The sequence below is a fragment of the Macaca mulatta genome, chromosome 15, assembly GCF_049350105.2.
Source record: "Macaca mulatta isolate MMU2019108-1 chromosome 15, T2T-MMU8v2.0, whole genome shotgun sequence".
Taxonomy (NCBI): Eukaryota; Metazoa; Chordata; class Mammalia; order Primates; family Cercopithecidae; genus Macaca; species Macaca mulatta.
The window spans coordinates 104,736,242-104,880,420 of NC_133420.1; positions in this window are offsets into that span (position 1 = coordinate 104,736,242).

Sequence of the window (144,179 nt, forward strand, 5' to 3'; positions counted from 1 at the left end):
TGTCCCAGAATGAGCAAAAGCATTATGAGTATGTGTAGAGGAGGTAAGGATCTATCTAAGATGTGAGAGTATATGTTCTCTGAATACCACTCTATTTTCGTGACACTGAGGGCAGAAGTAAATAGATGTTCCAGATTAACCTTGGTTTATAATAGGGTCATTAGGTCTGCCATGACAGAGTCCTGGCAGTTTATAAATTGATTTTTTTGTGTTAAGATTGCCTCATAACTCTCCACTCATAAAATGACCCAAACCATACAGAATCCCACTCCCCAATGTGTCTCCTATGAACTCAGGTGACTTCTAGTTTTTTTTCTTAGTCTCTTGAACTCTAAATAAAATTTCCTTGACATATACCCCAATTTCAATGGGCTAGAGAGGTCAAAACACTTCTTATGGTCAGCTCAAACTTTCAGACTAACATTCTCATGGTCAATATGCTCTAAACATTGTGTCTGCTTCCACCCTATTTTCACATAGGTGCCACCATATGGATTAAAGTAGCTCAAATTGTCTCTATTAGGAGAAAAAGGAAAAACATATTGTATATATCTGATATGGTCAGGAATTTTAAAATGTGCTGAGATTCAACATACATGGAATGTCATTATATTAGAGCATTTGAGCAAAGTCAAGGAATATCCACAACTAAAATGATGGACAGAGAGGTACAAAGCCCTTTTTTTGCTATTTAGTTATGGGAACATACTTTGGAGGATGAGTGTAGGATGACATACCCTGAATATAGACCTGTTTTTCCATAAACCTCACTGTTTGCCGGAAACAACATTGGCCATCTTTGTCTTAGTTTTGAAAACACTTAAAAGTACAGGTTGATCACATGGACTTTTTTTTTTTTTCAGATTTAAATATATTAAAGTCTTTTGAAAGCTTGGCTTATAATTCTTGAAATGTGAACAAGAACAATAGCAAAAGATCAAAAAGCAGGCCTACAAAATATCCAAAACAAATAACAATAACAGAATCATTAAAAAAGCAATAGAAATAACAAACCTACGTTAAGCACAGTGGGATATAACTATATCTAAACTAGATAAGTATTTTAGAGTATCTAACCAGATTATTGGAAACCTAACCAATCATTTGGAAGGTGAAAATCAAAGAAAATTGGCATCTCAAGTCTTATATCTCTTTTATTGTCATATCAATTTAATATTGCTTTTGGGATGAACTATTGTTATATTCTGCCTTATTTTTTTCTTTTCAACAAGATAATACTGTCTATCTGCCTAATAATGACAAATAGATTTCATTTCATGTGACAACTCTAATCAATTGATAGTTACTGCCTGGGGCATTGTTTGTGTGAACAGTTTTGAGTCTATGTCTGGAATTAACAGGACAAAAAGTTCTTTGTATCTGCCAAAGGCAGGAAGTAAAGTTACCACTCAAATGAAAGGTATTGGTCACCACTGCATTGCCTGCTAAGAACCATGGACAGGGATGTCTTTCCAGAGTTTTAAAAGCAGTCACTACTGTATTCCTATCTCCCATAAAAGAAAACACTCAACAAATGAACAAACAAATGGAAAAAATATACTGGATTGTGGTTTTCATAAAATAGGTATGTAATGGACATATAGTAGTATACATACAGATAGATAAAGAAAGAATTTTAGTAGGCTACATTAACAAACATGTCTTTCATAAACATCAGTAAACATTAAGAATGTAGTAAAAAGATGAACAAAGTAGATACTCTAGCTTGATTGTTAAATTTTCCATCTCTTTATTGAAATAACTATTCGGAAAAGTATGAAATTATCTCAATTGGACCTTTTCTCCTTAGAAAACCATGGAGTTAGAATTTCCTGAATGAGATTCTGAAATATAAAATGACATTGGACAAAATTGTCCATTTTTGAGTGCAAGTCTATTCCCGAACCCAAATCCTCACTCTCTACTAGGCTGAGATACAAGGGCATGAAACAGTTATATACAATTTCCCTTCCCACTCATACCCGTAAATACTTCTCCATAAATATTTTATTTGGAGGTCATCACCTGATATTACTATATAATTATAAAATCCTATATTTAAGAATAATTATATTTGGAACTTTTCGGTAATCTCATAAATTATACAAAACACATTTCTCTAAAGTACACAAACCTGTATTAATACAATGTATTTTTGAAATAAATAATTGAATGTTTAGAGTATTCTACGCCTACATCAAGCAGCATTTTTTAAACAAGAATAATAATATTATAAGTAATAATACATTTTCAACTCAGTAGTATAGCATAGTAGTTAAAAATAGACAAATTACATATACTTGAGTTTCTGTTCTGGCTTCATCTCTTACTGTGTGATTTTGGGTAGGTAATTTAAATTTTTTATGCCCAGCAGGGTTCTCCAGAGAAACAGAACCCACAGAGTCAATAGAAAAAATATGTATATATATTAAAAACATATAAAATATGTGTATATATGTAATATTTATTATATATAAATGTATGTAATATCTAAATAATATATGTATATATTTTTAATATATAATACAGAAAGAGAGAGAATGAGAGAGAGAATTATTATTATTATAAACTATTGGTTTACTGCAAGCTAGAGACCTAGAAAGTCCAGTAGTGTAATTCAAATCCCTAAGGGCTGCAGAGCCAATCCAGTAGTGTAATTCAAATGCCTAAGGGCTGCAGAGTCAATCTTGTAGATTACAGTTCAGTCTGAAGACCTGAGAATGAGTAGCACTAAGGGCAGGGGGAGATCAGTATCCCATCTCAAGCCTTCAGGCAGAGACACAATAAATCCATATGCTTCTGTTTTGCCTTTATGTTCTGTTCAGACCTTCAACAGATTGAATGCTACCCATCTACATTGAAGGGCGTAGGTGGAAGGAAATTAGTTTTACTCAATTCACCAATTCAAATGCTAGATTCTTCCAGAAAAACCTTCACAGATATACTCAGAAATAATGTTTAACAAGATATCTGGGAATCCCATGGCCCACTCAAGTTGACTCGTAAAATAACCATCAAACCTACTTTTCCTTACCTGTAAATAGATGTAAAAGTTGTAACTACATCAAGAGAAAATATTATAACTGGTATTGTTTTGTTTTACTTTAACCATATACATTAAATAAGACAAGTTGTTATAGCATTTTATTCTTACTGCTCCAAGTATGAGATCAAAAGTTTTATTTATTTATTTTTTTAAACAGAGTCTTGCTCTGTCTCCCAGGCTGGAGTGGAGTGGTGCAGTCTTGGCTCACTGCAACCTCTGCAACCTCTGCCTCCTGGGTTCAAGTGATTCTCCTGCCTCAGCCTTCCAAGTCGCTGGGATTACAGGCGCCTGCCACCACGTCTGGCTAACTTTTGTATTTTTAGTAGAGATAGGGTTTTACCATATTGACCACACTGGTCTCAAACTCCTGACCTTAAGTGGTCTGCCTGCCTCGGCCTCCCAAAATGCTGGGCTAACAGGTGTAAGCCATTGTGCCCAGCTCAAAAAATGGTTTTCTTGAGATAAATTAGCTTTAAATAAATAGAAAAATTTTATGATTTCCACCCCTGAATCCCTCCACAGTGCATTTGGAGGTCCAAGGGATATCCTCACAAGGACAAGATATTTCTCCCTGACGCCTTTCTCCTTGGAAATAGGAAAATTCAGTTTCTAGCTCTGAGGACATACTCTCAATGCTTAGAAATGTGTTTTTATTCTTAGACACAATAAAAAATGATAAAGGGGATATCACCACCGACCCCACAGAAATATAAACTACCATCAGAGAATACTATAAACAACTCTACACAAATAAATTAGAAAACCTAGAAGAAATGGATAATTTCCTGGACACTTACACTCTCCCAAGACTAAACCAGGAAGAAGTTGAATCCCTGAATAGACCAATAGCAGGCTCTGAAATTGAGGCAATAATTAATAGCCTACCAACCAAAAAAAGTCCAGGACCAGATGGATTCACAGCTGAATTCTACCAGAGGTACAAGGAGGAGTTGGTACCATTCCTTCTGAAACTATTCCAATCAATAGAAAAAGAGGGAATCCTCCCTAACTCATTTTACGAAGCCAACATCATCCTGATACCAAAGCCTGGCAGAGACACACAAAAAAAGAGAATTTTAGACCAATATCCCTGATGAACATGGATGCAAAAATACTCAATAAAATACTGGCAAACCGAATCCAGCAGCACATCAAAAAGCTTATCCACCATGATCAAGTGGGCTTCATCCCTGGGATGCAAGGCTGGTTCAACATACGCAAATCAATAAACATAATCCAGCATATAAAGCGAACCAAAGACAAAAACCACATCATTATCTCAATAGATGCAGAAAAGGCCTTTGACAAAATTCAACAGCCCTTCATGCTAAAAACTCTCAATAAATTCGGTATTGATGGAACATATCTCAAAATAATAAGAGCTATTTATGACAAACCCACAGCCAATATCATACTGAATGGACAAAAACTGGAAGCATTCCCTTTGAAAACTGGCACAAGACAGGGATGGCCTCTCTCACCACTCCTATTCAACATAGTGTTGGAAGTTCTGGCTAGGGCAATCAGGCAAGAGAAAGAAATAAAGGGTATTCAGTTAGGAAAAGAAGAGGTCAAATTGTCCCTGTTTGCAGATGACATGATTGTATATTTAGAAAACCCCATCATCTCAGCCCAAAAACTCCTTAAGCTGTTAAGCAACTTCAGCAAAGTCTCAGGATACAAAATTAATGTGCAAAAATCACAAGCATTCTTATACACCAGTAACAGACAAACAGAGAGCCAAATCACGAATGAACTTCCATTCACAACTGCTTCAAAGAAAATAAAATACCTAGGAATCCAACTTACAAAGGATGTAAAGGACCTCTTCAAGGAGAACTACAAACCACTGCTCAGTGAAATCAAAAAAGACATAAACAAATGGAAGAACATACCATGCTCATGGATAGGAAGAATCAATATCGTGAAAATGGCCATACTGCCCAAGGTAATTTATAGATTCAATGCCATTCCCATCAACCTACCAATGACTTTCTCCACAGAATTGGAAAAAACTGCTTTAAAGTTTGTATGGAACCAAAAAAGAGCCAGCATTGCCAAGACAATCCTAAATCAAAAGAACAAAGCTGGAGGCATCACGCTACCTGACTTCAAACTATACTGCAAGGCTACAGTAACCAAAACAGCATGGTACTATTACCATAACAGAGATATAGACCAATGGAACAGAACAGATTCCTCAGAAATAATACCACACATCTACAGCCATCTGATCTTTGACAAACCTGAGAGAAACAAGAAATGTGGAAAGGATTCCCTATTTAATAAATGGTGCTGGGAAAATTGGCTAGCCATAAGTAGAAAGCTGAAACTGGATCCTTTCCTTACTCCTTATACGAAAATTAATTCAAGATGGATTAGAGACTTAAATGTTAGATCTAATACCATAAAAACTCTAGAAGAAAACCTAGGTAATACCATTCAGGACATAGGCATGGGCAAGGACTTCATGTCTAAAACAGCAAAAGCAACGGCAACAAAAGCCAAAATTGACAAATGGGATCTAATTAAACCACAGAGCTTCTGCACAGCAAAAGAAACTACCATCAGAGTGAACAGGCAACCTACAGAATGGGAGATCTGACAAAGGGCTAATATCCAGAACCTACAAAGAACTCAAACAAATTTACAAGAAAAAAACAAACAACCCCATCAAAAAGTGGGCAAAGGACATGAACAGACACTTCTCAAAAGAAGACATGCATACAGCCAACAGACACATGAAAAACTGCTCATCATCACTGGCCATCAGAGAAATGCCAATCAAAACCACAGTGAGATACCATCTCACACCAGTTAGAATGGTGATCATTAAAAAGTCAGGAAACAACAGGTGCTGGAGAGGATGTGGAGAAATAGGAACACTTTTACACTGTTGGTGGGATTGTAAACTGGTTCAACCATTGTGGAAAACAGTATGGTGATTCTTCAAGGATCTAGAACTAGAAATACCATATGACCCAGCCATCCCATTACTGGGTATATACCCAAAGGATTATAAATCATGCTGCTATAAAGACATATGCACCCGTATGTTTATTGTGGCACTATTCACAATAGCAAAGACTTGGAATCAACCCAAATGTCCATCAGTGACAGACTGGATTAAGAAAATGTGGCACATATACACCATGGAATACTATGCAGCCATAAAAAAGGATGAGTTTGTGTCCTTTGTAGGGACATGGATGCAGCTGGAAACCATAATTCTCAGCAAACTATTGCAAGAACAGAAAACCAAACACCGCATGTTCTCACTCATAGGTGGGAACTGAACAATGAGATCACTTGGACTCTGGAATGGGAACATCACACACCGGGGCCTGTTATGGGGAGGGGGTAGCGGGGAGGGATTGCACTGGGAGTTATACCTGATGTAAATGACGAGTTGACAGGTGCTGACGAGTTGATGAGTGCAACACACCAACATGGCACAAGTATACATATGTAACACACCTGCATGTTGTGCACATGTACCCTAGAACTTAAAGTATAATTTTAAAAAATGTGTTTTTATCCGTATCTTACTTGATCCATATGACGTTCTTATCCACCTTCCTTTTTGGAAAGTCTTGAAGCCTTCCCTTGTTCTCTCTCTTTCATATCTGTAACAGTTCCTCCTTAATATCTCACCTGATATCTTAAATGTGTGTCTTCACCAAAGTTCCAGCATGGTCTGTCTTTACCTGTATGCTCTATAGAGCTCACACATGTGAACCTAGTCAACTACCCACATCTCACTGTATCTCTATGGAACCTCAAAGTCTTTTTAATTGACTGTGATTGTACTTTAAATTAAATACACCTCTTATAGTCTCCTTCCTGTTAAAACCACCAATCATACTATTGTGCAAATCATATCTGAGGACCTGAATTTCTCCCTCTTCTCTCCAATTCCCATAATTCTGTTTATCAGTTCTGCCCTAAGCTTTCTATTCCCTTCATTGGCTTTTTCACAGTTATATTTGACTTTCTAAAGAGACTTCTAACCAACCTAACTTTTAGTTTCATTCTTTTAAAGTCTGTTTGTGGCACAATTGTCAAGTGATCTGTCTAAAAGGTAGGACAATTCATGTCTCTGATTTCCTGAAAGTCTTCCCACAACAGCCTTAGTTTTCAGGATCAAATTTACGCCTTTTAACGCGACACAAGATATCGTTCATAGTCTGTTTTCTCCTTGCCTCTCCAGCCTTTTCCTGCATTGCATAGCTGCACTAGTACCTTTCCATTTATCTCTGAAAAATTACTTGCTGCTCCCACAATAGCCTATCTCCTCCCTATGTCCTTTTACTTGTCGTCTTTTGAATTTTCTCCAATCTTTAGAGTGCCTATCAGTTTGCTTTCAAATTTCTAAGACTCTACTTCTCTGTCCTCTTACACCGTATTTTACCACTTTCATTATTATCATTATAATTGCCATTCTGCAATAGTAATAATACTTTCAGATTATAGTACTGTACTAATAATAGCTGTAGTAGTAATCTGATATGGTTGGAATCTGTGTCCGCACCAAATTTCATGCTGACTTTTAATCCCCAGTGTTGGAGGAGGGCATTGGTGGGAAGTGATTGTATCAGGGGGCAGTTTCTCACAGTTTAACACCATCCTTCTTAATGTTGTCATCAGAATAATGAGCTCTTGTGAGATCTGGTTGATTAAAAGTGTGTAGCACCTCCCCCCTCTTGCTCCTGCTACTGCTCCAGCCATGTAAGACTTGCCCTCTTCCCCTTCCCCTTCCACCATAATTGTAAGTTTCCTGAGGCCTCCCCAGAAGAGAAGCAGTTGCCACCATGCTTCCTTTACAGCCTGCAGAACCATGAGCCTATTAAACCTCTTTTCTTTATAAATTACCCACTCACAGATATTTCTTTATAGCTGGGCAAGAACTGACTAATACCTAATTGCACACTGTGCATTTAATATTCCCATTTTAAAGATGAAAAAATTCAAGCATGGAGTGATCAAGTAATTTATCCCAAATCCTTATAGTTTTGCTTTGGGCCAGGAGTCAAATTCAAGCAATCTGACTCTAGTGTTTCACCTTTTAAGAAATAGTATTCTGCTTCCCACCCTAGAAGCCTAGTTACTGAATTATTTAAAGGGTGTATTCACTTGTTTGTCTCCTCTGATAGGATTCAAATTCCTTGAAGTGAAGACCATGGTCTTTGTCTTCAAATTCTCAATGCATGCCCTTGATCCCTGCATTCTCATTGGCCAAGACACAGTTGAAATATGATAAAAAGAGTTTGCCAAGTACAGGAAGCCATAGTAAAGTTTAGAACTAGCCTTAGGAAATACTGAAGTTTGGAGCTCCACTGGCACAATTGGTTAGCATTTTGTACTAATACAGAAATATTAGGGAGTAGGGAAGGAAATAAGGAAGTGTAGCTTAAAATGATGTGAGGAATAAAATCACTCAGCAGTTATGGAGTAAGCACTATATTCATGCACTGTGTTGGTCAATCTAAGCAGCACAATGGAATGTAAGCTATCTCATTGGATTACCTGTTTCACAGAGACTGCTTATCCATTCTGAACATCTGTTTATGTAACCTTCATTGCATTATGCATTCTAGGTAAATATCATATTATACGTAATTTTTATATATAATTATATATGTAATTTACTTTTAAAATAAAATTTCATATTTCCTACACATGTCATTAAGCTGTCAAACTTTCAGTGAACTGAGTGTGGTTATTCTTATTTACAGTTGCAGAAACTAGAGAAATTGTGACTTGTTCTAGTTTGCATTTTTGCTGCACCAGAACTTACTCACACAAATGTGTAATAAAGAGGAGAGAGAAAGAGAGAGAGAGAGAGATCGTATTATTACATGTGTCTTTATGTATGCATTTGTGTGTTTGCATGTATCCATCAGGTCCCAATAAGTTCTTCCAAGATTGGGGATCTGGGGGTGGTAGTTGTTGTTAGAAGTTTGGAGAGACTGAAGAGAATGAGGTCAGGGCCTTTATTCTCTGCCTCTGTCCCATAAAGTTTGCCTCAGCTTGGCTTTCCCCCTCAACCTAAGTTCAAGATTTCTCTCCAGGCTGCTAACTCTATTCAGGTCCATCCTCTTCATAGGGCCGGGGATGAAAGGCTTAGGTCACACTGCACATTGGCCAGTCCTGTGGTTACCCCATACCCTCCTTTTAAAACTAGTATATTTGAAAGTAAAATTTCACATTTTGAGGGTTCTGTTTGCTTACTGTGGGAAGCAGACTGATGAATCAGGATTGTGTGTACATATCATAGTGTACTAGCCTTGCAGTCTTCCTACTGTCTAGTTATCTACATTCCATGGCACCATGCTCATGTCTCTATAGTATCATACACCATAATTTTACTACAATTGCCTGACTACAGTAGAAACCACAAACTAATTAAATGACAAATTATTGCAGACTTCCTATGAAAGCTCCATAAGGTAATTTGTCATCTTTTTATTGAATAAGCCAACTGCTCATGTGTAAACAGAATCCGGTGCCTCAACATTAAGCAGATTTCTAGAGGAAAATTTCATATACTATTAGCAAGTATGTTTCCCATGGCTTTGGATAGGCCACAAATATTAGTCTAATAGGAAGCTAAGAGAGCAACAAGTGCTGCATTTTAAACTCTCAGATCAGCAGTGATAATAGCATAGCATTATTTACATCCACATTTCCAATCCAATAGTTCTGCTTAGAACTGTCAAGGTCAAAGCTGAGAAAAACTCTCCTGTCTCACCACTCTGTAATCCTTATCCTCATAGGCACAAAAATGGAAATTATTTCCTGTTATGGGGCGATAATGTTGCTATGATTATAAAGGTAAAGGAGATTTCTCAAAATAATTGGAAGTGTGATTCTCCATTATGATTAGTCATTGCACGGACAAGTTGACATGAAAATATAAACTTTAAATTTTTTTTGCTTTCCTCACTATTTCTTCTGCTACTATATAGAGTTTCGTGTTGTACATAATAAAAAAGTGTCTCCAAAATGATTAAGCATAACATAATTGGGAAATTTATATATTATATAGTATATTAAACACCCGCTATATTACATTATGTAGATATCTTCAGGTACTGACTATAAGATGCTTTTCTCTCGAAAGCTTTCGATAGAGTGGTTGAGTTGGGTAAGAATAAGAAAATCATCTTGAAATTTGAATAGAGTGGCTGGAATATTGAAAACAGGAAAATCATCTTCAATCTGCTCATAAACCTGTATGATGACGAACACAATTTCTTCAGTATGATGTTGTATTTTAAGACTTAAATAATCCTATCACACCAAATTTATAATACACTATGCTATTCAAAAAACTTGATGAGAATATGATTGTTGGCCTATAATAATGTAATAAATATATGCACTATTGTAGAATTTTACTGTGTTGCATGTATTAAAGTGATTGCAAATAATCTCTTACATTATTTTTTCTTTGACCTAAACTAGACTTAATGACCTTTCCTTTTTCCAAAACACCTTCATTTATTAGACAACCAAATTCCTTTTGGGACTGTCTTATGTTCCCAGAATAATTTTAATTTTTTTTCTTCTTTAAACAAATTCATGCCTAGCGTTCCATTATTGGATCACTAGGCATGTGGGACTTATTTACATCCTGCTGCTTAAGGTCATCACCAAGGTCTCATTGCAAAAACTCAAACAAATTGCAACTTCAAGCATAAATGGGTTAACTTGATTTGGTATACCTTTTTTCCTGCCCACCACTGATATTCTCTTAAGCATTGCAATTCTGTAAGTTAAATTATGCAGATACTCTCATTTGAACTCAAAACAGTGCTCCCCTGTCATATTTTCACCTGAAAGTCTAAGAATATATTGCATAAAATTCAAATAGCCTTTAATAATAGGTAATAATCTTATCTAAGAATTGAGAAAACAAGAACATAATAAAAACACAGAAGACTGACAAGTAATTTACTAAATTAAAATTTTCCCATTTTCTGAGTAACTTTTTTTTTCTAAGTGACCTAGCTTTTCTCCAGACTGATGCTTGCATGTATTAAAGTTGTAAAGAGACTCTGGTTTATACAAATATTTCTTCCTTCTCCCTAAATATTTCAAGCTCTATACTTTTGAAAGTGTATCATAGAATTGCACTTATTTACCATCTCCCCCTCCATATTCATGAGTAGTTGAGCCCAAGCAACTAGTTTTGTACAAAGAGCTGAAAGTGAAAATGGTGTGTGGTATATACCCAAAGGATTATAAATTATGCTGCTATAAAGACACATGCACACGTATGTTTATTGCAGCACTATTCACAATAGCAAAGACTTGGAATCAACCCAAATGTCCATCAGTGACAGATTGGATTAAGAAAATGTGGCACATATACACCATGGAATACTATGCAGCCATCAAAAAGGATGAGTTTGCGTCCTTTGTAGGGACATGGATGCAGCTGGAAACCATCATTCTTAGCAAACTATCACAAGAACAGAAAACCAAACACTGCATGTTCTCACTCATAGGTGGGAACTGAACAATGAGATCACTTGGACTCAGGAAGGGGAACATCACACACAGGGGCCTATCATGGGGAGGGGGGAGGGGGGAGGGATTGCATTGGGAGTTATACCTGATGTAAATGATGAGTTGATGGGTGCAGCACACCAACATGGCACAAGTATACATATGTAACAAACCTGCACGTTATGCACATGTACCCTACAACTTAAAGTACAATAATAATAAATAAATTTAGAAAAAAAAAAAAGGTAATAAAAAAAAATAAGAAAAAAAAAAAAAAAGAAAATGGTGTGTGTTTCTTTTCAGTTCAGTATTTGGTAGCCTCTGCAAGACACTCCAGTGATCTCTTTTTTCATTTGGTACTGTAACTAATGGGACTCAAGCTACCCTCTGATTAATCAGCCTTGATCTTTGAACAATTACTGAGTAGATCCTTCTGCTCACTTACAATGGATGTGTAACATACAGGGAGAAATATACATCTACAGTTTTAAGTTATTCAAATTCTGTATATTAACAGAATATACTTATAATCGTAACTGATTATAACTTATAATCAGAATAACTTATAATCTTAACTGACACAGAGGTGTAACACAGTAAAAGATAAGTAAAAAGTACCCCTAAAAAATATAGATCCTGGTAAGTTAGAAAACGCGAAATGTCATTCAGAGGAGTGATAAAAGTAGAATTTGGGAAAGATAATTAGGACTACTTTTAAAAATAGTCAAGTTACAACTACATAATTTTTATAAAAAATTAGAGGAAAGTATATGTCATAGCTAAGACTTACCCATTGTCCAGAGGGATTTTGACAGAGGTTGTTAAGAAATAGTCCACGTTGGCTGTGAGTCTTCTTCAAGGCATAGCCAAGCCATCCTTAACCTGTATATGAAAAGAAACTTCCTTAAAGAAAACCAGATGCCTAATTCGATTAAGTATAAGAATATATTTTATAATATATTCTATTAATTTCTGACATTGATTTCTTGTCTTACCACTTTGGGACATCTATATCTATGGACTTTAATAGGTATATGCTGATGGTCCCTTCTAGCTTTTATTTCTTCATCTTTTATAATTAATAAGATTTTTTTTTTAGTAATGAGTGAATTATGTTTATGGACAGTTGGTTTATAAGAAGTCTTATCAATTTTATGTAACTATGCTTGGTCAACCAAGTTTTCGGGGGTAAACATTCTCAAATTTTGTACCAGGAAAGTGTGAGTCAGTGTAGACCATAAAATATTTAGCACTTGGTCATGATTTTATGTTTTAAATGTTTGCTAAAAACAAGTTAACCCGCAGGAAGACTTAATAGTCTCACATAATGGAAGCAACACAGTAAGTATCAAAATAGAAAACTTTGTTAATAAAGCATATTTCAATTTTGTTTTATAGTTGCCAATATAGTCATAATAAGAAAATATGCTGGTTTACATAATTTCCATAAATATGAAGATGGGATCTACAGTTTAAAGTGAACCCTATATTAATCACGTGTTAATATGCATTTATAAGAGACCATTAGATAAGTACCATTTAGGGCCCAGAGGGGAGATGGAGTGTCCGCTACTCCTCTGTCATTTTATATTTGCTGGAAAGAAAATTATATCTTGAGTAGTCTAATGTGCATGTGGCTGCTGTAACAAGGAGAGTCCCTTCAGGGCTACCAAACAACCTGCTTCCAGATCATGTCTAATTAGTATTATATAGCCCCTATTCTACAGGAATTCTAGATGAAGCACCAGCTCATATACTTAGGATAAATCTGCTGTACTTTTTCTTCTCTTATACATATCATTTGTAACTTTGTTAGTGTGACAAGGTAGATACAAGCACACTACTTAAAAGTATGATAATTTTTTCTTTTATTTCTTTCAAATTCTATTATGGCAATAGTATTATAATAATATTCTAGGTTTGAAAATACACAAATACACACACACATATATACATATATAGTATATATATGTGTAAATATGTAATCTCACAACTTTAATAAACTGATTCTGTCATGTTCAGGTAGATATAAAAATAACAATGAGAACATTACTAAGAATACAGGAATAGACTTTTACAAATAAATCACAAAAAATCAACTTCAAGAATGTTGAAATGAAGACCTCAGGCATGGCTTTCCCACAAAAATAATAAAAATACTGGGAAAAAAACCTAAATTTAATCATTTCAGAACTCTATAAATTGGCCAAAGCCAAGTAACAAACTGGACATTGCCCATGGAAGAGAAACTACCGAATCTTAATAAGACAGCAGTCTGTGATGTTTTAACTTCCTCTTTCTCTATCATGGTAACATGGAAACATAAAAAGCTGCCTTTTAGCCAGTTGTGTTTTAGCAAGAGGAAAGACTGAGCCATTTTGGAACTGTGTTAAAAGCACCATTTCCAGAAGTACTTTTAATATTTTCCTAAATTTGCTGCTCTCTGAAAATTCCCTATTCTAGAGTGATGGTTATTTGTTTTGAGTCAAATGTCTGTAAAAAGGTGCGGGGAATTCCCTATACACAGGACATGCCAAAATCATAAAAGTTTACTGGCAATATCACAACTGTCAAAGGCTATGAATTCTGGTAGATCAAACAAGAGCTTTGCCAGGAATTTAAAAGGGAATAAAAGAGAGCTATATAACCATAGGGAACTTTGAAAAACTCCCACATATTCCTAGGGATCTATGTGCCTGTTTAGGAAAGACTTCAGAAACTAGAAATTCCCACAAATCTCTTGTTGATACTGAGGTCTCATGCAAGCAGAAAGTGAAAGCTAAAACTGTATTGTAAACTACCTGAAGCTTGAAGGCATGCCTTTTCACATAGATCCTTTTGACAGGAGAGAGATACAAAAGCAAAGTCTTTTAGGAAATCTTCTGAACAATCACTCACAGACTCTTAAATTATAGTAACCTTGGGCTGATCACTAGGAAGCTAGACTTAAGATAAAAATAACACCTAAAAATAATCTAATAGAGTTTAGTGGCTGCATATTACATTAAATACTGAATCTACAGAATTAATCCAAGAAAACCGTTGAACAAATAAGCAGCAACAACAGAAAAACAACAACATAAAATTCTTTAACAACAACAAACTTTGGGGGATAAGAAAAGATCAGATACCAAAATAGTTACAATGTATTATCTAAAATGTCGTTTTTCAGCGTGAAAATATAAGAAGTGCAAAGAAATAGGAAAGCATGACACATACAAAAGAAATAAAAACAGTGAATGAAAAATGTCCATGAGGGGATTCAGATTTAGGTGTAGTAATCACGGTTTTAAATCAGCTGCTAGGAATATGATCAAAGAAGTAAAAAATACCATATTTAAAGAAGTAAAGGACAGAAATGGTGGCTCATGTCTGTAATCCCAGCACTTTGGGGGGTCAAGGTGGGTAGATAACCTGAGATCAGGAGTTTGAGACCACCCTGGCCAACATGATGAAACCCTGTCTCTACTAAAAATACAAAAATTAGCCAGGTATGGTGACACACGCTTGTAATCCCAGCTACTTGGGAGGCCGAGGCAGGAGAATTGCTTGAAGCCAGGAGGCAGAGGTTGCAGCAAGATGAGATTGCACCACTGTACTCCAGCCTGAGCAACAGAGTAAGGCTCTGTCTCAAAAAAAATATGATGTAAAGAAAATATAATAACAATTTTTCATCAGATAGAGAATATTAATATGGACAAATTATAAAATAGAATCAAAAAGACATTTTGGAATTAAAAATTACAATAACTGAAATGTAAATAGAAATGCCCAATAACACTGAGAAAGAATCAGTGAACTTGAAAATGGTTTAATAGAGATAATCCAGTCTAAGGAACCAAAAGCAAAAGTATAAAAATCTTGAATAAAGCCTCAGAGAAATGTGTGACATTGAGTATGCTAACATACACATGTTTTCTAGTAGTTTTAGGAAAACAGAAGAGAGAGAAATTCACAGAAAGAATATTTGAAGAAATGAGGGCTCAATTTTTTTTTCCAAATTTGATTAAAGATGTGAATATACACTTTCAAGATGCTCAGTGATCCCTAAATAGGATAAACTAAAAGAGATTCATGCCTAGACACATGATGTTCAAATTGAAAAAATCCAAATACAAACAGAAAGACAGGAAAGCAGTAAAAGAAGACTATCATGCAGAGGTCTCACTAAGATTAACAACTGATTTCTCATCCAAAACCATGAAAGCACAAAGACAATGGAATAACACCTTCAAAATGTCGAAAGAAAGAGAATTTCCACAAATACTATCACAGTCACCAAAACTCTCGTTCTAAAATTAAGGGAAAATAAAGACATTTCCAGATTAACAACAACTTAAGAGAATGTAACACTATCAGATTTGCATGAATACCATGTTGAAATATAAGGAAACTAGTCGACCACCTAAATTCAGGCAAAGAAATAAAGAATACTGTTAAAAGGTGACTATGTAGGTAAATACAGAAATACAGTACAAACTTTTGTTTGTAATTCTTTCCTTATATCTGTTTTTAAAAAAGACATAAAGCAATAATTATAACACTTTTTTGATAGGCTTGTGATGTCTAAAGATGTACTTTGTAGGACAATAATACCACAAGGAAGGAGGAGAAAACAAGGTTCTTTTGGGTCAAAGTTTTGCATGTTGTTGAAATTAAGTTAGTACCTATATACTGTATTGTTTTAAATCAAATATTAATTATAAGCCACAAATCAGCCACTGAGGTGGTTGCTCAAAGAAAAAAGAAGGTTAAAAAGCACACAGAAATTTCAATGATACATAAAAAAAAAACTAACACAAAATATGGCAATAATTGATAAATAGAGGGAAAAAGCTACATAAGGCATATAGAACACCAATAGCAAAATGGTAGATGTAAATAACATCATTTCTATAATTACATTAAATCTCAATGAATTAAGTACTCTAACCAAAAGGCAAATATTGGCAGAATGGGGAAACAAATAACGTGATCTAACTATCCAAGCGACAGTCTTTAGATTAAAAGGCATAGATAGTTTAAAGAGAAAGAATGGGAAAACATGCTAAGTAGTAACCAAAAGAGAGCTGGAGTGGATATACTAATTCAGACAAAATTGACTTTAAAACAAAAAGTGTTACTACAGATAAAGAAAGACATTTTATAATGATAAAAAGATTATGGCTCCAAAATACATTAAGCATAACACATAACATTAAAGGGAGACAGAGACAATTTATAAATAATAGTTGGGGAATTCAATACTATACTTTCAGTAATGGATAAAACAGCTAACCAAATACAGAAGACTCGAAGAATACTATAACTATACCTAAGAGGCATCTATAGAATACTCTGCCCAGTAACAGAATACACATTCTTCTCAAATGTACATGAACCATTGTCTAGCACATTGGCCCTATGTTATGCCATAAAACAAACTTCAATTAATTTAATGGTTTGAAATAATAAAAGTTATGTTTTCTGATCACAGGTATTTCAACAGAAATTAACAACAGGGGAAAATTTTAAATTTTATAAATATATGGAAATTAAACCAGATGCCACCAAATAAGCAATTGATCAAAAAAGAAATCACAAGGAAAACTAGAAAATACTTTGAGAATAAAAAAACAAAAAAAAATAACCTATGAACATGATTAGATGCAAGTAAAAGTGTGTGTAGAGGGAAATTTGTAGCTCTTACCACTTATATTTTTAAAAAATGTCCCCTATCAATAACCCAACCTTCTAATTTAAAAAACTAGAAAAATAAGTACAATATTGTCCCCCCAAAGCAGACAGAAGGAAGAAAATAATAAAAAATAGAGTGGAAATGAATAAAATAAAGAATAAAAAGATAACAGAAAAATCAATAAAACTATAAGTTGATTATTTTAAAGGATCGACAAAGTTAACAAATCTTTAGCTAGACTAATCAAGACTAAAAGAGAAAAGATGCAACTATTGAAATCCAAAATGAAAAAGGGACATAATGAACAATCTTACAGAAATATTTTACAAATTATAAGAGCACTAAAAACTGTATGACAAAAATTAAGTAACTTAGAAGAAAGAATTCTCGGAAAGAAATACTATGAAAACTAATTCAAGGTTAAACAGAAAATCTAAAGAAGACCTATAACAAGCAAAATGATTGAATTAGTAATTGAAATACTCCCTACAAAGAAAAATTCAGAACCAGATGTCTTTACTAATGAATTATACCAAAAATTTAAATTATGAGTATTATTTGTAACAAATTTTTCTAATGTCTCAACCAATTGTATGAGTAGTACTCCCCGATATTCAAATCAATGACATTACAAGCAAAGAAAAGCTACACGAAGAAGTTCAGCAATTTTGTGGGATACTAGATAAATGTACAAAATTCATGTATTCACTAGCAATCAACAATTCAAAAATAAAATCAGAAAAAAGTTACATGTCAATAGCATTAAAAAAATCCAGGAATAAATTAGGTAAAAGATGTACAAACTTACACACTGAAAATTACAAAACACTGTTGAAAAAAATTAAAGATTAGATAGAAAGACGTTACATGTACATGAATTGGGAAATTTAATATTAAGCTACTAATAATCCCCAGGTTATTTACAGATTCAATACAAACTATTTCAAAATCCCAGCCAAATTTATGTTTGTTTTGGGGGTTGCCAGGGTGGAAATAGACAAGTTTATCCTAAAATTCATATAGAAATTTAAGGAACCCAGAATAGTTAAAACATATTACAAAAGAAAAAAGTTATAGAACTCAGACTTTTTAATTTCATAGCTTACTAGAAAACTACCATAATCAAGGCAGCATGGTACTGGCATAAAGAAAGACATATAGATCAATGGGATGAAATTGAAAGTCCAGAAATAAACCCTAGCATGTATGGTCAACATTATCTACAAAAGTACCAAGACAATTCAATGGGGAAATTATAGTCTTTTCAATAGTGCACAGGCAGCTATTTATATGCAAAAGAATAAATTTGGACTTCTATTTTACATAGTGTAAAAAGTTAATTCAAAATATGTTATCTATCTAAATTTATCACAAAACTATAATATTCATAGAAGAAAACATACGAGTAAATAATCATGACCTTGGTATAGGCAATGGTTTCTGAAATATAACACAAGAAGCACAAGTCACATTAGAAAAAGTAAACAAATTGGGCCTCTTAAAATTTAATTTTTTTCTGTATTAAGAATACCACGAAGAAAGTGATAATAGAGCCCATAGAATGAAAGAAAATATTTGCAAATCATACAGTGAGCAAGAGATGTGAATTCAGAATATACAAAGTACTCTGATAAATCAGTTTAAAAAAAATTAAAAATAGGCAAGGGATTTGAATAGATATTTCTTCACAGAAGATATTCAAATGCTCTATAAGTACAAGAAAAGTTGTTGAAAATCATTAGTCACTGAGGAAATGCAACTTGAAAGCACAATGTAATACTAATCCACATTCACTAAGATAGCTGTAATAAAAAGTAACAAGTGTTGGAGAAAATGTGGAGAAATCAGAACCATCATGCACTGATGGTGGAAATGTAAAAGCATGTGGTGCTTTGGAAAGCAGTGTGACCGTTCTTTAATATGTTAAATACAGAGTTATCATATAAATCAGAAATTTCCCTCCTAAGTCAGTGACCAAAAGAAATAATGACATTTGTCCATGCAACACTTGTATGTAATAGTTCATAGCAACATTATTTACAGTAGCTAAGAAATAGAAAAAAAGTCCATCAACTGATAAATAGCCAAAAAAATATGTGATATAACCATAGTTGGAATATTATTTGGCAATAAAAAAAGATAAAGTACTGACACATGCTACAACATGGATGAATCTTGAAGACATATCTTAAGTGAGAGAAACTACTAGCAATATACAACATATTTAACGATCTAATTTATATGAAATACCCAGAATAGGAAAATCTGTAGAGACAAAATGTAGGACAGCAGTTGTCTAGGTTGGAGAGTGTTATTGGGAGGAAGTGGTAATGACTGCTAATGAACCCAGTCCTTTTTTTTTTTTTGAATCATGAAGATATCCAAAACTTAGATTGTGGTGATACTTGCTTAAATCTATGTCCATAATAAAAATCCACAGAACTGTACCCTATAAATGGTTGCATTTTATGGTATATAAATTATATTTTAATAAACATTTAAAAATTCATGGATACTTAATCTCCCCTATCACGATTGAAAACAATAAATTTAAACTCAACTAAATATAATAATAATAACAAAATATTGGTTGCCCTTTAGTAACTTTTACAGGAGCCAAGTGAGAATCAGACATTGATTGCACTGATTAATTTGGGTACATGAAACTGATCATTAAGACAATATTAAGGAATAGATAATATTAATATACATATTACAGAAGAGAAAATGGAATATCATAAAATTACATCAGGAACTCACAGCTAATCACCTGATAAATGGTAGAGCTAGAATATAAAATCAATATGTAAGGTCTGTGCATTTTCTTTGATCCATCTGGCCTTATGAAATATCTAGAGCAACATTTAACATAATGTTTTTGCCATGTATTCCTGCCAGTAATGTTTCTAGATTTTACATTTTATAAGGCTTCCATGGTTAAAACTGAAAAACACCGATTCAAAAAACTTATATCCTTTTTGAGACTCTATAATAAGAACACTAATTCAATTATTTCTGTACAAATGAGCTAACCAGCCCATATTAAAACAAGTGACTTTCCTAATGTTTCCTAATCTGTGGCCACACCAAAACTGCCTTTCAAATCAGTGGTTTTATTCTACCATATCAGCCATATATCAAGGACAAGGGCTTGGCTTCTCTGCTTAAAGATTTTGGACAATTAACAACATTATTATCACTCTCTTCAAAATGAATTACCTTGCCTCTCACTACATGCTAACAGTAGCACAGCACCCTCTTCACCCTACTCAAGCAAGTATGATATATTTTTCTTGATTATCTTGTCCAGGCATGCAAAACTGATAGCATTTATGGCATTCTGGTTTCATTAGGTAATCAGGATCTTCTACAAAAAAGACTGGCAGAGGCCTGGTCTCAGGATCCTCTCTTGCCTGCATTGAATACATACATAAAATGCACATTTAATATGCATTTGTGTGCCCAGTGGGTTGTACTAAGTATCACAAGTAATGTTTTTTAAGCCAAATGAATGACTTATGAATAAAATGTCCCAAACCCTAGCTGTATATTCAACTAAATACCCACCATTCCTCATTCCAATACTATCTACTTACCACAGCATACTAAATTTCAAAGCCCTGTTCTGATTAGCTTAATCACCTACTCAAGAATCATGAATGGTTTTTCTACTGTCTGCAAAATAAAATCCAAATTATTTAGCATGTCATTTATTAGTTTCCCAACACACGGCCCACTATCCACACCTAATTTCCAGAAAAAATTATGTAACTTGCTATTCTTCTAAATGAGCCCCATATTTCATAATTGCTGGGTCTTTGTTCATGTTTTTTCTCTGATGCTCAAAATTCTTTTTTTCCCAACTGTTTGACAAGATTTTATTCATTTTTGTCTCAAAGGCAACCTCCATAATAAATTCTTTCTTAATTCTCAAATCAGAAATAAGTTGTACTTTTTGTGAATTCTTTGGAAAATTATTTATAAAACTCATCTGACACACATAATCTTATTTGCACTTTGATAGAATACAAGAGAAATGAACTTACCCTTAACTCCCCACTATTCTGTGACTGAAGAAATTGATACTTAGAAAGGCAGCCCCAGGTCAAACTCCTAATAAGGGCCTGCAATTTGATTCAAATTAATTTAGCTAAATCCAAGTCTGAGCTCTTATGATAATCACAGTAGGTAACTTTCTTTTCCCAGTCCAGCTATATTTAAGGCACTGTTCTCTTTACATTTAAAAACTCTTCTCTTCTTCTTGAATCTCTTTATTCTCCTGTCTCTGAGACCTGGTTTTTCTCCCATATAATTGTATACTCCTTCTAAGTTTCTATTTCAAGATATTTTCCTCTTCTCAATCCCTAATTGTTGGAATGTCCCAACCTTGGACTCTTTATCTTCTTTATCGACACTCATTGTCATGGTTTTAAATACTATCTATGTGCTTGTGACTTCAAGATTTACATATCCAACTCCAATCTCTTTCTGAGCTACAGACAAAAATATCCAACCACCTGCTCAGAACCTCCATTTGGATGTCTAATTTAAAGTTAAAATATTCAGAGGAGTTTCTCTGTTTTTCTCCCCTACCAAAATACATTCCCATACCTCCTTTTTTCCTATCTCACCAAAGAGCACACCATCCACCCAGTAGTTCAAAGTAAAAGCCAGCCACAATCCCTGATTGTTCTTTTTCCTTGTCATTTAGAATCCACAACAAGTTCTTTTGGTGGCCACCAAAATGTCCCATAATTTCTCACCATCTGCATTCTTACCATGTTCATTGAAGTCACCAAAATATCTTGCCTGGAACTTTCCAAGTTTTTAAAACTAGGTCTTCTTCCTCCAATTCTGCCCTAATACTGGATAGCTTCCATTTTCCTCTACAGATCTATTCATCAACCTCTTTGCCCTGGCCTGTGTCTCCTGAGGCTGACCTGAATGGACGCACCATTAGGCTCCCTTGCATTCTAAATTGCATTTGGTTTGGTCAACAATCAGGCATGGGGGAGGGCATCAGTGAGAGTTATGGGCCAGGAGGGGTGTGAAGGGAGAGATTAATTCCCAGGGTCATCCCATGCAGAGTGACCACAGGTTGACCAGATCCTAAATGCAGGGTTTCAATTTCTACCAGACACCCCTCTTCACACAAGCCTTTCTCTTCTCATTTCACTAGCATCTTCATTCCCCTGTCCTTTGGTTTTAGGAGTGGTACTGGCCTTGGTTTAATGCACTATAGTTTGCTAATTGGCTACATCTTTATGAACAGTCCTATTATTAAGTTATTCTCAATCTAGCCAATATGAGTGTGTCATTTGTGCCCAGCAGGGACTCCATCTGATACAGTATCTGTGGCTTATTCTACACATATCAACATATGTGATCTTTTAAGAAAAATAAATGAAATCACGAACCGTTTCTTCTCCAAGCCCTCCAGTGACTTTCCAGTTCCTTTAGACTGAGATTCAAGTCCCTAACTAAGGCCCTTTAGGCCCTGTGGGAGCTGGCCCTGCTCATGATTCTGGTTTCATCTTCCACCACTTTCCCTTTCAGTCCCCTGTTCCTGCTGTCCTGACTTACCATTTGTCTCTCAATAAGACTCTACCATGCTGAGCATTTTTTTTTTAATCTCTGAGCCATTGCATTTTTCTGTTCTGCCTGAAATATCCCTCATATTTCTTGCTTCCTCATTTCTTTTAGGTATCATTTAGAGAGGCCTCCCTAATTTTGAAACATTTTCTCTCTTCTGCATTTAATATCTAACCTTTTGCCTGACTTTATTCTTCTCCTAGGATTTATCCATGTCCAAACTTGTATGTTATATTTACTTATTTGAATATTGTCTGTTTTATTCACCTAAGTATATTTCACAATGTCAAGGATTTTACCTATTTTAGCCACTATTATATTCAGAATGAGAAAACAGTGCCTTTCACATACTAGTGCTATGAAAAAAAATGAAGAATGATTTGAGCACTTGAATCAATGAATGAATGAATGAGGTAGCCAAGTAGGTTCTATTATAAATCACTATTATACAGATAAGGAACTGAGAGTTACCCAGAAAATGATAGAACATTGAACTACTTTAATAAAGGCAAGAACTATGTCTTATCATGCTTTTTATTGTCCTTAAACTCTGAAATAGTGCCTTGCACATAGCAATCTTTCAACTGATCTATGTTCGGTAATGAGGAAAGCTGTTAAGGATGGGCAATGTGGCAGCAATGTGAATATTGACTTTGGAAGGGAAATGAGTTAGGAATTTATTTGAGTGCTTACATGTATATTTCCATATAGTCTCCAACAACATAAATTGATCATCAAAAAGGTATTTTAATGAAGATATCTGTGACTATCACAGGCACATGTTAATGATTTACGTGTATCTGTTTATAATTGCTTACCTAGATTGTAGATCATCCAGGCCTTTAGTTGCTGCTTGTCTTTTGGAAGCTCTACTCTTTGGACATCGTGGCTCATTAATAAATTTATCAAACAATTTTGTACAGAAAAAAGAAAGTATCAGAAATTCATATTAGTCATTTTTAAATTTTTATTAGTAGTTCTAATACAAGCAAATGAAAACATTTTAGAAATAAATCATGATATGCAAATTTTACCCTTGAATTTAGCTTCACAACTATTTCTTCAAATGTGTACTGAATATATAATGGTTTATAATGTGATATGTGGGATTTTAAAAATGTAGATATCAACCCTGCTCCATATTATTTGGTTAAACGTGTTAAGAAAACACATATAAAGCAAGTAGATACCAAGTTCAAGACAAGGTACTCCATAAGCTCATACAGGATGCAGTGGACCAGATTTGCTTAGGATTTGAAAGTCTATCCTTATATGATTTTCATGAAATATTTTGATTTTGTTAACCAGTTAGATACAACCATACCATGTGTGACATTTGTAAATATAGTAATGGAATTTTTTTGTGTTTTTCATGATTGTGATTGGTAATTTAGATTGTGGTAGAATCTCTGGGTACTTTTTTTCTCCTGTAAAACAAAGAAATAGCCATGAGTCTTTTTGTCACAATATTGTAAAATGAGTTAAAGCATATAGTTCCATGATAGGAATATACATCCAAATCACAAAATTTGAGATTAAAAAAGTATCATTGGAAAATTTAAGGATAAATTTTAGAAACTGTGCTCTTGAGGCAAAGGAACACTCTGTGATGCCCAAATGTAAGTCGAATAATCAATGTCAGAGAAAAACATAAACCAAAAAACTCATTGCATAAGACTACATAATATCTTCATATAGTCTCTTAATGTAATTCTACATACTCAATTTTGTCTTAATTTGATTGATTCTTTAAAATAGTTTTAAGTGTTATTGTCCCTGGTCAGTGAATTGTTACTAATTTTTCTTCCAAAGTGCAGAAAGAGTTTCTCTTTTGTAGAATGTCTAAAATTTGAAGCTAAAAATAGCATTACTGTAAGATACTTAGTGGCCACTAAATCTTAAAACAATTCGATAAGATCAAGTCAACTAATGAAAGAACAAAGTTTCAGACAAGTTTCAATTCAATATACGCAAATAGAAAATTTAAATTGAACTGGGTGCGGTGGCTCACGCCTGTGATCCTAGCACTTTGGGAGGCCAAGGCAAGTGGATAACAAGGTCAAGAGATCGAGACTATCCCGGCCAACATGGTGAAACCCTGTCTCTACTAAAAGTACAAAAATTAGCCAGGCGTGGTGGCTCGCACCTGTAGTCCCAGCTGTTCGGGAGGCTGAGACAGGAAAATAGCTTGAACCCAGAAACCAGGAGGCAGAGGTTGCAGCGAGCCAAGATCACACCATTGCACTCCAGCCTGGGTGACAGAGCAAGACTCCATCTCAAAAGAAAAAAAAAAAAAAAAAGAAAAGGAAATTTAAACGGATACACATTAGAATCTACAATGAAAAGATTTATACATCAAACAGAATAGTGTTAAAATTCACAGAAAATACTATAGGAAATGTAAGAGGGATAGAAGCACTTTCAAAAACAAATTTCTATACTAGGAAAGTTTAGAAGTTGCAGGAATATTGAGTCAATTTATTACTCACACCATGTACTGATCATAATCCCACAACACACAGTTCTAAACCCTGAAATCCTGAATGATCAAAAATCCCTAAATATTAAAATCCCTAATTATTGTGTTTTTGCCTTTACACAGTATAGTTGCATCAATTTGCACCACGTTAGGTGGAACTGTTACCTTGTTATTGTAGTCATTTGGAAATTAAGTGTGGTTTAATTTCCAAATGACTACAATATGAGTAGAAACTCGGCAAAGGGTAGACTTGTGGACTCCATTTTAGGTATTGACTGGATTAAGAAATACCTAGAAACGTGGTAATGCATTACCAGGTTTGTATCCGTGACGTTGTTTCCAGAGATTAGTGTTTGAGGTTAAGTGGACTATATGGGGAAGATCTATCTTCAATGTTGGTGGGCACCATCCAATAGGCCAGGGCTCAGAGTCAGCAAATACAAAAGAAGATGAATTGGTCTCTCTCTAAGAACAAGGAAGACTTTTCTTCTTTAACTTTAGACATAGACCTCCAGGCTTCTCAGTCTTTGGCCTCAACAACTTACCCTATTTTGTCCTTTAGTCCCAAAGCTTTTGACCTTAGGCTTACCAGGTTCTGAGGCCTTGGACTTGAAACGAGCCATTCTACATGCATCTCAGGCTCTCCAGCCTGCAGACGGCCTGTCATAGGACTTCTTTGCCACCATAATTGTGTGAGCCAATTCCCCGAGTAAATCCCCTGTCATGTATCTATATACATATCCTATTGGTTCTATCTCTCTGGAGAACCCTGACTGACACAGATTTGGTGTTGGGGAAACCAAATATAATTCATTCTTACTGTGTTCTATACAACACAGTGGAAGAAATCTGTAAAATTATTCCCTCACGAAAAGGTTGTGATAAGTGTACGCGGCTACTTAATGGTGAAAGATAAATGTTTAAAACCTAATTATTTTGGGTCCTGCAAAAGCAGAAAATCACTTCATTGCAATGTCTGGCCAATAACTAGACTTAAAAATGGACAGCATATATTTACAAAATTTGTAGACCATAATCACTATTTAAATTCAAGTGCATCTAGTGTTTTGAAGATTATAAAGGAAGGGACAACACCGGTGAAAAATACCTGCCACATTTTGAGGTGCCAAAGTGGGCAGATCACTTGAGGTCTGGTGTTTGAGACCAGTCTAGTCAACATGGTGAAACCCCATATCTACTAAAAATACAGAAAATTAGCTGGGCAGGGTGGTGTGCACCTGTAGTCCCAGGTCCCTGGGAGGGTGAGGCACAGGAATCGCTTGAACTTGGGAGGCAGAGGTTGCAGGGAGCTGAGATCATGCCATTGCATTACAGCATGGGTGACAGAGACCGACTCTGTCTCAAAAGAAGAAGAAGAAGAAGAATAAATAAAATAAAAAAATAAACTCCCAAGTTATTCAAGTTTGTATGACTTCTGCCCCTAACTAAACCCAAAGCCAACAGAAGAAAATAAATGACAAAAATCAGACCTGAACTAAATGAAATTGAAACAAAAAAAATACAAAAGATAAATGAAATTAAAAGCTGGTTCTCTGAAAACATAAACAAAACAGATAAGCCATTAGCAAGATTAACCAAGAAAAGAAGATACAAATAATCTAAATTAGAAATGAAACTGGAAATATTAGAACTGATACCACAGAAATACAAAAGATAATTCAAGGCTACTATGAACATCTTTACACTCACAAACTAGAAAATCTGAAGGAAATGAATAAAACCCTCCTACATTAAATCAGGAAGAAAGAGAAACCCCAAACAGACCAATAAGAAGCACCGAGATTGATTCAGTAATCAAAAAAAATTGCCAACAAAAATAAAGTCCAGGACCAGATAGATTCACAGCTGAATTCTACCAGACATTTAAAGAAGAATTGATACCAATCCTGCTGAAACTATTTCAAAAGAAGGAGAAATAAGGGATCCTCCCTAAATCATTCCATGAAGACAGTATCACCTTAATACCAAAACCAGGAAAGGACATAACAACAACAACAACAAAAAAGTAAAACTACAGACCAATATCCCTGATGAACACAGATGCAAAAATCTTCAACAAAATACTAGCTAACTGAATTCAACAGCACATCAAAAAGATAATACATCATTATCAAGTGGGTTTCATCCAAGGATGCAGAGATTGTTTAACATACACAAGGCAGTAAATGTAAAATATCACATAAACAAAATTAAAAACAAAAACCATATTATCATCTCAAAAGATTCAGAAAACACATTTGACAAAATCCAGTGTCCCTTTATGATAAAAACCCTTAACAAAATAGGCATAGAAGGGACTCACCTCAAAGTAATAAAAGCCATCTATGACAAACCCATAGTCAACATAATACTGAATGGGGAACAGTTGAAAGCATTCCCCTTGGGAACTGGAACAAAACAAGGATGCCCCACTTGCACTACTTCTGTTCAACACACTAGTACTGTAAGTCCTAGCCAGAGCAATCAGGCAAGTGAAAGAAATAAAGGGTATCCAAATCGGAAAAGAGAAAGTCAAACTGTTCATGGATGATACGATTGTACACCTAGAAAACCCTAAAGACTCATTCAAAACGCTGCTAGATCTGATGAACAATTTCAGTAAAGTCACAAGTTAAAAACTAATGTACCGTTTAGTAGGAAGTCACTAGACACATCTTACATAAGGGGTGGGATGTTATCTTCCACTTCCTTGAAAGAGTAGTAGCTAAATAATTTATTTGAAATTCTTAAGCGTGGAAGATGGGCTTACTCACCTTCATTTGTTTATTTATTCAGTCATTTAGATGTACTAGCCCAGCACATGGATAATTGTTTTATTTTTCATGTTACAATCTAATGCTGCATTCTTTATTATGTTGCTCAAGTTGTTCCAGTTTCAAGCTCTCAGAGTTCTTTCAGTTGGTTTCTGTGTACCTTTGACATGCCCTCACCATTTAGTTATTTAAGTACTACTTCATTTTCTGAATAACAAAATGCTCAATGACTCACCTTGTGTATTCCCTGTCTCAACCCCAGAATCAATTACTCATCAAAAAACTCATTACCAAACACCCAGTCATGCAGATTTCCTCATGTATTTTCTTCTAGACAATTTATATTTTACATTATATTTTGATATTTGATTCATTTTGAATTAATCTTTGCGTAAGGTGTGAGGTCAACATCTAGGATAATTTTTATAGAGAGTTGTCCAATTGTTACAGCACCAGTTTTTGAAGACTGTCCTATTCCCTATTGAATTGCCTTTCCACTTTTGTCAAATAGAAGTAAGGGTACATAATTTCTGGATATATTTCTGGGCTCTCTATTCTATTCCCTTAATCGACGTGTTTATTATTTGCCAACACTATACTCTTTTTATTATAGTTGATTTCTAAAATCAACTGCAATCTTGAAATCATGGCATTGTATTGAGTCTTGAAATTGAGTAATGTGATTCTTCCCATTTTGTTCTTTCTTTTTAGGATTTTGTTAGCTATTGTAGGTCCTTTGACTCTGCATATAAACTTTGAAATTAATTTGTAGATTCTTAAAAAACCTGCTGAGATTCTGATTGCAATTGCATTCAATCTACAGTTACATTTTGGATCAACTGAGAATTTAAAATTGAATATTTCAATCCATGGGCACAAAATATCACCCGCTTATTTAGGTCTTTTTTCAGTACTTTTATCAATGATTTGTAATTATTCATATACAGATCCAGTACATACTTGTTAGTTTTATACTTTATTTTGGAGTGAGGGATGTTAGTTTAAAAAGTATTGTTTTAATTTAAAATTTTTAAATATTCATTGCTAATATAGAGGAAAGCAATCAATTTATTTACTAATCTTATATCCTGAAACCTTGCAATATTCACTTATTAATTGAAGAGGGGGAGTTTTTTTGTGAAGAATTATTTGAGTATTTTCTATGTAACAAATCATATTATCCACATATAAAGACAATTTTGTTTCTTCCTTCAAATTTGTATACCTTTTATTCATGTTTCTTGCCTATGCAACAACCAGGATATCAGTACAATTTTGAAGATAAGTGATGAGGGGATATCTTTGCCTTATTAGGAAAAAAGTGGCCATTCTTTCAATATTATATCAAGCCTAACTGTAGCTGTAGGTTTTTCTATATACCATTTCTTGAACTTTGTCAAATGCTTTTTTGCATATATTGATATAATTATGTTTATCTTCTTCATTCTGTTAATATGATGAATTACTCTCACTGATTTATAAATGTTGAACTAGCCTTGCATTCCTGGAATGAATGTCATTTGGTGGTGACGTATTTATTTATTTATTTATTGTATTGCTGGATTTGATTTGTTAATATTTTGTTAAGAATTTTTGCCTCTATGTTTATAAGAGATACTGGTCTGTAATATCCTTTCCTTGTAATGTCTTTACCTGGTTTAGTATTAGTGTAATAATGATGTAATAAAATGAGTCAGAAAATAATCTCTTTTTTCTGTATCCTAAAATAGATTGTGTAGAATTGTAATTATTTCTTTAAAGGGTTGGTAGACTTCACCAGTGAAACTTCTTTTGGCTCCCTGACTTATTTTCTGGGTCGTTTTTAACTACTAATTTAATTCCTTAATAGATACAGGCTGTCTAAGTAGTCTATTTCTCCTTGCATGAGTTTTGGTAGTTTTGTTTCTTCGAGGAATTGGCCCATGCCATTGAAGTTACTAAATTTTTGACTTGGAATAGTTCATAGTGTTTCTCTATATTGTTGTAATGCCCATGGGATCACATGGTATCACTAGTGATGAATGACCTTTTAATTCTGATATTGACAATTTGTATCTTCTCTCTCTCTCTCTTTTTATTTTTTTTGGTTAGCCTTACTAGAGATTTATCAATTTTATTGATCTTTTCCAAAGTACTAGCTTTTGGTTTTATTCATTTTGACTATTGTTCCCTGTTCATTGATTTCTTCTCTGAAGCTATTATTTCTATTTTTTTTCTGAATGTCTTAGGTTTAATTTGCCCCTTTTCCTCCAGTTTTCTAAGGTTAGAAATATTGGGTTGTTATTTTTTGATTAACGCTTCTCAGAGATGTCTATCTTGCAGCTTTTTCCTATATAATCCACTTAGAATGCAGGAGGCTTTTAGGCATGGTAGTGGGTGTGGAGAAGGGAAAATATTCCAGCATCTTCTTATTAAGTCTTGGAGATGTGGTTTTCAAAAGCTTCTCTCTCTCTTTGAGAAGTGTGCCATTTTTACTCCTGCTTCCTATTCCCTTTCTTGGTTGCAATGTCTCTTATCTATTTTCTTGAAACCCTGTCCCTCTTGACTTTTTCGCTATAGATGATACAGGAAGAATGGAGCTGTGGCCAAAGCACATTTCTCCAGCTGGGAAAGTTTTTTTGAATTGCCTGATGAATTATCTTTCCCTAGAGCTTAGGCATTTATTAGGAAGAAGATTCTATATGGGTGTCAAGATGGCCACTCTCTTCCTCTCTCAGCTAACACCATCAGAAGATCTTTCTCAAATTGCCACCATGAAAAATGTGTAGATTTATTGAGTAAAAGCCTGAACAATTGTGGGGGCCTCTTTATGACTGAAGTCCCCAGGAATTTCTCATTTTCAAGTTAGTCTGCACTGAGCTTCCGGTAACTTCTCAAAGTTACCATGTCAATGCTGCTATCAGCTCAAGGATTCCTGTAGTTTCTTATCTAGGTAAACAAGTCTCCAGAGATATATCTTCCTGGACGTGACCATATCTACAAATTTTGGAATTTGAGTTTGCCCTGTTTAATGATGGGTCAAATAAAAATCATTGATATTTATTTTGCTGTAATTTGCTGATATGTATTTTCCTGTAATTGTTGTAAGATGGAATGACAACTTTCCATCAATTTGTAAGTGATGCTAATCTCAAAGTCTCTAGAAAGAGATGTATTCTACAACTCACAGCATGGCAGATCAAATTGGTATCATGTAGAATTCCTTAAATAATGAGATTAGTAAGGTCATACCAATTGTCATGGTTTGAACTGCGTATACTGAAGAGATAGAACAAAATTTATTTTTAAGATCTTAGCAAATATTTATGAAAGCTGATTATGTAAAAATATCAGGCCACAAAGTAAAACTTTAATCGATCTCATAGCTAAAACTATACATATTATATTTTAACGGAAATATTATTAGATACAATTTTCATAGCAAAAGGGTCAAATAATAATAAAGCTGTACTTTTGTAAGCAAACATTTGTAAACTTTAAATAGGATTACTTGTTTACTTTATTGTAACTAGCAGTAGTACCAGATTATTTTATTTTCATAATTTTATAATTTTCTAATAATATTAATATTTAATAAAGTAATATGTTAGCAAAATTATTCTAACCAAAACAGAGGTTATCACTATCTTAATTTTAAAAATAAACATCCTTTATTAAATATTCAAATTAAACATAATTTATATGTTTTGACACCTACAGAACACTCCACTTACAAATTTAGAATTCAAATCAAGGAGTTGCCAATCACTGGATCCCAAAATATGTGCATCCAATATTTAAGACAAAGGGTAGCAAAATGTGAACATTTAGTACAGCTATAATTTTGCCTAATTTTCTAGCTGAGGTTTAAAACTTTCAATTCCTTTAAGATCATGACCATTCCTTTCAACCCTGAAGCAAGAAAACTCAAATTCCTTGTAGAAAGATTGCAGCCACTGTAGAAACCACCCTGATTTGCAGCAAGGTTCCCATCTATTTGTCTTTTACCAGTTTTCTCTTTTTTTCTTTGTAGAAGATCTGCACTTAAGAGAAATAACTAGTTGAACTTCATTCTGCAAAATCTATTTTTTTAAATAGATTTTTTTTTTACTCCTATGCTTTTTTCACTTTCTATGCTTTTTTGAGGGAAATGGATTCATATAAATATTTTTAACTAGGCAGTTTTAGTTTTGCTCAGTTTGGGATTTATATAATTGATATTTTAACTCTGGGATTGTGCCCTGAAGCAATTTCATAAAGAGCACAACTTTTGAAAATCAACTGAATCAATAGGATGTGTGCTATGATTTCCATTTTTTAATGATAAATGTTCCTTGTGGCTTCAGGCCTTGCATCTTGAAAGATTTCATAATAGAATATTAAGTAACAAAGTAAAGGTGAAATGGCTGTTAAAATGAATCAAGGGTGTGGTGGCTCACACCGGTAATCCCAGCACTTTGGGAGGCCGAGGCGGCAGATCACGAGGTCAAGTGATTGAGACCATCCTGGTCAACATGGTGAAATCCTGTCTCTACTAAAAAAACAAAAAATTAGCTAGGCCTGGTGGCGGGCACCTATATTCCCAGGTACTCTGGAGGCTGAGGGTGGAGTATCACTTGAACCCAGGAGGCGGAGTTTGTAGTGAGCTGAGATTGTGCCGCTGAACCCCAGCCTGGAGACAGGGTGAGACCCCGCTTCAAAAAAAAAAAAAAAAAATCAAAACTCATCATTTATAAACAACTGAAAAATAAGTTGGGGAAAATACATCAATTCTGTTGAATGAGTGTCTAAATGTCAGCATTTTGCAGTCTCAAAAATGAATCAATTATTTTAAATAAATCCTTTACTTTCAAAAGCAGCTGAAAGGAATAAGAAAAAAAAATTATTCATTTGAGAAGAAAATGAGTCCTTTGGGGAACTTTGCATGGGGGTTTTGACGGGGATAAAGAGACAACCAGGGCTCAAAGCAGGCTTCTTAAACTTATTTAAAATATTTCTTTTTGCATTTTTTAAAAATTTTGAAGCTTTCAAGTTTTGATCATTACCATATGGGATTTAGTAAGAAATTGTTAAAAATAATTAAAATAATCATAAGTGGTCTGAATTAAATTAGAGCAGAGAGTGAGAGATGAAGTGATGAGTATAAATTTGCTTTTAAAGACAAATGCTTAATGGAGGGACACATTTAAGATTGTATATAAAAGTATTCATCACTGGCAAGAAATCATAAGCATTTTTAGTTCAAATGGATAATATTACTATTTGGATTCAGTTATCACTCATGCATTTATCATGTTTTTCTAATGCTATTAGTCAATTCACAATGTATTAGGGAAGATAGTTTTTTTATGTGTACCATCTCTATAAAGAAATTTCTGAAAAGCTTTGGGTAAATAATGTTAGGTTATTCTGATAAGAATGTTTAATGTATTTCTTTTGTTAAAAAAAGGTAAAGTAAAGGTCCTTAAGAGACCAAAAATCTGCTTGCATAGACCTAAAAAAAAGTGAGAAGATGAGAAATGCATGATGAAAGAAATGCGCATAAATCTCAATGAGATAACACTTCTCACCTCTCAAGTCAGCAACAATTCAGAACTTGAAGTTGGGGAGAAATATTTATTTTCACACACAACTGGTCAGAGTTCAAAATGGCACAGCCCATACAAAGAGAAATTAGTCATAATGTAAATGAAATCATTTATGATTTTGCCCTTTAATCCTGCAATCCTACTCCTAGGAATTATCTGAAGACATACCTCTCTCAATATGAAACAATATGTGCAGATATTTATTTATTATTACATTATTTATAATGACAAAATATTAACAATGACTTTCACTAGGTTCTAGCTGAATCAATTATTGCATATCTTCAAAACGAAGTATTAAGATTGTCAGAGGAATGAAGACTATATTAATCAATGTTGAGAGAATTTCAGTCTATCATAAGTTAAACAAAAAAGAAAGAAAAAGAGAAAGGAAGAGAGAGATACAAAGAATGTACATTACATTATTTCATGCAGCCATTGCTGAAAAGAGAACATAAAAATAAATATGCCAAAAAATAAATTTATTTAATTTAGTTATACTTAGTAGTATTGTGTTTTGAACTCTAAAATTATTTTCCACGAATTGAGTACTGGAGCAAATGAGTGAATATACTGATGTTATTGGGAAATTATGGGAAAGAGAGATACAGCTTTGAAATAAAAATTGAAAACAAACATCCTGTGATGTTGAATTTGATTCAGAAGAATCTGTAAGAACTTGTAATTTTATGTGTATATAAATATGGACATATGTATTGCAGACACGTACACACACACACACACACACACATTTTCCTGCTCTAGTCACTAACACTACACAGAAACAGTGACATCACAAAAAGCAAAGAGCATATTTATCTTCCATTGTGAAATACCATTTCCCCTAAAAAGAAGTCAAAGCTAATGGAGAAAAATGGTGGACTTTATGTCTAGGATAAGGAAAGTTCTAGGTGAACTTGGAGCGTCTTATTGTCCAGACAGTATAAAAAACATGTTCAAAGATATGTGTGTATCACGTCGAAAGGAAACAGAAACTAGCTCAAAAGCGCTCCTACTGGCCACATTTGTGATTGGTATCAAAAAATAAAAACAGATCGCAACACAGAGAATTTAAATACAAAGATCCATGGGTTCCTAATAACACCAAATGAATAAGTAAGAAACAGATTTAAAAAGAAAACAAATTATTTCACAGAAGAACACCCACTAATAAAAACAAGGGGACTAATAGAAATAGATCCCCACCATTTTGTTACCTCCAGAAAAACAATGGATGCAGGCAAAGTCAACTATGGATGCAAAAGCCATTTGGTAGAAAATTGTCAGGGAAATACTGCATCAGAAGATATGCTTTTGCAATGAAGAGGTCTGGCTGTCACTATCTTAATCAGGTGGTCAAACAACATTGCCAATAGTGAGATGGTCTGACTTGATGTGCCTCTTGATGTGATGTGATATGGGGTACAACATCCTATATAAGATGTGAGATTGTTTTCACACTGTTTAACTAAATTTTATCCTAAGGAAGCAGTCAGACGGTCTCAGGTTATGTGATGATCTGCAGGACAATTTGACTAGACACTTCAAATGAATAAATAAAATGAAGAAATGAGGCAGGTGGAGAGACTTTCAGATTAAGGTAGGTGTGATGATTAATACTGAGTGTCAATTTGATTGGACTGAAGGATACAAAGTAGTGTTCCTGGGTGTGTCTGTCAGGGTGTTGCCAAAGGAGATTAACATTTGAGTCAGTGGACTGAGAGCGCAGACCTACCCTCAATCTGGCTGGGCACCATCTAATCAGCTTCCTGTGAGACTACTATAAAGCAGACAGAAAAACATGGAACGAGCATACTTGCTGAGTCTTCCGGCCTCCATTTTTCTCTCGTGCTGGATGCTTCCTGCCCTCGAACATCAGACTCCAGGTTCTTTAGCTTTTGGACTTTTGAACTTACACCAGTGGTTTGCTGGGAGTTCTTGGGCGTTTGACTGAAGCCTGCACTATCAACTTCCCTACTTTCAAGGTTTTAGGACTCAGACTGGCTTCCTTGTTCCTCAGCTTGCAGACTGCCTATTATGGGACTTCACCTTGTGATTGTGTGAGCCAGTTCTCCTAATCAACTCCCCTTCACCTGTACACATATATCCTACTAATTCTGTTCCTTTAGAGACCCATGACTAAGACAGATTTAGGTAGCAGGAGTGGTTTTAGAGGAACAGAATTTTAAGAATGGATTTCTCTAGTTGGTTTTGAGATTTCTGGAGTTGGCTGCTTAATATAATTACACTCCAAAATGCTAAGGACACTACTTTTAATAGTATGGAGGACACTGATAGTCCTTGGTGTGAACTGTTTAGAAAGTTATACAAAATAAATCCTGATTCACCACTTGTGAGAGGCAAGGAGTTAGTGACTCTATACATAATATCTTTGACCATATGTGTAGAAGCAAGGAATATAATAAAGTTGGTTGATTGCTCCTAATTTCACTGGAAAAGTGATGAAAGAAAAGCATGACCTCAAGGATTCTAATTTTGGACTCCAGAAGCACATACTGAGGCTCAAGTTTTCTAATATTGCCCTGAGTGAGAGTCTTATCTCCTGTAGACAAAGGGCTGAAATTGAGGAAAATTAGACATAACCTCTTATCATGTGAGTGGCTGACTTGCAACGAAAGGTGCACACTTGGTCTTGCCAGGTGTCTACTGTTAAAGTGAAGGCATTGATTGGAAAAGAATGAGACCCTGCAACTTGGAATGGGGACATATGGGAGGATCCTGATGAAGCTGGGGATACTGAGCTTGTAAACTCTGATGAGCTTTTTTTGCCCTAGAAAACAGCCTTCCCACCCCCATTGGTGACAGCATCCCTTCCTGGACCCATCAGCCTTTTCACCTTTGTCTGAGAAGATAAACCCTGCACTGCCAGAGGCAACAATGATGGCCTCCCTTGAGGAAGTTGCCAGGCAAGACAAGGCTGATTGTCCTCAGGACCCACCCCCAACACCCACCCCTCTTAGCTTCTAGCCCTATAATTAGACTCAAGTCCTGGCAGGCCCCTAGAGGTGAGGTTCACAGTGTGACCCATGAAGAGGTGCACTACACTTCAAAACAACTGCTTGAGTTTCCTAATTTATATAAGCAGAAATCTGGAGAACAGGCATGGGGGTGTGGTATAATGGTGGAAAGAACTTAAAGGTGTGGTATAATGGTGGAAGGGTGTGGTATAATGGTGGAAGGAACGTAAAGTTGGATCAGTCTGAATTTACTGATATGAGCCCACTAAGCAGGGATGCTGCATTTAATATTGCAGTTTGGGGAGTTATAAAAGTTTCTAATAGTTGATTTGCTTGGTTAGCTGAAATATGGATCCAAAGAAGGTCCACTGTGAGTAAGCTGGAAATGTCTGGTCTTCCTAGGTTTAATGTAGAGGAAGGGATCCAAAGGCTTAGGGAGATTAGAATGCTAGAGTTCATTAGTCACTTTAGACCAACTCATCCCAGCTGAGAGGGTCCAGAAGACATACCCTGGACCAATACTTTGCAAAACAGATTTGTGAGGGGAGCACCTGCATCCTTGAAGAGCTCTGTGATTGCTCTTCTCTGATTCCATGTCTTACAGTGGGAACCACAGTCACTCAATTAGAAAATTTAAATGCAAAGGGAATAATTGAATCCCAACATGGCCAGGGTGAAGTGGTGGCACTCAACCATCAAAGGCAAGATGGGCATACTTACTGTTATGGGCAGCAGAGGCAAAGCAGCAATCAGAATTGTTTGACTCATGTAGAGTTCTGGCACTGGCTAATTAATCACAGTGTTCCTAGATGTGATAGGAAGCCTACTGCATTCTTACTTAATTTGTATAAGTAGAAAACTTCCCAGTCAAATGGACAAAAGACTAATTTAAATTATAAACATAGAGAATCACTGCCCCTCAATCAATTTCCAGACTTAAGCCACTCTACAGACCCAGAACCACTTGAATAAAAGGGAGGGCCGGGTCCCCTTGAGGAAGGACCCCATTACACTACTGAAAATTTATGCTATTAATCTTTCTCCCATCCTTCTCCAAGGAGACCTCCAGCCTTTTACCTGGGTAACTGTGCCTTGGGGAAAGGGGAATGATCAGAACTTTTGGGGACTACTGGACATCAACTCTGAGCTGATGTTGATTCCAGAGGGTCCAAAACGTCATTATGGTCCTCTAGTTAATGTAGGGGCTTACAGAGGTCAGGTAATTAATGGAGTTTTAGCTCAGGCCTGACTTACAGTGGGTCCAGTGGGTCCTGGATTCATCCTGTGGTCATTTCCCCAGTGCCAGAATGCATAACTGGCATAGACATACTTAGCAGTTGGCAGAATCCCCAAATTGGCTCCCTGACTGATAGGGTGAGGGCAATTATGGTCGAGAACATCATATGAAAGCCATTAGAGCTGCCTGTGTCTAGAAAAATAGTAAATCAAAAAAATATAACAAACCTGGAGGGTTTGCAGAGATTAGTGCCACCATCAAGGACTTGAAAGACACAGGGGTGGTGATTCCCATCACATCCCCACTCAACTCTCTTATTTGGCCTGTGCAGAAGACAGATGAATCTTGGAGAATGACAATGGATTATCATAAGCTTAACCAAGTAGTGACTCCAATTGCAGATACTGTACCAGATATGGTTTCCTTGCTTGAACAAATTAACCCATCTCCTGGTACCTGGTATGCAGCCATTGATTTGGCAAATGGCTTTTTCTCCATTCCTGTTTATAAGGCCCACCAGAAGCAATTTACCTTCAGCTGGCAAGGTCAGCAATATACCTTCACTGTCCTAACTTGGGGGCATATCAACTCTCCAGCTTTGTGTCATAATCTTGTACAGAGATCTTGATCACTTTTCCTTTCCATAAGATATCACACTGGTCCATTAAATTGATGACATTATACTGATTAGATCCAGTGAGCAAGATGTAGCAAACACACTGAAGTTATTGGTAAGACATTTGCATGCCAGAGGATGGGAAATAAATCCGACTAAAATTCAGGGATCGTTTACCTTAGTAAAATTTCTAGGGGTCCAGTCGTGTGGGGCCTGTTGAGGAATTCCTTCTCAGGTGAAGGATAAGTTGTTGCATTTGGCCCCGCCTACAACCAAGAAAGAAGTACAATGTCTAGTGGGCCTATTTGGATTTTGGAGGGAACACATTCCTCATTTGGGTGTGTTACTTCAGCCCATTTATTGAGTGACCCAAAAGTCTGCCAGTTTTGAGTGGTGTCCAGAACAGGAGAAGGCTCTGCAACAGGTCCAGGCTGCTGTGCAAGCTGCTCCGCCAGTTGGGCCATATGACCCAGTATATCCAATGATGCCTGAGATGTCAGTGTCAGATAGGGATGCTGTTTGGAGCGTTTGGCAGGCTCATATAAGTAAATCATGGTGGAGGCCTCTATCATTTTGGAGCAAGGCCCTGGCATCTTCTACAGATAACTACTCTCCTTTTGAGAGAGCTCTTGGCCTGTTATAGAGCTTTGGCAGAAACTGAATGTTTGACTATGGGTCATCAAGTCACCATGTGACCTGAATTGCCTATCATGAACTGGATGCTTTCGGACCCATCTAGCCATAAGGTTGAGCATGCACAGCAGCATTCCATCATCAAATGGAAGTGGTAAATACGTGATCCGGCTTGAGCAGGTCCTGAAGGCACAAGTAAGTTACGTGAGGAAGTGGCTCAAATGCCCATGGTCTCCACTCCTACTACCCTGCCTTCTCTCCCCAAACCTGCACAAATGGCTTAATGGAGAGTTCCCTATGATCAGTTGACAGAGGAAGAGAAGACTAGGGCGTGGTTTACAGCTGGTTCTGCATGATATGCAGGCACCACCCAAAAGTGGACAGCTTCAGCACTGCAGCCACTTTCCAGGTCATCCCTGAAAGACAGTGATGAAGGGAAATCTTCCCAATGGGCACTGCGAGCAGTGCACCTGGTTATGTATGCACTTTGCTTGGAAGGAGAAATCACCTGGTGTTCAATTATAGACTGATTCATGGACTGTAGCCAATGGTTTGGCTGGATAGTCAGGGACTTGGAAAAAGCATGACTGGAAAATTGGTGACAAAGAAATTTGGGGAAGAAGTATGTGGATGAACTTTCCCGAGTGGTCAAAAACTGTGAATATATTTGTGTCTCATGTGAATGCTTATCAAAGGGTGACCTCAGCAGAGGAGGATTTTAATCATTAAGTGGATATAATACTTGTTCTGTAGACACCACTCAGCCTCTTTCACCAGCCACCCCGTCATCGTCCAAAGGTCCCATAAAGTAGCCATGGCAGCAGGGATAGAAGTCATGCATGGGCTCAGCAACATGAACTTCCACTCACCAAAGCTGACCTGGCTACAGCCACCACTGAGTGCCCAATTTGCCAGCAAAAGAGACAAACACTGAGCCCTTGATAACCATTCCTTGGAGTGTGCAGCCAGCTACCTGGTGGCAAGTTGATTATATTGGACTTCTTCCACCATCGAAAAGTCAGCAATTTGTCTTCACTGAATAGACACTCACCAAGACTACCATTGTAGACTCACAGAATGCCTCACCCACCATCATAGTATTCCACACAGCATTGTCTCTGACCAAAGCACTCACTTTACCACTAAAGAAGTGTGGCAGAGGGCTCATGCTCATGGAATTCACTGGTCTTACCATGTTCCCCATCATCTTGAAGAAGCTGGATTGATAGAATGGTGGAATGACCTTTTGATGTCACAATTACAACACCAACTAGGTGACAATACTTTGCAGGGCTGGGGCAAAGTTCTTCAGAAGGCTATGTATGCCCTGGATCAGCGTCCAATATATGGTACTGTTCCTCCCATAACCATGATTCCCAGATTTAGGAATCAAGGTGTGGAAGTGGAAGTGGCACCACTCACCATCACTCCTAGTGACCCATTAGCAAAATTTTTACTTCCTGTTCCTGCAGCATTCCATTCTGCTGGCCTGGAGGTCTTAGTTCCAGAGGAAGGAATACTGCCACTAGGAGACACAACAATTATTCCATTAAACTGGAAGCTGCTGCCTGGACACTTTGGAATCCTCCTGCTTCTAAGTCAACAGGCTAACAAGGAGTTACACTGTTGGCTGAGGCCCAAACTTCCAAGAGGAAATCAGTCTACTACCCCACAATGGAGGTAATGAAGAGTATGCATGGAATACAGGGGAATCCTAGGGCAACTCTTAGTATTACCATGCCCTGTGAATAAGACCAATAGGAAACTACAATAACCCAATCCAGGCAGAACTACAGATGGCCCAGACCCTTCAGAAATGAAGGTTTGGGTCACTCCACCAGGTAAAAATCCACAACCCGCTGAAGTGCTTGCTGAAGGCAAAGGGAATACAGAATGCGTAGTGGAATACGGTAGTCATCAATACCAGCTATGATCACGTAACCAGTTGCAGACACAAGGACTGTAATTGCCAGGAGTATTTCCTCCTTATTTTGTTAAGACCATGTTTGTATGTGTATAAACTTGTACTAAGAAAATATCTTCCTTTTATTTCCTTTCTTTTTCCTTTATTACATGACATAAGATTTATTGACTTCATATCAGTATTTAAGTGTCATTAACTTTATGTAATAGCACTGAGGGTATGGACTGATGAGTTTCCAGTTGTACAAAGGATAGCTATATTATGTTAGGCATAATTATAACCTTACATGTTATGTTAAGTGTTATGGCTTCAGCTTACCACTGTGCTTTGGCCAAAAGGCATTGTGTGTGCACGCGTGTGTGTGTGTATGTGTGTGTTTGTGTAAAGATGAAAAGATGGGAGCATATGTGACAAGGTTTTAACAAAGGATGAAACTGTTTAAGGGGTAGGTGGGTGTTCCTTAGTATTTTATAAAGTTTTCTGTGGGTTTAAGCTACAATTGACCCTTGAATAGTAAGGATTTGAACTGCCCAGGTCCATTTGTCCACAGATCTCTACGCTGAATGTGTCTGCCTTTCCTCCCTCCTCTTTCACTTCCTCCACTTCTGCCGCTGTCACTGCTCAAAAAACAAGTCCAATCCCTCCTCTTCCTCCCCTTCAGCCTAATCAACATGAGGACACCAAGGGTGAAGACCTTTATGATAATCTATTTCCACTCCATGACTAAAAATTATATTTTTTTCTTATGATTTTCTCAATAACATTTTCTTTTCTCTACCTGACTTTATTGTAAAAATACAGTATATAATACACATAACATACAAGTGTATTACTTGACTGTCTATGTTATCAACAAGGTGTCTGGTCAACAGTGTGCTATTAGTACTTAAGTTTTTGTAAGTTTTTGGGGAGTCAAAAGTTACACGTGGAATTTCAACTTCACAGGGGTTGGCACTAACCTTACATTGTTCAAGGGTCGACTGTATTTCAAAATAAAAAGAAAATAAATATGATACATATAAATAAACTTAAACATCCTCCTCTTTTTAATCTTGCAATTTACCATAGTAAAAATTAAAATTATCTATAAGTACAATTTCAAATTGTTTAGGCTTATCAAGACTGCTGTTGAAATGGAAAATAAAATATAAGAAAATATCAAGAAAAGCAAAAATTACATTTTATTTAGGGAGGTGTGAAGACAAGGGAGACCATTGAAGAGAGGGATATTGTTCAATATACTAACTGAATCAAATGATATGTGCAATTAAATAATATATATGCTTTTAAAGTAACAAAGAAGATAGAATGTTCAATTTCTTTGAGTTGTGTTATTCCCTTGTTCAAGTTTTTGTTCAAATAATGATTCCATTTTAATTGTCAACCTTATTCAGAAATTTAAAACCAACAAAAAAATTGGAATTTATTTTAACAAATTGTTTTGAAAGCCTACTATGTGCAGAACAGAAAAGCATGTTATGAAAGCCATGCTGCTCAACTAATGTTTTTTACATGATATTATTTTCAGTATGTATTTTGGAATTGAAAAATAAATGAGTGGTTACTTAGTAATTTGTGCTCTGCTGACAAAAAAAGTGATCCTGTGTAAATAATTTATATTGGGTTAGCCTGAAACATGATCAACAGTGTTTTAAAGTAGAACTATCATGAAAAATTGGACATACTTGGGAAATTTTCTGTGATACAGTTACTTACAATAATTGTAATATTTGTCGATAAATACATGAAGTAAACCAAAATAAATAGTCACATTTGGTATCTTGCTAGAAAATACGTACAACACTAAGAATGCCAGTTTTAGAGTAAGATTTTGCATTCAGATTTTAGATCTCTCACTCATTATCTGTGCGATCACACACAATCTACCTAACATCTCGAAGCCATAGTTACTTCTTCTGTAAAAAAGAATGAGATAATGCTTATAAATTTCTTATTATGGTGTTTGGCATGTAAGAAGTACTCCATAAATGTTATGATTGTTACTAACCTCATTTAATAAAGTAACCTTGAAGTGTTAGATTCAAAGTATAAATGAGAGTTTCTAGAACTATTAATTATCCATAATAATTAGAAAAAAAGTTTTAAAGGAGATTATATAAAACTGGTTACAATCAGCACACGAACTGCTTTACACAATAACTATAAATAATTTCATACAAAAGTAAGCATTACCTATTCATAAAAATAAATACTCCATAATATACAGAGATCTAAAGGCAGGCACAAAACTTTCTCCTGGTTTTTCTGGTATCATTGTCAAAGAGAAGGAGTGAAAGATGAGAAGTTGTGGAACATGCACGGACATTTTAGCCCCAGACTGGAAGCTTACATTTGCCTCTGCATTTGCCCACTTATGGGAGTCTGACCTATTAATGACCTTTCCTTAATGTGGCAGGAGAAGAAAGCTTCCCAAAGCTTCTTATGTTTCATGAGGAAATTGCAGACTCTTTCCTTAGATTGCTGTTACGTGTTTATTTTGACAATAGTGAATGTACAAAAAGAAACCAGCTTTTGTTAGAATGATTTAAATTAATCATTTATAGCTTCTTAAATTAGTTCAATATTGTATTTTTCTTATATTTAATAATCTTAGAGAACCATATGTCTTTTTCTATTTGAATGATAGTGTAAGAAACAACTAGAGAGAAACACACTTAAGCTAGACTGTGAGATTTTTCGTCCATTGCCTCAGTATCTACGACAGGCAAGAATTTACCGCTTATGATTATATACCTTTCGACTAAGTTTTCTGACTTACCACATAGAAGGGAACAATTAACTATCTATGGTATTGATTTGCATTTGTCGTAAAAATGTTAATTGGCGTAAACTTTACAATATCCCTGATCCTCACACTTAACTCATTTTCTCCCACCAGATTCATTGGAAAACCAATGACATGATCAGTGAAGCTACAGTAAAGAGAACAGTGGGCCAGTTTCCCATGAGGTCTCCTCTTCTCATTTACATGGATATAGATCCAGATCCAGCAGGGAATTATTGTATTTATTCAATTCTCAAATATTTCTTTGTTAACATGTTAATATTCTGAAATCACCTAGTATATTAATAGTTCAAATAAACTTGCCAGCCATTCTTTCTTTTCAAAAGACTTATTAAATCTATGAGACATCATGCAATTGATGCTTTCTTAGATTCCTCAGATCCAAGTGTGGCTTTATAGCTTTTAGGTTTTATGATTGCCAGTGAATCTTATCATAGATGATACTACAGAGACCTAGTTATCTACCTTAGAGAATTTATCAGCTTTCATCTTTTAGTAGCCACATCCAAGGTAATCTTCTGAATGATCCCTAGATTTTCGTTTCTTTAGATTGTTCCATGTACCTATGATGCTGTGGTTGGTGCCTCATGGACCTGTTTCCTTGGACAGTTGAGTAGATGACGTTTGATGATTGACCTAAGAGCAGCCAACTCCAGGCAAGCCTTCAGCCCTTATGACGACCAGGCATGACTGGTCTGCCCCCAAATTCTTTATGCTGAAGGGTAATCAACTGAACCAATCATATGCTCTCTCTTTTCCAGTTCAAAGGGCAAGTCCTACGGAAACAGCACAAGGCCAAAAACCAGGCAATAAGCAAAAGATGATGTAAAGAGGAGAGTAGAAAAAGAAATGAAATATCAGGTAAAACCAATCAGAAAGCATCCGAGCCTGACAGAACAACAGAAACTTGCTTCTGAGGTGGAAACCACTAGTATGACCACCAGGTCATTTGTAATCTGTTGGACCACCATAGTGACATGTGTCCTGAGTGACATTCTAATTCTCAGTGACTTCTAACTGGGTGAAGATTGTGCAAATATTCTGAATGGTGCTTTTAGTTTCCATGAAGCCCTTGGAAATACTTGTTCCTTCCCTTTACTATTTATCCCTAAGCTAAGGCCTTATCACCTGAGCTGTCTAGTTACAACTCCAGAGAAAGAAGATTTTAAGTAAATACTATAGTTAACATACATAATGAAACAGAGTTAAGGTGGGGAATACTAATATGTGCCCAAGAGTTTTTATTCAGTCTCGGAACTCTCAGACAATGGGTTATATCACTATGACGTGTTCTGGTTAGGGCACGCAACACAACACTGGCCTAACATCAACACTTTCTTTTCATATCTTTGTTGCCTGTAACTGACAATCAGGGTTATAAAGTTTTGATTTTCCCTCAGGTTATTAACCAGATATTATTGCTTGAGAATTTCAGATTTGGTTCCTAAACAGAGAATAACAGGAGACAGGTGTCTCTACATTTTAGAGAGAGTTGCTACATCAGTCAGTGTTTTGCAAGAAAGAAAAAGTCACTTTAGGAGACTGGAGTAGAAAGGGATTTAGAGGTTTTTACAGACTTCACAACTGTTGGAATGACAGGAGAATAATGTTTAAGAGGGCCACTATTGACTTTCAGCAAATTTGAAAGGGCAAAGATTGCAGGGAAGCTGATGTCAAAGACTCCAGCTACCTACAGCACTGAAAGGAAGAGGAGAATGCCTGAAGCTGGTAGAAAACCCTTTTGTCTGCCACCTGCCAATATCACATACCTGCTTGCAACTCTCACCAGAAAATAATGCCTTTGGGTTTCTTGGTTTTCCTAACCTCTTGTATCTGTAATTGGCAGAGTTAAGCCCACACTATGCTGACAAATGATTCTGAAAAATATGTTTCCCAGATTTCTTCTTTAAAATCTACAGGGCAATGTAACAAGAGATTTGACAACATACAATCTTGCACAGCAGCTAAGGAGCTTCTAGACTTCAGGGTTTAATAAGCCTTATAGGGTTTCTCAGAGGTCGATAAGATGTTCCTGAGATCATCACCTCATCAGTGGTCTTGAGCCTTTAGAAAAGCTAATTATAGGCTTATGGGGGAAATAGTTTCCTCTTCCCTAACTAGTCAGGAAGTAAAGTAAGTGCTCCCTCCTGCCCCACATACATGTGAGGGGGCACTGGTAAAGGTGAACATCGCTGCATAAACATCTCAAACCCAGTTCCAGGGCTTGCTGAGGAGCTGAAATTAGTCAACCCTTACTAGGTGCCATTTGAGTTGAAAAAGTGAAATGAGTATTTTTTTACTGATATGTTTGGCCCTCCTCCTCAACTATCTCTTTGAGGGCATGTGCCTGCTTCCCATCACAATTCTGAATGTAAGGTATTAATCGGAGCAACAGCAGAAAGATTTGGGAAAGCGATGGTAAGACAAGCCTGTGTACCCACTGTTTGGTGCAGCAAAGACACGTGAATTTCTCATGGGTTCAAATAGGGGTTATAGAAGTTGGCCAGGTTATGAGCCATCCTGTAGGAACTCTTCATTGGAGGGTCGCCTTTGTGATTAGGGGATATCCGTAGCACAAAGTTATGGGTAAGTCCCTGGGAATAGAACCTGAGGGGGTTCCAATATATCAGGCAAAGTGTACATTATACACACCAGGCATGTGTGACCTACGAGAAATCTACAAGTGAGCATGTTAGCCCACTTTACACAAAGGACCAAATGATATATGATTTTTCACTTTTTTCCCCATTCCTCCTCCTTAGCCTCAACACATCAAAGAAGGAATGAGAAAGAAGAAGAGGGAGAGGCACAGTGAAGAAGAAAAGTGGAGTTAAATAGAGTCCTTAACCACTTGCCCATGTTGGGTCTCGTAGCCACGTGTCAGGCCTAAGCCGCGGGTGAGAAGGGTGTGAGTGAGGAGGGAAAGAAGTTGAACTGAATGCCTTCAAACTTAAATTTGAAAATATTAGGTCTTTAATATTTAAACTGAATTTAAATTATAAAATTGAAAGTATTCCCATAACTGAAAGGCCTGAAAGCAACGAGATCTGCTCAAAAAGTAATTAAAGAGAGAGGGAGGTATAATTGAGAGAGCATATTTGAAGACAGTAGTTGAAGAAAAATAAAAACAGTTCTTGTTTACTCCCCACTGCATTCTGTGCCTTCAATATTCCTTTTATGTCTACAGTGCAAAAATATCTACTCTTGCTATGCCAAACATTTTTCTTACTTTCTTCTTCATAACTCCCAATTTCATACATTTGTCCACGTTTACTGAGGTAAAATTCCCATACAATAAATACCCCAATTCAGGTGAATTTTGGCAACCATACACAGTTATGTAAGCATCAGCATAAACAAGCTACAAGACATTTTCAACATTCTGAAAATTTTCCTTGCGCAGTTGATTCCCACCCCTGGCCCTATCCCACACAACTACCGTTCTGCTTGCTATCACTAGAGTTTCACCTTTTCTAGAGTGTCATATACATGGAATCATAATAGCATTTTATGTTTGACTCCTTTCACTTAGCAAAATGTTTTCAGATTTGTCTATGTTGCTGCATGTGTCAGTATTTCATGCTTTTTCGTGGTTGAGCATAAATATGCTACAATTTGTTCATTCACTCATCAATTGATGAATAGTTGGGTTCCTTCCAAGACTGGATGATTAAGAATAAAGCTCTGTGAATGCTCATGTACATATCTTTGTGTAGACTATGTTTTTATTTCTCTCGGGTGGGATTGCTGCATCATATTGCTAGCGTATTCCCTTAATTTTGTGTTTATAATTAAATCCAATATCTATCATTACTGCTTTTACTCCCTTATAGTAGAAATCATCTGCTTCTGAAAATACAAATAATTATACAAAATTATCCCCTTACTTATCTTAAAATAATGGTTTGTGTGTTTCTTTCTATTTGAAACTTTTTAAAGTATTACAATTGCTGAGCCAATAGACACCGTTGAGTAGGTCTTTATTTTATAATTGCAGTATTACATTTATTCTAATCAGGTATTTCAGCTGACAAGGAGAATTTACTTTTGATTAAATGACCTTTGCATGACAAGTTATATGTTTGTTTCTGGTGAATTAATCTGTATTCGTTAAATGTTTTGAAAAGTATGATAGGAATTGAGCATCCTAGAAGTTTGTTGGCTTCCCGAAAACTTAGGCAGCTCAAGAAGACTCACAAAGGTTAGAAATAACTTTGCCACAATATGCCCAGGCTGATGTGGTACACTCAGACTGGAAAAGAAGTATTTCTAACTTCCTTCAAAAATGTTTTGAACTGCTGATGTCATGACCCTTATTAGTTCTCCTACGTGGATCATCTTAAGTTGTCTTAAGAAACATGCAAGATATAAATGGTAATCCATTTTTAAATAGGCAAAAATATAACATAGTTGGAATGAAAGAGCTAATCAATTACACAACTCTCCCTCTTGCAGGATTTTTGCATTAACAGAATGACAGTGGCCACACAGTTGGATGGAGATACAAATGGAACCTTTATTACTAATTATAGCCTTGCAAATGCATGGCTTTGGACTGTTATCTATATGAATTTGCCAATACTACATCCCCTAAGTAGACATATGCAAGCTCAAAAACTAGTCCTTTCCTTGGTAGAGCTTTTGCTGCTAAGCTTAAGAGCTCCATAGCAGGCCAAAGCTCAGACTTTCTGAACTCCCAAAGAGAAAGCAGCAGGAACATCTAAGCTACACCAGTCAGATAATTAATATCTTCTGCCCTGGAGAAGTACAAGTAAGTGGGCAGGAAAAAAAAAAAATGCTAGTTTCTATATTGAAACATGAAGCTGGGGAAAGTGAACTGCCTGTCTCAAGTTTCTCTAGCTTTACATTCTTATTACCTTTTAGTCTATGTTAGGCCAAAAGTAGGACCATCACTATTAGGGGAATAATCAGCAGGCTAATAGTACAGTTCTAAGACTATTTTATCAAACTGTTCTTATAATTGTTACCACTGTTTCTGTTTTTATACTCTTGGGCTCACTATTGGACAACTTTGATTTTGCTGCTAGAAGGCTTGGAAATAAGCCAAAAGGGCACTTTTATGAAGTTAACTACAAGGCCACTGTACCCTAGGCTGAACTTCCATTCCCTATTCGATTTCCCATCTCAATTTAAGTCTATCTGTGCTGGCCAACACGCTTTGAGAGGTCTATTTATTTACCATTTCGTCAAATACATGCTGGGAGCCCATGGTAGGCACTGTTATAGCACATGTATTGAACAACAAATAAAGCAATATCCTCTCTTTCATGAAACGTATATGTTGTAGGAGAAAAACAAAATATACCTATATAAATATAAATATATAGTATGTCAGGTTATAATTGATGCAATGGAACAAAAAGCAGGACCTGAGACCAAAGTAGGACCTCTTTGAAAACATAACATTAGAGAAAAGACTTGAGGGAAGTAAGAAAGAGTGCTTTGAGAGTGTCTGTGAAGAGTTCATTCAAGATGGAGGAAACAAAGTACAAGGGTACAAGGTGGTGGAAGCAAAGTACAGAGTGAATGACTGGACCAGAGAAGCAAGAAGATGAGATTGAGGAGGTTGAGAAAAGAAATATTACCATACAGCCTGGTAGGCCATAGCAAGTACTTTGGCTATTAGTTGGAGTAAAGGTAAAAAGGAAAGCCACTGGAGAATTTGAGCAGACAGTAAGCCTTATAATTTAAATAAACAGTAAGACTCACATTTTAAATGAATCATACTGACTTTGATGTGAAAATAAAATATAATGAGGCAAGTATAGGAATAGTCAGAAGCTATTAGAATATTGTAAGGATTTGGTGGCTAGACGAAGGTAGTCATAGTAAAGGCAGTTGAGAAGTGGTGAAATCCTGGATATATTTTGAAGATAAGTGGACAGGATACTCCAATTGATTTGTATGGAGGATAAGAGAAAGAGAAGAATTTAAAAGTTTTGGACTGAACAATGGGCTAAACAGAGCTGCCATTTATAAGAGAGACACATACTGTAGGAGAGGTAGGTTGGGTGAGGCAGGTAGAGGGGCGGAAATCAGCAGTGTATTTTCAGATATGCAGTATTTCATACCTATGGTATATCCAAGTCAAGACTCTGAAGAGACCATTAGATACACAAGGCTGGAGTTCGGTGGAGAAGTAATGGGACTCATCAAGGAGATGGACTTTGAAGATGGGAATCTAGATGAGATCGCATAAGCAATGAATGAAGACAGAGAAAATAACAATACCAATCAAAGAGCCCTAGAACACTTCATCATTTACAGGTTAAATTGAAAAGGGAATCCAGCAATGGAGACTGAGGAGGACCTTAATGTCACATCTGCTTTATGTCTCAAGTTTTCCAACCTAATAAACCAGCTGAGGCCTGAAGGAGCTGACAAACAGCTCTCAGAGACAGAGGAGTGAGACATATCGAAATAAAAATTATCTGAGAGAGTTGAGAGTGTTGCTTAAATATGTACAAATGATGTACGACCTAATTTTGACCTATTGTTACTGAAAATCCACAGGTTTTTGAGGCCAAAGTTTCACCAGTAAATTTACTGCAGGATTAAGAACAAACCAGTTCATACTCTCTGTGAAAGCAAACAGATCCCAAAGAGGAGAAAATAGAAGCCACCACCTTTTCCACAAACTCACAAACTAGACAAGTCATTGCCATTCCCTAATGCTGATCACTGAGGGTGATTTTGACAACCAGAAGACACGTTCAAGAATATTTGGAAACATTTTGGGTTGACATAAATGGATTGAGGTGCTATTGGTTTCTTGTAGGGTAGAGGCCAAGGGTCCTGCAAAGCACCTAATGCACAAGGTACCCCCTTTCACATGCACACACACAATAAATAATTTTCTGGCCCAAAATGTCAATAGTGCCATGGTTGAGAAACTTTGCCTTACTGGGACTGTTTAGAGAGAGTTATGCAGAGATGTTTTGCATAGTTATATTTTTAACTCACACAATTTGTTATGTTAAGATTTTAATTTGTGTCTTTTTCCCCACTTAGCACTGTTTTATTATGATTATAATTATTATTGTGGTAAAATATACATAACAAAATTTACCACTTTAATCCTTTTTAAGTGTACGCTTTAGTGGCATTAAGCATATTCCTGAAATACATTGTTATTGCATTATTTCACTTATGTGAGGTACCTAGGGTCGTCAAATTCAGCGGCAACACTTTTGATACCTTTTTTTTTCCAGGAAATATCACACTTTTAATTTCACATCATGGGATATAATAAAGGGAGTTAGTTACAACATTTTTGGAAAGCTAAAAATGCACACAGAAAAAAAAACTGAGATAACCCATATTTAGGAACTATAGCAAGAAGTTATGAAGCTTAGGACTCAAACAACAAAAGGGAAGAAGAAACTAAGCACTTAGAGGAAAGAATTTTGTGGAGCTGGTGTTCAGACCTCTCGGGAGAGGGTGTCATCTAGCTCCTGCTGGTACCTCTGAAAGAGCTCAGATTCTGAAGATGCTTTAAAAAAGCTATGAGGTTGGTGCAAACGTAATTGCGGTTTTTGCCATTAAAACCTGCAATTACTTTTGCACCAACCAAAGAAATACCTTGTCCAATTGCTGCTGTTGGAATGCCTCTGAAAAATATAGAAAAATCAAGAAAACAGGGTGTCTTAATTCATTTAGGCTGCTACAACAAAATGTCATAGACTAGGTGACTTAACGAACTGGAGGCTGGGAAGTCTAAGATCAAGGTGCTGGCAGATTCATGTCTGATGAGGACCCATTTCCTTATAGCTGGTTATTTTCTCGCTCTAACCGCACAGGGTGGAAAGAATGCTGGGTCTGTTTTATAAGGGCACTTATCCTATTCGTGAGGACTCTGCCCCTGTGACCTTGACACCTCCCAAAGGCTCCACCTTTTAATGTCATCACCTTGAGGGTGAGGATTTTAACTTACATATTTTGGAGAGACACAAACATTTATACCATAGCACAGGAAACTTTTCATTCTCTTTTTATCCCTGCCTGATAATTTATTTTAGTGCCTCCTATCAACAGAACACAACAAAGAAAAATGTCTTTCCGAGACAAGTAGTTTGTTGAGTCCCAGTTGCAGCATAGCAGAAATTAGAGAACAGGTGTGGACGTGAATAACGAGTTAGATAACAGCATGATACCTGTAACCCATCGCTGTTTGCTACACAACAGACATCATGATTTGCACCCATCATATTTTACCTATGGATTCACCTATCACTCTCCCAGGTTGTTCCCAATGAATTGCCACCACAGATTATGTTGTGAAGGTTACTCTAATATGTCTAGCTACTAGGTTATAGGGATCTTAAATATTTATTTTACTGAGTACTTCCAGATTAATCTTTAGATTGTTCAAACTTCTCTAAAATCCTACCACCTGTCTGTAAATTTGAATCTTCTCATGGCATTTAATTGTAGAAATATCTCAATGGTTGTGTTTGATCTTTCAGCTGAATTTCTGAAACAAGTTAAGAAATCAATTATTTGCAGCTACTGAGACCAAAGATTGATTGATCTTACAACCTTTCTTATGTTCAAACTATCTTTTCCCCACCCCTCAGTTTCATCCTTACCGAGAAAACATTCCATGTTTATCATCGTAGCTACTCCCTTGAATACAATGAACCCAGGACCCTTGCATTGTATTTGTCAGTCGGTTTAAATCCAACTCTGTCCACTGCATGCCCGTGTCCAGGCAGCTGCACACAGCGGAGGAAAACACACAGCCATGGTTATAGGTCTCAATTTAAATCTGGGTCACTAACTCAAGTAGACTGACTGACAAAAGACATGGAGAGAACATTTACAAAAAAGTTGCTAACAATATACTAAAATGAACAATCTGATCATGAATAAAGACAAGGAAATTAAAATTACAAGGTATCATTGTTATCAAACTGGCAAAAGGCTATAATGTTTGATGATATCCAGTGTGGGAAACAAGTACCCTCCCACACTGCTGATTCATTCAATTAATAACATATACTTAACTGAGTTTCCTCTATATTATATTGGACACCTTTCTAGGAAATAAGAAAACAGCAGGAACCAAAATAGAAAATGCCTGTGATTCAAGAAGTTAACATTTTAGAAGAGAGAAGGGAAGCAAATACATAAAAAATATAATGTCCTTTATTAATAAAAATAAATTAAAGTCAAAGGGCAGGTAGTGATTATTAGAGCAATATTTTCTCATAAAGGGCTCCAAGCATACCTCTCTAAATCAAAAGCCTAAATAAAATGAGGGAGCAAGTTGTGTGAAAGTATGGGACAGGGTACCCCCAGACAGATAGGCCAGCAAGTGCCAATGCCTGGAGGCAGGGTTATTGATCTATTGACAATTGTGTGGTTACAGCAAAAGAAGTAACAGGGAGAATAGTATTTGATGGGATAAGAGAAGCAGAAAAGTATCAGGTCAAGAAAATGATAATGAACTTATTTTTAATTAGAATTCTTCTGGATTTTAAAAATTCATATTCTTCTGGGGTTTATACTTTTGGTCTTAGAAGAATTAGACATTGGTTCAGTCTTATTGAAGGATCAGTTAGTAATATCTATCAAAATTAAAAGGGCAGAAACTCTGACCCAGTAGTTCCAGTCACTGAGGATAATTTCTTATACTCAGAAATATTCTCCTAAAGGTGAAAGTGTGTACACAAATATGTTTATTTCAGTAATTTTGGTAATAAAAACTAGAAATAAACTAAATAAACTACATAATTTCATTTCCCCATATTATATCATTTATTCAAAGCATGGCATTCATTCAGTCTTCCAAAAGATATTCACTGAGTGCCTACGACCTACCAGGAACTGTGCTGTCACCTTGAGAAAAAATGGTTGAAGTCCCTCAACGATTTTGCAGTTTAGTGAAGGAGGCAAATAAATGAATGATGGTTACAAAAAAGTGAGTATTGCTACAAGATGTGTAAGTACCAGCTGCTGGGGGAAAACACAGAAAGAGCCTCTCTACCTGTCTCTATCCAGCCATGTCAACAGAATGCATCCATACCCGCATCTGCTGTTGCAGCTCTCTTCCTCCGTAATTATACATCCAAGTGAAGTGTCCTAAGGTCCATCCTGCTGCTCACGGCAGAAAGCTACACATCCAATCACGAACCATACTCTGTAAGTTTCATTACTTAAGAGTTATTTATCTCATTCATCCCAACTCAAAATTTTTAATTCTGTCCTCATCATTTCTCTCCCTGGATTAATAAAATAGATTCATCTACCTTCTTCAAATTGAGGTTCTTCTGATACATTCTTTTTGCTAGTCCTGTGACTATCTTTTTAAAAGGTATACCTGGGCATGATGAAACCCTATTTTTTTCTTCTGTGACTCCTCATTTTCTTCAAGATAAAGATCTACCTCACCTATGACCATGATTCCACTTGTATCCTTTCCTTCTAATAATTATATTGTAATCTGATGAAGAATTGAATTTTGGAGCAATTAAAAAGCAACTATGTTCTTTAAAGAATGTTTCAAATAGTTTTATTTTTTCATTTATTCATTCAATTAATAAATAGTCACTGAATTTTTAATAATGTACCAGGTACTAGGCAAGGGACTATGAGAAGATAGTGAACAAAAGTAAAAGTAATTCCCTGGCTCTTCCCCTCAGAGAACTAGCAATCCAATAAAAGATAGATTTCACTTAATTTCCACTTATTCACGTAATTCAGTGAAAAAGCACAATGATATTAAATGCTTTAATGTGAAAATTTATTGATGCTGTAGAAACACTTAACAATAGGATTTTATCACATCAGGATTGGCCAGAAAAAGCATGACCAGAGAAGGCAGAGAAAGTGATGACTGAGCTTAGATCCAAAGGGTGGTTAGGAGTTTACTAGGTAGAGAGGAGGGAAGCGTGTTCTACTAACAAAGGGATCAGCTTGCACATGAGCCCTGTGGTAGGAGGCAATATAAGAATACTTAGGTCCTGGAAAGGCAATCTAATTGGAATAGAGAAGAAAAGAGATTCAGGTAGAGAGTAGGTTTTGAAGGACTGCTGAAAGGTTTTAAGCAGGGTTAGGACAACCTGGGGGAAAGAGTATAGACAGAATAGAATGGAGCGAGGAATGTTATAACCAGATGTGTTCTGTAAAGATAACTGACTACCCTGTGAAAAGCTGGCTGGAAGAGACAGCAGTGACTATGGGGAGACCTTCAGCAGGGTTTTACAGGGGTGGAGGTGTGAGGCGATGATGCTGTGCAATGGGACGTACTAGTGTGGATGAAGAAAGGTTGAAACTATGAGTATGGTTAGGAGGTAACATTCTGAAAACTTGTTGGCAAATTAGTTATAGACAGTGAGAGTAAAGTAGATATCTTGTTTCTGATTTGAGTATCCTGGGTAAATGGTGTCACAATTCACTGAGATAAAAAAACAAAACAAAACAAAAAAACCAGTATATGTAAAAAATGTACTTTATGATGTATCTGTCAGACCCCTTTTTCTCTTTCTCTTTTTAAAATAGCCTTTGGATTTTTTAGAGTAGTTTTAGGTTTGTAGCAAAATTGAGAGGAAGGTACAGAGATTTTCCATATACTCCATGTCCCCACATACACATAACCTCTCCCATTATTAATACCCCTTACCAGAGTGGTACCTTGGTTACAATTGATGAGCCCACATTGACATATTATTATCATCCAGAGCCCATCATTTATATTATGATTCCTTCTTGGTGTTGTACATTCATCCTATGGGTAACAAATGTATAAAATGACATGAATCCATCATTATAGTGACAGAGTAGTTTCACTTTCCTAAAAATCCTCTGTGCCCTGCCTATTTATCCCTCTCTCCTCCCTAACCCCTGGCAACCACTGATCTTTTTGTCTCTACCATTTTGCCTTTTCCAGAATGTTATATAGTTGGAATTATACAATCTGTTGTTCTTTTTTTCAGACTGGCTTCTTTTATTTATTAATATGTATTTAAGTTTACACCATGTCTTTTCATGGCTTCATAGCCTGTTTCTTTTGAGTGCTGAATAATATTCAATCATCTGGATGTACCACAGCCTATTCATTCACCTAATGGAGGACATTTGAAGCTACTGAAGCAATTAAGTTTGTTTCCAATTTTGGAAATTATGAATAAAGCTTCCATAAACGTCCATGTGCTGGCTCTTGTGTGGATATAAGTTTCACCTCCTTTAGATAAATACCAAGGAAAATGATTGCTGGATCTCATAAAAGTATGTTTAGTTTTATAAGTAACTGCCAAAAGGTCTTTCAAACTGGCAACAGCATTTTGCACTCACACCAGCAATGAATGAGGGTGTTCCCGTCACTCCACATCCCTGTCAGTATTTGGTATCGTCCGTGTTCTTGATTTTGGCTATTCTAATAGGTCTGCATAGTGGTATCTCATTTTAATTTGCATTTACCTGATGTCAAGTGATATAGAACATCAATTCATATGCTCATTTGTTACCAGTATATCTTCTTCAGTGAGATGTCTGTTAAGGTCTTTGGATCTTTTTTTTGTTTGTTTTTTTATTATACTTTATGTTCTAGGGTACATGGGCACAATATGCAGGTTTGTTACATATGTATATATGTGCCATGTTGGTGTGCTGCACCCATTAACTCGTCATTTACATTAGGTATATCTCCTAATTCTATACCTCCCCCTCCCTCTCCCCACAATAGACCCCGGTGTGTGATGTTCCCCTTCCTGTGTCCAAGTGATCTCATTGTTCAATTCCCACCTATGAGTGAGAACATGCGGTGTTTGGTTTTCTGTTCTTGCAATAGTTTGCTGAGAATGATGGTTTCCAGCTGCATCCATGTCCCTACAAAGCACATGAACTCATCCTTTTTTATGGCTGCATAGTATTCCATGGTGTATATGTGCCACATTTTCTTAATCCAGTCTGTCACTGATGGACATTTGAGTTGATTCCAAGTCTTTGCTATTGTGAATAGTGCTGCAATAAACATATGTGTGCAGGTTTGGCCCATTTTTTAGTTGGGTTGTTTGTGTTCTTATTGCTGCACTTTAAGAGTTCTTTGTATATTTTGGATATCCACCTTTCAGCTGCTATGTCTTTTGCAAGTACTTCTCCCAGTCTGTGGCTTACCTTTTCATTCTCTTGATTGCTTATATGTCAAATGACAAATAAGGTTAAAACTACATTTGCAAATATGAAACTCAACATTAATCTAATTTTATTCTTTTAACTTGTCATGTAAGAAATTAATCAAATAGAAAACATTAAAAGCACTTAATACAAACATTTGTTTGGAAAAGGAACAGGCAAGTAGCCTATCATGGCTTGGCATCTGAGCAAACCCACAATCACATCTGAAGTTCACTGGTATGAGATGATCCAAACGTCAAGTATCCAGAAGATGATGCCAGAGCTTTGATTGCTAAACATAGGATTCTTAAACAAGAGTGACAACTTAGAGACAAACTTATGTCTTGAGCTCTGTATGCCAAGAATTTAAAGAAGGAGCTGAGGATTGAATTAATTAATATGTCAGCTCTTATTAAGGCAGTTTAAACCTCTCAAATGATGGTAGTTTTAGGAGATATGTTTTGCTTCTAGGGAATCCACACTTGCATTAAGCACAAAATGAATGACAATAAATGTTCTTCATGCTGCCCTTTACAAAAATCTATAATCTGTTTGAAGGAAAAATTTAATTTCCAAATCCAAAGGCAAAAGCATCCTATAACTTAAAAGTATCAGGCCAACTGCAGTGACTCATGTCTGTAATCCCAGCACTTTAGGAGGCCAAGGTGGGTGGATCACCTGAGGTCAGGAGTTCAAGACCAGCCTGGCCAACATGGTGAAACCCCATCTCTACTAAAAAAATATATATATACAAAAATTAGCTGGATATGGTGGTGTACATCTGTAATCTCAGCTACTCAGGAGGCTGAAGCAGGAGAATCGCTTGAACCCGGGAGGCGAAGTTTGCAGTGAGCCAAGGTCACACCACTGCACTCCAGCCTATGTGAAAGAGTGAGACTTCATCTCAAAAAAAATGAAACAAAACAAAAATAGTAAGTTAACAGTGTTGTCGGTAGAGATTTTGTAAATGGGTATTACATTTTTGGAAAAAGTTTTGAAAAGTAATTTAAATTTTGATATCAAATCATTCTTCCATGTTAAAGAAGCTGAATATAAACATTATTTGAGACTAATTTTAGATTCTTCTTGAAGAATGGATAAGATGAGCTAAAGTGAGGGAAAATAACTTATGCTGCTGCTGATGACTATGATGATATTGATGTTGGTAATAAAAACAATGAATAATAACAAGCAGTTTCCTAGATGCCAGAACACTGTACATGAATTAGGTCACGAATCTTCCCAAGAACCTTTGGGGGAAGGTACTGTTGTTATTTTTATTTTACAGATGAGGAAACTGAGGCACAGAGCCATTAAGCCTCACTAATTGCCTTAGGTGACATTGCTTGTATTGGTGAGCAGGATCTTGAATCCAAGAAATCTAACTTCAGAATGTGTGATCTGACCCACTGTCATTCCTATGAATGCTAACTTTAAGAACTGATCAACTTTTCTGGTATTATTATGTGTTAGAAGTTTTAAATGGAAATGAGGAAAGAGACAAAACATTCCTTTCTTTGATGTATCCTACTGCGAAAACTCTGAAAAAAAAGTAAACAAAAAACGCTCTACTAATGCAAGCTTGAGGTGATTTTGACCCCCTTAAGTCAAAAGCTCCCCTATAATTCAGTACTAGGCAGGGATTCTAGTAGAATTCAGAACATATATATTTAAATGCAATAATTGAAAATTTAGAGTTGACTTTTTATCTCTGTGGTACACTCTGCACTGTGAACTGAAACGCAAAATCATGCTGAGAAGAAGAATTTACAAATGACTTTTCCTCTGGAAAAAAAGAAAAAAATGCAAATTGTTGCAAAATCCTAAATGTAACATATAATTCCCAAAGGTGGCTTTGGGCTGTTCTTCTTTACACTGTTAACCTGAGCTCATTAATTAGCGTTTCATTATTATTTTTTGTTCCTGGGGAGATGAGGTTACAGTGTGGTGTAGTGGAGACAAGAAAGACAGTTCAATTCCACCATTTAGCAGCTACATGACTAGAGTGAGTTATGCTCAAGGGGTAACTTTCCTATTCCTTGCTAGCCTGACATGCAAAATGAAGGTTTTAATTGTTACTATAGCCAATCATTGTTGCGAAGATTAAATAAAGCACTTAAAACGGAGCCCGACACATAATAAATGTTCAACACTGGTCACAATGACTTTTATTTTCTGACCTTAAAATAACAGATTGTTAGTGTCCACAAACAAGGACAATATTTATGTTTTAATGAATCCTGACTCTTGGAGAAAATGAAAATGTGTATTTTAGATTTCCAGACTTTTAAAGAAAGCATTATTGGTATTATAAAATACAGTTGGTTATTTAAATTTAACTATTTTATTTTTTAATTAAAATTCTCTCATGGGTTATATTGACTACAAACAGGGTAAAGAGAGACTGTTGTCCAGACAGCAGCCTGGAGGCTATTGCAGAATGGGTACCCGTGATCCCAGGCTGTGCACTAACACTCTATGACTGCTTTGTGTCAAAGCAAAAGAGTAATTGACATGCTAGTTAACACAGGCTGAAAAATGACCTTGATTTTCACATTGTCCCTGGCTTAGCTGTATAGTTAAATCTGCTATCTTTTACCTGTTTAAATAAAGGCCATAAAATTCTGTTTTAAAACAAAACCAGTAATATCCTCATGGGTTTATCCTGAGCAAATACTTCAAATGTTTATATTACTCCCTTTTAGTATTGTAATTTTCTTTATTGATATGAGTATGTATGAATACAATTTCTCAGTTTGCCTCCTTTCTAGATAAAATGCAACATATACGTATGTGTATAAATGTATAGCTATATGTGTATGTGTGTATGTGTGTGTGTATACAACATTTAAGTGCTTTCTTTGGTAAAACGAACATTAACTCAAAAGATATTATTATAATGTTCATTATTCCACTCAAACCAACATACCAAGAATTCTAAGATTTTGCTACTAAAATAGATGATTTTTGTTTGTTTGTATTTAGAGCACTTAATTTAATGACTTAATCATTTGTCTTTTGTCTTCTATATTTTATGATATTCCATATTTTATGATAGTTTTTTCATTGGTTTATATGCCATGAACTGATTTTTTTTTTTTTTTTTTTTTTTTTTTTTTTTGACGGGGTCTTGCTCTGTTACCCAGGCTGAAATGCAGTGGTGTGATCTTGGCTCACTGCAGTCTCAATATCCTCATCTCAAGTGATCCTCCACCCCAGACTCCTGGATAGCTGGGACCACAGACGCATGCCATCACACCTGGCTAATTTTTTGTAGAGATGGAGTTTCGCCAGTTGTCCAGGTTAGTCTCAAACTCCAGGGCTAAAGCAATCCAACCACCTTGGCCTCCCAAAGTTCTGGGATTATAGATGTGAGCCACTGCGCCCGGCCAGAATTCTTATAGATAAGTTATAATGAAATTTTTCTAGTATGAGATTTATAAGACCAAGAACTTACTATCTTCATCTTTTCCCCTGAAAATAACACATTAACCAACCATATTTACATATATCTTTATATCTCTGATCTGTTTAGCATCATCTTATGTGTTCTTGGCCACTGGGTGCTACTGCTGAAATCTATAGCTAATAAATTTATAATTGGATTTCTTGCTTGCAGGACCTTTGTTGGCATGTAAAATCTATCAGAAAGCCCTTTTTACCAATAGCAAATATTTTATTACATGATATTACATATCATCATCATTGCATAAGATGTGAATTGGAAACAAACTTGAAAATGTTCATGCTTTTAATATACTAGCAAATGTGGCATTTGAGGTAGTTTAAACATTTTAGCTAAATTTTTGTCGTAGTATCTATTACCAATTTTACCTAGTAATTTTTATCTTTAATAGCAGAGCACTAAAAATAATATATTTAACATTTTTAACGGACCTTAATAAGCAAACATTTAAAATAGCATTTTTGTGCATAGTTATTAGGCATATACTGTTAGCATTCATAGAAACATCAGACATGATTTAGACCAAGAGAAGAAAACTCAAAGAGGCAAATTACCCAACAGGTGATCTAATAGCAGGTAAGTGGCCCTACTAAAAGGTGAGGTAGAGACTGTGGCAAACAGCAGAGTTCATGCCCCTGGAGAAGGGACAACTTCTATTCGGGTCCAGTTAATTGCTGCCATACAGACATGGCAGCTCAATATGGCCAGTTCATTCAATGTTTTGAAAGAGCCATAAATTGTGATTCTATGTGAAATCACATTTTAAGAATTGGCAATTAATTTTAAAAAATAAACACTGTGAGTGCTAAAGAAAGTAAAGCAAAACAAAATAAAGATATTCACAGGCCTGATAAAGCTCATAGACTGACAGTTATTCATCCTTTTTAGAATAACATGTTATTATCAAACATGAGGTTACTGATGCCCAAAGAAATTTAGTAACTCACCCAAAGGAATAAAATTACATCATGGCAACCTAGGTTATCCCAAATTACCATATTCTACTAGTATGAATTTATATACTTACCCTATCATTCCTGAAACAATTTGTAATTAAGTTATAGCTATTCAACCTGAATTAAGTAATTTTGCACCAGTATGTGTTACACACTTGTATGTTGGTTAAGTACTTTTATATACATTGTGCTGAGTTCCTATATATTACCTCATTTAATTCTCTCAATTAGTATCTTCATATGAGAAAGAAAACTTGGAAACCAAATCCTCATGTACTATAAAACAATGAATAAAAAAAGAGTATCAAGAACAAAGTAAGGAAGTTGTTAGGTTTAGGACCTAGGATTGACTCTGATAGGCTCTTTAGTGAAAGCTTGTTATATTTTTCATACAATGAATTCATTAATTTGTTATCTGAAAGCAGAATTTGGTAATTATCATAGAATTAACCTCTATAAAGTTACTGCTGCTGATTATTTAAGATATCTTTATGTTGATTATCTGATTTACTTTGATGACTAAGAGTTAACCAAGCTGAGGCAGTTATGATGTCTCTCTTCTTCTGTAAGAACAAGTTACCCTTCAATGATTCATTCATATATTCCCATCTTAATAGCCTTCCTACTTAAGGCTTCATCATTGGTCTGCTTCTCTAGTAAATGCTGTATACTCACTCATGTCATCATTTAGACAATCTCTCAAACTTTAAGTTAATTTTCTATCCTACATTTTCTTAACTCATCAAAATATGCGTTATATTGATTTTCGATTAATTTACTTTGAAATGAACGAGATAAAAATGTGAAAAAATGTTATCTTAAATGAAACAACAGTATAGGATGATTAACACGATTAACATATTAGTCAGTATAAAATTCCACTACTGTATTGCCATAGCTATGGAAATGTCGTGATTTGTTCATTCTACTAAATCCTAATATTTAAATATGTTTCCTAGGGTATTGTGTTGGCCATTCTTGCATTGCTATAAAGAAATACGTAAGACTGGGTAATTCACAAAGAAAAGATGTTGAATTGGCTCACGCAGTTCACAGCTGTGTAGGAAGCATGGTGCTGGCATCTGCTTGACTTCTCAGGAGGTCTCAGGAAATTTACCATCATGGCAGAAGGCAAAGGGGTAGCAGACACCTCACATGGCCTGAGTAGGCAGGAAAGAAGCAGGGAGATGCCATACGCTTTAAATTATCAGATCTTGTGAGAATTCACTATCATGAGAACAGCACAAAGAGGACGGTGCTAAACTACTCATGAGAAATCCACCCCTTTAAACAAATCACCCCTACCAGGCCCTGCCTCTAACATTGCAGATTATAATTCGACATGAGGTTTGGATGGGAACACATATCCAAACTATATCAGGTATGAATCAACTACACATACGAATACGAACTTTGCAGTCACAACTTCATAGCACTGACCAATACCTCACAACCAATTTGTAAATCACAAAATTTGCTCTATGGTATATACTTTCTGGTATATAGTCTACAGGTATTGCTGAGAAACACTCTTGGTATTGTTAAATGACTGGCAAAAACAATGCTTAGGAATTCTCTCCCATTATAGAACTATCTGTTATTCATAAAATATTATGGCTCATAACAACTTCGTATGGTCCTTCATGGGTGTTCATACACACCTAAAATTAATTAATCCTTTTCCTCTTTTTGATGATAATTTAATGCGAAATACATTTGCACTAACAGAGCATCTACAATCCACCTGGTACATGGGAACAAACGTCATTCTATAGCTTCTGGATTATTAAGGCAAAGAGTTGTCTTTATAAAATTATAATCTGATTATGAGGATGAGCAAAAGCCTATAGAAAAATTGCATACCACTATAATTAGGATTCACTTAAATTAATATGAACTATATATAAGTGAGATTTTGAAATGTCATATTGAGTGAAATAAAATGTGAGATGATGAAGTTTGAAGCTATTTATGTAACCTTAACATGAAAACACACATAACAATAATAAAATTATGTAAGATTACAGCCACGTACACTCATACATATAATATATATGCATATAATACTTAAAACTAGATTGGAAAGGTTGAGGTTTTTTTTAATTTCAACTTTTATTTTAGATAAATGGAGTATATGTACAGGTTTTTTACATGCGTATACTGAATAATGCTGAGGTTTGGGGTACAAATCCCATCACCCAGATAGTGAGCATGGTACATAATAGGTAGTTTTTCCACCCATGCTTAACGCCCAGATCCCCCTCTCTAGTAATCTGCACTATCTATTGTTCCCATACTTATGTCCCTGTGGTACTCAATGTTTTTTTTCCCCACTTATAAGTGAGAACACATGGAATTTTGCTTTCTGCTCTTGCACTAATTCACTTAGCATGATGGCCTCCAGTTGCATCCATGTTGCTACAAACAATGCGATTTCATTATTTTTTATGGCTGTGTGGTATTCCATAGTATTTAGGTACCATATTTTCTTTACCCAGTCCACCATTAATGGGCACCTAGGTTGATTCCATGTCTTTGCTATGGTTAATAGTGTGGTGATGAACATGCAAGTGTGTGTGTCCTTCAGATAGAATGATTTATTTTCATTTGGACACATACACAGTAATGGGAGTGCTGGGTTGAATGGTAGCTCCATTTAAGTTCTTTGTGAAATCTCCACACTGGTTTAGTGGATGAACTAATTGATGCTCCCACCAACAGTACATAAGTGTTCCCTTCTCTCTGCAGCGTCGCCAGCATCTGTTGTTTTTTGACTTTTCAATGATGCCATTCTGACTGATGCGAGATGCTGTCTTATTCTGGTTTGCATTTGCATTTCTATAGTGATTAATGATAATTAGCATTTTCTCATGTTGTTGGCCACTTGTAAGTCTTCTTTGAAGGAGTGTCTGTTCATGTATTTTGCCCATTTTTAATGGAGTTATTTGCTTTTTGCTTGTTGGTTTCAGTTTCTTATAAATTCTGGATATAAGGCCTTTGTTAGAAGCCTGGTTTGTGAACATTTTCTCCTATTCTGTAGGTTGTCTGTTTACACTGTTAATAATTTCTTTTCCTGTCCAGAAGCATCCCTTTATTTTTGAGATGAAGTCTCGCTCTGTCACCCAGGCTGGAGAGCAGTGGCATGATCTTGACTCACTGCAACCTCTACCTCCCTGGTTCAAGTAATTCTTCTGTCTCAGCCTCCCTGGAAGCTCTTTAGTTTAATTAGATCCCACTTGTGAATTTTGTTTTTCTTGCAGTTACTTTTGGGGACTTAGCCAAAAATCATTTGCCAAGGCCAATGTTGAGAAGGAGATTTCCTAGGTTTGCTTATAGCAGTTTATAGCCTGAGGTCTTCTATTTAAATCTTTAACACATGATGGGATAATTTTTGAAGACAATAAAAGGTTAGGGTCCAGTTTCATTCTTGTGCATATGGCTAGCCAGTTATCCCAGCACCATTTATTGAATGCAGAGTCCTTTTCTCCATTACATGTTTTTGATGACTTTATAAAATATCAAATGATTGTAGTTGTGTGGCATTGTTTCTGAGTTTTCTATTCTGTTCCATTGGTTTATGTATCTGTTTTTGTATCAGTAGCATGCTGTTTTGGTTACCATAGCCGTATAATATAACTTGAAGTTGGGTAGTTGATGCCTCAGTTTTGGTCTTTTTGCTTAAAATTGCTTTTAGTATTTGGGCCCTCTTTCGGTTCTATATGAATTACAGAATTTTTTTTCTGGTTCAATGAAGAATGACATTGATAGTTTGATAAAAATAACAGTATTGCCATTTTAATGATATTGATTCTTCCAATCCATGAGCATGGAATGTTTTTCCATTTATTTGTGTCATCTCTGATTTCTTTCAGCAGTATTTTACAATTCTCCTTGTAGAGATTTTTCATCTCTTTGGTTAGATGTATTCCGAGATATTTCATTTTCTTTCTGGCTATTGTAAATGGGGTTGTGTTCTTGATTTGACTCTCAGCCTGGATATTATTGGTGTATAGAAATGCTGCTGGTATTTCTAAATTGATTTTGTATCCTGAAACTTTACTACAGTCATATGTCATTTCTAGGACCCTTTGGTAGGGTCTTTAGGGTTTTCCAGTCATAGAATCATATTTTTGGTGAAGAGAGATAATTTGACTTCTTTTTCAATTTAGAGGCATTTCATTTCCTTCTCTTGCCTGATTGCCCTGGCTATGACTTCCAGCACTATGTTGAATGGGCATCATTGTCTTGTTCTAGTTTCTAGGGGGAATGCTTCTGGCTTTTGCCTGTTCAGTATGATGTTAGCTGTGGGTTTGTCATAGGTGGCTCTAATTATTTTGAGATGTGTTCTTTTGATATTGCATCTGTTGAAGGTTTTTATCATGAAGAGATGTTGGATTTTATGGAAAACTTTTTCTGTACCTATTGAGATGATCATATGGTTTTTGCTTTTTATTCTGTTTATGTGGTGGATCACATACATTGATTTGTGTAGGTTGAACCAGCCTTGCATCCCAGGAATAAAGCCTACTTGATCATGGTGAATTTGACTTTTTGATGTGCTGCTAGATTCATTTTGCTAGTATTTTGTTGAAGATTTTTGTATCTATATTCACATGGGTATTTGCCTGAAGTTTTCTTTTTTGTGTGTGTCTCTTCCAGACTTTGGTTGCAGGCTGATGCTGGCTTCATAAAATAAGTTAGAGAGGAGCTCCTCCTCCTCAATTTTTGGGAACAGTTTCTGTAGGATTGGACCAGCTCTTCTTTTTATGTATGGTAGAATTCAGCTGTGAATCCATCTGTTCCAGGGCTTTTTTTGGTTGGTAGATTTTTTATTACTGATTCAATTTCAGAGCTTGATATTGGTCTGTTTAGGATTTCAATCTCTTCCTGATTTAATCTTGAGAGATTGTGTGTTTTCAGGAATTTATCCATTTCCTCTAAATTTCTTAGCTTGTGTAATTAGAATTGTTCATATTATTCTCCAAGGATCTTTTGTATTTCTGAGGGATTGGTTATAATGTTATCTTTGTCATTTCTGATTGTCCTTATTTTAATCTTCTCTTTTAATTTAGTTAGTTGTCTATTATTCCTGCTATTTTTTTTTTTCAAAAAACAAACTCTTGGTTTCATTGATCTTTTGTATGGATTTGTACATCTCAATTTTCTTCAGCTCTTCTCTAATTTTAGTTGTTTTTCTTCTTCTACTAGCTTTGTTCTTTTTTTCTAGTTTCCTTAGGTGCAAATTAGATTGTTTATGTCAGATCTTCCTAATTTCTTGATGGTGTTTAGTGTTACAAACTTTCCTCTTGACATTACTTTAGCTGCATTCTGGAGAGTTTGGTAAATTATGTCACTAGTTTTTTAGTTTCAAATAATTTTTTGATTTCTGCCTTAATTTTCATGTTCACTCATGGAATTATTCAGGAGTAAGTTGTTTAATTTCCATGTATTTGTGTAGTTTTGGGAGATCTTGATATTGATTTCAATTTTTATTGCACTTTGGTCCAAGAGTGTGTTTGGCATTATTTTAATTAGAAAATAATTTTATTGAGACTCACTTTATTGTTGAGCGTGTAGTCAATCTTAGAATATGTTTTGTATGCAGATTAGAAGAATGTATTTTTTGTGGAGTTTAGTAGAGTGTTATTTAGATTACTATTAGGTTCAATCGGTCAAGTGCTAAGTTTAAGTCCAGAGTTTCTTTGTTAGTTTTCTGCCTCAGTGATCTGTTTAATGCTGTCAGTGGGGAGTTGAAGTCTCCCATTATTATTGTGTGGTTCTCTAAGTGTTTTCACAGGTCCAGAATAACTCATTTTATGAATCTGGGTATTCCTTTATTGGGCATGTATATATTTAGGATAGCTAAGCCTTCTTGTTGGATTATCACTTTATCATTCTATAGTGCCTTTCTTTGTCCTTAACTTTTATTGATTTATAGTCCGCTTTATCTGATATAAGAATAGCAACTCTTGTTCTTTTTTCCCTATTTTCATGGTAGATCTTTCTCCATCCCTTTACTTTGAGCCTGTGGGTGTCAGTGTCAATATGTCTGAGATGGGTCTCTTGAAGATAGCAGATTGGTGGGTCTTGGTTTTTTCTCCAGCTTGCTCCTCTATTTATTTTAAGGAACTGTTTAGGCTATTTCCATTGAAAATTAGTATTGGTATGTCAAATTTGGTCTTGTCATTGTGTTGTTAGATGGTTGTTATGTAGACTTACTCATATAGCTGCTTTATACTGCCTGTGGCTATGTTCTTAAGTGTCTTTTTGTGGTAGCAGGTGTTGCTGTTTTGTTTTCTGGCTTAATTTTCCCTTAAAGACCTCTTGTATGGCTGACCTAGCTGAAAAAATTTCCCTCAATGTTTGCTTGTCTGAGAAAGATTTTATTTCTCCTTCACTTACAAAGCTTAGTCCACAGGATATGAAATTCTTAATTGGAATTCCTTTTCTTGAAGGATGCTGAAAATAGGATCCCAATTGTTTTTGTCTTTAAAGATTTTTGCTGGGACTCCCTTTGTACGTAACATGATCCTTCTCTCTAACTGCCCTTACAAATTTTTTTCCATTGACCTTGGGGAATCTATGTGGCCTGGGGATGGACCTGTTGTATAGTATGGAGCCAGGAATACCTGTATTTCTTGAATTTGAATGTCAACATCTCTAGAAAAATTAGTAAAATTTTCATGGCCTATATCCTCAAATATATTTTTCAAGTTGCTTCTCTTTCAGGAATGCCAATGAGTCAGATTTGGTCTCTTTACAAAATCCCATATATATCAAAAATTCTGTTTATTTTTAAATGTTTTAAATTTTTTTCTGGCTGATGTGATTCAAAGAACTGATCTTTGAGCTCTGAGTTTCTTTCCTCATCCGATCTGTTCTACTTTTAACATTACTGATTGTATTATAAAAATATTTTAGTTTTATAGCTCTGGAAGTTCCGTTTGCTTCTTTCTTGAAATGGCAATTTTTCTTTCCACTCTTGGATTATTTTACTGGATTCCATAGACTCCTCGGATTGGGTTTCAAGTTTCTCCTGAATCTCGATGAGTTTCCTTGCCATCCAGATCCTGAATTCTATGTATGTCATTTCAGTCATTTCAGACTGGCTGAGAACAACTGCTGGTAAGCTAGTGAACTTGTTTGGAGGTAGAGGGAGACTGGCATTTTAGGAATTCTTGCACTAATTCTTTCTCATCTAGGAGGACTGGTGTCCCTTAAACTGAGGCATATATTTATTACAGTCAGTAGGCTTCATTTCTTCGTGTTTTCAGAAGCCCAGGGCTTTGTCCAGGATCATTTGTGGCTGAATTATTGTCCTTGGTTTCATAGAGAGGTATATTAGCAAAATACTTTTGGTATTATAGTTTTGACTATGATCCAGTAGATGGCACTTAATAGTAATGGGTGAGATGAGATCTGGTGCATTCAGGGTGGTAAGGCTGTAGACAAATCTACAGCACCTAGTATTTCCAGGCGGTCTCTCATCCAAGTACTAACCAGGCCCGACCCTACTTAACTTCTGAGATCAGAGGGAAAAAAAAAAAGTAATGGATGGCAGATAGGCTTTTATTCAGCTATGGCTTCTTTGTATTTCCTCATGCTTGCAGCCATGTTCTGTGGTACAGGGGATAGAGAGCTGATACCCTCACCAGGTCAGCCCCTAGGCCTTGGGAAGCCCCCTCCAATCACTGACACTGCACCCACATTTCTTTTGTTAGGTGTCCAGGCTGCAGGGATCCCTTGGCAGAGACCACAGGAGGGAAATAGGCAGTCCCTACAGAGGCAGACATGCCCTGCTCCCATTCCAGCCCGCGAACCTGCACGTCTCACTCCTCTCAGTGCTCTGAGAATGTGCGCTCCTCTCCTGCTTGAGTGCCAGCCATAGATATTGGCTCAGCATTCCCAAACTATGTGCCACAGACCTGGGACGCTGGTATTGGCTCACAGATCCATCCTTTGGACCCTTGCAGATGAGTTCAGGGTATGCTGGGGGAATTCAAAGTGCTCCCAGACCACCGGGAAAGTAATCAGGTAGAGCAAATCACCAAGGCTGGGCAGCAGAGGCTGTTCTCTGCCCACACTCCTGCAGGGCAGCCAGATAGGGACCCTGAAAAGGGCTGGAGGGCAAGAGGGCTTACAGAACAGATGTGCCCCAGTCCCATGAGGAAGTTGACTCTGCTCTCTCCTGGCCTAACAGTCAGCTGGGCTAGAGCTTCTTGGAGGAAGATGGAGAAGGTTGGGGAATGGGAGCCTATGGCCACACTCCACCAGAGTTGCACCATGCACAGAGGCCCATGGTTCCGCACTGGCTGAAACCATGTCTCTGCTTACTCTCTGGGAAAATCCCTCTGTCAGCTCCAACATCCATGGAGAACATGGGGCCTCCTGTAGCCAGAATCCCAGAGGTCTGTGGAGAGGATAGGAAGCGCCACAGTCCCTTCACTCACTCATTCCTCAGAGGCATTTCAAGGTTAGGAACCAGATACAGTGTTTGGGTACCTCATGCAGGATTCCCAGATTCCTCTCTCCTTAAACTCAGTGCCTGCATCTCCATCCATTTCCAGTGTCTTCTCTCTGAAGATCTGTCCAAGTTATTAATATAATGGCTAACTCAAAACTTTGGGGTCTCTCAGTTGGAGCAGCACCTCCTGGCTGTGTCTAGTTGACCATCTTGTTACCCTCCTTTCCCAGAAGAGATTAAACTACACTCATGGTAAGGATTATTTGAAAAGGGAGAAGGAGATTTGGGTTTAGCGTGATAATAAAAGGGGACTTTAAATATATCTACATCTATGTATCTATCAATCTAATTATTTATCTATCTATCTATCTATCATCTATTTTAAAAGACTAGAAACAACTATACAAATATGATAACAGTTAATTCTTGACCATAGGAATATATATTTATAACTTTTTGTGTTTTTATAATTCTAAAACCATACAACTTTCGAAACTTTAGTCCTATTATTTCCATGCAATTTTTTTGTTAGAACTAAAATAACGCAATAGCACTAAAAATAACCAGACAATAGTTAGACATATCTTTAGCTTATGGCCATGAAAACATGTTTGTACGAACCTCTATCCAGATCGATTTCTCTAATGTAATATTTTGAACTTTATTTAGTAGAGGTTGGAGACTCGGATATGGTAATGCCTTTCTTGCATCTAAATATTTATAAAAGATAAAAATACACTAGTTGCAAGAAAAAAATTTAAATGTCATAACACTTAGAAGACCTGAACTCTCACTCAAGCTATGCTTTCACTCTTGTACACTGGGAGGTGGGCCCAATCACTGATGGTCTCTAAAGGCCTTTTCCTGCCTGTGTTATGCAACAGTATTCATGGAAGATTCCATTCCACCCACATCCGGGATTAGGGGATTCTTTATAAATTTCCCTAGAATTTGATAGGAAGTAGAAAAGATATGATCCAACATATTCTAAATACTGTGAATCTAACATTTTATATATGTTACTTATTTGGTGGTTAAGCAACCCTAAAATGTAAATACTGTTTTCTTCATTATTGCATTAAAGAATGGAGAAGCATGGAATTCAAACAATAACTAGAATACAGTTATTGTCTGGGTTTCTCAAAAAGCTGAAAATAGAACTACCATATGATCCAGCAATCCCACTGCTGGGCATATATTCAAAGGAAAGAAAATCAGTACATCAAGAGATACCTGCACTCCTGTATTTATTGCAGCACCGTCCACAATAGCCAAGATATGGAGATAATCCAGTGTCCAACAATGCATTAATAAGGAAAATATGGTATACACACACACACACACACACACACACACACATATACATACACACAATGGAATACTATTTAGCCATAAAAAAGAATAAAAGCCTGTCATCATGGCAACATTAAATGTTATGTTAGGTGAAATCAGTCAGGCACAGAAAGGTAAATACCACATGTTCTTACTCATATATGGAAGCTAAAAAAGTTGATTTCATAGAAGTAGAGAGTAGAGTAGCAGTTACTAGAGTATGGAAGGGTAGAAGAAAAGGGGATTAGGGAGAGGTTAGTTAACATATACAAAATTACAGATAGATAGGAGGAAACAGTTCTAGTGTTTAACGGTAGTGTAACTATAGAAAACAATATTGTATTTTTCAAAATTGCTAGAATAGGGGATTTTGAATGTTATTAATATAAGAAAATGATAAATATTTGAGGTGACATATATGTTAGTTACCCTTATTTTATCATTGTATGAGTGTAGTGAAACATCTTATGGTATCCTATAAATATGTACAATTATTATGCATCAATTAAGTATATAGATATATATTTAAAAACTGTTAAAAATGACAAGTCTTGTCTAACTCCCAAGTCTATTATACAGGAATGTGCTTTCAGAATTCACATTCAATAAGCTGGTTGCTGGAATTGATAGAGAGATTTGAATGTAATATAATGTTATCTTCTTACCCCTTCTAATTTAGCTGCCTATGAAACAATGGTGACATATTTCAGTATAAAGAAAGTGTTCACAAAGAGGGCAATAGAGTTGGTTTAAATATATATTTTCTTGTCATTCTGATAGACCCTCCTCCTGCTTCCACACTATTGAGAATCTGTCTTTCAAGGAAAAAGTTAGAAGCAGGGCTCTTTAAGCACATTATAATCATCTAGTGGCACTGGAAAAAGGTAAATGACAAGGTGACTGAGCAAATGCAAGACCTCCCAGTTCACTGAAAGCTGATAGCGATTTTGCACACTTTTGCCCACCATTTGCACAAGCCAAGAGAGCAACTGATGACTTACCCAAGTGTAATCTGCTTGGGTACCAACCCAGACACATACCTGTTCCTCCTATTCAGTGTAATTGAACCTCATTTGATGGGCAGAGTGGGGGAACAGTTCGGTAAACCTTATGGAGCTCATGTCTACAATTAACTTTAAAGATAACTTTACATGGAGACAGGTAAAATTATGGCAAGATAATTGGGTCAATTCAAGTTGTTGGTTTCTGGATCAGGTATTTAAGGAAGCGAAATAAATTTATAATTTAACTATATCATTGAAAGGGGGCTACTTGGAATGTTTTGAATTTGACTTTTAACATAAAATTCTCACAAACATATTATAAAGCCTTATAGGTGGCCATTTTAACTAGCGATATAAAAGAAATACATAAGGTTATGTTTTTAGCACTTTATATATTTATCTAAATAAAAAAAGAAGATTTATTAGACCTATATTCTAAATTGTATTCATCCTTATCGAATCATGAGTTCTCCAGTGTTATATGATTTAGGTTTCCTTTATTATTATTTTTATTTTTTTACTTGAAAAGTTGAGGTTATTAAATATAGCTGTTTTCCAGTGAAAAACCCAGCTCTCAATACATATCTACATCTTGGCTAATTCCCAATCTAATTAAATCAGAACCCCGGCAGGAGGAACCCAGGCAACTGGCCTTTACAAATGATAACAGGTGCAGCCAATTCTAATGCGCAACCAATGTTGAGAACTACTGATGTATTCATCATTGCACTGACTATTTGAAGCCTGCCACCTAGCTAGTGTTTACATTGTTGCTATTCTCTCCACAAGCATCTCCAAGCAGCTATGTCTCATTGAAAAGATAAAGGAGAGTAACCATAAAGCACCTAACTATAGCTAGCTTCATTGGAGTAAACTTAAGGACGTGGACAAATCCCTAAGAAGAGATCCAATGTGTTGTTTGATTTCTCCTCTAGTAGTCTATTTTACTAGTAAAGTATTTTAACACATTGTTTAACAAGCCAACATTTTTCTACTGAAAGTAAGCAGTATTTCTGACATGAGACACTGTCATCTCCCAATATTTTGTATTTACCTATTAGTAGCTGTATAAAGTATGTACTTCAGATGCTGTGTTTCAAATGACCCTTACAGTGGTATATGAAATGTACTATCTATTATCCAGCCAAAGTGAATCTCACCTTATTCCATAAGAACATGAAGCTACATATAACATATGTTATTACATGTATATCATTCTTAGATTAGAATTTTCTATTTGTTTATAATTATCCCAAGCACCACGGGCAAATTAAACATTATATTACTTTTATATATAATTATAATTGTAATTAAAAAGTTTAAAATTTTTTGAAAAGTGGATAACTGATATGTTATCACCACATTATCAGATATACATGTAAGTATATGCAAAATATATATTAGCTCAATACAATTGTGAGAAAAATGTATTGAAGAGTAGATACGGCAGAGTCACATTTCTTTGACAGAGAGTAAAATCATGGAGGAAATATCATAAATAATATACACCAAAATATTATCAAAGTAGAGAGATTCAAATAATTATTTCTTGTGTGTATTGCTTCTCTGTGATTTCTATTATTTCTACAATCTTAATTATCGTGTAGTTAAAAATGTTAAGTCTTCCTTAACTAATATAAAGAATTACATTGATAACATTCTGTGTTATATTTATCTCTGTTTCTTGGTAAAAACAAGATTTACATGTTGTTTGTTGAAATCAAATTAAATTATACATTATTTAAATTAAACAATATTCCAAAACTCAATGTAATGCCTCCCTATTCTTCTAAGGTCCACCCCTATTTATATGATGCCCAACATTATAAATGAATGAAAAGTGTATGATTATTACTACTGTTTGCACAGACACACACACACACACATATTTGCACTATTATGAAAGAAGCCTCAATGTTTTTGTCAATGAAGTGCATAATGCAACCAGTCCCTTGAAAATTATTTGTAATTCTCTGAGTTCTTCAAAAAAAATCTTTAGTTGCATACACAAAATTCATTTAAAAGCCCTTCTTACTCATGATTTTATTGGCTGTACACTAGCTGGCAAAATATTCAGAGAATAAGAAAGATAATTGTTAAATTTTTAGCATTCTGCTTTATTTTTGCAGATATATAAAATATTTTTGTATATCAAATATCAATATAGATTCTGATTGCTCACCTAACATGCAAGGACTACCATGAGTGACAAAAACCATAATGGTCTCTAACTTGTGTAAGATTTTCTATAATTTATGTTTCTAACCAAGTAAGTTTAGGATCACTTCCTAAACACCTACGTTTGATTTATCTTTCAGAGAATTCCTCACCCGTGCATTGCTGGAAACCCCTTTGAATCCACAGATACACTTTTGATGTCTACATATCACTATTTTAATTGCTACTAAGTCAATTATCCTTTGAAAATACATTATACATACAGAGCTCACTTTTCCTCTTCACTCATACTAAATTGGCGGCAGGGAATGGACTATATTAGGGAATCATTCATGAAAAATGCAGTTACTGTTGGTTGGCATCCGAGCACTGCAGACTTTAAACTGATCCCCAAATTGTCATCAACAACCATTTTCTAAAGACACTTTCTTAATCTACCAATGAGTTAAAAATAATATTTATTGGGAGGTGGAGACCACGTGGTTCACAGTCAAAACTCACTAATAGAGGTGCATTGTTCTCCAGTGAAATGCAAAGAAGTGCAAAAAGTACAGTGAGACAACTTTGATAAGTTCAGCCTAAAAGAGAGATGGCCATACTATTAAAATACACATGAAAAATCAATTCCAAATAACATTAAATATTTGTGTTTGTTTCGGTTTCTTCCAGAGTCTGAAGCAAAACTTAATTGCTAATCTTTTGTGAGGTATAATTACAGAGGAGAAAGAGTGAAGTACAAAGAGAAGTGAGGTAGGCATGCAAGGAAATTAAATGAGGGTGGTATGTTACTAAATTTACTATAATCATGTGAACATCACATCTCCTGTTCTGTTATATAACATCTCTGGAGGAGCCGTTTGAAAATCGCATGCTACAGAATAGTCAAGTCCATCAGGGGAGGAAGGTCATGGAACTTCCCTGTCAGCTTTGTCCAGCACTGGTCAAAATATAATCTATGGTAGGGCATTCTGGTCATGCTTCTTGATTGTGTTACCTGGCTCTTTCAGGAAGACTTTGAAGAAGCCATTGTCTCTGTGAATCAAGTTAGACCAGCCTATATGCTAAAGTTGCTACAACTTCAGACATAATGAGTACTATGAAGCTTTCATGAAAGGCTGAAGCATCTGGGACCATTTGGAAGTCAGCCAATGATCACGGTGGACAGATACATACGACAAGGAAACAAGGCTAGTATGGATGCTGCAGTCATGCCAAACAAAATCTAGATAAGCAAATCTGGATTAGCAAAACCTCCATTGAGGGGCACAAAATACAGATGAATTATACATATATATGTGTATGTATGTACATAATTACGTATATATAACTCCTATATTATTGTATGTTATCTCACTTCACTTTTCTACCTGTACTACAACAAATTTAATTTCTTTCTCCTTTGTGTTCTCGTGTGTGTGTGTGTGTGTGAACACAAAGGAAGAATATTTTAATTCTGCTACAGTAGAAGTAGAAAAGTGGGTAAATTTAATGACAACAGATATTTAATTGCACACTTGAAAAATAAAGGTTATTCCAAGTGGAGTGATTGGAGTGCTTAAAGGCACAGAAGCTTGAGAAGATACGGGATATTGACTATCTATGTCTTATGGATAAAGCTTAAGAAGAGAGGGGAATAAAAACTTTAAATTAGGTTAGGAACAGATGAAAGAGAACATAAAATATCAAATTTAAGAATTGGACTTCATCAAAAGAAGTATGGACATACTAGAATTTCATGGCATAGGATTAAGCAATTAATCCTGATGTATTATTATCAGGTAACTCGACTGGCAATATGCCAGAAAGATTAGAAGTCAAAGTATGAAAGCAGAGAAACCAGTTTATTCTTTTCCTGGGAGAAAATAATTAAAATTTTTAACAATACAGAAATTGTACTATAATCCTAGTATATTTCAGAAAAATTTAGAGCTAGAATTGGCAAGATCTAGTAGCTGGAGTGGTAGGTGCCTGTAATCCCCGCTACTTGGGAGGCTGAGGCAAGAGAATCGCTTGAACCTGGGAGATGGAGGTTGCAGTGAGCCGAGATCTTGCCATTGCACTCCAGTCTGGGGGACAAGAGCAAGACTTCTTCTCAAAAAAAAAAAAAAAAAAAGAGTTAAAGATGTTTTATGTATTTTTTTTTTTTTTTTTTGCATTAGGTGGTCCAATGAAGACAGCACTATTGGTTCATTTATGGGCTATATTATAATGTAGATATTTTATACATACATAGTATGGTACATGTATATGTATGGCACATATAAAATTGTACCATCTACAATTGTAATAACTTCATTTTAAATCACATAATACTGTTTGGGATAAAACTACCTTAATTTTAATATATTCTTGGTTTCTTTCTAAACTATTTTTTTCCCTGTTTTTCAGGGTTCCTGCTTCACCAATTATCTCTAAAAGATATTTTAGGTAGTAATGATTTGATACTAAGTTGGGTATCAAATAACAAGAACTGGCTTTTCCAACTGCTAGTTCCTATTATTTAACAAAAAAATTTTTTAAAAGATGGTTATGTATGAACCAGCGATAGAAGTGTGGGGTAAACCAACCATTCTGAATAATCCATCTGTTCACCTGAGGAACAATTACTAAACGTAAGCAAAAAAAAAAGAAATAAAAGCATCTTCCCATAGTTATTTAAACTACACTATTTATTTGTTTCCATCCTAACGTAAAACTAGTTTTCCACCCGTGTAATGAACTTTATTCTCTCTTGCTTACCCCAGAATTTAAATGCCACAAATATTTCATCTCTCTTTCAATTATTATTCCCACTTGCACTAAACTATTTTCCTAAACCTACACATATTCTATATTATGTTCCACTGGAAAAATCAACAGATGCTCCTTTGATTCCATATCTGCCTCCAGCTAGCCTTACCTTTCTCTGAAGCACTTTGTAGCAAAACTCTTTTTAGAAATTTTCTTCTCTTTTGAAATGTCTCCAGCCAGTCCCACCAGTACATTAAAATCACCCTCATTTGACATTTGTATCACCAACTACAATGGTTATTGATATATCCCTATTCATACAAACTCTTACATAGTTGAAAACTCATTCCTGGAGAGTTTCTTTTGGTTTTTAATCTGGATCTGGGATATCTCTTTTAGTTTCCCTTCTGCCTCTTGTCTGTTCCTTGAAGTCTGAATTTCATATTTCTTTACTGATTCTGGACAAATGTCGAATTATTTCAGCCAAAGTCTTTTCTCCCATGGTCAGTGTCTCCCTTTGTAAATTAATCAGGGTCTATAGTTTTACATGCTATTGGTACGCTGATGACTTCCAATTTATATTTCTAGCCTTAGTCAAACCCCAAATTCCCAGAGTCATGTATCTGTTTCTTGGAGATCGCTGCTGAGTAGTTATCCTAGACTTAACATGTCCAAGACAGAACTACTGATATCTAGCCACAAAGGGTTAACCTTTTCTACTTTGTCCCACTTCTGTAAAATATGCTTCTGTTTTACAAGGTGTTCAGGCCATATGCACAAGCTTTACATTCTTGATCCTTCTCTCTCCCTTTGGCCCTATATCCATTAGCAAATCCTGTCAGCTCTATCTTCAAATTTTAATTCTGATTCTAAACTTTCCCAACACCTCCACCATGACTTTGATCCAAATCTCTGTTCCTCTGGCCCAGATTTCTGCAAAGTTCTCTATTATCTCCAATTTTCTGTGTTTACACCATTGTAGCAGCTACGAACATCCTCTAATTGACAAATCAGATCACCTCACAACCCTGCTCCAAACCCTTCAGTGGTTCTGTATCACAGTTAAAGCCCAAGCTCCTCACGATCATTAAAGACCCCCTCTACCTCAATGACGGCTTTTACTACTCTAACTCTATCTAGATTTTTGCTCCCTTAAAAGGAGCCTTTTTTTCTATCTCCTCAAGGCGGATGAAGCTGGAAACCATCGTCTTCAGCAAACTAATGCAGGAACAGAAAACCAAATGCCGCATGTTCTTACTCATAAGTGGGAGCGGAACAGTGAGAACACATGGACACAGGGAGGGGAACATCCCACACTGGAGCCTGTCAGCGGGTGGAGGAAAGGGGAGGGAGAGCATTAGGACAAATACCTAATGCATGTGGGGCTTAAAACCTAGATGATGGGTTGATAGGTGCAGCAAGCCACCATGACACATGTGCACTTATGTAACAAACCTGCATGTTCAGCACATGTCTCCCAGAACTTAAAGTAAAAAAAAAGAAAAAAGAAAAAAAAGTTATATCTTTCTCTGATCTTCTAACTCAGTAATCACCACAATGTCTCTTTTCTGGGTTCAGAAAAACTACTTAAACTGCTCATCCGTTCATGTCTATTCCACTGTTTTCTTTGTCCTTTGGAGTCTGTATCTCTTTTGAGCCTTTATTGCTACTGTTATTTTAGTAATGTTTTAGGAGAGTGAGGAAAAGAATCTCAGGTAGTCAACCTTACATGAATAATTGGACATTACTCTGCCAGTTTTAAATATATACAAGCATCCTTCATTCTAAAGCAAAACAAAACAAAACAGGACACTATACCCCTCTAGTGATAATGCCTAATTTCTCTTCTTCTCTCTAGGTCAGTAGTTCTCAATTGCTGTCAATTTTATCTCCCATGGGACATTTAGCAATGTTTGGAGTTATTTTCAGCTGTCAAAACTGGGGCAAGGGGGAGCTGTCAGCATTTAGTAAGTAGAAACCAGGAATGCTGCTAAACTTTCTACAATGCATAGGACAGCCACCCGCCAATGACAAGCAATTAACTGGCTCAAAGTGCGACTAGTGCTGAGGGTGAGAAAATTTGCTTTGGAGTCAACGTTTTCAAAGAGCAAGTCCTACTTCTTTACCATCTCAAGCCAGACCAATCTGAATTTTGCCTTCCTTCTCTTTTCTTCTTCAACTGTTTTCATCTGACCTAGTAGGTCCTTACTAATTAGAGATTGTTCAGAAGAAATGGAACAGGTAGAGTTTCTGTGTGTTTGAACCTGTGCTGAAAAAATATCTTCCTCTAATAAACAAAATCAACCTGATTGGCTCTCCCTTAATTCCACCACCTTATAGCCACAAGGCACTCCGAATTCTATCAAGATCTCACAATTCAAAAGGCACAAAGGCAAAATATGTAGGCCTGGCTTTCCCACATTATGAAAACGTCCCTCTCTAATGAGAAGGCACCTAATGTGAATGAAATGCACTTCCATATAACTTCATCTAGAAAAATTACAAAGGTCAGCTCTGCAGGAGGGAAAATAGGTAGTCTTAACACGATTTGTTTTCCTGGGGTGCGGGGTGAGAAGACATCCTGATGAAAACACATCATCTAATCTTATATGTCTATTAACTGAGATATTTTTGTAATATTAACTGTGTGAACTATCCCTTACACATTTCTCAGTCACTGCTCAGCTTTCAGTCTTAAAGGGACTCCTAAATATTGAATCTGACATGACCCTTGTTATGAACGGAATTATGTTTCCTCAATCATCACATGTTGAAGTCCTAAGCTCCCAATGTGACTGTATTTGAAGATAGAACTCTAAAAGGTAGTTATGTTTAAATGAAGTCATGTGGGTGGGTTCTGAATGCAATATCACTTGTGTCTTTGTAAGAAGAAGGAGAGACATCAGGGATGGGTACATACAGAGAAAAGGCCATGTGAGAATATAGTGAGAAGGTGGCCATCTAAAAGCCAGGAGAAACGCCTCGGGAGAGATCAAATGCACCAAGATGACCTTGTACTTCCAGCCCCCAGAACTGCGAGAAATAAACTTCTGTTGTTTAAGCCACCTAATCTGTGGCATTTTGTTATGATATCCCTATGAGTCAATTTCCTAGGTTCATTGTTGCTTGTGAAAGAATGGCTCTTTATGTGCTGTAGTATCTCTACAAAAATATTAATGAAAATCCTGTGTTATTACATTATTTGTATCTGTGTTTTAAGGGCAGCTTCATATGACATCTGTATTAAAAAAAACCACAGATTTTGCAATAGTAAGTCAATTTTACAGGATAGAAGTGGAGAAATTTTAATGATAAAATTAAAATAAATAATTATTAAAAAGCAAAATTTTACCCGGTAAAACACTGCCAAAGACTTTAAATGACCACGTAAAGAGATTTGTTCCAAATGAGCTCCAGTGTTTCATGTTTTTCCCCTACTGTATTTTTGGAGTTTTTTGGGGATATATTTCTAGTTTCTGTTATTCTCCTCTCAGATGGTTTCCATTTAGTCTATTTCCTGATGTTTCAAACCCGTATTTTGAAATGTAAGTGGTTTTCAATGAAGCCAGTTCAGAGCTTTGTCTTTGGAGTGTTGGAGCGATCATCATTTAAACCGGTATTGTTCTTTGAGATTTTCTAGCCATTCTCATGCCTCCTCAAATTTCAAATAACACTGCATAAACATACATAGAGTGCTTTCTACCCATTCACTCGTCCCTAATAATTTTGGCCAACATATTCTATTCGGTTCTAAGGTTTATGGGGTTGTGATGTGTTTGTGCCAAAATGTCTCAGTGGTTGTTGAGATACTTCCCCTTTTTTTTTCTGTTGTTTTACAGATATCCAAATACTTTTTCATTAAACTCAGTAAGATGAAAGTGTTCACGGTTGAGTTAACATTTTATATTCGGATACATAAGCTCTTTCCAAATACATCTGGCAATTTTGGTTTGCATCAGACTTCATAGTTCACTGTAATTCTTGTGCAAAGTTTCTGGTGGTACTTGACTTTTTCTCTATAAAAACAATTTTAGATGAGCATTACTATTGCTTAGTCCTTACCAATGCAGTAGCCCAGGGCTGAGTTCATTTCAGATATGTCTCTAACATGATCAAAATTATCTACCTTGTTAGAAGTCAATTACAGAGGCCCCGGAGGTACTCTTATCCTTGTGAGGACAACATGGAGCCCAAATAACGAAATTTTTATGTTTAGTCTCTTCTCATGATTGATTATGTAACCCACTATAAATTAATTGGATCAAGTTCCTAAACCTCCTGAGCCTGCTCTGTCTCTTTTTTGGCCCTTTAGAGGAGGAAAGTAAAACATGTTTGGTTTCTTTAATACAGTTCCATTTGTCTACTCTGGGATATCGCTCTATCAATACCCTGCATTTTAAATCCAATATTTTCCTCTCTATTTTTTAACGTTAACATGTTTACACTATTTTAAAATAAGTCTCCCTTAGCCTTATCTTTTTCCTAGATCTTTCTCTTCGCCCCTCTCAATCTAGATAAGCTCCTATAATATTTTTTACAAACATTCTTCCTATCAATGTTTCTTTTCCCTTTTGATTAAAGAAGAATTTACATATGACGAAATGTTAAAGTTTTCTGAATTTTCATAAATGCATACAATTGTAGAGTTCACACCCATATGAAAAAAAAGCAATACCATCCCCAGAAAGTTCCTTTGTTATCCCTTTCTAGTCAATCCCTCACCACACCAGAAGCAAACACTGTTTTTATTTCTAGCAGCATACTTTAATTTTGCCTGTTGTAAAACTTTATATAAATAGTATCGTACAATAGTGGCTCTTTTGTATGTGTCTACTTTTCCTCAGCATAATTTTTTTGAGATCTTCCCTGTTTGTTGTTGCATGCATCAATACTTTGTTCCATTTTATTGTTGAGTATTATTCCATTGTTTATCTATTGTCTACTTGATAGGCGTATGGGCTGTTTTCAGTTTTAGCTGTTATGAATAGCTACTATGGACGTTCATGATCAGATCTTTTTGGTGGACATATGATTTTAATTTTCTTGAATAAATATGTAGAAGTGAAAATAATCGGGTCATAGGGTAAAGGTTAGAGCTGTATGTTAAATTTTATAAGAAATTTCCAAACATACTTCACATTAATTTTTCCTTTTTTGGTTTTGTTTGTTTGTTTTTGAGACAGGGTCTCACTCTGCTATCCAAGCTGGAGTGCAATGGCTTGGTCACAGCTCATTACAGCCTCTACCTACTGGCCTTAAGCAATCCTCCCACTCTAGCCTCCTGAGTAGCTGGGACTACAGGTGCATACCCAGCAATTTTTTTTTTTTTTTTTTAATAGAGATGGGGGTCTTGGGTCTTGCTTTGTTGCCCAGGCTGGTCTCAAACTCCTGGGCTCAAGCAATTCTCCCACCTTGGCTTCCTAAAGTGCTGAGATTATAGGTGTGATATACTCTGCCCTGCCAATTTTTAAGTTTTATAACCTACATAATCCTTTCAATTGAAATGTATTAGACAGTTTATCTTAAAAAGCAAAAACATAAATATATTCTCCAGGACATCTTCATATGAAGACACTACACTGCTCCTCCTCTTGATACGACTGCCTATGATCTCCTATGGTCACATTTAGTATATCGTTTGAAGAACTCAACTTTATTCAACTCTGTGTGCTATTATACAGTAGATCATTTGTTCATCCCTTGAAATCCTCTTCTTAGTCTTTGGGACAACTGCTTTCATTTCTTTCTTCAACCTCTTCAATTTTTTTCTTACTTTTTTAGATATTCCTTAAAAGCTTGAGTTACCAGGGCCCTCCATAGTGTCCTTCTCTTCTTCCCTCTCTTTCTTTCTGTTTCTGTCCTTTGAAAATCTCATAAACAAACCTGACTTTAATTACCATGTATATTCTTGTGATTTCCAGATTCAAACCAGACTTTTTTGGGGAATTTTTGTATCTGAGGTCTGGACTTATAGTCTGTTTATTAACAGCTGGTTATCTTTGTGTCCTGTGAAGGACATCATTCTCATCTTAATATTTGCTCTTTAGTCATAAAGGGATTTTTACTCCTAATACGTGGAATAGAGTCAATAATATAAAGTCAAAGGCTGGTTCTTTGATGATGGACATGTGTGGATACATCGTCAGGGACTCTGATGACTCCAAATGTTGCCTTGTTTGTCCTTGACTTATAGTTTCTATGGAATTGAAAAAATGCTGTTTACAATTTCTCCTCATTTATTCACTGGTCAATGAAAACATGTAATTCAATGAAACCTCTAACAGATAATGAGCAAGACTGACAAGGATTGGAAGTTAAAACAGTAAGTGGCTAAACTGCTACTTTAGGGGGAAAAAACTGAGAGACAGATTCCTAGCATTTCTTTTGACTGCGATGGGGTTACTTTTCCTGTTAACAAAGACAGGTCGAAGTCTGAAATGTCAAATTAAGACTTTAGAAAGATAGATGCGAAGCTTGTTTGTGTATGTTTATGTGCGTCCATATGTATGTGTGTGGTTGTTTGTGTTAAGACTTGAAATCGATCTTGCAGATCATTTCAGTGATAACCCTGTCAATACACTTGCTCAAACTAAATTTTCTTGACTCATTTCTCTTTTCTCAACCCATTGATTAATTTTGTTTGCCATTTCTAAATTTTCCATATCCAGTGGGCCAATTTTAGCTATAAAATATGTGATAAGTCTTTCTTGTACACTCTGCTCCCATTCCTAAATCCTTACAGAGCATATACATTAGTCTTTGTATAAACATTAAAAACAATTCATTACTCTACATCATGACTCCAGGTGCCTTCTCTGTGACCCATAACACATTGTCGACAGGGTAAATTCTCTTATAATACAATTCTTATTATGTTACTGCTCTATACATCCACTTTTGGCCAACCATTACCACCAAGCTTCAAAGAGAGTCTCTTGTATCCTTTGTAGGATACATGAGGTTTATTTTGAGAGCAATGTCTCTGTGTCCATTGATTCCTCAGCAAACATTTGCAGTGTCCATCACTCTCTCACTACCGTTTACTTTAGTCTATGATAAAAATGCTTTCTGTTCCTCAGACATAGCATACCTTTCACAGCCCTATGCCTGTGCGCAGGCTGCTATCCCCACCTAAACTAACTTTTCCTTGTGTACTTTACATCCATGTATTCAGTTTCCATAATTCAAGTCAAACATGAGTAATTATGCACTGCCTTTATTTTGACTGGCACTACAATTTTGAAAGTATGACATAAAAACAAAAGTGCTGTTAGTCCTGATATCTCTTTATAGAGCATATAATTAAATTTAGATAAAATGAAATAGACTTTAAAGCATATTCTTCATAATTACAACTTTTGAGGTAAGTCCATTGAATTGCCTTTATAAAGCATCTTACATGAGTAGGTATAAACAGAAGAATTATAAAAAATTTGTCCCCTCTTCCCTCAAAAGCATGTAGAGAACTTCTACATGAGGGAGAACTTGTCTACTATCCTTATCAAATTTTAAATGCAGTCATTTCAAAGCTTTGTCTTACAGCTTTCAGGTGCAATCATTAAGAGGAGTCTAAGGAACCGTTATACTTTTGCTAGGCAGAGATAGGGAAAAAGAGAGGAACTGTTTATGAAGTAGTGCATTGTATTAATTTCACTGTGGAAAAGGCAACCTGCTAATTATCATGCATATAGAAAGATTTATTTTTATCAGCATAGGTTAACCAAATCTCAACCTACAAGGAGACAAAAAATGTTTTAAGGACCAAGAGAACGAAGTGACAGTTAGCTGGTCAAGAGGGCATACACAGACATTGTGTGAGTGATGAAGCTGCCAAAATGGAGATCTCAAGCTTAGTGTACAACTACTTAGATCCATCTGCTTACTATCACTGGAGATGTTATCACAATGCAACATAAAATTTAAGAAATGTCACTATCCTGACTTTCATGTGAAATTTCTGATTTTTAAACCTTTATTTCATTCTTTAGAATCATATGAGATTAAGTAAAACAATCTTGAAGTTCATAATTGAGCTTTTTTTGCACTCTGATTTAGACTGCAACCTCTCTAATAATTAGTTTTTATTTTTGAGATTTGTGTGTGTGTGTGTGTGTGTTATATTGTATGTAAAGAAGTGGTTTAATAATTACCAGCTAAATACTTAAAAAAAATAGAGGGACCCACGTGACAATCAGAAAAAAATACACACCCACCCCTCATGCTATATATTTGTCCTGCTTAGAATTCCATGTGAAGCTTTGTATATCAAATATCCCTCTGGAGCCCTGTGGGATATTTATTCTAGACTGAAAATCCCTTAGCTTTGGTTAATACACCCTATAGAATGGAGAATCTGTGTGGCTACTTGTATGTATAGTTTCCTGAAAAGTAGGGCATAGGAGGGAAGTTAAGAATAAGAGTATTTCTATAAGAAAAAGAAAATCAATGAAGATAGCTCCATTATACTAAGGAGAGAAATGCTGCAACCAAAGAATTTCAAACAATGGTTAGCACAGTATCTGTGGCCCATTCAGAGTGAGGAAGAGTAGTCAACTCCCAAATTAAACGACAAAGAAGCATTTTTTCCTCCACTTTCTAAAATCTGTTTGAGCAAACACTCTCCTTAAGGGGAAAAGGGAAAGCTGGCCCTTGTTTTAGATTTAGATTTCCATTGTCTGTGACATGATACAAGACAGATACAATAATTTATATTGATCCTGTAAATCAATATAAATTTTATGTTATCTTGAGTCATAATCAGGTTTGGGTAACAAAACAAACCAGAAAAACATAAATTTGAATAATTCCGATGTCTTAGAAATTAGAGTGACAAGATAAAGAATTAAACAATACAAAGTTCACAGTCCTGATGCTTTAAAAATATTGCAGTGTGCCTCACAACTCATTCAAAATCAACTTAAATAATATTTACTCAAATGTAGGCCAATGAATTTTACAATCCCAAATTAAGCTGCCATCCTCTCCAAGCTGTGAAAATACTTAAAAGTTAACTCATTACTTCTAGCATTTGTTGGCAAAATTACTAATTAATAATGTGAGAAAATTTAATGAATTTGATACATTTTCTATACCAAAAAATTTGCCGTATCTTCCAGCAAACGTTGCTTTCGATCTTTGTAAGATGAATCAGTTTTGCAAGAAGAGGTAGCAAGAGTGAGCCAGCTAAAAGTGCTATAGAGTTTAATGTGTTTTCCTTTATCTTTAGTGCTTTTATTCCTAAGGGGAACATTGTTCAAATAAAGCAGGATGTACTTGCTCATTCCAGGAGTGAAAAAAAGTATTCACATTAAAAAGATGAAAGTGGAATGTTCTCCCTTTTTACTGCTTGCGGGTGGAGAAAATAACATTTGGCATTTTCTCTTATTTCCCTGCTTGTCTTTGTCATTCCGCCAATTTGTTAGTACATAAAGATCAGCTGAAAACCAACTGGCAAAATGCAACCTGGAAGATATATGAAAGGAAACAAAGGTAAGAACTGGTACGAGTAGAAGTTTTTAAGGCACTCAGAAAGGAAAACTGGAGTTAGAAAGAAAGCAGTTGCCGTGTTCCCTTTTTTCACTTAAATGAGTTGTGTCCAGGATCCCAAACAGAAACATGAAATAAAATTAAATTTTAAATTAAACGGCACTGCTTCATGAATCCACTTATTTTTCAGTCTTTTTTATTGAATCTTTCACAAACATATGGCACTACACACCAATGAAATCAATCATTCAGTTTCCATTCATCATCCATCCACCCTTCCAGCCATCCAGCCATCTAGCCATTCAATATCTGCTCAGCAAATTGAAAACTTCATTTGCACTTTCAATTTAGTGTTAGAATGAAATCTGAGAGGTAGTTTTTAGAAAGTAGGTAATTATTTAAAGGGAAGCATGCTAAGAGACCAAGATTTCAACGTCTTTTCCACAGTGAAACTTTGGGTAGCTTCCTGTCTCTTCAGTAAGATTCGTTAACATCTTAAACTCAGGAGTTTTAACTAAACCTAGCGAAAGTTTATGGGAATAGTTACATTTCTAATTAGATATCTAATTAGACATTTATTTTATAGAAAATAAAATGTCAATAATGATGGTAATTTTAAGAATAAGTTTATGAATGATTGAGATCTAAAAGTACGTTTTCTCTTTTTATTGTTCATTTTTCAAATCCCTTTTCTTGATTTAATGATCATCCTATCTTTAATATTAAGTAGTATTGGATTTGGCCATTTTTCCCTGCAACTTCCTACATTTTATGTTCCTTGGAGCTACCATTGCTATAATATCTGAAAAATGATGTTTTATAACTGTATATTTGAAAATATTTGACAAACTATACTGGAAAAAGTGGGTTGTTTTGTTTAATTTTCTGTTGTTTGTTTGTTTTATAAGTAACATGAGATTTTGAAGCCGAAAGGGATCTTTTAGCTAATTTGATTACCACACTAATTTTATAGATGATCAAAGTTAGCCACCAAAAAGGAAAATTTGATCCTATCGGTCACTGAGTATTTTACTGGAAAAATTAGGGCTAACCAGAACTTAAGAAAAATATATCTACCACGATCTTGGTTTTCTTTGGAAAATATAATCCTCTTTAAAGAGAAGTAAGGCAAAAGTTTAAAGTTTTCTTTCCTTATTTCCCCTAATTCTGGTCTGTGGTTGTGTTTATGGTTAATTTGTTCATTCATTTGTTCTTTCATTTGAAAGTTTATTTTTTTTCTGTCTAGTTTAGCTTGGTTTTCTACTGAAGTTCTTACAAATGAGGCACAAGTTAAAAAAAAAAAACTGTCCTATAAAGTGCTTTTGCTAAAATTGACTTAAATTGGAAAATTTAGTAAGCAGGTTAATGGATAAACCACCCAATTGGTGGGTAAGGAAGTCAAATCCCAGGCTCACACCCAAACATGTGACTTCTGTGTGTTGCTTTCCTAACTAAATAAAAATATTGTAATAGAATATCTATATATTATCTTCTAGGTCACAAATCTTGGATTCTCTGAGAATCAACACAAATATGAGTCACTGCTGTTGAAAACATAACATTTTATAAAATAAGGTTTACGAGCCAGGCACAGTGGTATGTGCCTGTAATCCCAGTCACTCAGGAGGCTGAGGCAGAAGGATCATTTAAGCCCAGAAGTTCAAGAGCAGCCTGGGCAACACAGTGAGACCCTGTCTCAAATAAATAAATAAGTAGATAAATACATGAAAAGGCTTATCTGTCATGTCAAAATAATAATCTGTATTTTTTCTAATTATCGAAGTAAAGAGAAAGAAATTCAACCAACGATTAATATTAGTAAAATTTTGGAGTAAGAGAAGACTTCTTTTACTATAGTATTTATTCAAATCCATACTTACGGTTTACTCCTAAATATTTGTCAAGTATAAGAATTTTTTTATTGTGCTTAAGATTCACAATTTAAGGAAAGAATGCATAGAAGCATAGAAATGCTATTATTGTTCTTCAACAGACTAAGGCACAAAAGCCAGAAATTCCAATAAAAAATGTGAATTTGCTTTCTGTGTAAATATTGAAAATTGAGAAGAATTGAAAAATAAAATTTGGTTTGAAATAATTGTAGCAAGTATCTAAGTAATGTGATTATTTTATTGTTGTTCAAATCTGAATTTCAAAATCATGTGACCAATTTTCCTATGAATAAAAAGGAAACGGAGAAAAGGAGAAAAATTATATAGAAAGTGAGGAGGGGTTGAACATTTAGGGTGTTAATTTTAGTCATTATTGTTATGTATTCCATTTCTGCTTTCCACATGGAAAAATGCTTATTTATGGGAAAAAATACCATGATTTAAACTACTAATAATTAAGTCATTATATTAACGCTATTTTCCTGTTTCAAAACCCTGGTTAATTTTATAGGACAATAAATCATCTTTCTCTGAATATAAAGCAGAAATGATTATACATATTCAGGCATAAATAATCACACAGTAATGGTGTTATTATATATTATGACGGGAAAATTATAAAAATATTTTGATTTATCAAAGGACTTAAGGAAAAGAGAATAAAAATATTTTGATTTAAATACTTCATGCAATAGTAAAAGCACCCACCACTCAATTAACTTTTTGAGATTCTCCTCCTGACTCTTTAACTTTTTTTGTTAAAACACAAATATTTACTTTAATGAAACAGTAGTTATGTAAGCAATATACAAAAATTACCACATACTTCAAATATATTTGTAAGACAAATAGCACAAAATTTATCATCAAATTTAATTTTAATTCAACTTTAAAATTTTTGCTCATTTAGAATAAATGTTTATGATGCAGGTTCAAAACAATGCTGTTGACATTTTTTTCATGTAATAATTTTATACTATGGATTTAATATCAAGAAAGAAACAGAGTTGACTGCAGTGTTGTCAAATGCCTAAGAAAGAAGAAACAGGAATAATTTCATTTTAATAGAATCTGAAAATTAGTTTTAATTAAATTTTTATATTTCTTTTAAGTAAATTAATCATGACTTCACTTTCTACTTATCTTTCTAAGTTATTTAACTTAATTAATTATGTATTATTATATAGCATCATTCATATCATAGTTACTATCTCTGCTTTTAAAACATACTGCAAAGCTTCATAGCTTAAAACATTAATGTGTTATGTCCATGGTTTCTGTGGATCTTTATGATGTTTGTCTTCACCAAAGACTTGTGATGATTCAACAGCCAGAGACTGGCATTATCTGAACGCTCATTCATTCATGTATCTGGCATCTAGAAAGGGGTGAATCTAAAACTGGAATTGCCAATCAGAGTACCTACATGTGACTTCTCCATATGTCTTGGCAGCATCAGGCTTACTGACAGCATCAGGCTTCTCATATGGTGGCTCAGGGACAAAACTACACACATGCATAGACACACACATACGCACACACAGAAAGAAGTTACATTGTTTTTTATGAGGCTAGCTCAGAAGTTGTATTCCATTACTTTGGTCATATTCTATTTATGGAAGCAGCCATGAATCTTTCTAGAGTCCAAGGGAGAGGTCACAGGACCTCATCTTTTGAGCAGAGGAGTGTCTGACAATTGGGACACACGTTTAAAATCTCCAGAGTTTGCTTCCCGAACACAAATTATTTTCATTTTTCCACAGGCATAATACACTCACCATTTTCCTCATATTACTCAAGTTTTGTCCCATTTTAGAATCAATCCAAGGTCCAAGATCTTGTCATCTAAATCATGTCCAGGTACAGATAATGCTCCAAAGATGCACTCCTGCTGTGCAATTTCTCTGAATATGAAGACACGTGAACTGAAAAGACAAGTTACTTTCCATCACACACACACACACACACACACACACACACACACACACACCATACAATGATACAATAGCAGAACACATATAGGACAACTTCATAAATGTTTTCATTCAAAAGGGGAGAAACAAAACATGGCAGGTACACAACAGTTAATGGTCCATAGCAATTGTGAAAGCTAGACAAGTACACATTGCCAGTTTCTTGGTTAAAACTTAGCTCCATTTTGTGAGTGTTGCTCTCCATGGCTCCTGGTTCCACATTTTGGAATCTTGGGTCTGCGCTCTATTTATTCTTTTTTTTTTTTTTTTTTTAGAATTGACCACTGTTTGCAACTAACTAGACTTCTCCATTGACTTTTTGCAAATAAAAGGGAGTTCAATAGTCTTTTTTTTTTTTTTTTTTTTTTTTTTGAGACGGAGTCTCGCTCTGTGGGCCAGGCTGGAGTGCAGTGGCATGATCTCGGCTCACTGCAAGCTCCACCTCCCGGGTTCATGCCATTCTCCTGCTTCAGTCTCCCGAGTAGCTGGGACTACAGGCGCCTGCCAGCATGCCTGGCTAATTTTTTGTATTTTTAGTAGAGACAGGATTTCACCGTGTTAGCCAGGATGGTCTTGATCTCCTGACCTCGTGATCCGCCCGCCTCAGCCTCTCAAAGTGCTGGGATTACAGGCGTGAGCCACCGCGCCCGGCCAGTCTTTTTTTTTTTTTTTTTGATAAATTTTTCATAGTTTCTGCCCCTTTCAGATACAAACTGAAATACAATTACTTTAAAATCTTTATAGATCTTTTGCGCATCAATTAGCAATTTACATATCTACTCCATTAGACAAATATCTCTGAGACAAGCCTTTCTGTGTCTTGGAACCTCTGTGAGGAAGCTATTGTTTAACAGAGAAAGTGGGTACAATATGCTGTTAACATTCTTAGAAGCCCTTTATCTGTTAAATAGTTTTATGAAGCCTGTTTGACTTCATTAGGGTTTATGATCATTTCCCAAGTTTAATCTTTATCCCAAAACATTTTTTGATATTGCCATGGATTTGATTTTTGCTCTGAGACCCTTCTTTGAGAATTTTGTTATAGGGAGAATGGAAATGAGAAATCTGTTTTCTAACATAGTCAGTCTGATATGGTTTGGTTCTGTGTCCCCACCCAAATCTCATCCAGGATTGTAATCCCCCAAATCCCCAAGTGTCAAGGGAGAGACCTGATAAGCGGTGACTGGATCACTGTCGTGGTTTCCCCTATGCTGTTCTCATTATAGTGAGTGAATTATCATGAGATCTGATGGTTTTATAAGTGTTTGGTGATTCTTTCTTTGCATACTCCCTCCTCTTGCTGCCTTGTGAAGAAGGTGCCTACTTCCCCTTCCATCATGAGTGTAAGTTTCCTGAGGCCTCCCCAGCCATGAGAAGCTGTGAGTCATTTAAACAACTTTCCCTTGCAAATTACACAGTCTCGGATATGTCTTTATAGCAGTGTGAAAATGGACTAATACAGTAAATTGGTACTGTGGAGAGTTGGGCACTGCTATAAAGATAACCTGTAAATGTGGAAGGGACTTTGGAATTGGGTGATAGGCAGAGGTTGGAACAGTTGGGAGGGCTCAGAAGAAGACAGGAAAATGTGTGAAAGTTTGGAACTTGCTAGAGACTTGTTGAATAAGGTTTTGACCAAAATGTTGATAATGATGTGGACAATGAATTCCAGGAAAAGGTAGCCTCAGATGAAGATGAAGAACTTCTTGAGAACTGGAGCAAAGATCACTCTTGCTATGCTTTAGCAAAGAAACTGGTGGGATTTTGCCCCTGCCCTAGAGATCTGTGGAACTTTGAACTTGAGAGAGATTTAGGATATCTCATGGAAGAAATTTCTGAACAGCAAAGCATTCAAGACATGATAGAGCATAAAAGTTTGGAAAATTTGCAGCCTGATGATGCAAAAGAAGAGATTTATTGAATGCCTTGCTGGATTTCGGACTTGCATGGAGCCTATAGCCCCTGTGTTTTGGCCAATTTCCCCCATTTAGAACAGGTGTATTTACCCAATGCCTGTACCTCCATTGTATCTTGCAAGGAGCTAACTTGTTTTTGATTTTACAGGCTCATGGTGAAAGGAACTTGCCTTGTCTCAGAAGAGAGTTTGGACTGTGGACTTTTGGGTTAATGCTGAAATGAGTTAAGACTTTGGAGGACTCTTGGGAAAGTGTGATTGGCTTGAAAATGTAAAAACGATGTGAGATTTGTGAGGGGCCAGGGGCAGAATGATGTGGTTTGGCTCTGTGTCCTTACCAAATCTGAAATTGAATTGTAATCCACATAATCCCCACATGTTGAGGGAGGATCCTGGTGGGAGGTGACTGGATTATGTAGGTGGTTTCCCCCATACTGTTCTCATGATAGTGAGTGAGTTCTCAGGATATCTGATGGTTTCATAAGTGTTTGAAAGTTCCTTCTTTATTCACTTCTTCCTCCTGCCAACTGTGAAAAAGGTGCCTGCTTCCCCTTCCGCCATGATTGTAAGTTTCCTGAGGCCGCCCTACCATGCAGAACTGAGTCTATTAAACCTCTTTCCTTTATAAATTATTTAGTGTTGGGTATGTCTTTACAGCAGTGTGAAAGCGAACTAATACACAGTCCTACATCCTTTGTTTCCTCAAATTTTGCTTGCAAACTGAAAGATTCTTTCTATCCATATGTTATTATAAACAGTTTAAAAAATTATTTGGCACTTGCCACATTCAGAAAGTACTTCTAATCAATTATGTGCATTTGACACATTTTCTCTTTTTCACAACATTGGTGAGTTGTGGGAAACTTTTTGCCCCTTCTTAATAAGGATTATTTCTTTTTTCAGTTCTTAGAAACATTTTTTCCCCTTTCAGACTTCACCAATAGTTGCATTGAACCTTTTACAACTTTCAGTGACAGATTCTTCAAGGTCCTTCAAGTTTCAGCCCGGCACCCAGCCCAAAGCCAATGGCAAATTTTTAAGTTTTTATTACAGGAGAACACTATGTTCAGGTACCAACTTTTTGTTCTAACAAACAGAAATTTCTGTTTCACAACAAACTACCCCAAAACTTTGTGGTTTAGTATAAGAATTTTATTATGTTAGTGGATTCTTCTCAGGTCAGGATTCAGATCAAGCTCAGGAGGGATGACTTGTTTCTATTACACAATTTCTGTGCCCTCTGTTAGGAAGCCACAAAACCTCAGGATGACTCACATTTCCAGTTCCTGGGTTTAGTGCAGGATACAAGGCCCACTCTAGGAATTTCCAGCTGAAGGAATGGACTACAGAGAATTTGCTGCTAAAGAATTGGGAGAGAAAAAGTAAGGAGGTTCCAATAGACTTTGAGTTTCCCTACCACACTTTGCTAGCTGTAGTTCAGAGGTCAAAAAATGCTGCTGCTGCTACTGCTGCTACCACTGTTTCCCCCACTCCCAAAAACCCCAGCATAACTGCTTTCCACCCAGCCTTGAATCCAGAACATGAGATTTTGGGGGTAAATTGCCAATCAGCTGCTACCACTATATGTGTCTTTCCCCCTTCCACTTTTCTAATCTCTCAACTGCAAGAGCATCTAGTAAATACATATTTTACATTGTCTAATAATTTTAACTAGAAGTAAAAGAGAAAAGTTAATTTCAACTAAAGCAAATCTACATTCAACATTGGGGTTCTCATCTGCTTTCCCTGAAACTGCCTTTCTTTCTCCGAACATTGAGTTATGCATAAACACTTAACGTTATCCATTTGTAAGACTGAACTGCAGTATTCTCAGTACTTCTGAAGATTTTTCATATTTCATTTATTGATGGCATCTCTTCTCTCTTCTTTATTTACTAATTTTTAATCTCTTACTGTTCTTTGTATTTTTAACTTTAAGCTAAAGTGTGCATAAGCATGTGTGTGTGTGTGTGTGTGTGTGTATTTGGAATGAGAGCATTACCTTTATTCTTTGTGAAGTTTGCTGGGTGTACTAGGATTTTCTACCACTTAGATTTTTTTGTCGTTGTTGCTCTAATTGGACAAAATAGTACAATTGTGCTTTTAAAAATTTAAACATTTTAAAGAAATATAAAGTAAAAAATTCATTCACAATTCAACCATAGACTTAATCAACTAATTTATGGGCTTTATCCTTCTATCATTTGCTATACCAAAATAACCCTATTGTCATGTATGTTTCTTGTGGTGGTGGTGTGATGCTTGAAAATATAATAGGAATTAATATGTTAAATCAATTTATAGTTTATTATACACAAATGCACCCAGAAAACATGCAGGTAGACACTACAGTAACCCCCTCCTTAGCTGAGGTTTTATTTTCCACAGTTTCAGTTACCCACATAAACTGCCATCTGAAAATATTAAATGAAAAAATGTTGGAAATAAACAATTCATAGGTTTTAAATTGTGCAACATTCTGAGTAGTGTGATGAAATCTCACACTGTTCCATTGCATCCAAGCCAGGATGTGAATCGTTTCTTTGTCCAGCATATAAACCCCTGTCTATGTACTGGCCTGTTCGTCACTTAGTAGCCTTGTAATTTATCAGTTAAACTGTCATTGTCTCACAGTGCTTGTGTTCAAGCAACACTGATTTTCCTTAATAATGGCCTAAAGCCCAAGATTACTGTACTTAATTTATAAATAAAACTTTAATATGGATATGTACGTGTAGGAAAAAACATGATATGTATAGAGTTCAGTACTACCTGCAGTTTCAGGCATATACTAGGGGTCTCAGAATGTATCCCTCATAAATAAGAGGGGACTAGTGTATTTTCTTGTTGAAACAGTATTTTGCAAAATGACAATTAAAAAAATATACAGGATGTGGCTGGCAAAATGGCCAAATAGGAACAGCTCCAGTCTGCAACTCCCAGAGAGATCAACACAGAAGGTGGGTGATTTTCACATTTCCAACTGAGGTACCCAGTTCATCTCATTGGGACTGGTTAGAGAGTGGGTGCAGCCCATGGAGGGCGAGCAGAAGCAGAGTGGGAGGTTGCTTCTCCCAAGAAGTGCAAGGGGTTGGGGAATCCCTCCCCTAGCCAAGGGAAGCTGTAAGAGACTGTGCGGAGAGAAATGGTGCACTCCAGCCAGGATACTATGCTTTTCCCATGGTCTTTGCAACCCAAAGACCAGGAGATTCCCTCGTGTGCCTACACATCTCTAGGACCCTGGGTTTCAAGCACAAAACTGGTCGGCCATTTGTGCAGACACCGAGCTAGATGCAGGAGTTTTGTTTCATACCCCAGGGGTGCCTGAAATGCAAGCGAGACAGAATCATTCACTCCCCTGGAAAGGGAGCTGAAGCCAGGGAGCCAAGTGGTCCAGTTCAGTGGATCCCACTCCCCAGATTCCACCTCCATGGAACCCAGCAAGCTAAGAACCACTGGCTTGAAATTTGCGCTGCCGGCACAGCAGTCTGAAGTTGATCTGGGATGCTCGAGCTTGGTAGGGTGAGGGGCATTCGCCATTACTGAGGTGTGAGTAGACGATTTGCCTCACAATGTAAACAAAGCCACCTGGAAGTTTGGACTGGGTGGAGCCCACCACAGCTCAGCAAATCGCTGTAGCCAGACTGCCTGTCTAGATTCCTCCTCTCTGGGCAGGGCATCTCTGAAAGAAAGGGAGCAGTCCCAGTCAGGGGCTTAGAGATAAAACTCCAATCTCCCTATGACAGAGCACCTAGGGGAAGGGGCGGCTGAGGGCGCAGCTTCAGTGCACTTAAACATTCCAGCCTGCCAGCTTTGAAGAAAGCAGTGGATCTCCCAGCACAGCACTTCAGCTCTGCTAAGGGATAGACTGCCTCCTCAAGTGGGTTCCTGACCCCCATGCCTCCTTATGCAAGAGAGCTCTGGCTGGCATCTGGCAAGTGCCCCTCTGGGACAAAGCTTCCAGAGGAAGAAACAGGCAGCAATCTTTGCTGTTCTGCAGTCTCTGCTGGTGCTACCCAGGCAAACAGGGTCTGGAGTGGACCTCCAGAAAACTCCAGCAGACCTGCAGCAGAGGTGACTGACTGTTAGAAGGAAAACTAACAAACAGAAAAGAATAGCATCAACATCAACAAAAAGGATGTCCACACAAAAACTCCATCCAAAGATCACCAACAGCAAAGATCAAAGGTAGATAAATACACGAAGATGGGAAAAAAACAGCACAAAAAGTCTGAAAATTCCAAAAACCAGAACATCTCTTCCCCTCCAAAAGATAACAACTCCTCACCAGCAAGGAAACAAAAGTGGACAGAGAATGAGTTTGACAAATTGACAGAAGTAGGCTTCAGAAGCTGGGTAATAACAAACTCCACAGAGCTAAAGAAGCATGTTCTAAACCAATGCAAGGAAGCTAAGAAACTTGAAAAAAGGTTAGAGGATTTGCTAACCAGAATAACCAGTTTAGAGAAGAACAAAAATGAAAAGATGGAGCTGAAAAACACAGCATGAGAATTTCATGAAGCATACACAAGTATCAATAGCCAAATCGATTAAATGGAATAATGGATATCAGAGATTGGAGATCAACTTGAAGAAATAAAGCCTAGGCAGGACGCGGTGGCTCATGCCTGTAATCCCAGCACTTTGGGAGGCCAATGCAGGTGAATCACGAGGTCAGGAGATTGAGACCATCCTGGCTGATGCAGTGATGGCTAATGCAGTAAGCTGAGATGGTGCCACTGCATTCCAGCCTGGGAGACAGAGCAAGACTCCGTCTCAAAAAAAAAAAAAAAGTTATTTGAACTGTTAGGGTATATGAGGGCAGTTTTGGTATTTCTGTAGAAGCAGAAACAATTATTTTCTTGATCCTAGTTCTCATAGCATTTAATAAAAATCATCAACATAGTACCAGTGACATTGCATTATGTAGTTGTTTATATTAGTCACCTCTGATAGTTTTTGAAGTTTTTAAAAGGAGGGATAGTATTTTGTTCATTATTGTTTTATCCTCAGTGTGGATACAGTATCTGGAATGTAAATCCTCAATAAGTGTTTGAATTATGGTACAGTTTTTGTACTTGCTATCATTTCATGTGTGCATGTCTTGTTTCTCCAACTTCTAGGTCACAGACTGTCATATAATTTATTTGTATTTCTTCTGGCATCCATGTTGGTATAGAGGACATAATCTAACCCTAAATAAATATTTATTCATTGTTAAAAAAAAAAAAGAAATAAAGCATAAACACAAGATTAGAGAAAAAATAAAAGGAATGAGCAAAACCTCCAAGAAATACGGGACTACATGAAAAGATCAAACCTACGTTTGATTGGTATACCTGAAAGTGACGAGGAGAATGGAACCAAGTTGGAAAACACTCTTCAGGATATTATCCAGGAGAACTTCCCCAACCTAGCAAGACAGGCCAACATGCAAATTCAGGAAATACAGAGAATACCAGAAAGATACTCCTCAAGAAGTGCAGCCCCAAGACACATAACCGTCAGATCCACCAAGGTTAAAATGAAGGAAAACATGTTAAAGACAGCCAGAGAGAAGGGTCGGGTTACCTACAAAGGGAAGCCCATGAGACTAACAGTGGGTCTCTCTGCTGAAACCTTACAGGCCAGAAGAGAGTGGGGGGCAATATTCAACATTCTTAAAGAAAAGAATTTTCAGCACAGAATTTAATATCCAGCCAAACTAAGCTTCACAAGTGAAGGAGAAATAAAATTCTTTACAGGCAAGCAAATACTGATGGATTTTGTCACCACCAGGCCTGCCTTACAAAAGCTCCTGGAGGAAGCACTAAATATGGAAAGGAGAAACAATTACCAGCCACTAAAAAAAAACCCAAAATATAAAGGCCATTGACACTATGAAGAAATTGAATCAACTAATGAGGAAAACAACCAGCTAGCATCATAATGACAGGATCTAATTCACACATAACAATATTAACCTTAAAAGTAGACAGGCTAATTCCCCCATTGAAAGGCACAGACTGGCAAATTGCATAAGGAGTCAAAACCCATCGGTGTGCTGTATTCAGGAGACCCATCTCTAGTGGAAAGACACACATAGGCTCAAAATTAAAGGGATGGAGGAATATTTACCAAGCAAATGAAAAACCAAAAAAATAAAAATAAAAAAAGCAAGGTTGCAAACCCAGCCTCTGATAAAACAGACTTTAAACCAACAAAGATAAAACAAAGACAAAGAAGGTCATTACATAATGGTAAGGGATCAATGCAATAAGAAGAGCTAACTATCTTAAATATATATGCACTCAATACTGGAGCATGCAGATTCATAAAGCAAGTTCTTAGAGACCTACAAAGAGACTTAGACCCCCACACAATAATAGTGGGAGACTTTAAAACCCCACTGTCAATATTAGACAAATCAACAAGATAGAGAATTAACAAGGATATTCAGGACTTGAACTCAGCTCCAGGGCAAGTGGACCTAATAGACATCTACAGAATTCTCCATCCCAAATCAACAGAATAAACATTCTTCTCAGCACCACATTGCACTTATTCTAAAATCAATCACATAATTGGAAGTAAAACACTCCTCAGCAAATGCAAAACAACAACAACAAAAACAGAAATTATAACAGTCTCTCAGACCACAATGCAATCAAATTAGAACTCAGGATTAAGAAACTCATTCAAAACTGCACAACTACATAAAAACTGAACAACCTGCTCCTGAATGACTACTGGGTAAATTAACGAAATTAAGACAGAAATAAATTGTTTGAAACCGATGAGAACAAAGACACAATGTACCAGAATCTCTGGGACACAGCTAAAACAGTGTTTAGAAGGAAATTCATAGCACTAAATGCCCACAGGAGAAAGTGGAAAAGATCTAAAATTGACACCCTAACATCACAAAAGAATTAGAGAAGAAAGGGCAAACAAATTCAAAAGCTAGCAGAAGACAAGAAATAACTAAGATCAGAGTAGAACTGAAGGTGATAGAGACACGAAAAACCCTTCAAAAAAAACCATGAATCCAGGAGCTGGTTTTTTGAAAAGATTAACAAAATATATAGACCACTAGCTAGACTAGTAAAGAAGAAAAGTGAGAAAAATCAAATAGATAAAATAAAAAGTGAAAAAGGGAATATCACCACTGATCCCACAGAAATACAACTACCATCAGAGAATAAACACCTCTATGAAAATAAACTAGAAAACCTAGAAGAAATGGGTAAATTCCCGGACACATACACACTCCCAAGACTAAACCAGGAAGAAGTCGAATTCTTGAATAGACCAATAAAAAGTTCTGAAAATGAGGCAGTAATTAATAGCCTACCAATCAAAAAAAAAAAAAAAAAAAAAAAAAAAAAAGCCCAGGACCAGATGGATTCACAGCTGAGTAATAACATAGGTACAAAGAGGAGCTGGTACCATTCCTTCTGAAACTATTCCAAACAATAGAAAAAGAAGAACTCCTTCCTAACTCATTTTATGAGGCCAGCATCATCTTGATACCAAAACCTGGCAGAAACACAACAAAAAAAGAAAATTTCAGACCAATATCCCTGATGAACATCTTTGCAAAAATCATCAATAAAATACTGGCAAACTAAATCCAGCAGCACATCAAGAAGCTCATCCACCACAATCAAGTTGGTTGCATCCCTGGGACGCAAGACTGGTTTAACATACGCAAATCAATAAATGTAATCCATGACATAAACAGAAACAATGACAAAACTACATGATTATTTCAGTAGATGCAGAAAAGGCCTTCAATAAAATTCAATACTCCTTCATGCTAAAAACTCAATAAACTAGGTACTGATGGAATGTATCTCAAAATAATAAGAGTTATTTATGACAAAACCACAGCTAATATAATACTGAATGGGCAAAAGATGGAAGAATTCCCTTCGAAGACCAGAATGAGACAAGGAGGCCTCTCTCATCACTCCTATTCAATATAGTATTGGAAATTCTGGCCAGGGCATTCAGGCAAAAGAAAGAAATAAAGAGTATTCAGATGCAAAGAGAGGAAGTTGAATTGTCTCTGTTTGCAGATGGCATTATTGTATATTTAGAAAACTCCATCGTCTCAGCCCCAAATCTCCTTAAGCTGATAAGCAACTTCAGCAGTCTCAGGATACAAAATCAATATGCAAAAATCGCGAGCATTCCTATACACCAATAATAGACAAACAGAGAGCCAAATCGCGAGTGAAATTCCATTTACAATTTTTACAAAGAAAATAAAATATGTAGGAATACAACTTACAAGGGATGTGAAGGACCTCTTCAAGGAGAACTATAAATGACTGCTCAAGGAAATAAGAGAGAACCCAAACAAATGGAAAAACATTCCATGCTCATAGATAGAAAGAATCAGTATCATGAAAATGGTCATACTGCCCAAAGTAATTTATAGATTCAATGTTATCCCCATCAAGCTACCATTGACATCCTCACAGAATTAGAAAAACTACTTTAAATTTTGTATGGTACCAAAAAAGAGCCCATATAGCCAAGACAATCCTAAGCAAAAAGACCAAAGATGGAGGAATCATGCTATGTGACTTCAAAGTATACTACAAGGCTATGGTAACCAAAACAGCATGGTACTAAAACAGATATATAGACAAATGGAACAGAACAGAGGCCTCAGAAATAATGCCACACATCTACAACCATCTGACCTTTGACAAACCTCACCAAAACAAGCAATGAGGAAAGCATTCTCTATTTAATAAATGGTGTTGGGAAAACTGGCTAGCCATATGCAGAAAACTGAACCTGGACCCCTTTGTTATACCTTATACAAAAATTAACTCAAGATGGATTAAAGACTTAAACATAAGTCCTAAAACCATAAAAACCCTAAAAGAAAACTTAGGCAATACCATTCAGGACATAGGCCTGGGCAAAGCCTTCATGACTAAAACACCAAAAGCAATGACAACAAAAGCCAAAATTGACAAATGGGATCTAATTAAACCAAAGAGCTTCTGCACAGCAAAAGAAACTATTATCAGAGTGAACAGGCAACCTACAGAATGGGAGAAAATTTTTGCCATCTATCTGTCTGACAAAGGGCTAATACTCAGAATCTACAAGGAACTTAAACAAATTTACAAGAAAAACAAACAACCCCATCAAAAGGTGGGTGAAGGAAATGAACAGACATCTCTTAAAAGAAGACATTCATGCGGCCAACGAACATATGAAAAAAAGCTCATCATCACTGGTCTTTAGAGAAACGCAAATCAAAACCACAGTGAGATACCATCTCACACTAGTTAGAATGGTGATCATTAAAAAGTCAGGAAACAACGGATGCTGGAGAGGATGTGGAGAAATATGAATGCTTTTACACTGTTGGTGGGATTATAAATTCGTTCAATCATTGTGGAAAACAGTGTGGCAATTCCTCAAGAATCTGGAACCAGAAATACCGTTTGATCCAGCAATCCCATTACTGGGTATATACCCAAAGGATTATAAATTATTCTACTATAAAGACACATGCATACATATGTTTATTACAGTTCTATTCACAATAGCAAAGACTTGGAACCAACCCAAATGCCCATCAGTGATAGACTGGATAAAAAATATGTGGCACATCTACACCATGAAATGCTATGCAGCCATAAAATCGATGAATTTATGTCCTTTTGCCGGGGACATGAATAAAGCTGGAAACCATCATTCTCAGCAAACTAACACAGGAACAGAAAACCAAACACCACATTTTCTTTCTCAGTAAAAAGTGGGAGTTGAATAATGAGAACACTTGGACACAGGGAGGAGAACATCACACTCCAGGGCCTGTCAGTGGGTGAGGGTTAGGGGAGGGATAGCATTAAGATAAATACCTAATGTAAATGATGGGTTGATGGGTGCGCAAACCACCATGGCATGGGTATACCTATATAACAAACCTGTACATTCTGCACATGTATCTCAAAACTTAAAAGTATAATTAAAAAAACCAAACGACAAAAAAATACATATATAGAAAGATTTGCTGAATACCAAAACTAGTCTGATTATTGAAGCATTTTTATTATCACTCTAAACTTTTCTGCACATAACACAAATGGAATTCACTTTAATAACTTATTTTCTAAACTGATTTTAAATCAGTTTATGAAGGGAGTAATTGCATATAGAGATCAATCACAACTACACTGGCATTTATACTGACCTTATATATTCTATGTGCTTTTATTTTCTTGACATGTTTTATTATTTCAGATATTTTAGTAATTGTCCCTATGTCTCTATAGATACATGCGGTTGTACAATATTTTAAACCAAGATAACCAACTCTATCCTACAGGGCATTATAAACTTAAGATTTCACAATGGGGGAAAAAGAAAACAAAGTTACAGGATATGTATAGAACATGCTTATGTAAGCGTTCCTTCTTTTGCATCATCAAAAGTAATGTAATACATATCTGTATATTAATGACTTTGTGAAGGTTCTTACTAAGAAAAATCTTATTTTTTTGTTATCAGTTTCCTACTGTGTTTTTAACAAAAATCTATGGAGTATTTTAGGAGATGCTATAACATATGACTGTATTTGAGAAAATTGTTTTTTTAATCACATCTGCACTCAAATCACTTATAACATACTCCATTGAAAATCTGTTTTAAATATTATCTCACAGAACATTTTGATATTTTAGCCTTTTTGGTTTGTTTTTGCACTTTTTTTGTTGTTAATTGAGGAGGACAAGGTTTACTTCATTCTTGACCACCCAGGATATAAAATCACATCATAGATAGCTGTGTAAATCCTTAAAAATAAAAGAGATAACCATCTGTTCTGAACAGTTCAATCCCAAGAAAAATTATTAGATCTCTCAAGTTTCTTCCAGTTTAATTATTTTTCTGTTAGGAAATTTTACAAAAATAATGCCCACCGACAGTTAAGATCAAAATATACATTTGCAAGTGTACCTTCAATGCATTCTTTCCTTATTGTTGGGGAAGAGCAGAGTAATAGGGATACAGGAATCGTTGTCCTATTTTTTCTCCTATTTTCTCATCTAGAGGAAAATCGCTTTGCACATGTTTTCTTTTCTATCCATGTTTCAAAAGGACACCCTTAAGGATGAGAGCAATAGAAATAAATTTATTTTATAATTTTCTTCCTGTTCCATATCTATTGTAGAACTGTATCCTCTATATATGGGGAAAAAAAGAAATGTCAGCTGTGAGATTCATGGTATTTGTAAGATGGGATGGGTTACAAAAATAAATCCTATAATCTAAGTTTCCATTTTGTCTTGGTTACCACATTCAATGCCTAATTTTAGACATTCTAAATACTTGACACCATCTACACTCACTGGCTCCTTTAAAAATGTATAAAGATTTTATTCTTTCATGTATTTTACTTTTGTAAGTTATTTTAGTAGATAAAAAGTACTCCACCTTTTATGGTGGAGCAAAGTTATTATATAAATATAAAAATCAAAATGCCTGATTTTGTTTTTAGAAACTCTGTATAAATGAAGATGAGAAAGGTTTTTATTAGAAGAAATTATCTCTGGATATTGGACTTTGAGCCAGAGTATGGCAAGTAAAACCCTTTGGTTTGTAGCGAGGCAGTCCCCTGCATGAAAAAAAAAATGTTGAAGGAAATATCCTAAGAACAGGTTTTAGTACAAGGCCAAATGATCTAACCATTACTGGCTATGGAATGAAAACTACACATCAATATTACACAAATGGGAAAAGTTAAAGAAAGGAAATTGTCATGTTCTGGAGCCAAAGGGAAACAGCAGCAAAAAACAACTCAGTCTGTGTATAGTAGCAAGCACCTCTGTGATTGCTCCCATAGAAGGAAACCATAGTTAACTTGCATAGATAGATAGAAGCCACCTTCATTCCAACTTCAAAATGGCTCTTGCATTGTCACTAACACTCTAAATGAAGGTGTTATTGTCTTACTTCTATACACATCTTTGAAACATAAATGTTTCTATGAGTGTAACACATAAGTCTGAGTACGTTTTTCAAGATATCTTTACTCTGAGACAGGAGGCTAAGTTAATTTAGTCATATGAAAACTTCAGGGTATTTGTGAGAGAGCTGGGGAGAGGTTGGGATTAGGGGAAAGATAAAAGAGAAAACAAGGAGAAATAGAAGAAAAGAAAGGGGGTATACTGAGATGAGCCATAGAGTTGGAATTTGGAAGGTGTAAATGTGGTAAACTGAATGAATCAATTAAGCCTGGCATTTCTGTGATGAAATTTACTTCATCAGCATATATTGTTTTTTATCATCTGTTAATAATTATGCCCATAAATGAAAGTGACTCTAATTTTCTTTTAACTTATTATTCTTGTCCAGTTTGAGCCTCAAACTTATTTTAGCCTCATATTATGAGTTTGGGAGCATTCTATTTCCTGGAAAAGTTTTCAGAAAACGAATCTACACAATTTTCTGGATCTGAGAAAACTAAAGAGAAAACTTTTAAATTCTACCACTTTCCTGAGACGACTTCTCAATGAAACCTCTTTATAGGATTTTACCATATCTGACCAAAGAGTGAGCAGGAAAATCTCCAAATATAAAAGAATATAACAAAATATTAAGAGTTTTAGTAATTTTAACAATTATATGAAATCATGTAAGTTGGTTACTCTTGTGTTTTCTCCTATTCAATAATTATTTGGATTTATGAATGGTTTAACCAAATACATAATATTGAATCATCTAGCATTAAATCTAGATATTTCTCCACTTCACGTAAAATATGACCTATTTAGCAGTTTGGCTCTCAACTATGATTATGACTTTAAAGTTTACTAAGAGTTTGCCATATGTGATATTTAATCCAAAGTATTAAAATGCAGTATATGTTTCAAGCCAAACTTTCTGTTTTGGATTTTTGTATATCCATTACCTTTATTGAATTTGAAATGCTTTTAACTTTCACATGATAGTAATCTTGGTTATATTTATCAAATCGCCTTTTTCTTTCCAAAATAAAATTTGTAGTTTTATAGAGAAGGGAAGAAGCAAAATATTTTTCCTTTAGTCATGTTAGAAATTAAGATAACAAGGTACTGCAAATAATATCAAAATAGTATTAAGATTTCTTGTATGTTATGGATTAAACATTTCTTAATGAAAATAAACCTTTTGACATTACCCAAGAAAACATACATTGTGTCTATTTAACACCAATGGTTCTGGATGACAAGAGGAAACTTTAAGCAAGTATCACTTTTTTTTTTTAAATTTGTATATTTTTATCTGAACAAAATCACTACAATTCTAAAAAGGTACCTCTCTGATATGTTAAAGCATTGAGAAATATTGTAATATTCAAATATTTGGAAGCATTTGTTCTTTCCATGTCAAATTGTGCCTACGTTTTGGCATTGTGTATCTTTGATAGTAGCATGAATACATGGAGTGTATTTGAATAGGAAATAAGCCTTTGAATAGTATTTTAGAGTTTACAAGTAGTCTTTTTAATTATTAGTTTTATTTGATCCTTGCCAATGTATTTGGAGTAGCTATATCAAGTGTTGCTAATGGCATTTAACAAATGAAGAGAGTGAGGATGTCAAAGGTGAAATCACATATTAAGTGGCAAAGCTGAAACTAGTATCCATATGTTTCTTTAAATTTAATGACCCCTATAACACAGGAGAGTAATGGCAATAAACTGTAATGGCAAACACAGCCAGAAAGGAAAATGTGGTGGTAATAATAGAAACGGGCATAAATAAAGTTTGTATTCTGTGTTTAAAATATCATATCATATTTCATATTACTAACAATTTTATGAGGGAGAAAAACTTATCACCAATTATCAGGTGTCAAATCCAAAACGTTAATTTGCTCAAGGTCATAAAGCCAATCATTTTGGATGTGTGATGTAATATTTTCAACTCCAAGACAATCAAAACGAAGATTCCTTAAAATTTGATAGGAGATTTTCTTAAAAACTAAAATGTGTCCATTTATCTGAGATTTGAAACCCAATCATTTAAAATAAATATTTGAAGTTAGAAAGTTGTGTTTTCATATCCTTGTCAGTTGTCCATTTTTGTCAGTCTAGAAATGGGGAAAAATTCTTCCAGAATTTTTAGAAAATCAATATCAAGAGCAACTTGTTCTCAGTTTTTTCTTAGACAACTGATGTTTATATCAGTTTCATTTTCATTACTGTAAGTTACCACTGAAGTTTTCCCGACCTGCCAACCACTCACATCTATCATTTTGTCCAATAAAATCAGAAAACAGAACAAAAGAAAGGAGAAAGTTAATATATCCTGTGGTATGGGATATTGTTGCTTTGAACATACTAAGACAGAATTTATGTGGAACCAGATTAATTTTAAGAAACTCCCTGTGGGTTGTGTTTGTTGTTTTGAATCACTTTAATAGTAAACTTGCATTATTTATGTTTATTAATATTTAGAATGCACTCTGCAAGGATGATTTTCATCTGAGTTATAATTAGTCTCAGCTGATGAATGCAATAAAATGATTATAAACAACTTTGTGAGATCATTATCAGTGTCGTGGGAGAAAATGTTAAAACACTGTTCCAATGTTTTACCTTCAAAGATCCACTGAAATGAGTTTCAACCCATTTAAAACCTTACATACATCATTATAAATTTATACGTTCTCTCCTGAAGTTATTGAACTTTATGTACTGATTCACTCTTCCAGAATCCAACTGACATTTCTTCTCTCTAAAAATCTTTTAAGCCTTGTTCTTTGTTATTCATTTCTGAATCTAAAGATATGTTCTTTGTGAAATATTTGGAAAATAAAGAGTGATATAAAGAACTACATAAACAATATCCATAAAATTATCATGGAGAGATAACAATTCTTGGCTTTTAAACATATTTTATTTAATTAGGACCTGTGATGATTTATGTAGTTGCATGGTTTATGTATGGTTATATACATTTTACATAATTGAGTTGACATTTTATGTACAATATCCTAGGAGTTATTTTCACTTGACACCAAGTGAGAACATTGTTTATTTCCTTTAATAGCTTTGAAAACTTTTTTTAACCTAACTAAATAATTTGGATAATACTATAGTGAAATTAACCACTTCACTGTGGTACCTTTAAGTAATGTTTTTGATTTGTCAATGAGATGAATGATAATATAATGGTAATAATAATAATAATAGATTGTTATTTGAATATTTCCTCTGCCTAAATAAATATGACGTCAGAAATGAAGCTTACCACAAAATTTTTAGGACTTTTTATATATATTGTAAAGTTATGTTTCAGAAAAGCTTTATCTATTTGCATGACTACCAGTATTTGAGCGTACCCATCTAAAGCGTAATAAATATTATTGGTAACATTTTCATAGTTGATCAGTGTAAGAGTTTGTCCATTTTGTATTTACTCTATTTTCTTTAGTTATTTGTAAGAAGGATTTTTTCCTTTTTTCAAATAACCATTTTTAATTTTACCAAATATGTACATTACATATTTAAACTGTTACATTTTCTAAGAATAGACTTTTCAGAATTTTAGCTAATGTATTTTGTTGCTTATATTTATAAGAATAAATAATGAGGCTCCTTTATAATGTTTTGATACTGTTAGTAGCAGTAGTACCAATAAATACATATTTTTACTTCTACTTTCTTTGTGTTTATTTTATTACTTTGTTATTTAATCAAAAGCATAATCTGTATTTTTATTTTTTAAAAAATATACAGTTTTTGAGTGCATCTTTTGTGGTAGCCCTTAGTTTTGATAGGTTTTCTTTTGCATTTTGCATTTTTATTTGCTAAAAATTCAACAATTTTAGTCATGCAACATGGTTTATTTGGGACGATTTGTATATTCAAGCAATTTGATTATTTTCTGTTGATACATTTTGATAATTAACTAATAACAATGAGAAAAACATAGCATACGCACATATTTCTATGGAGTTTTTTGCCCTAAATTATCATTTTTCTCTAAGCATTTTGTGTTATTAAATGCAAGCTTTATTTTACTTATGTTATTGACTTGTTCCCATCATATTAATTTCCTTCTTGTCATACCCATTGCAACACATACTCCTCTATTTTTTTTTCTTCAGTCAAATCTCTTCATAGACACATCATTGTAAAATCCTAGGTAAGTCTTTCTTTTTCTCTATGTACTTTTACCGATTGATCTCATTCAGCACTATGGTTTCAAATAAAATCAATGTGCAAATAACATCCACATTTATATATTTAGACTTGATTTATCCATTGAGCTCCTCCAACCTACTTGACACCTCCATTTGGGTTATCTGTTATCAAGCTCCAATTTACACATCCAGAAGAGAATTTTTTTTTTAGTCAGTCTAAATGTCATCCTTGATTTCGATCCTCCTTTTTCACCACCCACATTCTACCCATCAAAATATGATCAGTCCTCTAACCCAAATAGTTCCTGAATCTATCTGCATATATTCTTCTCTTCTATGTTCCTTCTTCAGCTTTTACTGTCGACCTGGAACCAAGTCACCAATATTTTTTTTCAGCATCTCTGCAAAATGCCAATATGATATCCCAGTTTTCTCTTGTTTAGAGTTTTGATCAATTTCTCATACATCATCTCTACCAAACACCCTCCTCTGCTTTCCCATTATATATAGTACATCCAAACTTTTCCTACTGACCCACCCTGTGTGATCTGGTATTGGCTTATCTGTCTCTCCTCACTTTCTAGCTGGAAATGAGAATCCTTTCTCATTACCTCTGCTTTGACCTCAGGATGTTTGCACTTTGTAATTTCTCTGCTGAGAGAGTTATTTTGCTAATCTCCTCATAAGCAAATCCTTTTCATTGCTTAGTTCTTGGTGAAAATGTTCTTTTCCAAGAGAGGCCATGATTCGCTTTCCTAATGCTATATTTCCATCATTCTTCTCCTCACTAATCTGTTTTATTTTGCTTATAGATATGATCAATAATAGAACAAATTAATTATGTATTCACTTTCAAATTTCCTTGTGTCTCCCTTATTAGAATTGATTTTAATAAGAACCAGGGCTTGTCAAAATTGGCCATTAATATATCCCCACTATAAAAAAACAGAAAAGCAATAGTGAAATCTCTACAGATATTTGATGAAAAACACTACCATATAATTATTATAAATTATAGGTTTTATCAATATGTAATCACACTCTTTTTATGACTTGACAGTATTTTATTTAATTCTAATATTAGTATCCACTTATGGACTTTCCTTTTACCTAATAAAATTTCACCTAGTCTTTAATTTTCAACCGTTTTTTATCTTTGCCGTTTTCAACTTCAGTTTGTTTTAAATATCTATTTGAACCAGCATGTAATTAGATTTTGTTTTGTAAGACAATTGATAAGACTCTGTTGTAGAAGATAAGTTTAAGCCAATTATGTTTATTATCAGAACTGACAAATTCTATCATATTTTTCCATGCATTTATTTTTTAATGATTTCTTATGAATTCCTTTGTTTTTTATTTGATTATCTTAGCAACTCAACGAAAATATTCATTTTCTTAATTTCTATGCATCGTTATTGGTTTTAGCCATTATTTTATGTACAGTGTTATAATCATAAAAATTTGCATGCAAACTTTATATTCTAAGTCATCTATAGGAGAGATGAGGGCTGCAGATGTTTTTCTTACTCTGCTGCCTCATCAGTTGTTGATAGTGAGGTCTGTGATTTCTAATGGGAATAATTGTTATTTCTTTTCAAATTTTATTATTTATTTCAGTAATTATTTTTTATTCTTTCATCGTCTTTGTCATATATAGCTATTTGTCTACTTCTCCTTATACTATTTTAAAACTTTAGTATAATTTTTAACTCCTCACCAGTTGTCTTACACTACATTTTTTGTTCATCACTATTTAATTCTGATATATACATAAAATAAGTAGATACTGATTGTGGAAACATTGACGCCCTTTTGTGTGTATTTAACGTAAAATTTAAAAACTAAAATTCTAATCTTACAATCATCTGATAAGGAAGTTTTAATCAATAGTTAATGCAAACTAAGATCATTGGTTTCAGCAGAGGGATTAACATGCTATTTTACTTATAGAATAGTTATAGCTTTATCTATTATGACTATGACTAGGAACCATTTCAAGTTTTTGTATAATGGAAGATAATGGTCAAGTTCATTGTCATTCCTGTATGATTATCCTGTTGTCACAGTTCCAATTGTTGAAAACCCTACTGTTTTTCTATAAATCTATTTTGGAACCTTTATTAAAAATCAATTATCCATATGTGTGTGTATATTTCTGAACTATTTAATTATATTAAGAAAATACACCTTTAACATTGATATTCAAGTATTTCTTTAATTCTAAGAAATTGTGGAAAATCATATCTTTTGAAATATTTTTCCTGTACCACTTCTTACATCTTTTTTCAGGAACTCCAAACTATTCTATGCATTTTTGTGACCTTTCAATTTCTACTCCCTGTTTTTTCATATTTAGTATCTCTTTATTTCTCTATGCTTGATTGAATATTCTCCAGTGTATTAATTTGTCATACTGAATGATTAATGTTATCTTTACATCAAATTGAATACCTTTTTTACTTTTCAGGATTTCTATTGATTCTTTCACTTATGTATTTATTCTTTTTGCCTTATGTCTTATTATGTTTCATAATTTAGTTTTCTTTTATGATTATAATACACATTTATTACTAAACATTCTAAATGTATTTATTTAAAAATATTTAAAAACTATTCTTTATAATTAAGTCCATTTAGATTAAATTCATGTTCTGAGAATTTATTTCTTGAATGCGGTTATGAGAATTAAATTTTCTCTCATGTGTTTTGGAATTATAGTTTGCTAGTTTATGTTGAGTGATAAATCACACATAATGTTTTAAACTATATATATAACTATATATGTGTATTTATGTCTATCCTTCCTATCTTTGCTTTCCTCTTTATGTGTTTGGTGTGTTTGCCTTTTCTGACCTAGTAGTTTTTCACTATGTCCACTAGCCACTTCCTCATGTCTCACTTTTGGAATGTCTTCCCACACTGGCTTTTGTTCTGAGGTGATCCTCAGTGATTTGTTCAGCAAAGTACTTCCTTCCTGTGAGGCCATGCCTGGGTTCACTTACCTTCTCAAACCCATAGCTTTCTGAAAAATTTTAGCTCAGGGTAGCAGGAAAACAGACCTTTGTGGCTTATGTTACTGTTGCTCCATTTTAGTTCCTAAGGTCAAGGAGCCAGGCTGGATCCAGTGTCCTATTTCATGTGGAATACTTTACTTCTGTTGCCGCACAGAAGCATAATTCTTGGCCTACTGCTTTCAGATTAAGAAAACAGACAGTCTATGTCTTCCACTGCATACAACGAGGTGTATGTAAATGTCTTTGTGATTATGCTTTTACCTGTCCATGAAAATGTACCTATTGTTTTTTATCTCAATGTGTATTGTGATTTCACTTTCTAATATCTCTCTTCATCATTGCCAATAACAACTTTAAGTTGATCTGAAGAGGGACATTCGCATGATGATGAATTAGTTGTTTCTAGTGTCTGTTCACTCACAGAAACATCATTTTGAATAACTGTCTTTGCATAAAAATATTTTCACTAGAGCTCTCTTTGGTGAGAGATTAAAGTACCTGAGTAGAACACAGAAATAACAACAACAACAAATACACATTGATGGGAGTAAATAAGACAGTTTTACATTATTCATGTATCCATACATTATACATACATACGTATATACATACATACATCCTCCTTTAAGCCCATGTAGTGCAGGTTGGTAGAGAGAGAGACTTCCTCCATGTGGGGGAAGGAGACTGAAGTGAGCACTCTACTTCATGGCAAACCCCAGCATCAGGTCTGACTGCACAAACCAGGCACGAGTCCAGTCCCTGCAGACCAGGTTCCAGCATGTGCCCCATGATTCAGGCTCCAGGCTGACTCACACAAACTCAGGGACCACGTCAGCCTCTGTGGTCCCAGGTGCCAGGTCTACCCATCTGATGACCCGGGCAGCAGGCCAGCCTGACTGATGACATTAGCAGCATACCTACTTTTGTACCTCACTTTTGGACCCCAGCTGGTCCACCTAGAATTTCTGAATAGGCTAACTGACGAGAGCTTTCCCTTTTGAAGCCCCTATATAAAGACTGGTAGAGATGTCTATTTCTTCAAATGTGCATATACCAGCACAAAGCTATAAGTTTCTCAAATAACAGGGAAACATGGCACCATCAAAGGAACAAAGTAAAGTAGCAATAACTCACCCTAATGCAATTGAGACCTGTGAACAGCCTGGAAATTAATGTAAAATCTTAAAGAAGCTCAGTGAGATATAACAGAACATAGATAGACAGCTAAACAAAATCATAAAATTAATCATGAACAAAACTAGAAGTTTGACAAAGAGATGAAAATAATAAAAATAAAAGCAATAGAAATTCTGTAGCTGAAGGACACACTCGCTGAAAATAAAAATTTCACAGAATGCCTCAACACCAGCCTTGATCAAAAGACCAGACTTAAGAATCAGTGAGCTCAAAGACAGGTTATTTAACATTATCCAGTCAGAGACACACAAAGAAGAAAAAATAAAAAGGGTGAAGAAAGCCTACAGGACTTACGAGACGCTGTCAAGCAAACGAATGTATGAAGTATGGTGTTTCAAAAGGAGCAAAGGAAAATAAAGGGGCAGACACTTATTTTTTTAAAAAAACCAAATCTGTGAAGGAAAATAAACATCCATATCCATGAAGCTCAAATAAATAAAAAATAAAGAGATCTTTACCAAGTTACATTATAATCAAATTCTGAAAAGTAAAAAAGAAAGAATTTTGAAAGCAGCACATGAGAAGTGACTTTACCTATAAGAAAATATCCATAAAACCATCAGATTTCTCAGCAGAAATCCTAATTCCAAGAGAGAGTGGGAAGATATATTCAAAGTGCCGAATAAAACAAACAAAAACCTTCCAACCAAGAATACTACATCCTGAAAAGCTATCCTTTCAAAATGAAGGAGAGATAAAGACTTTCCAAGACAAACAAAGGCTGAGAAGTTAATCACCACTAGCCCTACCTTTCAAGAAATGTTAAAGGGAGGTCTTCTAGTTAAAACAAAAGAACAGTAAGAAAATGACAACATATGATAGTATAAAATTCATCTTAAAGGTAAAAATATAGACAAATTCAGAATACTTGAACACTGGAGTGATAGATAAATCACTTTTAACTCTAATATAAAAGTTAAAAGACAAAACTATTTAACAGAATATTCTGCTAATGGATAAGGGATTAATGTCCAAAATATATAAGGAACTCAAACAACTCAATAGCAAAAATAAATAAACTAATTTAAAAAATGGACAAAGAATCTGAATAGACATTTCTCAAAAGAAAATGTACAAAGATCCAACAAGTATATGAAAAAAAATGCTCAGCATCACTAACCTCCAGGGAAATGTATATCTAAACCACAAAGAAATACCATCTCACAACTTTTAGGATGAATGTCATCAAAAAGACAACAAGTGTTGATGAGGATGTAGAGAAAAAGGAACACTTCTATGCTATTAGTGGGAATGTAAATTGTTACAGCTATTATGGAAAACAGTATGGAGGTTCCTCAAAAAATTAAAAATAGAACTACCATGTGATCCAGCAATTCTGCTTCTAGGTATATACCCAAAAGAAATACAATTTGTATCTTGAAGAAATGTCTATAGTCCCATGTTCACTGCAGCATTATTTAGAGTAGTCTAGACATGGACTCAAGCTAAGCGTCCATCAATGAATGGATAAAGGTAGATTTTTAAAGAACAGTGTATGATGAATAAAGGCTGAAGAAAATTCTGCCATTCGTGACAAATTGGATGAACTGGGAGGATACTATGCTATTGAAATAATTTGTCACAGAAGACAAATACTCATGATCTCACTTGTACATAGAGTATAAAAAAGTCAAACTAATAGAAACAGAGAGTGGAATAGTATAGGGACAGGATGGTGGGGGAAATAAGGAGATATTGGTTAAAGGGTAAAAAATTGCAGTTTGCAGAATAAGTTCTGATGATCTAATGTACATCATGTTGACTATAGTTAATAATACTGTATTATATGCTCAAACTTTGCTAAGACAGTAGATCTTAAATATTCCCACAAAAACGATAGCTATGTGAGGTGGGAACATGTTAATTACCTTGATTTTAGTGGTAATCATTGTATATGTACATCAATATATATGTATATCAAAATGTAATGTTATACATCTTAACTATATATAATTTTATTTGTCTATTATTCTTCAGTAAAGGTGTGGAAAAAGTAACAAATTTAAGTCAAAATTTAAATCAGAATGATTCATAGGGTTAGTCAACTGTCGAGAGTTAAAGAGATGATTTTGTTGCTAAGAAGAGAGAATAAAATAAATCATGTGAATTGAAAAATTACAAATGCAAAATTCAACGTTCAATGTTTATACTAACTTTCTATTTTTATTTTATTATCTCATTTACATAAGCTTAGCCTTGTTAAAAGTGATTCAGTCCAGGCGCAGTGGCTCACTCCTGTAATCTCAGTATTTTGGGAGGCCAAGGCCAGTGGATCATGCGCAAGAGATGGAGACCATTCTGGCCAATATGGTGAAATCCTGTGTCTACTAAAAATACAAAAAGTAGGCCAGGTGTGGTGGCTCACACCTCTAATACCAGCATTTTAGGTGGCCGAGGCAGGCAGATCATGAGGTCAGGAGTTCAAGACCAACCCGGCCAACATAGTGAAACTCTACTAAAAATACTCTACTAAAAATACAAAAATTACCTGGGTGTCTTTGTGGGTGCCTGTAGTCCCAGCTACTTGGGAGGCTGAAGCAGGAGAATCGCTTGAACCCAGGAGGCAGAGGTTGCAGTGAGCCGAGATCCCTCACTGCACTCCAGTCTGGCAAAAGAGTGAGACTCCATCTCAAAAAAAAAAAAAAGTTATTTAATGTTTAGAAAAAAGGCCTTGCTTATTTCTAAAATTTGTTTTTGTTCGCCAGGAGAATTTTGTGCTCTGAAGGGATATGTACCAACTTGAGTGGTGAGAAAATTTACATTAGACTGTATCTATAAATTTAACATAACTGTCTATTTAGTTCTATATATTTTGTGCCATGCAGTGTGTTAAGACCCCCAGTGCAATCTCATGTATATGTATTCCCAGATATTTACATTCAATTTGATATTTTACACATAAAAATTACTTTAATATATGTCTTTAAGAAAAAAAAATCTTTCACTTTTTCTTCATAAGGAAGAATCAAGCCATTTTCACAAATCAGATGTGCTCATTTGGAAAATGTTAAGGTTGCCTACTCTCAATTTATTATTATTGTTATTATTATTTTATGTATTTATTTATTTTGAGACAGAATTTTGCTCTTGTTGCCCAGGCTGGAGTGTGATGGTGTGATCTTGGCTCACTACAACCTCCGCCTCCCTGGTTCAAGCAATTCTCCTGCCTCAGCCCCCCAAATAGCTGGGATGATACGCATCCGCCACCACACCTGGCTACTTTTTGTGTTTTTAGTAGAGACAGGGTTTCACCATATTGCGCAGGCTGATCTTGAATTTCTGACCTTAGGCGATCCACCTGCCTTGGCCTCCCAAAATGCTGGGATTACAGGCATAAGACACCGCTCCCAGGCCCAACCAATTTATTATTTCAGAAAGATCTCTGCTTTTCTAGAATCGAACTATGGAAATCTTTAAGAATTTAATATAACTTCTTGATAATCTTCATATACTTATTAACAGTATACAGTTTAACCATGGTAGAGTTGATAATTATAAACTTGATATGACACAGGAAATATCATAGAGTAGGGGGAGCTTATAATTTGGTTATGGAATAAAATATTTTAATAGAGGCTAGAAATGACACCAAAGAGACTGGATTTCAGCACAGAATAGAGACTAAAAATGTCTCTTTGCAGAAACTATTCATGTTTTTCTACCTATGGTGAGCACACATCAAAGTAATCTAAAGAGGCAAAACACACATGTGTGACTGTGGCTGACTGAAGGACTGGTTATTAACTGCACAGAGTAGTAAATGGATTTTCATAATCCTGCAGTGGGTCCAGGGAGGACTGAACCAACCCATATTTACTCAGTGTGAGCAAGGTAAAACAGAGGTTAAAACAATAGAATCTGGTGGATCCAGGGATTGGTATATCAGTTTCATTTTCCAGCTAATGAGTTATTGTATGTTATATCCTGTTTTATGTTAATTAGCCTCCTTAATAAAACTCTGTGCCATGAGTGCTTGGTAGATACTATGCGCTAAAGGAAAGACTCATCTGGTTCAAAATACTCCCAGTTGTATCCCACAAAAAGAGTGTGTATTTATGAAAAGTATGACCTGGGCCCCATCGCAACATCACTCAGTATGGAAGTCACCCATTCAACTGATCTGGGGTTTCATGCTTTCCACACCATTGTATTACTTACAAAAAAATTGGACTATACATTCCCTTCAAAAAATAAACATGACTTCAAGTATTATACCTAGAGAATAATTATATCCAAAGTACTTAAAAATAATTTATTTTACCTTAAAATAACTGTATACGTTAAAAATTATTTAAATTCTGCCCATCCTTCAATAAATATATCAAGAAATAGTTTTTATTTGAACCCCTACCCCCCCATCTTTAAAGTAATCTTTTATTTACCTGGATTCCTACAAATTTCATTTATTATCTGTTTCACTAATTTGGCATTTAGAGGATCTTCCCTTTTACTCAACTTAACTAAACTTTATTTAGGCAAATAATATATTTTATTTCGATGTATACCTCTAACCCTCAATGTAGTACATTTATATGGCAGATGCTAGGTATTCAGTCAATATGCTTGAATGATTATCCCACTGAAAGAGTCAAACATGCCTATTAATATGCATGATGCAATCCTATGAACGGCAACATATTCAAAGTATGCAATATTTCATTAATATGTTATCCTAGTTAACATCCTTTAAACACCAATCTGATAACTAAAAATATTTCCTCTGTTTACCTGGAGAATATGTGAAATAAAAATGTAAATACATACAAAGCCTTGATTCATACCTTGTCACTTACATGTGGTTGATTTGTTTGAAAGTGACAAGGCTCCCAATTCAAAACACATTTGCACTTGGTCTTAAGTTGGGTTTTATGTAGATAGGATTTTAGCTAAAACCCAGAATTTTCTGTGTTTCTTTAATTTATACACATCTTAAAATATAGGAATAAAATATTGCTTTGTACTGACTCAAAGTACTGGCTAACTATATCAAGAGGTATCTAATAAGTAGATCAGGATTAACTTAGAGGGCTAGAAACCCTATTTCTTTAAACTGATCTCTAAGTCAACTACTATCTTACATCTTTCTTCCTTCAGATATGCGTCTCAGGCCTTTGCGGGAGTAAAATGTCATCATCAGTAATGCCAGGAAATCATATCTTCATCCACTACATTTGCACATTCCAGAATTCACCAAGGTTTTGACAGAGAAGATAAGCTCTAGAAAAATAAACTCTAGAGAATGCTGTTGCATTAGTGGCCTTGGCTCTGCTACAATCACTCTTGAATTCTGGTTGCCACAAATATGCCATAATCAGTAGCATTCATTTTTTCCTCTAGATTTCTGGCTCACATATCAACAAAAATCCATTTGCCTAATTTCCATGAGCCTTTATGAAACAAACTGACTTCCTCAAAGATTTTAGGAAATGTTTAGCTAGAAACATGGACACTCAGAATAGACATTTTCTAGACTTCCTTGTACTTGTTATTGCCATATTATTAAGTTCTTGCCTGTGGGATGCAAGTAAAAGTGTTCTATGTGCATTGTGGAAAATATTTATAAAGATAAGGATTGGGGAAGAGGGTTGCCTTTCCTTTATTTCTTTCTTCTTTCCATTAGTCAGAATACAGTCATCATGGATGAAATTTTTGCCAATGGTCATGCAATGAAACTAAAATAGCAGCAGGACAGAAGAAGCCAAATTTTTACATGAACTAGAAATAAAAGTCTATCTTATTTAAGTTATTGTAACATTAGGCTTTTTGGAATTCATATGTGAACTTGACTCAAATGATACACTGCTATATTTCCAATACCAACATGTACTCATTGCTCCATGAATATTTGTCAAATGAATAATGCTAAAATATTAACTGGCTTACCAAATTATGTTCCAGAGTCTTTTTTAGGGAGCTACTGGCTGAAAATCCTTACTCCTTAGTTTTACTTTCTTTTTCTACGTTCTTACTATCTCTTTATATCTAGAGAAGACATCAGAGTCCCAAGAGAATACTTAGAAAATAGTGCTGACTGCTCTTTCCTGATTACAAACCCTCATATTTTTGCCTTGAACTTGTCATCATTGAAGGAGTCAATGCCCAGGAATAGAAAAGATATCTTGCTACAGAAGCATAGTTAGAGTCCAGAGTAACAGTTCATGTTCTTATTTCTACAGTTCACCATTATAACTCTTCCTAAGGTTTCCCATATTCTCAAGGCTTTAAACATGTGCACATATACACATGTAGGTATTTATCTATGTATCTATGTATCTATCTATCTACCTATCTATCTATCTAAAGTTACTCTTGGTTGAAAGAGGGTACATGACAAGTCATTTTGAAGAAATGACCACATGAATACCAGGATCGTATCTACCTCTCCATGGTTTCAGTATAAATCTGGAAGATACTATTGAACTTTTCCAACGCTGGTGGCAATGACTAATAAAAATGTTTTCTTCTCTGGAGCTAGCAAAGCTGAGCTAGCTTTCTAAATTATTACTTAATAATTTACTTAAGTAATAATAGCTTTCTAATAGCTTTCTAAATTATTCATAGGTCATAGCAACCTAAGAAGGAAAAGTATCCCAAATACGTTATGCATTTTGAGTGCAAATAAATTAAGCCTTAAAAACCCCATGCCACATAAATTACAGGGATAACATTTGATAAGTAAAAAATAGATGGGTTTAGAAAAATCTGGCTATCTACAGAAGTTTCATAAAGGCCCAATATGAGTAGTCAATACCAAGGGAGGAATCTCTGAGAATTTGTGTTTTATCTGTATTATCTTAAGACAGAATTATTTGTTTATTTTAAAAAGATAAAACAAACAAAATAAACTAAAAACAAGCACAGTGTCCTGCCCTGAACAACTAAACCAAAACTGAAAAAAAAATGACTTCAGCAATGGAAGACAGTTTACAAGTAGTAAAAGAAAAGGCCTCCCAAGCACAGGACCCTGAATGTCAAGCCTTGACCTCTAGTGAATGGAATGTTCTTGGCTGTTCTGAGATAAGATTTTGACTACTTTGTTCCTCCTTTTCTTCTGCTAACTCTGGCAAGTCCGAGCCACATAGCTCCTTAAGCATCTGGCAGACAATTTGCCTGAACTGCTTTATCTGGATTTAGTTTAACTTCATAAATTGGTCAATGGGAGTATAGACACACACCTACACATTGTCATCAGAATAGTCCAGTATTTTTTGAAAATGTCCAGAGAACTGCTCTTGACATTATTGTAACTATAACCCCAGATTATCTCCCTGGAAGGTAGAAAAATCTCGAGATGAATGTACTCAAAACTAGAGATGTGATTAATGGGTCATATACAAAAATTTAAGAGTTCAAGTGAGTGCTTTTACTAGTTATCTTATAGTTTTAGAAGATGCTAATATTTAGGAAAAGATTTCTGAACTTTAAAAACAGTATTTTATTTGAACTTATAAGATTTATGAAATTAAGCTAATAATACTAAGTAAAAGTACAAAAATGTCCAAGCAATAAAAGAGTTAATTTGGACACATGTGCCCCTTCTAATGAAGTTCACAGTAGAGCTGTAGGAAGAGCTGTCATTAGAAAAATGGTCACTCAAACCAGAGAATAATTGTTTTCTGTTTGAAAATGCTAGCTTCTTTTCTTAAAGCTAGGCTCATGTTGGAGCCAGGAGAAAGAGCGTGGTACACAGACACCAAATGCCAATAGTATTGCCTTCAAAAAGTCAATCTTTCAAGGCTTTGGTGGCCACTTCTCTAATACGCAAAGAATGGCTGCCTTATGAGAATTAAGTAAACTTATACACATGCATACGATTAACATTAACATAGCACATTGTCAAATACTAATCAGTATAAGTTGACTTCGGGCAGATGTATTACTATGTCATTGTGTATGTGTAAGTTAGGATTCTCCAGAGAAACAGAACCAATAATTTTGTCAGTTAATGGCAATAAATTGTGTCATATGGTTACAGAGGCTGAGAATTCTCAAGATCTGTAGTCAGCAAGTTGGAGATCCAGGAGAGCTGATGGTATCAGTCTAGTGTGAGTCAGAAGGCCTGAGAAACAGGAAAGCAAATTATTTAACTTCCAGTCTGAGATCAGAAGATGGATGTCCCAGTTCAACCAATCAGGCAGGCAAGGTTTCCTCTTACTCCATCCTTTTGTTGGATTAAGACCTTCAACTGATTGGATGAGCCCTACTCACATTAGGGAGAACAATCTGCTTTACTCAGCATACAGATTCTAATGTTAATCACATTCGGAGACATTCTCACAGACACACTCAGAAATAATGTTTGAACAAATGTCTGGGCACCCTGTGGACTAGTCAAGCTGACAAATAAAATTAACCATTACAAATTTCCTGACTGGCCATGTATGATGAGAATGCAGGTAACTCAGTTGACATGATGCAATAATTGGTATAATGGTTGACTAGAGTACCTAAAATTGCATTATTATGTGTTTTTTCGTTTTATTATGCATCATCTATGGTTCAGATTTAAAATCTAAATGCCTTTGGGATACAGAGAACTCTTTGAGAATAGATTTCACTCTCTCAACTACTCTCCCCATTGCCGGTTGTGAATGGCAATAAAAATAATGTTTATTAGATGCAGGCACTGTGTTGTCTCATTGAACACTCATCATAATCCAGGCTGTGAGATAGCTATCATTATCATCCCCATTTTAGAAATAGGAAAACTGAAGCTCAGCAACTTTACGTCATTTATCCAAGTTTATTTGGCGTAGGTAGCAAAGCTGAGATTCAAAAACAAGACAATCTGTTCCCATGCCCCTAGTTATTAACTTGTCTTAACCCTTTGCTAAATTAGGGCAAAGCACACTTCCTCTGCTCCACAACAATCAGAGAGATTGCAATTGAGAGGTGTTCTCAGGTAGCAATAGATATAAATGGTGTGAATGGCAACCAATATGGTAGTGGGAATATAACTTACACAAAGTAACATTAGAGAAAAAAACATTTCTTGGTTTTGCACTAATGTCCTGTCTGTGTGACTTTAGGAAATTCCTGGGACTTATGAAATGAAGCTAATAATAGTAAGAAAAAGTACAAAATATCCAAGCAATCCAAGAACTTAACTACTCATCCTTTGTAATGACGTATAAAATAGATAAATAGCCCCTTTATCTAAAGTGCACTGTCCCAGAATTTAATGAAGTTAAACCCTGAAACTAGTTATTATTGATGTTATTATTAAAATAAAATTTGTAAAACTTTGCAAATTTGTAGAACTTCACAAGATAACATGACATTTTGTTTAAAAGAAAATTCAAGGGATTCATATATTTCTTTTTTTTTAATTTATTTATTATTATTATACTTTAAGTTGTAGGGTACATGTGCATAATGTGCAGGTTTGTTACATATGTATACTTGTGCCATGTTGGTGTGCTGCACCCATCAACTCATCATTTACATCAGGTATAACTCCCAATGCAATCCCTCCCCCCTCCCCCCTCCCCATGATAGGCCCCTGTGTGTGATGTTCCCCTTCCTGAGTCCAAATGATCTCATTGTTCAGTTCCCACCTATGAGTGAGAACATGCGGTGTTTGGTTTTCTGTTCTTGTGATAGTTTGCTAAGAATGATGGTTTCCAGCTGCATCCAAGTCCCTACAAAGGACACAAACTCATCCTTTTTGATGGCTGCATAGTATTCCATGGTGTATATGTGCCACATTTTCTTAATCCAATCTGTCACTGATGGACCTTTGGGTTGATTCCAAGTCTTTGCTATTGTGAATAGTGCTGCAATAAACATACGTGTGCATGTGTCTTTATAGCAGCATAATTTATAATCCTTTGGGTATATACCCAGTAATGGGATGGCTGGGTCGTATGGTACATCTAGTTCTAGATCCTTGAGGAATCGCCATACTGTTTTCCATAATGGTTGAACTAGTTTACAATCCCACCAACAGTGTAAAAGTGTTCCTATTTCTCCACATCCTCTCCAGCACCTGTTGTTTCCTGACTTCTTAATGATCGCCATTCTAACTGGTGTGAGATGGTATCTCATTGTGGTTTTGATTTGCATTTCTCTGATGGCCAGTGATGATGAGCATTTTTTCATGTGTCTGTTGGCTGTATGAATGTCTTCTTTTGAGAAATGTCTGTTCATATCCTTTGCCCACTTTTTGATGGGGTTGTTTGTTTTTTTCTTGTAAATTTGTTTGAGTTCTTTGTAGGTTCTGGATATTAGCCCTTTGTCAGATGAGTAGATTGCAAACATTTTCTCCCATTCTGTAGGTTGCCTGTTCACTCTGATGGTAGTTTCTTTTGCTGTGCAGAAGCTCTTTAGTTTAATGAGATCCCATCTGTCAATTTTGGCTTTTGCTGCCGTTGCTTTTGGTGTTTTAGACATGAAGTCTTTGCCCATGCCTATGTCCTGAATGGTACTACCTAGGTTTTCCTCTAGGATTTTTATGGTATTAGGTCTAACATTTAAGTCTCTAATCCATCTTGAATTAATTTTCGTATAAGGAGTAAGGAAAGGATCCAGTTTCAGCTTTCTACTTATGGCTAGCCAATTTTCCCAGCACCATTTATTAAATAGGGAATCCTTTCCCCATTTCTTGTTTCTCTCAGGTTTGTCAAAGATCAGATGGCTGTAGATGTGTGGTATTATTTCTGAGGACTCTGTTCTGTTCCATTGGTCTATATCTCTGTTTTGGTACCAGTACCATGCTGTTTTGGTTACTGTAGCCTTGTAGTATAGTTTGAAGTCAGGTAGCGTGATGCCTCCAGCTTTGTTCTTTTGACTTAGGATTGTCTTGGAGATGTGGGCTCTTTTTTGGTTCCATATGAACTTTAAAGCAGTTTTTTCCAATTCTGTGAAGAAACTCATTGGTAGCTTGATGGGGATGGCATTGAATCTATAAATTACCTTGGGCAGTATGGCCATTTTCACGATATTGATTCTTCCTATCCATGAGCATGGTATGTTCTTCCATTTGTTTGTGTCCTCTTTTATTTCACTGAGCAGTGGTTTGTAGTTCTCCTTGAAGAGGTCCTTTACATCCCTTGTAAGTTGGATTCCTAGGTATTTTATTCTCTTTGATATTTCTATGCCCCTGGTAATCACTGTCTTATTTTCAATATTTGTCCACTCAACATTTAGAAAATATTTCACATTTATGTTTTATAACTTAAATATATTCAATAAAACTTAAAAAAGAGAGAGAGAGACAATACAAAAAATTTTAACTTGGTTGGAGGTAGGAATTTTTCACTAGCAGGAAGTGGTAGATAATGTGGTAAAAGACAGTAATACACACAGGCTGGAAGGCTTTACTCTTTAAGTACAAACATGTGATTTCTTCCCGTAGTTTAGATTATGGAGTTCCTCAAAACCTTCTATGTGATGTGAAACTAAGAATTTTTTTTTTTTTTTTTTTTGAGACGGAGTCTCGCTCTGTCGCCCAGGCTGGAGTGCAGTGGCCGGATCTCAGCTCACTGCAAGCTCCGCCTCCCGGGTTCACGCCATTCTCCTGCCTCAGCCTCCCGAGTAGCTGGGACTACAGGCGCCCGCCACCTCGCCCGGCTAGTTTTTTTTGTATTTTGTAGTAGAGACGGGGTTTCACCGTGTTAGCCAGGATGGTCTCGATCTCCTGACCTCGTGATCCGCCCGTCTCGGCCTCCCAAAGTGCTGGGATTACAGGCTTGAGCCACCGCGCCCGGCCGAAACTAAGAATTTTAAGATTACAGTGAAATGCAGGATAGATTCAATTTTAGAAATGAGGGTAGAGGATGAGGTTCAGATATAAAGTGAGAGAAAACTGTGAGAATGAAGTCCCTGAAATTAGAAAGTAAATAAATCTGAAAAACAGAGTGTGAAAAAGATCAACTGGCCTTCAGAGTGGAAAGAGAGAAAAAAAAATTGTTTCAAGATTTTAATATTAGATAACTAGTGACTAATGATTGTTATTAGCAGAAATTATGGAATGAACGATTTGTACTAGTTTGACAGGAAAAGATAATAAAACCTGAATTTTAGATAGTAGTGAGAACCCTAATTGGAGCTATCCAATATGGAGGTGAAAATTAGAAGCAAAACCTGGAGAAGAAATTAGAATATATTTTCTTGTTAATTATGTAGAAGTAACTCTTAAGACAAAGCAAATGAATCTGTTCAGAAAAGGCAATTAAGCGAGGAGAACAGAAGACAAAAACCTGGACATCTCCACCACTGGTCTTCTGTGTTGCAAAGGGTTAAAACTTTTGACATGAGGGCAATGGCCTTTCTAGATTAAAAGCATCTGTCAGTTAAAAACCCTTTCTGTTACCACAGATCAGTCCTTTCAAAGGCAAGAAATGTATTACAAAGAAAGTTGGCCTTTTAATAGAGGTCAATAATATAGTAGAATATTTCTTTCAAAGGATTGCTCTTCTTACCTTATATATAATAATATGATTATTTTTCTCAAATACAAAACATGACATCATTAAAATGTATAAAATTAAACATTTAAAATCTGTCCTCCAAAGAGCATTATCTTTCCTTGTTTTCAAATATGAAAGGGATTTAAATGTTTGTATGTTTTTCCCCCATGAGAAATTTTACCTTATTTTAAACTCGTCAAGGAGACTAGTCAAGGAACTAGTAACTGAAAATATAATGGAAAAATCATATCATTTTAAAAGTTCTTTTTACCAAAATTGTATTTTTTTTTTCTGCTTACACCTTACAGCAACACAATATGACTCGTCAGTTTTTCAAGAGAAGAAAACAAATTGTTTCAGGATGATTACGCATATGATGAAACAAAATAACGTTGGAGTTCAGAAGCTCAGCTCATACTACATCTTTGGAGCAGATGGGGGCAGGTAGAGGTTATGGGTACAGGAGCATATTTTTAACTTTTAGATAGGGGAAAACAAAACAAACCTGTTCTTTACAATGGAGACAACAACACACCAGGCAATCCTGAGGATCTCAACATGTGCAAGAACAAATCAGGAGCAAAATATCGAGACACAAATGTGACTTAACATGTGCCTATGACATTTTGTGGTTTAAATTGGTCAACAGTTACTCTGCCACAACAGAGCAACAACCAATGAATGCACATTCCAGATCTGCACAAAGGAACAGACTGTTCATTTTTTGAGGTCTGTGCCTAATCAGAGTTTTCCACGACTGCATTGTATCTGAGGTTTCACATATTTGAGGGATTTTGTAGATTCAACAAATATTCACTGGACGGGTTTTAATGCAAAGCCTGTTCTAAGTTGGAGGATGTGAAGAAAATGCACCCACACCTCCTGAGGTATGACAGAGAAAATAGGTAAGTTAGAACTAAGACCATTACCCCCTCCTAGTGTAAGTTTCCAGATCCTTCACAACTCACTTTGCATCTGTGTGATCTTCAATAGAACTGAGTAGGATGGAAAATGAATTATCCAGTGTTTGAATGACTTCTTTTCACAGGAGAAAGCAGTCAGAGTAGAAAACGGGCCACATGTCCATGTGTGTAGTTGGGAGATTTGTATGTCAAGAACTTAGGACTTGGAAACGGTTAAATAGAGTTTGAATGGGAGATGGGGCAGGTTGGGAATAATGATAATAAAATAAGTACCATCATGGCAGCGAAAGATCTGTGTGTGTTGGGGGAAACAATTATAGCGGATAATATAAGAGTAAGAATTTGGGAATGTTCTCTAAGAGGTTTGTTTTGTTTTGTTTTTACGTATTATGAACCATGTAAAACACAAATGCCCTGTGGGTGCTCTACCTAGATTCTCTTTACTAAGCTGGCATACGTATCTCTTAACTACTATGATTTTTGACTAAGAACTTGCTGTTCCCTTCTCCAGAAAATTACTTGTGTCCAAAGGACAGCTACCTTCCCCTGCCAGGTACTCTAACCTCCAGGCCACACCACCGCTAATGGTTTACCAGAGCCGCATTTGCCTCAACCTGGGCTCATCTCTGTGGTTCTATTTGTGTTCTAGAGCTCCTCGTGGGTTTTAGCTAAAGGTTGAATTCGGTGGAGATTACATTCTTGTTTGGTGTTTTATTCCTGTCCTATCCATCATGACCTTCTCATGAGATCCCTCCCTCAATGAATACTTCTACAAAAAGTCCCTTATCAGATTCTAAGTAATGTTTTAAACTATATCATTCAATCTAGTCATAAGAAAATGTTCATAAATTCAAATAATAAAATTCAGGGATTTTTCTGAGGGAATATCAGACTTGTGTTGCTTCCAAAAGTTTCACGTTGCTAATATTTGCCTTAAGACAACACAGTTTTTACTGCAAGAGCAATCGTATTACTCTACATTACTACTCAGTGGTGGTCCTCTTTGCCTTCTTTGTAAATCAGAAAATATTCCGTGGTCCCTTATTTTATCCATGGACCAGGAAACCTGCCATCCATTTAACAAACTCACTCCATCTTCTGCATGTCCAGGTGACACTGTGTTTTCCATTCAGAACATCAAATGAGGAAAAGTTACATATTAATAAAGTATAAAAGAAGTTAATATAATATTGTTCTTTGTCAACTTAACTCAGAAACATGTTTCCCAGAATCTTAATTTCCTGGTTAACATCGGCCACAAAAGACACATTTCATTGTATTTAGAAGTGTGGGAAAAAAAAGCAAGAGCCACATTTCTTAACTTTGAAGGTTGGTAAAAGGTGCCAGGCCCTGAGGCAACTTGTGTGTCTTGTCACTGATCTGTTACCTCCCCTATTTGGTGAGGGCTGCATCCAAAACCTCAGCTTCCCCAGATCTAACCTGATCTCCTTCTTTACCTTCTCCTAATGCTGAGTCAAATGTCAACTCTGATGAAGTGCACCAGCTTCTTCTGAGAGTCACTCATGCAACATTGAATTCCACTTCCAAAGGCCATGTTAGCTACCAACAGTGGAATACCCAAACTTCCAATAGGAGAGACCCCCACCGAGTGTCTGATAAGGCACCATCACCTGAAAGACCAGCCAGGCACCTTTTAGCTAATTACATTAGACCATTTCCGTCATAGGAAGCACACCATTTCATTCGTATTCCAGATAAAGACTCTCCTTCCTTGTCTGCATTATTTTCTTGCAAAATCATCATTCTTAAACTTATGGAATATCGTAATCACTGTCACCTTATTCCATACAAGGTTACTTCTGACCAAGAAATTTATTCTCTGAACAAAGAATGCTGTCTAAAAAATGAAATATAGCAATGAGTGCCTATTCACAGGATTAACTGACATTACCACATTCTCCACCACTCTGAGAATTGTGTAATGGACTTTTAAAGCACATTTGGGAGGCAATACCTTGAAAGTGTAGGGTATTTAGGATGTTACATAACTTCTAAATTAGGTTGCCCCACCAGGCAAGAAATCAGATACACCTGGGGTGCTTGCTGAGCGCAAACGTAGTAAGAAACGGCCAGTGGAAACAGAGATAGTCATAAATAATGGCTATGACCACAAAATGAGTTGCAGGAAAAAAAAATGATTACCATGGGTCATCTTAATCACTTTATTATTAAGAACATCTTCTAATGAGGTAGCTCTTTGATGAGAATTCACATGCAACATTGTTTTCATGTTTTGTGCCCATTATGAGTATTTACTATTTATTTTAAGAAGAGTAGACTTAAATGACTTGGTGACTCCGATTTCAACTACTCTTCCAATTATGATTTCATTACTTGAGTAAATCAACATATTTCTATGACACTTTGTATATAGTCACTGAGTTGTTGGGTTTTTAATGTATTTGTCTGATTAAGGCATTCCATAAGTTTAAGAATCATGATTTTACAAGGAAAAAAAATGCAGACAAGGAAGGAAGATCTTTATCTGGAATAAGAATGAAATGGTGCGCTTCCTGTGATGGAAATGGTCCAATGTAATTAACTTGCTTTTAAATGTATTTGTTTTTTTCTATTCCTGCTAGAAGAGAAAATCAGAAGCAGTTTTATTTCACCTGGGAAGATCAGTAATATACCCTCACAGTCATACCTCTGTGCTATATCAGCTCCTCAGTCCTGTAATACTCTAATCTGCAGGGATATCAATAGCTTTTCCAGTATCACACTATTTCATTACATTGATTATATCACTTTGCATGGACCTAATAACGAGGAAGTAGCAACTACTTTAGAAACTTTGTTAAGACAATAGAATTCTGGAAAATAGAAAATAAATTTCACAAAACTTCTAGAGCTTGCTATTTTGGTGACATGTCTATGGGTCAATTTGTCTGTATCTTCATATTCTTTTTCTATTGCTACCATACAAATTACCACAAACTTAATGGCTTAAAAAAAAACAGAATTTTATTATCTTACAGTCCTGTAGGGCAGAAATCTGATATGGCTCTCACAAGACTAAAATCAATATATTACTAGGCTGCATGCCTTTCTGGAGGCTTTTGGGAAGAATCTCTGATATGGTGGCATTTGTGAAGAGACCTGAAGGAAGTCAAGAGTTGAAGCACATTGATACTTCAGTAATTGTGTTTAGACAAAAGGAAAAAATAAGCACCAAAGGCATTAAGCAAGAGCATGCCTACCAAGTTTGAAGAACAGTGGACGTGTCCGTGTAGCTGGTACACAGTGATCAGAGAAGAGACATACAGGAAATGAGTTAGGAGTAGATTTGGGAAAGGGAGTGCTGGCAGAGAATGTCAGGCCTGGATTATTATATGGAATCTTATTTTCAGTGAGATAGGGGAGGGCCATTAGAGTGATTTTGACACATGAATGACGTGACCAAAGATTATATTCCTATAAGAAAAAAAACAACATAAGAACGATTTATAAAATATATGAGATCAAATATGGGTACCTGAGAAATAATCCAAGAAATAAATTATTTATATGTAAATAGCCCTGAAAAAGATAATAGAAGACTTGCTTTTATGCCTGAATTTTGTAACTATTTATTTATGTGACATGGGATTTAATTTATGTAATGAATAGGGTGTGTGTGCAATGAAAACTACGATTTTTACCAAAGTAAGTATTAAACAAAGTCATCTGAACCCCAGCCAAACGTGTTGAAATCTCTGACATCTCTTTTTATACTTCCCAGCTTATTTCAAAATTAAGTGAAATCTATCTGTAGTTGCAATTTAGTGATTCTTTTCCAATAGTCCTGCACAGGAGCCAACAGATAATATCTGTCTCAAATGCAGTGATTTCTATAGCACTCTCTTTATTCCCTTGGCTAGATTTACCTTCTCGTTGAACTAACTTTATCCATAGCAAGCCTTCAGTGAAAGGAAAGCCCAAAAATTCTGAGCCTGTTTGGAACCTGATAATTTTCTGTGCATATATAATACATATTTTTAGAATGTAACAAGGGTATATATTTTTTTAATTTAAAGCTGAAATTTTGAGGAGATTTTAAAGGTCTGCAGTTTTTAAAAGTCCTTTACTTTCTAAACCTCTGGCATTTCATTCATAATTATTATTTATTTGACTTTGACTAAGAAGTTAGTAAAGATTTCAAGCTCAGGTTATAATAACCTATATTTTAAACTTGAAAAATGTACTATCCCATATAACAGCGTAGAGCCACAGTGTGTGATAAGGTTGTTACTTTAGCAAACTCACCAGATATAATACATTCATAGGAATGGTGATCATTTCAAACCATTCACCTCCAGAAGATATTTTGATTACAGGAGTGTTACTCAAAACACTAAAATCATTCCATTCTTCATTGATACACTCCATTTGATTAAAGGACCTCACTGTTTTGCAGCATAATTAAAAATATTCATGGAACAATTACAGTGTGCCAAGTTCCTTCCTAAATACCAAGAATATAAATAAATAATATAGATTTAAACATTTGCTCAGTACTAGTGACTTTCTAGGTGCTAATCTATTCATCCAAAATACAAATTCTTTGAGGAACCCAACAGTAGCTGTTATCTCTTAGTATATCTGCCAAGACCTAGCCTCACCTCTTGGTTACAGTAACTATGTAGTCTTATCAGTTCAAAATTAGCAACATCTGGTCAACAAAAGAGGTGACATTCCTTAATAAATAGTGAGAAAATACTTTTACAAAGCATATAAATGTTATTTTATAAGCAGAGAATTATTGGTGACAATGTTCCTTAGAATAGTCTATTTTAGCCATGCTTTTGCCAGACTTTGATAAATCTACTAGTATTGGAGCGTGAGTGAACAACCCGCTATTGCCAATAAGTCTTTTAAGTTGGCATGTTCCGTGAACTCCACTAGAAGGAATATGGGGAAAAAAGACATTTTTATATCACAATTTACTTCATATCATAATCCCAAAGAACAGTTCCCAAGATAGTTATGTTGATGGCCAAAATATCAAGAGAGATTATAAGTTTAGTTAAATTCTAATATCTTAGTTCCAATGTTTTCCATTTTTCATTTATATTTAGTGGGCTTGAACATTCACTTTCTAATAATGCAATCAATAAACCATATAAACTCATTTCCTATGAGAATTCATCTATTTTTAATGGTTGTAACCAAGGATCTGTGAAAAAATAAGGGTAAAATATATCATATAAAATTAATCCATAGAAACATTTATACCTGCTAACTTTGGGTTATTGGTAGTTTGTACTGATTACAAATCAACCTACTAGGAACATTCATAGTGTTCAGTTTTTTGTGTGTATGAATGCAAGTTTTCTTTATTCTAGAGAAAATTTCTGGGAATGAGAATGTGGATTATTTAGTAAATGTGTGTTTAGTTTTGTTAGGAATAACGCTCAAAATCCTAAGGAAATTGAACACTCAAACAAAGGATTCTTAGCAAAGCAATTTTACTTCTGCACAGAGGGGTGCCACCTTGGCCAGTCGCCACGAACAAACACCTGAACAAAGCGGCCTGAGAGTCATTATTCCTGATGCAAATTCTGCCCCTGTGCCATTTCCCCACTGGCCAGAGTAGGGTCATACAATCTAAACTAAACTAATCCCGGTTGGCTAAACTTTTGAGTTTTTTTTTTTTTTAGATAGGGTGGGCACATAAAAGAAAGCGGAGAGGAGAGGGGAAGGGGTGTCTGTAATGAGCTGGAAAGTGAGTCCTCTTTCCGAATAAGGAAAGGAATGTGAGCTAGTGCTGATAACGCTTGATGCTGAGGCGTGTCTGGGCATCTAACAAAGGCAAAAAGGAAAAAGGAGAAAAAGGGGGGGCAGGGGCGGTACTGTGAATTAAAGAATAAAAGATTGATCAGATTATTTGAAGAGAAACCTCATCATATCCCACAGTTTCACAAGAAACATCAAAATTTTTTTGTTCTGTTTTTTGTTTGTTTGTTTGTTCGTTTTTTTTTTTCCAGAGTGGCTCTATAGTGAAAATTCCTTCAGGACTTTGGAATATAGAGAGTGAGATTTTTACTTGTATGTTTATTTGTCTATTCTCATTGACATTTCTAAATTGTGGGCTGCTCTAGGACCTAGAGAATAGATAAAAATATTACTGAGGACACTGTCCTCTGAACCACCCCTAGACATTTCATCTTCCATTTATTTTTTAGACTATTCCGATAGTCGCTTTATGTGTTATACTCAAGAGTTTTAGTTGTAATTAGTGAGAGAGGTCTGGTGGAATGTGCTTACTCCATCTTGACTGGAATCAAAATTATCAGCCAAGACCATTTATGTTTAATACCCATGCATCTTGAGAAACTCTGTTGGATTTTAGAAAGTCAATCCAATCATGGTGAGAGGAAACTGGTTGTAGCCACTCTATACCTCAGTTTCTGAGAAGGAAACATGTTTCTAGCAACATATGTGTTCCAAAGTCTCACATTACAGGAGGATTCTATGTTAGCAGCACTGAGCACTATGTGAGTGTATCAAGGGCAGAATAGGATTTACTTTAAGAATGAAAACAAACTTCCACATGGCTGTCTTTTTTCAGCTCTGTACAAATTCACAATTTAAAATCCCATTTAATTGAACTGAGAAAGCGCCAGCCTCCCCACCCACATGCCCAAAAGCCATTCTGCTCACACTTTCTTGTTTGGAGCACTATACTTTTATCCCCTGCTTTGAAGGAACTCACAGGACATCTGTCAAATAACCCCACAGAAGCTTTACACCAGGGTGTTGAAAATATTCTTTTTAAAGAATCTGTTCCAAAGCCACAACATTTTAAAATTAGCATCAGTAACTCACAGTGCATTGCCATTAATATCGATTAGCAGAGTTTAGTTTGTTAAGATCTCACATTAGCTCCTAATGACTACATATTAACTAAAAGCTAGTAATTTATGCACAATGATGTGCCTGACACTGATCTCTTTTATAACTATAATTTATTCATAATAGTTTTATAACAAGGTAGTTATTTGATATAATTATATATAATACACACAAATACTGGTGTTGATTATAATTATTACACAAGAAATAAAAATAAATTTGCTTGAGTTTCATAAAATACATGTATATTATAATGTTTAAAGGACTCTACCTAAACAAAATTCAATGCTTTTTCAAAATAAATTATAGACAAATTGAGATCACCCCATACATCTAAATGTATGTTTATGTTTGTCTTTATCTTACTGAAGTTATACATCATCATTCATGTGTTAAAACAACATGAAGGACGAGGAATAGTTTGGCTTTCCAAGAGCTGAAAGGAACATATTTCTTTGGGAACAAGAAAGAAAAGCATTGGTTGAGGATATACCAGTTGCTTATGTGATATTCTTTTTCAAGCACTTATGTCAGTATAATGTTATGGCTTAGAGGAGTCAAAGAAGATATTAAAGATCCCATGAAACTCCATTCCAAAGAGATCAGTCTACTAATATGCAGTTAGGAAATAACAATGAGGTTTGCCACAGAGTGAAACCCATAGGTAGTTTCTTTGCTTGTTTGAAACCATAATGAAGCCAACTTGAATATGAAAGGTTATGCTCTATCAAAGATCATGTTTACATGTTTATTTTATGTGAAAATCACATACTACGCCATATTTCTCCTCTAGGTGTACTCTGTGAGTGTATCCTTCCCTAACACAATGAAGCAGAAAAGGGAAGATTTGATCCAGTGTACAAGGAACTTATCCACAATGTTCCAACGGAATTCAATAGACACTTCACAAGAAAATCCTTGAATGTGACTTTAAAAGATTTTCTCTCTCTCTAAAAGTACAATTATTGATGCTATGGAGCTAGAAGCAGAGATTACACAAGCTCATCCATCGCTTTGATATCTCTCTTTACAAAGTAAGAGAGGGTTATGTAAACTCGTGCACACACACACATATTTACACACATACTATAGTTAACATTTCACTTATGGAACAACAAAAATCTAGAAAATGATAATTTTTAATTAACTAAACATACAAATAATAACTTTTTCTCTGAATAGTCAAAAATAAGTTAAAATCAACACTGGCTAGAACCTAACCATTGTGATCTCAAGCTATTTACAGAATGATTCATCTTGTGGATAAATCTAGAAATAAAACATTAATGATGTGATAGTGCTTAGCCTGCTACTATTATTTTTGGATCTCTGCCTTCATGGTAATTGAAAATATTGTACTTTCCTGATGCTTATAAGTTAAACATTGTCATCATATGTCTTGCTGTTGTTAATGAAATGTAAGTGGAAGTGATGTGTTGCTTTTAGACAGAAGCACTAAATTGCTGGTGCTAAACTTTTCTTCCTGTAATTCAGCAATCTTGAAAACGTATATTGATATAGAAAGGCAGTGCTAAATAATCACGTAGAACTTAGAGAGTCATCCAAAGCTGTAGAGGACTTTGTGGCAGGCATGAATAAATCTTTATTATTTTTAAGCCACTTAGATTTTTGAAATTTCTTGTTACTGAAGCATAACCTATCTTATCCTGACTAAGCCTATTGATAGTGTGGAAATTAGAGGATTAGCATTTATTGAGTGAGCCTAGTACTGTGTAAGAGGTTTTCAAAAGATTCATAAATTATTCTTCATAATAATCTATATAAGGTTAATATTATCCCCATTTTGAGAATGGATTTTCAAAACAAATTTGTCACATGTGCTATTAATTGCAGTGACACACTCCCCCAACTTCATTTTTGATAAGTTCCATCAATGGGATGGATGAAGTGGTTTTATACTTTGTAATTTAAAAAAAACTGCCTGCATAATCAATGATCATCCTTATTCCCTATGATTCTCTATTTAACTTCTCTCAATTTGCAAAGAAGTGGGTTATCTCAAGATAAATATATGAGAGGTCTACTTCCATCCTCATATTTGTTGTTTTTATCTGAACCTGTTGGCTAATTATTAGAAATATACAAGAAATATACACGATTCACAAAGACAAGCAGATCCAAGTAAATAACACATCTTGTATCTGTCCAGTAATCTCACATATTCAGCTCAAGTTTTTGGAAAGAGCAACATGTTGTAATGGTTAGGCACTGGCTTCTGTGCTCAGAATAGCTGTTTCTAATCCAGACAGCCATGTACTAACTTTATGATTTCAGGCAAGCTTTCCAACTTCCCGATGCTTTGATTTCTTCACTTTGAGCAGTGATGCTGAATAAAGTTTGTGAGCAGGTTAAATAAGATAATCAATAGGAAGAGCTGAAAATGCAGCTTGAAATATAAGAAATGGCCAATATATATTGAATATTATTATATACTGAAGTGAGAACAAAAATGACATAATATGATAACTTTTTTGAGTGCTTGCAATATGCTAACAATAAGTTTAGCACTTTTTCTAAATTATATCACTACATTTTCATAACTCTGAGACCTAGCTGTTCTTACACACAGCTTAAAGATGAGGTAACTTGCATTTTGAAATGGCAAGTAAGAATTTGATTCCTGTTCTAGTTGACTTCTCACCCCAGAGTCTACTTTTTTACCCTATCGCAGTCCCCAGTATGCTTAAAAAGCCAATAAGATACAGGCCCAGGGTGTCAAGAATGTTATCAGGCTGATGTTAAAACAAGAAGAAATAACATTACAATACTTTATGTGCTATGAGATATGTAAAAATGAAGTGTTATGAGAGTTCTGAAGAATGACCTTGACTCTGAATGAAGCAGATGGTTTCATGTAGAAAGAATTTGGAATTTTAGCAAGCTAGAAGATAGGTGGAATTTTGACAGGTGCAAAGGATGCAAGAACATTGCTGGAAAAAGGAACAGCAAGAAAAAGTATATTGCAAAAAAAGTACAGCATATATTAAAAATAAAGCCAGGAGACTTGAATTTGCAAAAGCATTTTCAAAGTAACTGTGACTACAATTTTTCTCAGTAAACGATGACATAATCCGTATAAGCGATTATATTTGTTATCTATTAGTGTGTAATCCAGATGTTAGTAACTTAAAACAAATGTTTCTTTTTTCACATTTTATACAGGTCAGGAATTTCAGAGAGACTTAGTTGGGAGATTTTGGCGTTAGGTCTCTCATGAGATTGCAGTCAAGATGTGGGACTGGTGCTCCAGTTATCTAAAGACTTGACTGGGGCCACAGGGTACATTCTCAAATTGGTTCACTTAACCTGTTATCAGGATGCCACAATCTCTTGCCTAATGGGCCTCTGCAGTTTGCTGCTTGAGTGTCCTTACAACATGGCAGCTGGATCCCCTTAGACTGAGTGATTCAAGAGAGAGCAAAGTGGAAGTCTCAATGTTTTCTTCTTATCTAGTCCCAAGTCACACACTGTTATTTCTTCAATATCCTCTTCAGCACTACTCTTCGTGGGAGGGAAATATCCTAAGGTGTGGATACTAGAAGTTGGAGTATCACTGAGGCCATTCTCAGAAGCTGACTGTCACAGTTATCCATGATTTTAAAATAAAATCATGTGCCTTAGTTAAGCACAGATTATAAGAAACCAAGAAACTGTCAGAAATCATACTAAAAGGGTTACCTAACAAGGACATCTGTTCTCACAAACTCACCCAATAGACTGAGATCAGAAATATCTAGTCTTCTCTTTTACATATCTTTTTCTCAAATCACCTTTCTCACTAAAATTTTAAGTGATGTAATTCTCCCGAATCGTTATAAACAATTTGTGGTATGACATGCTACATGTCTTAGCCCAGCGCTTTCTCAAATCATATTTATCTCAAATTATCTTTTGTTCAACACAAAGCACATGTGAAGGGTAGGAGCTCACCATGTTTATCAGGTACCAAATGAAATGAAAAGTTGTCAGAAGATTCATTTAAGGACAATTTATCAAGACCCTTTTCTTGAAAGAAAGGAGAAAAAGCCAGTGCTGCTTCTTAGTGCCATTCTGTTCTCAGAACTAACTTACTTAATAGCCAGGTCATGAAAGGAGATAAAAGTTAGACCTGTCTTTCCATAACCTAAAAAATTTGAAAATAAAGCAATCTGGCAGCTTTCACTTTATAGATTATTTTCTATTGCTCCAATTTTAGTTAATGTTCTCAAACCATAGCTATTTCCTACTGCTTTATCTGGCCTCTCACTTTTATTGGTCCCAAGTTCAATCAAATGAACTGCTGAAAGTGAAATCTTGAGCAAGCTCATCTGCTGAACAATGAACTCAAAACAAGCCTAGGGCAGCAAACGAGATTTTAATTGCTCACTGCTATTTCTCTAGTGCCTTGCTCTCTAGGTGACTGTGTGACAGGAGACCTCAAAGAATTCAGAATTGTGGGACAAAATGCATAAGCACAAACAGTAATCATCCATGACCTTGATCTTGCTTGCATGTCTTTTCTTAGTCCAGGTAATGCTACTTAACACAGTCTCCTAAAGGTATTAAGAGATTATAGACTGCCCTTCCTTCAGAGAGCTCTTGAAAAGGCAGAGGGGAAAAATAATTACATTATCCTTGCCATTATTAAGCACTTATTGAATGCCACCAGAGGGCTAGGCATTACAACAGAGTATCCATTTTGCACACATTAGGAAATGCATATGCCTTTTACTTAGAAGCATATTAACACCATTGTTCTTTCTGTCACTTTTACTCTCATTTCCTATGGAATCTTTTGGGACATCTTAGGTAGTAAAGACTCATTTGGATTGTCTTTCTAGAATGAACTTTCATCCTTCTTGCCAGTTTATCCCAGTTGGGAAATATGTCTATTCCCAGAAATGATCTCCCTCCTCAGCCTTTTCTATATTGTCAGAGGGCAAGGATTCAATTCATTCCCAAATAGTTGAATGGAAAGAGTAAAAAGTGGCAGAGAGGGATAACTGTTTACAGCACTTGCTTGTGCTTGGCCTCTAAAGCAGTTAATATTTCAAGGGAGCCAGTATGGATCCTTTAGTGGACCAGGTACTTTTGTATGAAGTACTTATTTTATATACACAATGCCAGCCTGAAGTGGTAACTCATGCCTGTAATCCCAGCACTTGGAGAGGTCAAGCCAGGAGAATCTCTTGAGGCCAGGAGTTCAAGATCAGCCTGGGCAACATAGTGAAATTCCGTCTCTTCAAAAAGAAAATCGAAAAATTAACCAGGTATGCTGGTGTGTATTTGTAGTCCCAGCTACTTGAGAAGTTGAGGCAGGAGGACTGTTTGAGCCCAGAAGGTCGAAGCCGCAGTGATCCATGATCGTGCCACTGTACTACAGCCTGGGCAACGGAGTGAAAATCTCTCTCATCATTCCTCAGTGTTTTCCAACTGTTTGGCATTGAGCATGTGTTACCTTTGTAATTTAAAAGCAGTAAATATTATTCAATATGATTGTGTACACATAATATCCAGTGAGGTGGGAAAATGCTTCTATATTGCAGATGATGAACTTGAGATAGAGCTGTTTAGAAACTTTCCCAAGACTATGTCAGCAGTAAGTAATGAAGGCAATTTTAACCTCGTATTGTCTAGCATAAAGTATAGACTATTTCCAGTTTTCAAAACTAGTAGAAATATAGAAAAAAAAACAGATAATTAAAGAGTTTCTACCTGTGATGTTAATATTGAAGACCATGAACACAATATGTATGTATATGATTCTGAAACTGTAATGACTAAAATGGGGTGTGCTTTTTTCTTTATAGATATTATAATTATTGAGAACAAGGGAAACTTCCTAACAAATATATAATGACTCAAAACATCATCTGAGGATAAACATATATACAACATTTATCCTCACTATCTGAGGCTAAACGTATATATAAAAGCCTAATTACTTCTTAGGTTTATATGAATTTCAAACTCTAAAAGAACACCCTCAATTTTTTTTTTTTTACTTTTTTGTTTAAAAGAATATAGCTTTACAATCATTTTAGATGACAAAAATAAGGCCGGGCGCGGTGGCTCAAGCCTGTAATCCCAGCACTTTGGGAGGCTGAGATGGGCGGATCACAAGGTCAGGAGATCGAGACCATCCTGGTTAACACGATGAAACCCCATCTCTACTAAAAATTACAAAAAACTAGCCGGGCGAGGTGGCGGGCGCCTGTAGTCCCAGCTACTCGGGAGGCTGAGGCAGGAGAATGGCGTAAACCTGGGAGGCGGAGCTTGCAGTGAGCTGAGATCTGGCCACTGCACTCCAGCCTGGGCTACAGAGCGAGACTCTGTCTCAAAAAAAAAAAAAAAAAAAAAAATAGATGACAAAAATAATTATCTAAGCATGATAAGCATTCTTTCCTTTAAATATGCACTTGTAATAGCTGTCCCAACATTTTTAGCAACTCAGAATAAGATACCCACATATTCATTCTTTTGTATTTAATATTATATTATGTACTACAAATATATCTTATATATAACTAGCTTTTATAATTATTTGTTTATGTAATTGCATGATATGTCATTGAATAGCTTACTAAAATTGATCTGACCACTATTTAACTATTTTACACTTAAATATACAGTTTTGCAATTATGAATATTATTGAAATGAATATCAATTGGTATGTATTTCTTTCTTTTAAACTTTTTTCTTAGGATATATTTCTAAGAATAGACAAGAGATAAGAGTATTCATTCTATATGATCATACTTAATAATGTTTATTGCTTACTTTAATTACAAAGGTTAACACCTGCTCAAAGTCAAACATTTGAAAAACATTGAAGAATAAAAAAAATCAAACTATTCATTGTAGTATATCCTGATGTTTTTCCTCTCTAGTGTTCTTTCCTACCTTTATTTCTACCTAATTTGGGGTGAGGAGAAACGGCTTTTACAACACTTAATGCATATGCTTCAGATGGGCTCAACTCTCAGCTTCCGAGGCACAGCATGTAACCCAAGTTGATGAATCAACAGGATACATGGTCCCTAAACCATTCTGATAAGTTCAGAGGCAGGACTAGTGGTTCATGCGAAGTGAATCCTGGAATGTACGTCAAAGCTACTGGAAAGAGATGCTTTCCTTTTTCTTTGTCTCTGGATTTAATCACAAGAAGACAGAAACTTGAAGCTACCAAGGGACTATCATTTGTAACTTAAGGAAACAAAAAACCCACACGGCAGAAATAGAGCTGAATAATGAAGATAAATAATATTATTCTCACATTGTTTCAATGCCTGGACCAACGTCTGCTAGGAAACAGACTTATCTCTGGACTTTTCAGTTATATAGGGAATTAAATATGCTTTTTGATTAAGTTCTTTTGAGTTCTGTAACATTCAGTGTGAATTCTGACAAATACACCCTTTATTTCACAATCAAAAGAAAATCACCATAGGCCGGGCGCGGTGGCTCAAGCCTGTAATCCCAGCACTTTGGGAGGCCGAGGCGGGTGGATCACGAGGTCAGGAGATCGAGACTATCCTGGCTAACATGGTGAAACCCCGTCACTACTAAAAATACAAAAAACTAGCCGGGCGTGGTGGCGGGCGCCTGTAGTCTCAGCTACTTGGGAGGCTGAGGCGGGAGAATGGCGTGAACCCGGGAGGCGGAGCTTGCAGTGAGCCGAGATCACGCCACTGCACTCCAACCTGGGAGACACAGCGAGACTCCGTCTCAAAAAAAAAAAAAAAAAAAAAAGAAAATCACCATTGGCATCATAGAGCACATGCTGCCTGTCTTTTTTTAAATACACATAACAATGTTTATCATGCTATCTATTTTATATCTTAGTGTGTTAAGTAGAATAAACCACAAATTGCAAATATTTTAAAGTATAATTATTGACTTTTTGCTTATTTTAATCAACAATAGGGTGGTCTAAGGTACCAATGTTCTATGATTTACATAACTAATTCTCTATTGTTAGATATTTATAATACTAACACATCTTCACTGTTGAAAAAGTATGATTAATACATAAATACATACATGCCATTTCTCATTATTCCTTTTAATGCACTTTTCTAGAGATAAATTTGTTCCTTAAAAATGTATGAATATATTTATATTACATAAAATTTTGTATCGTTGATGGCTTTGTGTTATATATGTATATATAGATTTTTTTTTCATTGCAAGGCTTTTGTTTTGAAATCTTTCTCTCATATTAAAATTGCCAACTCTGTTTTCCTTTCCCAATATTTTTGTCTATCCTTTTGTTTCAATATTCCTGAACAAATTTATTTTAAGTAACTTTCCTGTAATTAGCAGAGTTAGATTTCTTTTCTGACCTACTTGGAGAGTCCTAGATTTTTACCAGAAGAATAAAATTCATTTTGCATTGTTACAAAGAATATTCTTACTTTTATTTTTATCATCCTATTTTACTGGTTTTCCTATTTCATATTTTTACATTTTTTGGCTTGAATTTTTTCCTATTTCTTCTGTGTTTGCTACATTAACTCTGGTGTCTTTCTTGTTCTTAAACTAGTCATTTGGAAGTCATGATTAGTGCCTCAAATTCTAGTAGTAAAGACTTAGAGGTTTTAAAGAAAATCATTGGACTAAAATTTCTCTATTAGCAATAACATTAATGATAAGAAAGCCCCTTTTAACCTTACCTTACATAAAGTCAGGCAATTAAATCATTTTTACTTACTATTTAACTCTGACTTTGTGGCTTTCATTGTTATATCTCAGATTTTTTTCTATCTTTTATTGTCAAATTCTTAGTTTATTCTACATCTTAATTTCCAGAAATTATTGCTGACATTTTTATTGTTTTATGACTGTATTCATAATTACTTAGAAGGTTACTATTTCTTTCATAGTTGTTTCTATATCTTTCAGACAATTTTTTAGTTTGTATTTTTTAATTGTATTTATTTTTTTCTTGAATAAAATATATCTTTAATTGCATAGGTGACGTCCTTTCTATATCAGGACGCATGATTATTTGACTTCCATAAGTAAAATATTTAGAAATTGTGATCTTTTGTTTAATTCAAATTCTGTAAACATCAATCAACTATTTTCTGTCAGATACAAAATGTTATTTTTATTCCCTTAATAGTAATTTCATTTCCCTTCTGGATGTTTGAAGAAATTCTAATTCATCCATAAAATTCAAATATATCACAAGTCTGGGTCGTAATATTTATCATTTATCTCTTCTCTGTTTACTGTGAATCTACTTAATATACAGTTCTATCATTCCATAAGTCAGAAAAGTTTTCTTCCATTAATGGGAGGCAGGCCCATTTGTTCTAGTGTCTGTTTAGGCATTATTTTCTGACAGTTGTTCTTTGTCCTTCTCTTTTGTGTTTTGGAATAGTTTCTTGCTTGTTCTCTACCTCTCTGAGTTTATTTTTTTTAATGCCAATTGTTGATTTTAACTAATGCCATCCTAATTCCACTATAGCTTGATTTATTCCTCTAATATTCATACTTAACTTTTGATAATCCCTTTTAGTTTTATTCTGTAATCTTACCACATCTTAGATATCTTTCAAAGTTTTTTTTTAATTTAATTAAATGTATAAAGGAGATTATGCAATCTGAAATACATGATTTTAACATAACAAATCATACATTACAGTTTATTTCCCTATATGTTGAGGGCTTCTGTGTATTTACATAATTTATATTACACTTTCATAATAGATTCCATTTTTGAAATTCTAGTCATTCATCCTGAAAGAAGATGATATATATCTCATTTTTTTTTTTTCTTTTTGAGACAGGGTCTCACTCTGTTGCCCAGGCAAAATATATCTTGCTGTTTAATTTTCAGAAAAATGATGTGTATAGATCTTTTTGTGTATCCTGTCACTGATCAACTGTGTGATACTAGAATTCTCATCTCAAATCTGAAGTTTAATCACCAGATGAAAACTTTTCATAGAGCTTCTAAGTGACCAGTAACATAAAGAGAAGAGAAGCATACAGGTTGCAGATATTGTTTTGAATACTAATAAAATTCAACATTGGGACTAATTTTTTTGCAACCTGTTTTCTCTCTCGACTTCTATTTAAATAAGCAAATAGATTCGGATTCCTCACTTATTTTCTACTGAAAAATTAGAAAAGTATCTTATGTTAAGAACTGGCTTTAAATGTCAAGGAAAATTTGAACCACAGACAAACCAAAACAATTGCTGACTTTGTGTATATTTTGTCTCTATTTGCACTTAAAGAGTACCCCTGCATATACCTGTAAAAGTAGTAGCAAATGATATTAAACCAGATAGGTCAATATTTGTACAAAATTTCTCCCAATTTTTTCAATTTTTTTCTGTTATCTTTTTTAATTGACAAGTAAAAATTATATATACTTAGAATGTACAGCAGGTTTTGATATATGTGCACTTTGTGGAATGGATAAATCAAGCTATCTAAAGTCTGAGTTGCCTCACATATTTATTTATTTACTTTGGTGAGAACACTTGAAAGCTACTTTGTTAGAAAATTTTAAGTATAGAATAGACTGTTAACTGTAGTCACCATAATGTATAATAGAGCTCTTGAACTTATTCCTCCTCTTTAACTAAAATTTTGCGTCCTTTGACCAACATCGCTCTAATCTCTCTACACCTTCACTCTCTAATTCTGTGAGTTTGACTTTTTACATTCCATATATGAGATCATGTGGCATTTGTCTTTCTGTGCCTGGCCTGTTTCACTTAAAATAATGTCCACTAGGTTCATCCACATTATCACAAATAACAAGATTTTCTTCTTCTTTTTTTTTTTTTTTTAGTAGAGATAGGGTTTTGCTCTTGAACTCCTGGCCTTAAATGATCCTCCTACCTTGGCTGTCCAAAATGCTGTGATTACAGGTATGAGCCACCACGACTGGCCTAGATTTCCTTCTTTTTTAAGGCTGAATAATGTGATATATAATGAGATATAGGACAATTGTATTATAATTATATAAGATATATTTAATAAATGTATAATGATGTGTTGTATACATATCACATTTTTATGCATTCTTCCATCAGTGCACACTTAGGTTAAGTGCATTATCTTGGCTATTGTAAATGACAATACTGTGATCACGGGAGTGTAGAGGTCTCTTCAACATGCTGATTTCATTGCCTTTGGGCATGTAGCCAGTAGTAGGATTGCTGGATCATATGTTATCTTATTTTTTAATTCTTTTGAGGAGCCTCCAAACACGATTTCCTAATGGCTGTACCAA